Source organism: Lacerta agilis, chromosome 1, assembly GCF_009819535.1.
Source record: "Lacerta agilis isolate rLacAgi1 chromosome 1, rLacAgi1.pri, whole genome shotgun sequence".
In the NCBI taxonomy this organism is placed as follows: Eukaryota; Metazoa; Chordata; class Lepidosauria; order Squamata; family Lacertidae; genus Lacerta; species Lacerta agilis.
The window spans coordinates 113,501,374-113,622,268 of record NC_046312.1 but is presented as its reverse complement, the minus strand read 5'-3'; the positions used below and the strand labels follow the sequence as shown (position 1 = coordinate 113,622,268).

Sequence of the window (120,895 nt, the reverse complement as noted above, 5' to 3'; positions counted from 1 at the left end):
GCCTGTCAGTTCATGTGTAAGGTTGACATAAAATAGATTACATGTTTGACAGCAAAAGGAAGTGGTTTATTCGTACATTTCGCATGCATATTCATGCAGTTATGGCTACTGAAATGTTGACTAGGCTGCTAGCCCCGACTCCCTACTATCAGAGGCTAACGGCCACAAGTCCAAAAACACTCTTTTGATCCATACCTCTATAAAAATAAAGCACACACATCACTCATCTGGCAAAAAAGGGTTAGGCGACATAACAGATCTCATGATTGTAGGTGAAGAAACAAAAGTCACATGGCAAATTGTTCCTTCCAGTGAATTAAGTTATTATAAAATGGTTGATAAAATGACCACTCTAGTATCTGTTTAAAAAATAAAGGACATTATTTAAAATACAGTGTTCCTTTATGTAGACAAAGAACAACCATAAAAAATAGAGAAACTGTAAAGAGAGGGTTTATTGGCATTTAAGAGAGCATCACCCATTGAGGGGCCTTGTGAAGACGAGAGTCCTTCTGATCAATATTACAAGGTTATCTTAACCTTGTAACTTATTTAAGTTGCATATTGAAAGTAGTACCCAAATCTAATTCAAGTATTTGGTCTTTATAGGCTATTGGTATAATTTAGAAGTGCAAAGTAACCACAACCTCAGAGTAATCAGAATCTGTTTATTACTTTGAGCCATTTGTTTTTACAAACCTTAATGTTCAGAAGTTATAAGCCAACCTCTTGTTTCAGAGCAATTTATGAGGCTAGGAAAACAAATCATGCTTAGGCTGCAAGTGCTGCAAAAAGGCTGCTTTAAAATCCCACTGATTTCAATTGAATTTGAGCAGCTTGATGGTACACAGGATTGCAGTCTACTTTTTTATTCTTTGAAATGATTGGCTTGTTCACCCAAGAACTGCTAATGGCAAAAATCTGCTTATTTCCCCATTCTAATCCTCAGACACCACAACAATCTTCACAGTCTCATTATGTCAGCACAAATAGAGGATTTTATGTTCAAAAGGGAGTAACAGACTGGCCAAAATGTGTTGAATAACTATCCCTTGCTGTTTGCCAGTGCATCACAATTCAAAAACAGAATTAAACTGGAGAACACAACACTTTTCTCAAGCACAGACTTTTGCAGAGTACTGTTTGCACAGGCAATGAAACTTTTGTGAAGCGATTCATAGTTCAAAAATCAAAAATACTTTAAATAATTCCCTGAAATGACTCATTAGTCAGTATTCAACACATGAGACATTAATTCTCTTTGGGTAGGACACAAACAGAACCATATTATCACTAAGAGAACATCACAGAAGAGCGTGAGAACTAGGGGTCAGGAAAGAGTTGGGGCAACTCTTTTTGGCTAGCTTCAAAGTGCATCCTCATTTCCATGGCTTTCTACTGCCACACTTCTCCTAGGCACAAAGCGATAGTACAACTGCTCGTCCCGGAACTCAAATTCATCGGCAATATGCTGGATGATGCCTCCTTTCACCAGTCTTTCTCCATACACCACAGCTCCCCCACGGTCTAAGGCAAGGCCAACTTCTATGAGCCAGTTCACCAGGTCACAGCCACAGAAGACCCCGGCCACAGTCTTTGTGCCACACCTGTATGTCAAAGGAAGGATTCACCCACATGCTCTGTAAATCTTGTACCACCACTGTTTGATGGGTGAAGACAGAAAAAAATAGGGGGAAACAAGGAAAGACAGCATGACAGTTAAAAGAATGTTAAAAAGGAGGTCATGTGTATAGTAAAGCATGGTTATGGTTTTTTGTTTTTGTTTTGCAAACCTGGATTACCTTTTTCTAAGTCACAATCAACATGCATGCACAAGTCATTTGAAGCCAGCATATGCATAAAATAACACTATGTGGGTTAGTATAGCATGAACTACCACTGGTTCAACATTCATAGTGATACAAACTAATATCTCCACTCCATATATATATATCTTTAAAAGGACGGAAAGAGTAGGGGAAATCCCATCTATCTCCACATTTCAATCAGTCCGATTGCTACCTAGTTCACACAATATGCAGCAGAAGTGGCAGTAAACCTGTTCTTGGACTGTACCATTTCAGACTGCAGGGGGAGGATTGCGTGCCTGCATTTAAAAAAAAAATGGAAAACAAGCTGTCAGAGAGGAACATTCAAAGTTGCCTTAGACCAAGTCAGGGTCCATCTAGGCCATGACTGTGGACACTGACTCTCCAGGTTTCCCCACCCTACCTGGAGATGCTGGGGACTGAACATGGGAAATATAATTATGCTATCTTTACATGCTAGCAATGTATTTCTTTTAATGATTTCTTTTAATAATTGTTTCCATTTGGTTGCGTATTTTTGATGTGGTTTTTTTTTAATTGCTTATGACTTTTGTTTGTAATTGTGTAACTCGTGTCACGTTGTAAGCCGCCTTGAGCATAGTTTCAACTATGGAAAGATGGCATACAAATAAGATGATGATGATTATTCACACAGGCAATCAAACCCCCACCCTTACAGTCTAAAGGAGGAACCATTCAGGGACTGTTTTGCCACCTTTCAAACATTCACTAGCACAATGTCTGGAGCAGCATTCTCTTCCGACTGAGAGCCATTTAAACCCGCTGGCCCCTAAGTCAAGGTTACCAAATCAGCAGGAGTCCATTGAAAAGCCCTCTAGCCTAGTTGCTGGTGCAATGCATCTGTCTGGTGGGGTGATGCCAATCCTGCACACACAACTGCAACAATTCATACAGCAAGGAGCATTGAAACAGGTGAAGTGCTGCCTTGGGGGACTGTATGGCGACTCAGCTACCTTTTAATAATAATAATAATAATTTATTATTTATACCCCGCCCATCTGGCCAGGTCTCCCCAGCCAATTTTAATGCAATTACGTAACTTGTTTGTCAAACTTAAATTGAGAATTCTCTATTACTGTATAAGAAAAGTAATTGAACTTTTTAAATTCCCCTAAATTGCAGTGAATATGCAAGATACTGAGAATGACATTGGGGAGGGGGGAATGATCAAGTACTATTTCCAATGACACAGTGAGAGAAAAACTTCCCATGGCTACAAGGGTATTGTTCAGAGCCTGACCTGTGACAGTGAATGTTTCTGCTTATCTTGTAAGGAAGCATGTGTTAGAGTTAGAGCAAGCCAATATGACCAACTACACAAGGCAACAAACCAACATAAAGAAGGAACCTCAGCATTTTTATTAAAACGAAGAGCAAAAATTAATTTGGATTGGTGAAGTGAAGCACAGCCAACACACAAAAGGATGCAAGAAGAAGAAACAAGAGGACCGATGCAGGAAATTCAACTGAGGAGAGAGAGAAACATTAGAAGAAAAAAAATATACATGAGGAAGGATCAAGAGAATGCACATATTTCATCACAATATGGAAACAAGGGCACTCTACAAATGTACATACTCAAAACAAAACAAAAACAACATTTCATTTCAGAACTTAAAAAACAAAGAATTCAGCAGAATTGTCCTAAGTTGTTCACTCAAGCCATCTTAGGAATTGCCAAGTACTGTTCTAAAATTCCTTTTCAGTAAGTCATTATATACCCCTTATACCAAAAGACAAAACTTTTGGGAAATGTGTAATCCTGAACTGGAAACCTCACTGCTTATATCTGAAAACATCATGACAAACACAACTCTCTCATTTGGGAAAGCGGTGGGGAACTTTCTTTCAGGCCAAGGGCTGCAGCATCCTGGTGAAAAGCAGTCGTGGGGGCTGCATCAGAGTAGACAAGGCCAGACCCACATATAATCATACACCCCTAACACCACACACACACACACACCCCTATTGCCCCATGGACACAAGATCCCATTTTCTCCAACACCCTTCCTCAGTCCTGACTGTGCAGGTGAATGAACATCTAAACAATGCACAGTTGGACTGCAAGCCCTGCCTTACAGCTATTCAGAGCCTCAAACTTAATAATGCACTTTCCATCTCGAAGACTGCATGCAAGAAATTGCAAGGTGTGTGGACAGCATTTTGAATATCTCTTAAGGAATATAAGTACCTTTCTGCTACAGGTAGGTAGCCATGTTGGTCTGCCATAGTCAAAACAAAATAAAAAATAAAAAAATTTCCTTCCAGTAGCACCTTAGAGACAAACTAAGTTTGTTATTGGTATGAGCTTTCGTGTGCATGCACACTTCTTCAAATACCCCCCCAAGCCCCTCTGCTTTGGGCTCCTTGCAGCTGATCTTGCAGAGTTAGAAGCCACAATTACACGCTTGGGGATGCATCCAAGTCCCCTTCCACTAATCAGCTGCTCCTTGAATGAATAGATCCCCACCAGATTTAGGAGTTCAGGTATATCATAGGTTTGATCTCTAAAGTGATTAAAAAAAACACACCAAGTCTTCCAAGAGTAGCATCAGTAAGAACTCCATCTGATGGGAGTTTTAAGCCCAAGGTTTCTTGGTTTCATGCACTCCTACGTGGAAGACAACAGGTTAGAAAACAGTAGCTTCTTTTGAGCTCTTGCCATTAAATGTTTGCAGTTCAAATGTTTTAAATACTTTCTGATGGTGGCAGATTGCACAAAATGGGAAGGGTTTGGATTGTTTGCAGTTGCCTGCTTGAAATCAAAAGGTTTGGAAAAGCTGACTAAACAGTTAAAAACACGGAATAGGCGACAAGTGGAAAAACGACCTTGTAGAAATAGGACATGCCTTTATAACATACATATCAGAAACCGATTCCAACATGCAACCTCTGCCAATGCATGCCGAACTGTGGTGGGATATACCTGGCTGAGCTCTTTACTTTGTTCTCATGAGAGGAGGGGAGGGGTTATATTTATTATATGGGGATGTTTTGTGTTATACTGGAAAATTAAATAAAAACATTTATTAAAATATATTTTAAGGAGATGTAATTTTTTTTTGATCAGCATGTAAAATGACTGGCTATAATTTGAGCATACTAGCATGATCTATCTATTTTGGAAAGAAGTTTGTTCTCTAGGCATATAGACGATCTTTTAAGATATCATAAGCAAATTTTGTATGATGGTTCCTGAGATCAAGGAGCAGATTCTTGTCTAGGTTTCAGGATGCCATTTTGAATCAAGATGACGCACCAAACCTTTCAAGACAGCACTCACTTTAATCACTAATTTCAAAACTGCACTGAATTTTTGGTTCCTTAGAATCCCTCAGCAATGCCAGCCACTTTCCACTAGTCTTACACTATGGTAACTAGAAAAAGAATCTTGAAAATGATTTCCTGTCGTTTTGGTTTAAGACCAAGCATACCTTAGTCCAGGAATTAGAAAACAAAACACAAGTCTAGAGGCTTTCACATGTATATTTAGTGTTATTTGGAAGCGTTTCCAGCACAAAGCACTCAGAGATTAGGACACCAAAACTGATTGCAAAGTGTACCCATCATCCAAGAATAGAAATAGTCTGAATAAATCTTTACATTGATATACAGCCCCACCTTCTGTCTTGGACAATGCTCCTGACACACATCTCTTTGTGGTAATTAACAAACTGTTGGCACGTCATCCGGATTTCCTCAGGTACAGTGGATTCCCTGCGCTCCGATGTCCTGTTACCCCAGAGGAATTCAAACCTGGAGAGAGAAAAAGTCAATCTGAAACAAGCCCACTGAAATACTAAAACAAATAAAAAAATACCAAATAGGAACGTCTTATTATAAATATTTACATACGTTATCTTTCTATTGAGTTATTACATCAGGTCTTTAAAAAAAAGTTTCAAGGGAGAAGCAGTATGAGAATTTTTACCTTAGAAAAATTGTGCATGGAATAGAAAACGGGATGAATGGGTGTGAATTTCTGCTCCTGAATTCAAGTACGGTCGTACCTCGGAAGTCAAACGTCTTGCGAGACAAAAGTTTTGGCTCCTGAACACCACGTGAAACTAGATTTGAGTGTTCCGGTTTGCGAGCGTTATTTGGAACTCGAACGTCCGTCACGATGTCCGCAGCTTCTGACTGGCTGCAGGAGCTTCCTGCAGCCAATCTGAAGCCACGCCTTGGTTCCTGAACATTTTGGAAGTCGAACGGACTTCTGGAAAAGATTCTGTTCGACTTCCGAAGTACGATGTACTCTTTGGGCTGATTTATACACACTTGTTCATCATTTGGTGACTATAGCTTGGATCCTAAGCTGCTCTGTTCGTGTAAGGAGGACAGCAATTTGTAAACTCCACCCCTGCCCACCGTATTAGTATCTCCTACCATCCTCAAGGCTCTCCCCCCCCCCCATCCCGTAGAGCAGATTCACGGGAGCAGAGGGCCACACACAGAATAAGTTGACGAGAAGGCCCCATTCCATGTATGTGAATGTTGTTTCGTGAATGGTACAGAAGTTAAGAGCTGCACGGAGGACAAGACAGAAATAACATTAGTTGGGGGTTAAATCTGAAAGACAGTTGGCATTATTAATACTTTCATACACTGATTTGGAAAATTACCTCCGTTTGAATGGAAGAATAATAAGATGTTTGTCTAAACCAAAAATTCCAAAAGAAATGAATCCCTGAAAAAGAAAGGATTGTTATTATTTTTTTCAAATGAAACATTGATAAGTAGACCACTAAAATCCAAGGAATTTTAAGGTATCACAAGACACTTTGTGGCTTTTATTTTACTTCAGGTTACACACACACAAGTGTGTATGTGGTAACAGCAGCAGGAATTACAATAAGGGCTAGTACAAATACCTAAGTTACAAGTTAATGACTACCTTCAATAATGTGCACTGATTGAAATCTGCAGGCCTAGATGACAGTCACTTGATAATGCTGAAACATCCATCCATCCTCTGTCTTGGTGACAGATGCTAATGAAACATCTGTCTATTGGAAATGAATATTTCCCCCCTCCCTCTAAAGACTGGTACAGCAGCCAAGAAACCAGTGCAACTTGTCAGAGCACATTGACAGAGCAAGTACTTCCAACATAATTTTCATCAAGTTTATAATAAGCAAAGGAACAAAGAGGGGCCCCTTCCCTCCTTCCTGGCAAACTCTTTTCATCCCAATCTTCTTATGCATGCTAACTGCGCTCAGTGAGATGTTGTCTCAATCAAGTGAACATTAAGACCAGAGATGTGATGTCAGAGGCCAATATTACCTGACCAAAATTAAATACAGCACAAAAGAATTGTAGTTCCACATAGAGTCTTCCAGGTTCTTGGTTGAACAACCACCACAAACAGCTGGATAAATTCTGGGGGGAAACAAGAACAGCAAATATTTTTAAAGCTTCACATTTTTGGTGTGTGAATTTTGTTATTTTTATTGCAATCCACTTTAGGGCTTGCAACGAGGTGAAATGTACATCTGTTTAACAAAATGCTTTTCCAATGGAAAGCTGCTATTCATTTTGTCTCTGTACTAAATATAGTAAAGCCATGGGTTGTATGTATTCAAAGTAGCACTAAGGGGGAACAGTCCATCAGCACAATGATTTGTCTCTGCGCAAGAGAATGTTCTCCCTTCCCACCACTCTTAAATCTGTTCTGGGGGTTCCTACTACTTTATGGAGCAGGTTTGGATATGGTGGGGCATACAAAGGGAGCCCCACTGTCCAAGCACAACTCATTCGACTTACACAACTATTTGGTCGAATACCACGCCCCAAAGAATTTAATGAAATGTTCATTTCACTAAATACACAGCTGGTGGAACAACCAGCCCATCTCTATCACTCCAATGCTGTCTGATGTTATACCAACACTTGAAAGCGTGATAGGAAAGCCTGACTACAGGTGTGGTAGCCTATTTCAGAGGTAGACAACAGGGTGTCCTTCAGAGATTGTTAGACTCAACTCCCATTGGCCCCCCGTCAGCAAGATTTATCAACGGTTAGGGACAATGTAGCCCAGAACACCTGAAAGGCGCCATGCCGGCTACTCTTTGTGCAATACCTCTTCATTACACCTCAACAGATGGCTTATCACTATTTAATGCAGGTCACTTCAGACATCATTCCATGCAAGGGGTTTATGCAATGTTCTTATATTAACACAACTAAGGAGGAGTAGATGGGAAACTGACTATACCACATCAGACCACTGGTCCACCTACTGTGAACTCAGCGCTGTGCATTGCTGAGGACCTCTAGAATTTCGATGCAAATGCAAGCAACCTACTTTACATGACTGTTGTGAAGGTAAGATTGGGGGTGGAGGAGAATGATGCACTGAGCACTTCAGAGGAAAGGCGATATGTAAATGCAGCAAATGGAAAATGCTGCGTAAATTATAATGGCATTGAAAGTTTCCCCTCCCTGCACTGACTTCCCTAAATACTGGTGTGAATCAATGAACTAAAACAGTTATCGGAAGAGGGAAGGAAAAACAAAAAGCAATTTACAGCAAAGAGGCCCACAATGAGAAGCAAGCACAGCAGCACATGTCTAGCCAGCTGCTTATCTCCAGTTTGCAGAAGCTGCTCTTCCTGGACCAAGGCACAGCTCTGAGAACTGCATGGACTTAAACACCGATTCGCTGAAAAACATTAAAAGTGCGACATATGTTAAGTTTTTCATCAAACTGTTTTGCTCAATTGATATGTAAATACTGCATTGATTCCTTGCAGTATCCCCCCCCCCAACTAGAGAACACTAATCAGAAAAAGAAACTGTATGTCCTTTCTTTTCATTGCATTCCCCACCCCCTATCGCCCCTACAATTTGCTTGTGAAGGACTATATTGGCTGCTTGCTTCAAGGAGTGAAAGACTTGTGTTTTATAACAACAACAACAACAACAATTATTATTATTTGTACCCCGCCCATCTGGCTGGGTCTCCCCAGCCACTCTGGGCGGCTTCCAAGAGAACAGCTACCCTATTTGTGTGACCTCACAAAGCCACACTTTACTACCCCAGTTCAAAGCTCAGGGGCAGTTAGTTACTGTACATTCTGGTGTATAAGACTACTTTTTAATCCAGGAAAATCTCCTCAAAAGTCGGGGGTCGTCTTATACGCCGGGTGGAGAATCTGCGGTCGAGTATATCTCAAACTCTATATTTTAACTGGAAAAGTTGGGGGTCGTCTTATACGCCCAGTCGTCTTATACGCTGGAAAATACGGTACCACTTGAAAAGCTTAAAACAGCAGAGCACTAAAGCAATTCTCTAGAACAGGCTTTTAATCCAACATTAAATTTCCTGGCCAGGTGTGGGGAGGAGAGAAACAAGAAAGGAAATACTGGTACTAAAATACCAACCCGCAATGCTTTCTACATGGTGTAGCCTTACTAAGCTGAATATCAGCATGCTGGCGTTTTCTTTCTTCGGCCCTACGTCAAATTCCATAGGTGAAACGTAACGTACAGTGGAACCTCTACTCATGTATGGAATCCATTCCAGTGGTCCGTTTGTTGAGTGGATCCAGATCACTGGTAGAAGAGCCGTTCTACGCATGTACAGATGGCCGAAGCCGCTTCTGCACATGCGCGAATCGCGGCAAACCCGGTATTTACTTCCGGGTTTGCCGTGGTTGCGAGTCGAATTGTTCATGAGTAGGGGCGGTGAGGTTCTACTGTATTAGAATTTAGGGTGGGATTCAATGAAGTTGTGTGCAGTAGGGCTCCCCCCACAATCTGCTCTGGAGGGTTGTGTGAAACCCCCGAACAGGTTTACAGGGCACACGGGGGGTAGGAAGCGGGAAAGTTTCACTGCAGAAGCGACAAGGCTTCCCCCCCCCCCCCCCCACAGGAACTCTGTTCCAGCACCACTGCTATTATAAGAGAACAAGGAAGGTGTTCATGGCGAGTTCCCACACCTCTTTTTCTATAAAAATAGCACTGACGAGTGGACCTCGTTTCTCATATGAATTTGGCGTATTTATAGAAAGCGCCAAAAGTTCTTGGCCGCAAAAATCGTTCCTGCCACCAGGTGGCAGCAAGAGGTCAACAAATTCCCATACAGGGAGCTTGCTGCGGTTGAACCCTGGATCCCTTTCTGCTGCCAATCTTAGCAGCAATAGTTCCTGCTAACATAGATCAGTGTTTTTCAACCTTTTTTGGGCAAGGGCACACTTGTTTTATGAAAAAAATCACGAGGCACACCACCATTAGAAAATGTTAAAAAAATTAACTCTGTGCCTATATTGACTATATATAAAGTAATTCTCTTGAATAGGAATCAAATAAACACAATTTTTTCCCACGGCACACCAGGCAACATCTCGCGGCACACTAGTGTGCCGCGGAACAGTGGTTGAAAAACACTGACATAGATGAGTACCGGTAGTTCAAGAGGCCTAGGCTCCTTTGCTCTTCCTTACTTGTTAACCAATGACACACACATCTCTCTAGTCAAGTCGTTCACTGTGCCAAAGATTATGCTGTCTTTACTGATGGGGAAAAAGGCAAAAAGGTAAAGGACCCCTGGATGGTTAAGTCCAGTCAAAGGTGACCATGGGGTTGCGGCACTCATCTCACTTTCAGGCCAAGGGAGCCGGCGTTTGTCCACAGACAGCTTTCCGGGTCATGTGGCCAGCATGACAAAACTGCTTCTGGTGCAATGGGACACCACGATGGAAACCAGAGCTCACGGAAACGCCATTTACCTTCCCGCCAAAGCAATACCTATTTATCTACTTGCACTGGCGTGCTTTAGAACTGCTAGGTTGGCAGGATCTGGGACAGAGCAACGGGAGCTCACTCCGTCGTGGGGATTTGAACCACCGACCTTCCGATCGGCAAGCCCAAGAGGCTCAGTGGTATAGACCACAGCGCCACCCGTGTCCCTATATGCGGTGCCTGTATACTCACATGCAGAAAGTGCAAAGGGATTAGTGGAATGATGCCTTGCTTTTCCAGCTGTCTCAAAAGCAAGCTGCGGTTCCTCCCCGCCCCCATTCTAACCCTCACCCAATTTATAACAGGAGGCAGTGAATGGCTTCCTACTACACCCCTACTGTCAAAAGTTACTTTGGGGCTTATTTATTTTTTCACTCACTGGAAATTAAGCGTGTTATCAGTTTGGCCAGAGTTACCATCAAATTATTTTTCCGAGACCTGTGTGGCAGTATATGAATACGAAGTACACGCATGATGCTCTGAAGGGGAAAAACACACACACACACACACCGACCAAACTCAACCAAAAGAGCTCCCTTTATGTATTAACTGTGCAGCGGGAAGTCCACGCACAGAATAGGGCAATGGCCACTAACCCTCTCTGCCCTTCCTGTGCACAGACCCCCTTCACGGGACTGATATGTGAAGAGGTTCGTAACTTGCAATGTGGGTGACTCTCGGCCCTGCACATGCAGGCCTCCTAATGAAAACATGTGCAATTTCACATGCTTCCGTTTAAAAATTTGTAAATGGGCTCGAACGACACAGGATACTACAGTTGTGCTTCACCTGTCTCAATCGATGTAGTGCGGTTATCGCGGGTGCTGCTACTACTGGATCCTGGCTCTCCTTCAGAACAGCATAACCTTCTATTCGGCTTTTGGCACTCACAGCACCCTAGAGGGAAAATGGTGGATTACAAAGGCGTCTTATTTTTCTAGAGGGTATTGTGACTGCAAGACAAGATTGTGCTCTTTTAAATGGGCGTGCAATGGGTTTGCAATTCTACTGCAGTACACTGAGGCAGGGATTCAGACATCACTGCCAAGGTGAGCGGGGGATCGCAAGCAGCAATGTCTACAAGTTTAGGTGTGGAACACGATTGCCTGAGTCGAAAGAAAATGGAAAATGATCGCCTGGCAGAGGCCTTAATATCCCCTATTGCTGTCGAAGGTAACCAGTAAGGATTTCTTCTACTAAGGATTTATCATACCTCTTTCCATTGAAGGGTCCACCAACGAATGAGAAGAACTGTCTGGAGATCTACTGTGCTCGTTAAATTCCCTTTCTGTTTCCTCTGTTTGACTGTGTTGGGAATCTTGGGTCAACACCTCATAGCTGGCTTCCATTCCAGATCTGTTCATACACATGAGTGATACACCCGATATCAATATGCTGATGGATACGACTACTGCTGTGATAATCATCTGCAAAAACAGGGGAGGGGGAGAGAGAGGCAGGAGTTCAGTAGGTCCCTTGTCATTTGAAAGAACCCTATGCGAAACTCAGCATCACTGTGTCTCTAGAATACTGAATAAAACAAATGCTATTTGCTTATTCGAGGCTTTTAAAGTCAAAGGCTAGGAACAGATGTTTGTATTACAGTACAAGTCACTTTTTGGGTGGGGGAAGGAACCAAAAATACTCACAATAGTAACATTCCGTTTGGCACACTCACCCGCCTCAGCTTTATTTAGAAGTTCCTGCTGAAACCTGTGCCTCCTCTGGTTCATACTGTACACCAGATGTCAAGTTTAATGTCGGCTTCGCAACTTCTCAAGCAAAATAATCTAATCCTTAGTACTTTGCCAACATCCCCTTTCTCTACCCAGCACCACGCATATAGTTCTGTCAAGCATATAGAAATCTTGGCTGCTAAAGCACTCCTCAAGTATTGCTTTTAAGCAGGCATGGCCAAACTCGGCCCTCCAGATGTTTTGGGACTACAACTCCCATTATCCCTAGCTAACAGGACCAGTGGTCAGCGATGATGGGAACTGTAGTCCCAAAATATCTGGAGGGCCGAGTTTGGGGATGCCTGCTTTTAAGGGGTGCAGTCGATTTTACATCTTGTTTCTTGGAAGCTGTCTCTCCACGATTATAAAGACGGAAAGTGCATAGCAGGGGTGGGAAAGCCTAAGGATGGGGGCTAAACAAGGCCCTCCTGGTCAGGCTGCCTCAACCTCGGCCCTCCAGATGTTTTGAGACTACAGCTCCCATCATCCCTGACCGCTGGTCTGCTAGCTAGGGATCATGGGAGTTGTAGGCCGAAAACATCTGGAGGGCCGAGGTTGAGGAAGCCTGCTCCAGGTCTTCCAAGCAGTCACCGTGATTCTCCTCAGGCCATACATCACTGCCCTTGTTTCAATACTGCTTGAAATGCTCCTTGCTTGCCTGGGGTCGAGGTGTGTTGCCGTCTGGCTGGAACGTAGCTTGCTGTACAAAGAGGTAAGAACTACATCAGTTACTGCACCAACTTTTGCCTTATGCCCACAAGTAAATAAGGTGCTTGGGCTGAAAGGACACCCCTCCCCTGGAAGGCAGAATTCACGAACACCGGCTATGGAAGGTCAACTATTAAAAGACAGGAGCAGAAGAACACCTATACCTGATCTTTTCCATAAAAGAACGCAGAATCAATGATGTTATCCGAGCGTTCGCCAGCGATTAACAGGATTCCCACAAGAACAGCTGGAATACTGCAATAAACAAAAAACAAACAAGATGAACCGCACAGGTCATTAGCTTCTTTCTGGCTTCCTACATATTTTCTCAGTAAAGAGCCTCTGCCAACCTACCCCCAGCCAGCTATAATGATAAATCCGACAGGGATCTTTATGGCTTCTCTTCTTTTCAAAAGCAGTAGAGAGAAAGATAAGAAACCTGATAAACGACAAAAGTTTGAAACTTGGTTTATTTCTTTTTTAAGGAAGCAGCGTTCCCCCCCCCCCAAAAAGTGGGATGCCTCATCCCCTTATAACCACCAAAGGTACTAATAAATAAGGATACACTGTAGGAAACAGGAACATAGGAAGATGCTGCACACAAAGTAGACCATCTCTGTTGGTAGAGCATGAAACTCTTAACCTCTGGGCCAGGGGTTCGGGCCCCACAATGGGGAAAAAACACACCCCGCATTACGGGGGGTTGGACTAGATGACCCTCGTGGTCCCTTCCAACTCTACAATTCTAAGATTCTATGAAAGGCAGACCATACTAGCAGCAACTCTCTTCATACAGGAGTCTTCTCATCTCTATGTAGAGATGCAGGGGCCTGAGTCCCAAGATGCAAAGCATGTGCTATGGCTCTTTTACTGATCTAGCACAGACTTCTAACATGCAACAACCCACCTGGCAGGCACATGCAGGATATCCAAACCAGGAAGGAAGCTGTTGTTAGCATAGCGACTAACAGAAAGAGATGCAATCCAGATCAATTCCCAGCTCAGCCACGGAATCAACTAGGTGGTTTGAGGCAAGCCACTTTCCTACTCAACATCCAATCTGCAACATAAAAGTTAATACTGGCCCTTCCTTACAGGGATGTTGTGAATATTACGATTCTAATGTGTGTGATGTAATCTGCACACTGAAAGCACTACATGAATGCAAAGCATTCTTGGCAGACAGGAGTGAGGCTGGACACACCAGGGGGGGAAAGACTTTTCTCGACTTGGAAGAAAGAAAACGTGCAGACTACTGTCGCAAAGGCGCTATTAAGAGGGGAAATAACTTGCAAGATCACCGTAGTGCACATGGAGTCGCGTTATGGATACCCCGTATTACTGCTTTTTAGCTTACCTGTCCACAAAAAAGCACTGTAAAGCGAACTGTACAGGAAGATGAACACAAGGATTTGCAGAGCGATGCTTTTCTCTTTAATAGTGAAATTCCACATTACCATTCCAACACAGGCTACAAACTGAAAGGTAAAAATCAGGTATATTTTTAATTCACTTTAGGGTTGTGTTGTAAGAAATTAAGGATATATATATAATGTTTGTAAGTGTTCCAAGCAAACAAGGCCACATGTTTGAAGCAGCACAGGAAGACAGGTTTGACACCATTTTGACTCTCAGAACTGACCAAATGTTTACCAAATGGGTCTCTGCAAGGAAGGAGGGGAATTAAAGAAGATTACCATCTCAAAGGAATGGCCAGGCTACTGAGAAAAGGCAATTGGATAACGGCCTTTTTGTGTGATGTAGGTGTGATGTATCTGGGGGGTGGGCTTGGGGTGCTGCAGCTCTTCTGTGATGTATGTGTGAGGTTTCTGGGGGTGGGGCAGACTCCAAGGGGGGGATTTTTTGAAATGTCTCTTTAAGAACAGGCAGCCCTTTGTTTGAGGTCCTTCCCTGCTCACCTGTGTGTGAGGAAGGTACTCTGTTGCAACAGAGCAATAAAGATCAAGCTTACTAGCTGCTTTGCTTCTCAAATCTTCTCTGGTTGGCCTCTGTTTTTTACTCCTACCGATGGAGAACCTGCAAAGGACTTTACAAGGGCTCTTGTGTACCCCATAAGGGAATAAGGGCAGATTTTTTTCTTATAACAGTTGCCATGCAATGGAAGACAACCCATAAATTAAAATTCACGTAATTAATGAACTGACTGATTAACAGGCTAACTGTAGCTTTCCCTTTGCCCTGTTACTTTGGTGTGGGAAGGGGAAGCAGTGGAGCAGTTTCTGTTTCCCTTCCATGGCCTATAATAGAGATAAGTATCAGAAAAGAGCATTATTTTATTTTAGATTATACAATGCTTGTGCCAGAGAAGACATAATCTTGGAAGAGGCATGCTTTCCCCGTGTTGTCAGAAGGGGTAATGCCTCTAAGACAGGGTGGGGTATCTCACTGTTGGGTATCCCAGCAGGCCAATCTTGGCCAGCAAAGGCCATTTTCCCCAATGGCATTCATCTGCCCATCAGCTGACATTACTTGCAATGGGCAGCAGGAAAGGGCTTCACCCTGCATTGGCTACATGCACTGTTTCTAGCAGATGAGCGCAGAAATTTGCACATTCAGCTTGCAATATTGTGAAAGAGCCAAGTTTGCATATAATGCAAGGGGAATTTCCCAACCCCTCCCTTTTCATTGCAGGTGCCTCTGAAAGATTTCCCCAAGTTTCTCTCCCTGGGGTCTCATATTCTACCCAACTCTCAGGGAAAACTTTTGTTGGGGTACGCAGAAAGCTGCAGTGGATAATTTCCCTTGCAGAAGAAACTGAATGTATCGATTTATCTATCACCGTTTATATTCTTCCATCATGAACACAAAGCAACATGCATGCGATTTCCAGGTTATCTCCTATGAAAACATGAGCCAGGCCTACTTGGTTTCACTAAGATGGCTGTCAGTGGCACACACCTTCAGAGCTTCAGCGGAAAACAAAATACTTCCTACATATTATTACTTTCAAAACCATCACTTTTACAAGAAATGTTCCATATGTTTATAGTAGACATTATACTGACCTGAGCAATGAGTAGGTTAGTTGTGAGCATATGAGGAAGCTGCTTGTATTTTTTACTTAGAAGAATAACACCAAGGGACCAGATCTGAAATACAGGTATGAGATTCAAATTCTAGTTTCCTTACAAAGAAGGGAGCACATCAAATGCATGCATGTGTTTGGCCAAAACCTGTCCCTTGTGAGAGTCAGCATTCCAATTTTTACAAGCGAGTTAATAATCAAGCCCCTTAAAAATGTTCCGTTTGCTTAAGAGGTAGAAACCACCACCGACTCCCGACATGCTTAGCAACCCTGTTTTGCGCACTGCACAAAAAACTTTGGATGCAGCAACGGCTAGCTCAACCAAAAGATCAAGATTTTCATTTTGGTTTCAAGCACAGAAGACTTCAGTCTGAAATAACAAATACCCCGAAAACAAGGATTCTGTAGCTGGAGCTAAGTGGTAACGCAGTTTCAATGCAGCCCCCTCTATTTTGCAGCCTTTACCAAAGGTGTCATGGGCTTTGAAGACACTCGAACTCAGGACGCAAAGGGAGAAACGTGCTAAGAGGAGGGCACGCTTGGCAAATCCACACCGAAATCAACTCCCACCCAGACACCAATGTCCCCACTGTGGAAGGATGTGTGGATCCAGAATTGGCCTCCAGTCACTTACGGACTCATTGCTGAAACCGCGTTCATGGAAGACAATCTTACTCGGCTACAAGTGATCGCCAAAGAAGAAGACCCCCTTCCCCCCCAAAAAAAAATATTCATGTACAGTTTTCACAACACATGGGCTGTATTCAACGTAGCACCAAGGAGATTCCTCTCTTGAGCAAGCAGAAATTCTTGCACTGGCAGAACACTCTCCGCGCAGTGCATGATGTTCTGTAGAGTTCTCCTGACCCTCCTGAGCAAGACTTGGGGAGGGCACAGGGGGAAGTCTAGCAGGAATCCTTGGCACTGGCTTCTGCTGGCACAAGTTAGTTGGACAGAGGCCATTCCCCACCCACCCCCATACAGACATATAAAAATGTAATTTGTGAAACAGTCCTCAGTCTGGAACAGCAGAACACAAGAAGAACTTGGTGTCTTGGGTTGGCTGCTTATTCATAAAACCAGAACATCCATAGATATACCTGTAAATAGGGCTGCCTGTAAAAAAAAACCATCCAACAGTGTAGGGGGTGGGTGGGAATTCTATTAATATGTCCGGTATTCTGAAGCTTTCAGGACAACCACTTCTGCCCTGGACTGTCTTATACAATTCCAAGACTGTTTGCCATTATCACAAGCTTGTTAACGGTAACCTTTTAACAAGAAGGGTTACAATTTTAACATAGCCCAGATTGTCAGCTTCTATTAACCTGCAAGCCTTTCAGCAACTGGCTATGTAATGGTAGAAACTGAAAACCCAACACTGTGCATGCACTGTGGGTTAAACCACTGAGCCTAGGGCTTGCCGATCAGAAGGTCAGCAGTTCGAATCCCCCCGACGGGGTGAGTTCCTGTTGCTCGGTCCCTGCTCTTGCCCAACTAGCAGTTCGAAAGCACGTCAAAGTGCAAGTAGATAAATAGGTACCACTCCAGCGGGAAAGTAAACGGTGTTTCCATGCACTGCTCTGGTTCACCAGAAGTGGCTTAGTCATGCTGGCCACATGACCCGGAAGCTGTACGTCTTTGCCTCGGCCAGTAAAGTGTGATGAGTGCTGCAACCCCAGAGTTGTCCGCGACTGGACCTAATGGTCAGGGGTCCCTTTACCTTTACCTAAACATGCTCAGGTTTACACTGTCAGGCTTACATGTTTACACATGCAGGTTTACATGCTTCACACCCCCCCCTTCACACAACAATGCAGTTTTGAAGATTTAAAACTCACCAAAGAGACAAGACTGACGATACTAATATCAAAGCTAACGTTTTGGATTGCAGATGCCAGTCTAGTGGGATCCATAGATGGGATGGTCAACAGCCAGGCAGAAACATACATGATGGGGGCAGAAACAAAAGTGCTGATCACCATACCAGAAGTTATCTGCAATCAGAAATTAAGGTGACAATAAGAACATGTGACTTCAACTGCAGATCAGGAGAGGAATATAAATGGGTGAAAACACAAACTTTAATGATTGTGTTTGAGCTTTGTGGATCAACATCATCTGATGTGATTTACAAATGGAAAGCATTCAGCAAGTAAAAGCCCACAACACCATTTAATAATTAATAATCCAAATCTTAATAATATCAAATTTGTACTCCACCCTTCAACCTAAAGGTTTCCAAGGGAAATATGCAATATTAAAATACACAGCTTAGTACAAGAACCATAAAACAAACAATATACAGTGGAACCTCGGTTTTCGAGCGTCTCGGAATCCGAACAATTCGGAAGCCGAACACCCGGAAGTAATTGCTTCCATTTTTTAACGTGCCTCTGAAATCGAATGGCTTCCGAGGCGCATTTTTCATTTTTTCCCCATTGACTTTGCAGCCAGCCCATTGATCCTCGGTTTTCGAATGTTTTGGAAGTTAAGCCGTCTTCCGGAACGGATTACGTTCAGAAACTGAGGTTCAACTGTACAAAACATCAAGAAAGGAGAAATTTAGACAATCTAGCCATAACCTCTTGCTTCAACCAAATCCCAATGCAATCAGTAATGCATAATCCACAAATGGGTTAAAGACGCATCCCGGTATGAAAAGGTTGAAGACCACTGGAGTGATATTTTATTATTTGTTTCATAAAATTTATATACCAAAACCACTTGATTGTAAAAAAAAATAAAAAAATCAACCACCAGTACCCCTTGTTGTAAAAAAAAAAAAACCCACACCTTTACCTTTGCAAAAAGGTAAAACAGTAAAATCGAGAAAAATTCACAACCGTGCTTTAAAATGTACAAGAGTTAAAATACTAAAACAGATTAAAATTATCTCAACTTGATAAGCATCTGTGCAAGCTTGTCTAAACAAGGATGTTTTTAGCAGGTGCCGTAAAGAGTCCAATGAAGGTGCCTGGCTTGATCTCAATGGGCAGGGAGTTCCAAAGGGCAGGTGCTGCCATACTGAATGGTGGAGTTCTTACAAATGCGGAACGGGTATTATGAAGCACCTGTATTAGTGCAAATTCCACTGATCAAAGCGGTTGAATGGACACATTGGGGAAAGGAAATCTCACAGATAAACTGGTCCAAAGTTGCTAAGGGCTTTATATGCCAATAGTAACACCCTGAACGTATTTTTAAAGGTGTTTCAAACTGTTTATATTGATAATTTCAATAGTTCATGTGGATGTTTTACTACAATCAAGTAGTATTTAAAGTTTGTTAAATAAATAATAAAACTTAATCAGTTAAGCAACCCTTGAATGTCTGCAAAAAGCCCAAAGAAGTAGAAATAACCAGTAGTGTTTCATTACTATGAACAAAACCGATTACTGTGTATGTGAGCCAAAATCTGACACATAACTAAATGTTCTTAGGCACACTGAAATCAATAGGCACAAGTGTATATTGCATTATTATTAATTGTGACCCTTAAATCTCTGAACAGGGTTAAAAAGCCAGGAACGCTTGCATAAGAAAAAACTGTAATTTTATTCGTGAGCGTAAACCACCCCATGAATGAGCTAATTGCGGGTGCAGTGTCGGCCAAGCCAGCTGCCATGGTAACAGCCCAGTGCCCTGACTCTATCTGTGATTAATGCATGACAGCTCAGCGCTGTGTCTCTGTAAGTCAGTTAGCTGGTTGTCACTTGTCCAATGTGTCTTGAATTTCAGAACTTATATAGAGCAACTGAGATACAGATATTTACAGATACACGCAAGTACAAAGTATCTGCAAAAGCCTAGAGGCTGTATCTATATCTATATGCATATCTACACCCAGAACTGTTTTACTGAGCCTTATCTTCTGCAACAGTATCCTATCTAAACCTTTCTCAGCTTCTGTGTGGTGACTGGTACTGGGAGCGACCACCCCTGTGTGGATATCTCACCTGAGATTCCCAACATAATCAATTTTTAGGTCTGCCCTAAGTTTACATTTGTTCACTAATTGTTCAGGAGACATACAATTTCAACTTCCATGTTGAACTGAGTTGCAAATATAGCCACACCAGGAGCTGATGGAAAGACACCATACAGAAATGCATAGTTTGATAAACTGGTGTGGTTGACCATGCTGTCGCTCTTGTCGAACAGTTCCACCATTTCCCTGCATAGAAGCGGCATCAGCAGCCTACAACAAAGGAGAGGAAAAGGAAACACAAATTACCCAGCGCCAATCTTAATTATTTTCTAGCCTCAAAATGCAGCCGTAAGGAATACTGGAATGGAAACAGCAGGAAAGGACAAAGACATCTTTTGAACACACTACTCGCCACAATTCAATGCAAAGTTTTTAAACATTCTTAACACCCATTGAGACTAAAGTGTCATGCTGGAGGACATATAGGAATTCTGCTTTGAATTTTGCCTGTGTGTTTTAAGTAGCTATGCTTGTGAAAATATTAGTTAATCAGATGATTCATCAGCTGCGGCTTTAGCTTAAGATTTAGATCTTGAGTCACCTACAGAGTGATCTCCTTAATTACAGTTTATGGATGCTTGATGAATTCAATCACTTTGCCACTTCCTCCTTTTCCTTTACAACATTCACTAGCACCTCCACTGCTCCAGAAGGTTGGGGGACCTCACACAACAACGTTGTAGGAAATGCTGGAAGAAGGTTGACCAAGAAATCACTCTCCCCACCCTTCCGTCCACAGGATCCCTCTCTACTGGATCAAAAGCTCTCTGTGGATGGAAGGAATCTTTTTCATTAGCAGAAAGCAAAGTATAAATACAACCCAATGGGTACAAGAATTGTCCCCCAAACAGCCTAATATGTACTCCCAAAATGCTAACAGTTAACAGGATAAATAAATGTTGGAGACCATTCCTGCACCAATTTCATACCGCTTCTATCCTGTGACAGAAGCTATGCACCCAATACCAAAAGTAACAGAAACACAAACGATTGAGAGGGAATCAAACTTACAGTTTAGCTGTGATGAGAAGAATCAGTGCAACAAATGTACCCTTCGTCAGCTTCTTTATTTGGCCCACCATTGTGAGGCCCAGATAAAAGAGTGCCGAGCCAGAAAACGAGCTGCCAAGTCCATCAAAAAAGTTTTCCAAATATTCGGGAATTTTTTGCTTAAGAATGAAGTTTGAGCCAATTCCTATGAAGACCATGAATACAATTGGGTTCTGCAGCACTCGAAGAAGCCCAAGTCCCACAATCTTGATTTTGCTGTGAGAGAGATTATGATTGTCTCGCGATTTCTGGACTTCGCAGAAGATAAATCCTAAGGGGTTTAGCATCATAAGAGATATTGGCGCAACCAGGTAAATGTACTGGAGATACTCTGGATATGTGGTTTGATATAAAGCTTCAACTACAACAGAGAGATATGGAAAAAGAGTTATTGACAAGGATTTTAATGGAAATGTTTACACCCACACACATCACTCTATTCTTAAATATATGCAGTTTTTGAAAGTCACATGGGCCGAGATCCAAAGATTTTCATCCACAATCTACTGTTCATGCAAGAGAGCTCTTAGGCAAGCAAGCAATCATATTATATGTGTGTTATATGCGTGTGTGTGTGTATGTGAGTGAGAGAGAGAGAATATGAAGTGAGTGGTTTTATCTCGCAGTCTAATCTGGGACACATCAATGAGGCCCTGATCTTTAAACCAGATGTCTGAAGCTACTTCTAAGCTTCAAGTAGAAGGCCACTTGGCTTCTGTCCACCACATCTTCTTTATGCACCCATCTGTACGTTCAAGAGTGCTACCGGACTGTAAAGAGATCGGCAACTGAAAGTCCTAGAAATTTTGCTGCCTTAGCTAACTATTCACAACCCTGTTTAATCTACGGGCAGAGTTCAAGTGTTTGCTGCTGGCATATTAACCTGTGACTCTGTTGTGGGTCCTTATCTGCAGGGATTATGTGGCGGCAATAAAAGATCCCAGGCAGTTATTCTGGTGACATTAAGCGCTTGCAGGAAAGAGCAGATGCTTTGCAGAATGCCTGTTAAAATGCTACAGGTGCTATTCCTGGAGATGTGAAGGCCCAGGAAAAAAACAGAAAAATTCAGAAAAAAATGTTTCCCACCCGTTTTTTTTCCTGAAGCCTTTTTTGTTTTTTTCCGAAAAATTGAAAAAATAAAAAATTATGGAATGTTTTATTTTAACATGATGAATAAAATATTTTAAGATAGCAACCTAAAACTAGCATGGGGACAAACAGAAGAAGACACCTTCACCCCCGTATGGTCCCCCTTCATCGCACACACAGCCCAACAAGACAATGACAAAAATCTACCAACAGCATACAAATCAATATGGCTAACCTGACCCAAAACATCCACCCACCCCACTCACACAGGAAACCAAAGATCACCACAGCCAACCACAAATGAACAATCAAACCCTATACTGATCGCGACCTCTCACTGAAGAAACACAAGCAAACAACAGAGAACCAACACAAGCGACGCTGATACCAACTCCTACATATATTAAGGAAAATAGAAACATCATCTCCCCACCCCACCCTCCCACCCACTTCCTTTCCCCCCCCTCTCCCTAATGTCTCAACGACTAAAATTGATCTGTAAAAAATGTTTTATGGAAAAATACGAGAGACATTATATACACTTTGTAAACCAAGAAAATCTTTAATAAAAAAAAATATATCCTCAAAAAAATACATTTTAAGATAAGGGGTTCAAATATTTTATAAATCATTTCTAAAAAAAATATGTATGGTATCAGATTATTCTAATTTCTGTGAGGACAAGCAAGTCCTAGGTTACAAACTGAACTCTCCAATGCAAGAACAAGATACATTTCTTCCTTTAGGAGGTGCTGTTGTCACCAGAAAAGAAAAAGGTTTCAGTTTTGTTTTTGCATACGTGTGGTATGCATTGGTTCTGTTCCTCTTCACTAGGCCTCAAAGCACTGGAAGAAAATATAGAGCAACGAAAAAGGCCTGAAAGTATATACTTAATTACAGCTCAGAAAATGACTCTGATTAAATTTCATGCCCATTCATCGAAACTTAGTCCCACTTCCTTCTTCAGTTCTTTTTATGAGAATGTTTTTTTTAAATACTGTGGAGAGGAAATATGAATAATTGTTACTTCTGGATTTTTAAAAATTATTTTATGGAGTTTCCCCCCGCCCCCCTTCCACATAAACTAGTAAACAGTTCAGGAGATTGTTGCTCCATTTGTTACAAATACAAATAAATATTATTTTAAAAGTAAATTATGTTTGTAATAATAAAATACACTATATTTTTAATTCGCTAGTTGTGATAATCTTATGCCCATTAAAATTGTCCATAGTTATATTTTATGTTTCTAAAGTAACAGAATGACTTTCAATCTGGAAAGGAAAAAAAGAAGTGCTAATGTAGCATTTTTTTCAATTTCCCCAAAAATTTCCGTTTTTTTCCAAAAAAGGGGGGGGGGGTTCCGAGCTTCAAAATTTCCGGAAATTTTACATCCCTAGCTATTCCAAAGCTGGTGCAAGGTTAACTGCAAAACAACAGCAGAAGTAGTAGTAGTAATAATATAAAAGACAGTATGAAGCACACACACCAAGTCTGAGGTGAAATGTGCACTAGGGAGCCCAGTTACATAGCAGGGTGATTGGTGATAGGCTGTGGTATCAGCTGCTATTCAAACACACAAAGAGAAGTGGTAAAGCTTCATCTTGAACCAGTTGAAGGCTAAGTAAATATAGGATAGGAGATGAGGAGAAAAGGGCATCTATGGTAACAGAACATGCTAGCAAGCCACATTATGTCATGAAGATGACATGTGTCTGCCCAGAAACCCTCGCTGCTTTCGCACAAAGGTCCTTCAGGAATACATGAGGCTGAAAGCATTGACAGAAAGCAAAATGCACCTCCCTCCCAGCCAAAACCTAAATAACGTTTTTTACAGTGTCACTGAACTGCAACCGAACACTCAATGTAGCTAGCAAAATATTTGAAGTCAACAATGCAAAACATATTAAAACTGTACCGGGGGGAGGGTGGCCTCAAAAACTCCTGAAAGCAACAACAGATCCGCAGCATGCCTCCCTAAGCAGGAAGTAATTTACACAAATGTGACACCACCACAGAGAAGGGTGTAACATAAAGGCCAAGGCCACCCCCCCCTTTTATATGAGAGAGGGCATTTCTATAGGAGAGTCCTATAGAGATATAAAGATTGGGCCTGAAAACTAATCGGCGGTCCATGAAGCTTTTCTAGCTATCACAACGGCTCGCCATCCCTCTTTGCAAACACAGGGAGAAAATCCCAGGCGCTCCCCTATTTGGTAGAAGAAATCCAGAAAAGGAAGCCACAGGGATTCAAACCGCACTTATGTTCGTTGCAACAGGTTTCATATCTTACAATGAGTCGTCTGCATATTCTCAAACCTGACACAAACAACTTCGCCGGGAATTTTTTGGAGAAGAGGTCAGGACCTATATGCAAAAAAAACCCTCATCTGTCTTGAAAAAACTCCCAGCTGTATTGGATTTCTAAAATACAGTGGTACCTCTGGTTATGAACTTACCGTAATTCGTTCTGGAGGTCCGTTCTTAACCTGAAACCATTCTTAACCCGAGGTACCGCTTTAGCTAATGGGGCCTGCAGTGCTGCCAGCGCAAGATTTCTGTTCTCATCTTGAGGTAAAGTTCTTAACCTGAGGTACTACTTCTGGGTTAGCGGAGTCTGTAACCCGAGGTGTTTGTAACCTGAGGTACCACTGTACTCAAAACTCCATTTTCCTTCAGAAAGTCACATGTTCCATTTTGTTGACAATTTCTCCACTCAGCATAATTAGAATTACTCATGGTATGTGGCGCTTAAAGGATACCTAACTAATGTTTAACTATGTCCTGTTAAGTACCTTTTAATGATGGGAGTCAAAAACCACCAGGATTTGCACAACCAATGTTTTCTGCCACATTGCGCCATTCAGGGACTCTCAAGCTTACCTCTCCCAGCTGAGAAGCATGATCTCTTAAAACAGATTAGCTGTTATATGCTCTTAAATCAGGGTGGGGCAGAGAGAGAATGTAACCTTAAGAGAACCGGTACTAAAACATTTCTCCCCCCCCCCTTGCATGGACCACTTGAAAACTGCAGTGGGGTATTAGTACACCACTGAATGAGCAGCTTTTCTTCTTCAGCAATACCTTTAGCAAAACCAGCACCATGTTATGAGAGTCACAGGGGGGGCATCGTTCTCAGTTGCCAGAGAATATAAGTGCAGAGACACACAGATTCTTGAGTGTCCCATCAGTGCTCCAGAGATCACCAGAGTGGAGCATGTGGACCACTACTTGATGGTCTATGTCTCAGGATACAGAGGAACTGTGCTGTTGGCATTTGTGAGTTTCGAGAAACAATGATTGCACTTCCAGAAGTTAAGTCAAACTGCTGCGTCAGCAGCAACGAGGTGACCTCCCCGGGGTACAAGCCTGGGCAGTGAGTAGGGAGGTCTTAGGGTGGCTAGATGACAAGGCCTTGCTAATGTGGTCCAAAGGAAAGCAGAGCAATGTGTTTGGCACCAGTGTGGCTTTCGGAGTTGCCGGAAGGAGCCAACCAACCGTCTTAGGAGCTCCATTTTGGATTTGTGTAGGGTTTACCCCTTAGCCTTTTCTGGTCCCGAAGATATTCCACAAGGCAATGGAATACCAGCCATCTAAATCAGGATAGTCTTAGCAAGATTGGTCAATGTTAAGAAGAAAACTCAGTACTGTAGTCTCTTCTGAAGTGTATGCAACACATACACAAACACACTGAACTGAACTCAAGGCTGTAGACTACAATTCTGCACACATGCAGAAATGCCACTGCGTGCAGAATTCTACTGAACTCAGCTTTTAAGTATAAAGCTTCAATCCCATGAAAACAAATCACTCTCTCTACCCATCACTAGCAGATGCAGGAACAAATTAGGCATACTGACTTCATACCGATTTCTAAAATTCCATATCATTCTGTCTGTCTCACTGATGACCACTCTGCTGAAGTGATTTAATGACATTCACTTAAACTTAAGCACTAATGGCAACTCATCCAACTAGCTGAAGGGGAAAACAAACAAACAAAATCCAAAAACAAAAGAATGAATTGGAATGAACTTCAAGCTTCTCTGATCAAAACAGTCAAGGCTCCACACATCCTGGGTCAATCCACTTTGCAAGCTTTGTTTTTGTTCTGTTTTCTTAAAGCAGAACACAGCTGGTAAGATCTGGGCACAAACAGAAACATTCACCTGCTCACTAAGCCAAAAGCCTCTCAACCTACGGTTTTATACGCAGGCATGCTGCCGAAATTGCACCGAAGTCAACAGGGATCGATCAATTTAACTGTGTGAAGGCCATTCACAAAAAGCAGTCATCTCAACTGGCCCCAAGACAGCAAGACACCTCTTTCTGCTGGATCAACTGAATATTGCCAACAATGCTAAAAGTCCAATCCTGAGTTATCCCCTAGCAAGGGTTTTCAGTGAGGCATAATGCCTTCTCCAACAGCACACAGCACCGTAGGCGCATGCATGAGTTGTATCCAAAGGTGCGCAGGAAAGCTGCTTTACATCTTGTTCTAGAATGCTGCGCAACAAAAATTAAACTAAATCCCAATATCCACTCGTACAGCAAGTTGTACAGGCTGGGCAACTTCTTACCCAACCAAAAGCATGAGAACAGTTATAGGATCTTCCTATTATATCACCAGATAAGCCTTTGTGTACACATTTGCAGAACAGTGCCAATGGCCACTCCCTACCCATTGCTTGTGGTTTTTGATTTTCGGGGGGGGGGGAATCCAACCAATTCTCTGTGACAGGGAGCCAAACATTCTCAATCTTTGTGTGTGAAGACCTTAGACGTAAGCAAGCAAACAAGCAAGCAAGCAAGCATCACAGCTGGTTAAACTGCCTGAACTAAATTACTATTACTAAAGAGTGATCTTGGATGCAGATTCTAAAAGAAAGAACTCTTCCCATTTTAGCGATATTAACATAGATTTGGATGGAACACCGCTTGTGGAAGAGGACAGACAGCTGTTTCAGCTTCCCTTCTTTCTGCAGACCACTCTGCCCCCTAAAAACATGCTCCAGGCAATTTGAGGGTCCTCTGGAATGGCATGGGAGACTGCGGGGGGGGGGGGATCACCAAAATCTATTTCTTCTGTTAGCTGAAGCTTGCAGGGAATGCAAACGCTTTCCATGAACTGGCCCCAAGACACCAAGGCACCTCTTTCTGTTAGGCTGCTGAATGGAAAATAATATAGTGCAACTGACTTTCGGGGTTGGTGTGTTGTGTGACAAGCACACAGAGTACAATGAGGCTCGGTTAATTTCATTGTACACAGGTTGGACATTGAAAATAAAGGTATTATTATTATTATTATTATTATTATTATTATTATTAGAGGGGGTTCTCCTAGTCATTCCCACTGGGAACGTTTAGTCTGCCAACCTACTGATGGACATTATTGCCAGTCACCCCAGAAAATCAGCACAAGAAATGGAAAGATAAAAAGTATTCAACTGGATCAGTTTTTGGTGGTAAAGAAATGAAAAGGTTCTAGTGCTGCCAAGAACACCTTATATACATTGAAAACATGCCTTCTCACTGAACAATTCTAAGTGAAACAGACAAACAACAACAACTTGGGTAGGTTGTACACATTTCAGCATTCAAAAATCATTTAGGAATCACCAATGACATTTAAAAACAACATTGCAGTACATGGCTTTGCTTATTAGAGTGGCTGGGGTAACCCAGCCAGATGGGTATGTATGTATGTATAAATAACATTCTATTATTTCATCAGTTCTGCTTCACGCGACTCATAGTGCAGCAGAATGTGCTTTTTCTCAAATTCAAAAGCACGAATTAGCAGCTGTAACAACAGTGAATGCACCATGTACATCATCAATGCAAATAAGTCACTATGCATTCCTAAGGCACAAAGTGTTATGAAACAATGTCATTACAAACAAAAAAATACGTAAATTTGTTTCTTACCTATAGGATAGCCCAGTGCAAAGTCATTGCTCTGAGTAGCAAAAATAGGAAACAGTCCAGCTCTGCTAAACCGCCTCTCAGGAGTAGCTATCAACAGTGTTAAAATACAAACCAAGAAGAACACTGATGCTTTGGCAACCAGGATGCTGTATAAGAAGGACCAATTCACATTGGAAAAATTCAGTACGACCATGTTTTTGAACAATAAAGCTGGGAGTGCAAAGCAGGAGACAAAGTTTCCGAGTCCTTTGGCCTGAGTTGATGTGATTATGTTAACTCTTCCAGCTATATATCCACAAAGGATTATGCCAAAGCACTGTAACAAGGCTGGGAAAAGCTTACTTATTGACATGGAAGGAGAATTGCTGGTGAAGTTCAGCTGGTACCCAAATCTGCTTGAAAGCAGATTGGACATATTGGCTGAAGAAGAGAGATTCTTTGTGCTGACATACGTGTAAATATCCATATTCATTCAGTGCTTCTGAAAACGCAGCATGTGGATTCTGATCTGTAAAACAAGGAAGGCAATGTTCGTTATTGTATTGCAGTGAGATTGAGAAAGCCCCTCCTCACATCGCAGTAAAATGGAACAAAAACAGGAACCCTAAAAGGGAACTGGAAGTAGGGGTCAAGGCCAATAGGGAGCCGAAATAAATATTATTCCATTGAAAGAAAAGATAAGATAGCACGTCTAAAGAACTGTTATTCTAAAGAACTGTTATCCTTAAGATAACAAAACTTCTCCATAAGAAAAAAGGTCTAGATTTTATTTATGTTAAAATAGCAAAACATGATTTTCAAAAGTTTATTTTTTTCTTCTGTTTTCCTATAATCGAACTATTTCAGCAAGTTTTATGATTTCAATCATTTCTAGATTTGAAGTCAGGTCACTGAAGCATGCCATATTGAAAAATCAAAATGGGGGGTGGGGGGGGGGAGAAGTGACTCTGGGCTGCATCAGCAGCGGAAGCCATAATACAATAATTTGTCATGCAATGAGTGTAGAGACAAGACCGTTTATCACATCATAAAGGGAACATTGTACATGTTCAGCCACACCTGCATCTCCAGGGCAAACAAGAAGATGCACTGGTCATCCAATTCCAATGGAGTCGCAGTATCAGCAAGATCTTCCCTCACAGAAAACGCATGAAACTTGCCATTCCCATGATGCACCTGGCTGGCTAGCTGCTATTATAAGCTGCTGCAGATGGGCAAATTGTGCTTCTCTCAGCCTAACTGCCATGTCACTGTTGTATGGGCAGTTCATTATACAGTGGCATGCTGGTGATCCAGAGGAGCAAAATAATGTCACAGAAGCCACAGAATGTTGAGGGTGAGGATTACTCTCAAAGATAAAAAGGGTGGAGAGAGAGAAGTGGCCTGCTTGAGCCCCACACGTCTGGATGGCACCAAGAACAGGAGCGTTCATGTTAAGGCAACCTTTGTTGTTGTTGTTGTTGTTGTTGTTGTTGTTTTACAGGTGGCCACTTGTTTCCACTAATTGCCAATTAAGGTGGTAGAATGCTTATGAGTTAGAAGGCAAAACAAAGGTCGCTTAAATTAAGATAAAAAGGTAAAGGGACCCCTGACCATTAGGTCCAGTCGTGGACGACTCTGGGGTTGCGGCGCTTATCTCGCTTTATTGGCCGAGGGAGCTGGCATACAGCTTCCGGGTCATGTGGCCAGTATAACTAAGCCATTTCTGGCGAACCAGAGCAGTGCACGGAAACGCCGTTTACCTTCCAGCCAGAGCGGTACCTATTTATCTACTTGCACTTTGACGTGCTTTCAAACTGCTAGGTTGGCAGGAGCTGGGACTGAGCAACGGGAGCTCACCCTGTCGTGGGGATTCAAACTGCCGACCTTCTGATCAGCAAGCCCTAGGCTCTGTGGTTTAACCCACAGCGCCACCCGTGTCCCTAAATTAAGATAGTGGTGTCTATATATTTAGGGGACTCCTGGCATACTGTCAGGGAACCACCCTCATCGCAGAGCAGCGTGGAGTTAGTACGCTCTGAGTATAGGGAACCCCGTCCGGTCATCCCGAGCAATTCCTCGTTGTCCAGTGGGGGCAGCAGCAATCCCTCTAGTGGGGAAGAGGGACTGCGGGGAGGCAGGGAGTGTTGGGGCTTTAGCAGGGTAGCAGAGCCCTCACGCCAAGCAGGATCAAGGGAAGGTGCACCTCTTCCGGCGCCCCAACTGCGCAGAGGGGTTCAGCGCAGGGGAGATAGGAGGGGATTCCGTTTCCTGTGGCATTTATGTTGGTCCAAAAACCGGAAGGACTCATTCCCAGACTCTGAACTAGCATGAGTCAGACGTGATCCTTGATGCTCAGCACTGTATGTATATATATCAGCACAATAAAGGCTTTATAGCAAAGAGCCACAGAATTTGGCTGGTTACTCATGAGCAACACCTGAGAACCTTACACATACATACATAAGGTTGTACATAATAAACAGGCAAACGGCTCAGCAAGAATGTTGAGATCAGCATTCATGGGTGTGGCCAGGATTTTTGTTAGGGAGGGGGCAGGACTTTTGTTGGGAAGGGCAGAAATGACATGATTGGTCAGTTAGTTAAGTATTTCTATTGTTTTACTTAATCTTGGGGGGCAGCTGCCCCCCTTTGGCTAAACCATGTCAGCATTATAGGCTGGAATCCTGAAGAACATTCCTCTTAAGAGGTGTGGCTGTACCCCAAAATGTTGTAGCTGGTTCAGTTTGTATTCCCTATATAGTATATAGGTGAATACAGTCGTACCTTGGTTTTCAAACAACTTAGCTCTCGAACGTTTTGGCTCCCGAATGCCGCAATCCCAGAAGTGACTGTTCTGGTTTGCGAACTATTTTTGGAAGCCGAACGTCTGACGGGGCTTCCGACCCTCCTGCAACCAATCAGAAGCTGTGCTTTGGTTTCTGAATGTTTTGGAAGTCAAACGGACTTCCGGAATGGATTCCATTCGACTTCAAAGGTACAACTGTACTTAGGAATATGCAGATCAACTGAGCTTTTGAAGGATTCATGATTATGGGTAAAACAGAGATTCTTGTGTAAACTATAGGTACAGCACCAAAAGTCTGTCTGTATTTAGTTTCCATTGTGAATAAAACTGTGGTTTTATTTGCATACTCACAAATAGTAATATATATATTTGGGGGGGGGCCTGATTGTTACACAAAGGTGATCATTCCTGTCTCATTCACATTTAAGATGTCTGCTAGGCCTTAATTTGGGTAACTTTAGGCAAGTATCAAACTGAAACAAGATGCCCTAAAATGTTATCGTAAGCCAAGTGTACAGAGGAGGACGTTTCTACAACAAAAGAATCTTTGTAGATCATCTACAAAGCCTAACAATCATAAAAATATTATTCTCCCCAGATGGCAACAACCATCTTTAGACCCCTGGCTTGTATACTAATAGCAGTCAAATGTTACAGAAGTCACACCTTTCACATAAAATTGTGTATTATCATATGAATTAAGTTCTCAGAAAGGGTCCTAACATTTGCACCCTGGATGTGAAGGGTTAACATTAACCTCTTATACAAATAGGAGGCCTGAGTAAACATCAGGTTTCCTTACTAATTCTGTTGACAAAGCAAAGGTCTGACCTGTCCATTTTCATTCATTATGCCCTTATGAATCTAAGGTCCCAGTCATCACTTAAGTCTTGCCGAAGGACAGGTGTGAAAGTAGACTGCTTCCAAGTTCTCCTACTGAATCTTCTTTCCTCCATGGTTGGTAAATGTGGGGCAAGTCTCTCAGAGTCATATTTTGTCAAAGGGACTGCTGGCCACCAAGGTCAAATACAGTATACTGTAGATGGCAGCCTATCTTTTTTATTTCATTGTGGTGTCGTCTTTTTTAGCAGGAGTGAGCAAGACAGCTTTTAACCTTCGCCCAAAAGTAGTCAGGGAGCAAACCTAAGAGCGCAGCATAACATAACTTCACCCCACCCCACCCTGGTTACCTGCTATAACAGTAAAGTACCCCTGACCGTTAGGTCCAGTTGTGGACGACTCTGGGGTTGTGGCGCTCATCTCGCTCTATAGGCCGAGGGAGCCGGCATTTGTCCACAGACAGCTTCCAGGTCATGTGGCCAGCATGACTAAGCCGCTTCTGGCGAACCAGAGCAGCGCACAGAAACACTGTTTACCTTCCTGCCGCAGCAGTACCTATTTATCTACTTGCACTTTGATGTGCTTTCGAACTGCTAGGTGGGCAGGAGCTGGGACCGAACAACAGGAGCTCACCCCGTTGCGGGGATTTGAACCGCCGACCTTCTGATATGCAAGCCCGAGGCTCTGTGGTTTAGACCACAGCAAAAATAGGACCACAATAAGTCATCAGTGCCAAAAGGCCTAGTCGGTCAGACTACGACCAAATTCATATCCTCAATTGGCCATAAAAAAACAGTGTTCGGTCAGTCACACTCGTATAGACTATTCTGCTTTACAAACCTAGCACAAGAATGATGATGATAATGGATGGGACTGAATTACAGATTTTTTATAAATAGAAAAGGTTCACAACAGCAGCTAACAGTAGTTAGTATAAATACCAAACCTTTTGACAATTATTTTTAATGCTATTTTCATTAACGGTAGTGCTTTAAAAATAGTGGACCAATCAACAGGACAAATATTTTTGGCCAGTCAAATGCAAAACACAAGGTGATTCATATTCTAAGCCAGCCAGCCGCCTCAGTGCCTCTGCCCCCAAATAAACATAATAGTTCAATTCCAATAAAGATAATGGTTAAATTCCTGTTTCTACTTTGCCACTTGAGAACATAGGCTGAACTGAACTGGGCTGACAAAAGCCACCATCCTAAAGAGATTTGCCAGTTCTATGCACTGTATCCAAACAGTGCCAATGGACCAGATGGTATCACTGAAATCATGCCACATTAATAAATAATAAAATAAAATAAAAACACCACCTAAATATCTGAAATAGAATATCACAACCCTATAAATATTATTTGTAGGGCTGCTGTAAGAATGGTTGATCGATTATATGAACTTTAATTGGCTGCCCAATTAAATCCAGATATGCAAAAAAGAGTTCTAAAGAAAAATATGCTTGCTTCATTTTTAGATGACACACACATGCACCACTTCAAGCATATTGCCTAACATATTGGAAGGAATGCTTGTCAAGGTGGTACATTGTTATATATGGTTTATGTAGCATCAAAAGCAGTCAAACATTTTAAAGTCTCAGGTAGGTAGCAGTGTTGATCTGCCATAGTCAAAACAAAATAAAAATAAATAAATAAAATCCTTCCAGTAGCACCTTAGAGACCAACTAAGTTTGTTCTTGGTATGAGCTTTCTGAAGAAGTGTGCATGCACACGAAAGCTCATACCAAGAACAAACGTAGTTGGTCTCTAAGGTGCTACTGGAAGGATTTTTTTATTTTTTATTTTATTTTAAAGTCTAATACACTACCCTAAGACCAAGTAACTGCAACTCCAGTTGCAGTTTAGAAGAACATAACAAAATATTTCACTGCACTTTAAAGCTACAGTTATGACTAAATGCTGCAATTACACCCCCAAAGTGTTGAAAAATACCTACTCAACCCACACAAAAAATCATCTGCTGATTTAAATAGGAACAGGATGCACCTAACTTTCTGTCGACTTTAAGAAAACTCATGTTTCCCCTCATCTGTAAAAGGGGGAACTGATATTCACCATCACCTTATGGAACCAGATACCCAGCTGTTCTCTTCTTGAAGAAGAAAAGAGAAACACCTCTTCGGTTGGTTTCAAGTGCAGATAGGATGATTTAAAGGGAAACCACACAAATGCCTTAAAAATTGTCTCACACCCCCCACGACTTCGCTTATCCGGTTCGCAACGCGCGAAAAGGCGGGCCGAGATGCAAACCGCTGCAGGGCTGCGATTACTTGATTTAAAGGGAAAGGGGTCGCCGCCGCAGCCGCCAATCCGCCGGCGGCAAACGGCGTCGGAAGCGCCTTGCACCCACCCCGAAAGACGCGCCGCAGCCAATGGGATTGTGTTTACGAGAGGGCGATTTGCTGGTGGAGAGTTTGAGCAGACGCGGCGGCCCTAGCGCGCCGGCAGACAAACCTCGAAGTGGAGACCCTAAACGCAGACGCAACACGCGCATGCAACCACATGGCAACCTTAACCAGAGGGCAGGAGTCACCCCACAACTGCACCGACACCAATAAAAGCCGTACACACAGACACATCCCACAGAAACCCCGTAAATGCAAAGTCATACAGCCCCAAGTCTTCGCGCGCTGGTCCTTTTGGGGTGGCTTCACTTTGGGGCGGCCCCGCTGTGTCCTTTTATTATTATTATGGTCTTAAGTGTTCGCAGGGGGCTCTGCTTCCAGCCTTCCCCCACCCCCCAGCTCTCTCCCTCAGTCTCCCATTTGACCTCGTAGTAGTGGCTGCCGTCCAAGGTGAACCTGGCGCGGCGTGTGGAGAGGCGAGCGGGGTCTCCCCGCTGCTGCTGCTGCTGTTTGGGATCTGGGTCAAGGCGCGGGCGAGCAGCGGGGGTTACGGAAGGAAGGAACGAGAAGAAAGGAAGGGGGTCCCCCTTTCCTTAGTTTACCTGCCCTCGCGCTACGGCGGCTGCAGCAGCAGCAACGGCAGGCAGAGCAAGGCGGGCATCTCCGGCCCTCGGCGCCACTCTCGCCTGGGCGTCCGGGAGCAGCGCGCGTGGGACGGGAGCCGGCGGCGCGTGAGCTCAGCGCAGAGGCGGGCCTGCACGCCAAAACCCGCCCCGCCGCGTCCAAGGCGCAAAAGGCTGCTTTTAAGATGGCGGTGGCAGCTGAAGCAGCAGCTGTGTGTGTGTTTTTGCCAGGTCTTGCAACTGCAGTGAAAGCAAACCAGAGGCTTTGGAAATTCGCGTTGCGCACTCGCGCAGCAGCCGCTCGTTCGCTCGCCTCCAGGGCACCTGGCGTCGCCAGCGCCCTCTTTTCACAAGAGCTCTCTGGTTTAGCTGCCAAAAAAGCAAGGTGTTTTTTTCTAGGAAAGGAGCCGCCTTAGGCTGCACGAGCTTTTCTCTTGAGGGGAAAAAGTCCCGTTTTCTTTAGGTAACCCGCTTCTTGGTTATAACACCCGCAACCTCACGGCAACACAGGGTGGTCGGAATGGTGGGAAGGAGGAGAAGCATACGTGCACCACCCCGAGCTCCTTCGAAGAAAAAAGGCCTAGAAATATAATAAGTAAATAAAAGCACATGCCCCCCCACTCACAAAGGATCCTGGGAACTTTAGTTTAAGGTCTCTGGGAATTGTAGCTTTGTGAGGGGTCAACGACTGGATTCTTGGTGTGACCTTAGATCAGTGGTTCCAAACCTTTTTGGAGGGTCATGCCCCAGCTAAGCATCTCTAAAATCCTGATGCCTCCCCCCCCCCCCCATATAATTCTTATTATTAAAAAAGTGAACTCCTATTCAGGGGCGTAGCTCGCCGCTGGGCTGCCGGCGGCGGCAAGCCAAGCGGCACTCATGGGGGCGGGGCGTCGCTCCGTGCGCATGACGTCATGACGCATGCACACGGAGCGACGCCTCCGCCCGGGCCAGCTGGCCCGCCCCTCTCCCGCTGCGCTCCGTGAGCGGAGCCGTCCCGGGGAAAGGAGAGGGGTTGGGCCAGCGAAGCGGCGAAAAAAGCCGCTGAAAGGGGGAAAGCCCCCTTTTTCAGCGGCTTTTTTCGCCACTGGCTGGAGGCGGGGATTGCGGGGGGCGGGGCCCCGCCCCGAGTGTTGCCCCCCCAGGGCGCTAAGGTGGGCCCTCCGCCCCCCCCCCCTGCTACGCCCCTGCTCCTATTAACGTGGAGGAAGCCTAAAAGGCCTTTCACAGTTAATAATGAACTGCCCCCAATAAAAATCAAATTGTCCCCCTGTGGGATGTGTGCCTCACATTGGGAACCACAGCCTTAGATTAAATGAGCCAACAGCCTATGTTCACCAGAAACAACCCTAAATTTATGGCCATGAGTCTCTTAAATCTTTACCCCTATTTTCAGTGCTTTTTCTGGGGCTACTCAAGGTAGCTCTACCGGCACTTTATTTTTTATTTTAAGAAAAGCACTGGTTACAAGTGTGACTGGGGAGTGGCTGGGGACACCCGGCCAGATGGGCGGGGTATAAATAATAAATTATTATTATTATTATTATTATTATTATTATTATTATTATGACAGCATCAACTTCATTGAGAGTACGACACCTTTTTCTGGAAGAAAAGCACTTTTTATTATTTTTATTTGGGATGCCCTTTTAAGAATTCACATTCTACTGTTAAACCGCTAGGATATTAGCTCTCTAGCGTTTAGAAACGAAAAAGCTTTGTAGGATGAAGGAAGTGGCAGCATCTGCCCACCGCAGCATCCCGTTATGGATGGAAGAGAGATGGGCAGAGAATATCCCGCTCCCAACATCCAGATTGCTGCTATTACCCGGTAGTTATAAAACGGGGTTGGAGGCCTTCTGACCCCTTTCTTACCATTCCCTGTCCTCTGCAGATCCAACGTGGCAGCCCTTGTGTGGCAGGGTGAGAGGTGAGGAAAACCCCCCAGTTCTCCAGATCCGACTCTGGCCCTCATTCGCACTGCGTACCATAGCCTGCATGCTAAGCTATCTGTAGGCAAATGACTTTATGTGAAATGCATTACGCAAAGCGCTACCAGGTTTTGTTTTTTTGTTTTTTTAAAGCAAGACGCTAATATCCTGATAGGTATTAGGAAGGCTGCTATATGTGTGATATTAACAGAGATAAGCTACTTAAATAAGGATCTGGGCAAAAAAAAAAAATTGAGAGGAAGAGAGACTGAACAGGGCATTACATATGGAGAAGGCCAGTGATTTATGGAACTGAATACCTGAATTTGGGTAGAATAAGGCAGTCTCCTCAGATTTAGTTAAATTAAATCTAGATTTAATTTAAATCCTCCAGTTAATTAAATTTATTGTATTTTTAACCATGGATGGATCCATTTGGCATTGACAGCTCAGTTTCCAAACTGTCTTGGATCTCTATCCTGTGGGTTTATAATATATAGGCAAGTTGGCGATTTTGATGTAGTGGTTTGGATAAAAAGTGCCCTCTAGTGCTGAGCTGTCAACTTACAACTTTATTTACCCAAGTAAAGATTGAAGAGACATGTCAAGTTCCTCATGGGGGGAAGGCCTCATATTCATCTTTAAACTCTGTGTATGATCTAACCCCCCTTTTAATTAACCCCCCCCCCACTGTTATTCATAACACAGAAGAAATCCTTCCACTGGAGCTGATGGGAATTGTAGGATTCATCCATGTATCTACAGGGATCAGTGATATACAGGATGTGAGTGGGCCAGCCTACATGGTTAATTGCAATCCACATGGCTGGCTACTATACAACAGGCAACAGCAGTTTTGTCATTCACTTTAGTGCTAAGGTGCAATCAAGAGGAAGTTCAGCATGTTTAAGACCTCGTTGAAAACAGTATTTGGACATGACATATATTTTTCTGCAGGATCAGTGTAAAAGGATTCCGATAAAGAGTCATCAGATCACATCAAGTGTATCCTAAACACACACACACAGAAACACAACAAATACAGTTCCATCTGACAAAACAGTTGCTCCAATTTTATTTTTATTTTTGCTTTGGACAGTCAAGAGTTTATTTGTTACCTGGTTTCTCACAATTTGAGTCACAGTGATAACATATTTTAAGATATGCATGTTAATAACACAAAGCAAAGTCAAATAAAAAAAATTATTTACATTATGGGCATTGTTTTACTCTAATATACCTGTGCAATCTCATATATAAAAAAAGTGGTGAGTATGTATTATATCAGAGCTTTCCAAACTTTTCATGTTGGTGACAACACTTTTTAAGCATGCATCATTTCACGACACAGTGATTCAGTTTTACTAGGAAACGAGAGCTAACCCCTTTCCAGCCCCGGGAGGAGAATGGGGAGCATTTAGAAAGCTCTGTATTCTATAATGGAACTTGCTCTGTAAGTTCACGATCCATTGGATTCATTCTCTCACATATAAAAACATCTGTAGGGTTTAAAACTTTTGCTCATTTTAAGACCTCGATCTTAAACTCATTCATTTGGAAGTTACTTTGATCTATGTAACTTGCCTCAATATACATACCAAAAAAAGAGTATTTTAACAAGTTTTACTGAAATCCAGAATATTTCTATACAGTGGGCTTCAGGGTTAGATGTTAAGACAACCAATGGGAAAAGAAATGTGTCTCAAACACTATACCATATATAAAGTACAATTTTATATTTGAAATTCTGGGGGCTGTGGGAACATGATCTAATTTTTGTTGTTGTTTTAAAAAAGACAGCAGCCATTTGGATATTTTAAAAGTGGCTTTTAAGTAGCAGTAAGGCACCACTGGGAAGAATCTTTTGCTTTCTGCTGTTTGATCATTGTACATAGTCAAATAAATATTTACTCTAAAATATCTATAATAAAATGATATGCTAAACTTCAAAATGCTGCTTCTATCAGTGTATCTGGTGAAAGAAAAAGAAATATGCTTTACACCAAACAAGTCCTATTATTGTTTTTCCTTTGAAGTATTTCCTCACAATACTTAACAAATACACACACTAAGGAAGATTCCTATTGGAGAAAAAGTGCTAAAATGTTATCCTCTGAGGAAGTGGGAAGCTCCAGGTTTTGCTCCTCTCTCTAAAAAGGCCACGTTGCATTCTAAATGCCAAGGCTTTGGTTAGAATTTCAGATAATATTGCACGGGAATTAATTTTGCCAATGGTACAGACAATTGGCAGGATCAAATAAAATCACATCACAGAGTTTCTAAATACCATAATCCTGAGAGTTTCTGAGTGGACGTTGTTTGTAAAATCACCAGGTTTTAACCACTGCATGCTTATTCCTTCATTTGTCTGCCCTCTTGACACCTCGCTTTTCATTACATGGCTGTTCCTTTATGTCCAGCTTTTTCACTGCAAAGATCCAGACTGACTAGCTGAAGAACACAGCTCCAGAACTTCACTCACTCAAAGAATAATCCAATGGCAGCAACAAGGAGTAGATAATGCAATGTCAGGGCATTGGACTGATCTGTCAGTTCGCTTGTTTAGCATTACTACTTCCCAGGGTTCTATTGCTAGGATAGGAAGCAGCTGGGCCTCCCAAAATCCAACCCCTCCTGGTCAATGGTCAGGAATGATTGGAGCTGCAGCCCCATCCTGGAGGGCCACAAATACCATTTCCACTCTATTGCATAACCAAATTTCTAACTTGAGTGATCAGTTGAAAGCACCATCGTCAATTTCTCTCTGCCATCTTTAATCAACATATTCAAAGAGGGAATTTGCTCTTAATCGGCTTACACAAAACGTACAGCTTTTTTAATTATTTTTTTAAATCCCCACTGTAAAACTTTGTACTTCATTTGTTCTTCAGAAGGCTAAAGTGTTCCATTCCAGGAACAAAAACGTACGTAATAATTTAATATTTTACATCCTGCTTTTTTAAAAAAAAATATGCATACACACACACACACACACAAAATACTAATTGAGCTGAAACTGGAACTGTTAATTAATACCGCATATATGTAAAGGATTGTTAAGTGCATAGAAAAAGAGTCTGCTGAAAAAATCCATTATTATTGTAGACTATGCTTGATCCCAAAAGGTATTGCAAGATGTTGCTGTGCGTATGGCTGAAAAAAGGTCCTTCCAATTTTGCAACGAGACCTGTGTGGGTGGAATCTTTGGGTCCCTGAATATATTCAGCTGCAAGGATTCCATCACAAGAGTGGGCTCATGGAACGCACCTCAACGTAAGACCTAAAGCTACCCAATAACTTGTTTTTCTTTTAATGAAAAAGAGTCATAAAAAAAGATTTTACATACGTATTTCTGTAAACACAGATTGAAAATGCAAAGCAATGTTTCTCCATCCTAAAGCTCCAGCCTGCTTTATTTATCATCAATGGGAATGCACATAGTCTAAAGTAGTGGCTTCTTTTCTTCCCACAGATCACTTGATAATTGCTATGGGTCTTGGCAGACCTCTCAATTATTATTATTTGCCTGTTGTAGCAACTGTAACGAGCAATTACAATTGCAGCGTGAGCTTTAGTTGTATTTTTATGGCTTGTTTTATTTCTTATATTGTATTTTACTATTACCGGTACTACCGTTTGAATTCCATTAAATTCAAATTGTAAGTGTTCTTCACAGACATGCCACAGACCACCTGAATGAAGCTCATGGACCACCAGAGTTTTGGAACGTCGAGTCTAAAGCAAAGTGCAACCTTGGCTGCACCATTGTGAATATTTCTGAGTTCCTTTTCAAATCTTCCCCAAAGATCTAAGTATACTTTTCATGTGCACCTCTAAGGAAATCTTGCTCCAACTGTCCCACCACAACTTAAATTGGATATTATTATACTATAATACACATCTTCCATCTTCCCACTTTTTCATTCATGACATCACCAGAAAAGTCATCCTTTTGTCTCCAATTTGCATAGTAATGTGTACAACACAGCCACCTTCAGAGCTTCCATAAATAGTCATTCCACTCTCAATCATGTTCCAATTAAGGACCACATTTCTCTCATGTGGGTAAAGGTGAATCGGTTGTGAAAGAGTAAATGCACTTCTCAACTGTCAGAATGACAAGAAAATTCCTGCGAAAAGTAATGATATTTTGCAACAAAACCATAACTTTAAAATGCTGTCCGGCTGTTTTGCACCTCATGGAAAGGAAAGAGCTTGTAACAGGTCAACCAAATGTCTCCTGCTGACACTTCCTGCTTGCAGCTGGATGCTTGATTAACAGCTGCCACATCAAAGGGGAGGGGAGTGTCTTCAGCACACAGGAGCCAAATAAAATCTTTTCATAGCTAAGAACAGTTTCAATGGTTCCAGGAAAGAAATGGAAGCTCAGGGCAGAGGTGTTAGCCGAAAGCCACAGAAAGAGTCTCATTAGCATCTATTGTTGCTTATGTACACTAACTTTGAATATTTGCCTTGCATAGTTCAAAGGAGACAGCTTTACAACGATTCGTTTTGCAGAACCACAGATTCAGAAACCACGGGGTAAAACTCACCCCAGAGGAAAAGCCCAACAGCATAACTGTTAGCAAAAGAAGAACTTAACTTCCAAGATGACAGTGACACATTGAATCTTGTTGTTTTGTAGCACCTGCAAGCCCCAAATTCTTCTTCTTCTTCTTCTTCTTCTTCTTCTTCTTCTTCTTCTTCTTCTTCTTCCAAACCAATCCAGCTGTTTGGCTAGAAGACACCCCAATTTCCAATGCTGAAAAGTCCACCTGCAAGATCTTAGTTCTTTTGCTTTTTTTAAATAAAGAAAATGGAGATCTCTGAGCACACACTGTCCCTGCCTCTGGGGTGGGAGGGAGGACCTGTGTACACAGCATTTGATTGTAGACACCTCCCTCCCTCCAGCTAGATTTACATGCTTGGAAGCCTGCTTCCGTGCACGTACTGCCCTGGATTGTAACATAGGCATTTTCGGTGGATTTGTTAAAAGTTGCTACTGATGCTATGGCAAACATAGAGCAACATTCTTTTGGTCTCTGAAGGGCTACAATTCATTAAAGGTTTAGCAGAATGCTTGAGAGAGAGTAAGAATGTCATACACAATGAATCCCAACTCTTTCCAGAGACGGAATGTATTAAAAGTTGTGCCATGTAGTTCTTTTCCCCTATCTCTAATCGTCAAACTAATTTGATCAATTTGACCAGTAATCTCAGACAAGACTGCAATTTTTTCGGGGGGGGGGGAGGGAAAGTGCTACAAATCATATTTATCATGGAAAGAAATACGGAAGGTTGTTAAGGAAGCTATGTTTCAGGTTAATGTAACAGAGACTTGAATTTTGTAAAATGTTATTGTCCCGCACTACAAGACAAGCTAAAAGTCTGGCTCTTTTTGATGGTACTGGCAAGACTTTGAGCTCCAAAATGTGATCTATACAGTCCCTACTATGCCTTGCAAGATAGTTTTCAAGGTAACAACAACAGCAATAAAATACCACTCCCCCAATACTAAGCACCTTATTGGAACCAGGTCCCCATTAATTTCAAAGTAACTTAAAATTCCCATAAATGGGGATTTGGATTACAGTTTCACAAAATCTTTGATTTGTAGAACCAAGGTGGAAATCGGCAGGAATAACCTGAGCAGGATTCTGACAGCTTGATCTGAAAATGATACCGAGAGTGGGATTCCCTCCGCCCCCCCCCCAAAAAAAAGTGCGGCATGAAAGGAAGCCTTTTGACAAGACTGCTGGGTTCAATGGAAGTTTCAGAAAAAGCAGTCACATCACCAAAGAGGTCAGAAGCCCCACTTCACCTTGGAATAGGTGGAAGCGGTGGAGCACCTCTTTCTCTACGGCTGGATCCACCTAAAAGGCAAAAGAAAAGAGATTTCACCCTATTTTTTATTCACTGAAGCTTATGCTCGAGATAATTCCATTAAAACATCCCCGTTGAATTTTTTAAAACACTTCTGTTATTCACTGATCTAGTATTGGATGGATGGATATGAACAATACAAAAATATTTTATGTCATAATTACATGTAGCTGTTACAAACGTGTGGCTAGCTAGCCTACAACATTATATACATAGGGGGAGAGTTGTTTATTTCAAACTGATAATAGTATGGCACCCGTATAATTGCCCAAAGATTCATTTTTTAAAGACACATTGTTGGTCAGATGGGTTTTGAAGGGTTTTCAAGCACCGCAAAAACTGGCAAAAAGGAAAAAAGAGAGAACACCTGCACAAATGAGAAACAAGTTTTTTTTGGGGGGGGTACTGTTTTCAAGTCTAAGAAAATCCACTGTCTACTCCAACCTAATTTTAATGAAAAATGTAAATTGCACAAGGCCAGGGCTCACGCCACATGCTAAGCCACATGGCTTAGCAAGACCATGCAAACTGTTGGGACTCCTGGAGAGGAGGAGCTCGCAGCCATTTTGGCCCTCCCCAGTCCTTTTTTGCTACCATGCTAAGATAAACCGTGGTTTGACTTAGCATATTATCCAAACTGGGACTCATGTTTAAGGTTTCCTCTTACCACCACAAGCTAGTACAGATTTGGGAAGGGGAGATGTTTTCAGAGGGAAAACTGACTAAAGTTGCCCTGTTTTCCTTTCTGTTCAGAGAGCGTTCCATGAGTGGAATGAAACAACTGAATACAGTCCAAAGCCGTTAAATACAGGGTCTAGGAGTACCCCTCTGTGGTCACTTGTGCAATTTAGGTGTGTCATTTAATAACATTAACAACCTTTCACACGTACGTAGTGATTTCCGAGTGTTCCAAGCACTTTTTATATAACCTCCGTGATCGCTCTGCTACCAAGCACCTCATGAAAGAATACTTACTTCTGTTGTCATTCCTTGCTAGTTTACTGGGGTAGCTTTTGTTCATTGGCACATACGGCTCTGGAGGTGGCAGGTCAGACATAGGATGGAAGGAAAATCTGCTTTCCCACTCATCTGGAGAAAACACAACAATAACAGGCTTTGTAGAAGTTTCTGCAATGTCATATTATACATAGGCGACTGCCAAAACCTGGGCATCGAGGCTTAGGGTTGAATCCAGCACATCTTAGCTGCGCACCTGTGTTTTCTGGGGAGTCTAATCCCAACCAGCATGGGGTCGAATCTCTATTTCTTGATCTGCGCCTTTTGACTGACCCAGGAACACTTCTGTCTTGCCGGGATTAAGTTTTAATGTCACCCAGTCTGTTACCGACACCAGACACTGAAATAGCACTGAAAAAGCTTCCTCGGTTTTAGATGGAAGGATAGAGGGAGCTGGGTGCCATGTATACACATTCTGGTGTCACTGAACCCCAAAATTCAAGACAACCTTTCTTAAAAGAGCAGGGTGGGGTGGAGAGGGACAGGACAGAGCCTTGAGGGGCATTACAGGCCAACGCCAAAGCACTGAACCTGAGTCCTACCACAATCACCACATTTTGGGCTTGCTCTCTAAGTTGGACCGGAGCCACTGTAAAGCAGGCCTCCAAATCTCATCCCGGTGCAGTGGCCCTGAAGGATACAGGCCTTTTCTGCAGTGGCTCCCCACTTGTGGAATGCTCTCCGCAGGGAGGTTTGCCTGGTGCCTTCATTATACATTCTTTGGTGCTAGGTGAAAACGCCCCTCTTTAACAAGACCTTTGGTTGATTGTCACCCAATGCTCTTTTGAAATGCGTTATTGGGTTGTTTTTATTTTATTTTGATTATGTATTTTGCATTATTGTATTGCAGTTTTATCCTGTGAACTGCTCTTAGGCCTGCAGGTATAGGGTGGTATACAAATTTAATAGAACAACAACAACAACAACAACAACAACAACAACAACAACACACCAAATGAAAAGATAGGGGGGAAAGCATTACTAACTAAAAGTGCTCATCTGCATTAATGTAAAAAGGACACACACATCCTACCTCCAATTTGATTTGTGCTACCTCATACAAATCCTGCTTCACTTCTGACAAGCCAAAAATCTGTCCAAGACATCCCACTTTACCTCACGATTCATCCGAATCTGATGCACACCCCTAGTATCATTCTACAATGCCTGGGACCCAAACAACATTCTTGCAGTGTTAAGTGTTATCAAAATGTCATCACTTGCAAGCATGTGGGATGGGCTCCTTAAAATCATTGCAGTTTTCTAAGTGCTCTTCAGAAGGTAGGTACTTGAGTAAAAACAGCATTATAAATGGTCTGTGCTTTTTTAACTGGCACAGGAACCGGTTTGCTCCATTTTAAGAATTGTAGCGTGAGGGGGAAAAAATTAAGGGCTATCTCAATTTTGGTAGCAAATTATAAAACGTTTGCACTGAAGCATTAAACAGTCGTTGAGCTCCCCATCCCACCCCTCGCCGGCGCAAGAACGTCCCAAAACGTTGCTGAGCTTGTTTTTGGGAGATCACGGACATTTCCTTTTAACATGTAAAAATCTTGGGAGGTTGTATAGTTACAATGGAATGGACTTGGTGGTAGGGTGCACATTTTTATTCTTATTTATGTATGACTATTACTTAGTCAAAATAAAATAATAATAAAAATAAAAATAATAGTTACAAAATGTAAAAAAAAACCCAAAGAGAGGACATAGGGAGAAGGCTTCTGCTAGGGGGAGGCAGAACCTCAGTTTCTTAAGTATTTTTAATGCTTTTTGAGGATTTGGGGGGCAGCTGCTCCCCTGCCCCCCCACCTATGCTCATGCCCACAATATTACAGTGTTTATGCAGTTAATTCCTGGCAAATTGGGTAACTCCACTATTTCTAAATTTTTGAAAATAGCCAGACATGTAGGGGTTGGAAGAAGTTAGTCTTTTCTGGGGATACTGGCACCGTATTCCACCAAATGTTAAAAGTGCGGCACTTGCAGTTAACAACTTCATGGTGAGTGCCGGCACCTCTTTTTCTTAACAAAAAATAAAATTAAATTAAAAAATCACTGCGAAAGAGCATATCAAGAGGGCAGAAGAGCAAAATTGCAAATTCTTCCATGTACAGCAGTGGAGAGCTGTCTCCCACGTGACTGGATGGAGTTCTCTCCCTCTCTGAAGGAAACCTTGGGTTCCACCCAGGCAGAGAGGGAAAAAAACCCTCCCCATGCACAATTGCACATGCAAGGATTCTTGCAGATGTTCTACTTAATTCACGGAAGTCGTTGGGAGCACGCAATCCCGCTCCGCACATTTGGATTGCAGGGCGATTGCCACACACACCATCGCATGGAGAATCCTGGAAGCCATTTCGCATGGCGGACGAAGGTGGAGGTGGCGGGGGAGGCGCTCCAGAAGCAGGCCTGTCAGGAGGAAGTGGAGGAGGAAGTGGTCCGCCTCTGTGTTTATCAAGCCCGCCTCTGGAAGGTAGCTGTGGGGTAGCAGGCAATGCCCGTGAAGTGCTACCATTTCTGCTTATTGGCGGCGGAGGTGGAGGAAGGGGTCCTGGATATGAAAGAACAAAGGAATAATAATAATAATAATAATAATAATAATAATAATAATAATAATTTATTTATTTATACCCAGTCCATCTGGCTGGGTTTTCCCAGTCACTCTGGGCGGCTCCCAACAGAACATTAAAAATGCAATAAAAGATCAAACATTAAAAACTTCCCTAAATAGGGCTGCCTTCAGATGTCTTCTAAAAGTCAGATAGTTGTTTATTTCCTCAACATCTGATGGGAGGGTGTTCCACAGGGCAGGCGCCACTACCAAGAAGGCCCTATGCCTGGTTCCCTGTAACCTCACTTTTTGTAGTGAGGGAGCCGGCAGAAGGCCCTCAGAGCTGGACCTCAGTGTCTGGGCTGATCGATGAAGGTGGAGACACTCCTTCAGGTGTACTGGCAGCAATCGGAAGCGACATTATTATTTTTCAAATTTCGAAACGGGGCCGGCCCCAGTGCCCGTTTTTTGTTTTGAAAGGTGCAACTCGTACCATAGAACATCTCATACCAGAGACATATTCGAGAACATCCTACACAGAAGGAACAAGAGGCCATTTATCTGTAAGCAGAGAAGAGGGTATCTGCTGTCTTTCTGTATTAGCTTTCCAACTTCTCGCTTGAAGCAAAGGGTATCTTAACAGCATTTGGGAAGATCCATGGAAAATTATTTGCACTAGATCTCTCCAGAGCCAGCAAATTCTCTACAGAGTGTGCCACATGAATGATTCCTCCACAAAAAAATGTTATTACAGTTGAGATCCATTTAGAAAGAATTGCGTTTGGCCAGAAACACACCCGCAGTTAACGAGTTCATGCCAAGGTAACACTTCCCACACTTGATCTTAAATTTTTAAAAAGTAAACTATAGAGTAGTTCTGGCCTACAACTGCATTTTACTAAAAATTAAATCTGTGTTATTTTCCCTCTCCATACATATATGCATGTAGATATCTCATGTACACACAAAAGCTATTTTTTCATGCCACATCTGTTATGGAATGAAAAAGTGCCCCATTCAGGTCATCAGCTTCCTAGATGCAATGCACTAGAATAAATGGTCATGTAACATCTCTGAATCCACTACAAGACACATTATTATTATTATTATTATTATTATTATTATTATTATTATTATTTTATACCCCACCCACCTGGCAGGGTTTCCCCAGCCATTCTGGGTGGCTCCCAACAGAATATTAAAAACACGACAAAAGATTAAACATTTAAAACTTCCCTAAACAGGGCTGCTTTCAGATGTCTTCCAATTCAGATAGTTGTTTATTTCCTTAACATCTGATGGGAGGGTGTTCCACAGGGTGGGTGCCACTACCAAGAAGGCTCTTAACTACCTTGTCTCTTACGCAACCCACTTTGATGCTTTGGAGAAGTCCTCCTGATTGACCCAGAGTTATTTCATATTTGCTTTATTTCTATGCCAACTAGGCTTTTAGTGTAGTGGTACCAGTGATTTGGGAAACTGTTCTTATTGAAGTCAGAAAGGCACCTGCCATTCTGATATTTCATCACCTGCTGAAAACATTTTGGTTTCATCAAGTGTTTTTAGAGAATTAACTACATTCAGTGTTGTTTATTTGTTCAGCATACTGAACCATAGTGGATGGTACTGAAAGCTGCTGAGAGTTCCAGGAAAGATCCAGGAGACCATCTTGGCTGCAAGTCCTAGCAGACCTGCTCCCTGCCTTGCAGGTCTTTTCTTACCTGGCCTGAGAGGGCGGGGCTTTGACTGACTCCAGCTACAAAAGCTGAGGTTGCTGAACAGACTCTTGGGCTGAAGTGATGTTGTGGGGGGGATCTATTGCTGTTTTGTGTGTGTGTTTTGTATCTTTGCTATAGACCTGCTTGTGAAAATGGATCAGTTTGGTTGTATATTTTTAAAACATTTTTTTTTTATTGTTCATGACTACTTGTGTTATGTTGTAGTTTTTTGTTTTCGTTTTTCATGCTGTAAGCTGCCTCAGCATATAAATAAAATTATGTATGTACTAACTGGATATCGTTCGCCCTGTCTGTTCTTCAGCATAAGTCATCCAAGCAGGGCAACTGGAGCCACTGAGTTTAAATTTGGCTTTTTCTTACGCAGCTTAACAGTTGCCTCCTTGAGGCTAAGAATTAAATACCTCCAAGATTCAGACACCCATTCCTGATCTTGCAGATCTCAGTAGGCCTCAATGTTCCAAGATGGTGGCAGGGCTAGGCGATATCCGTTTTTCAGCATTGTGATATATCACCAGCTAAACATTGCGATATACCGATATATCACGATGTCTGAAATAAGGATGAAGCTATTTTGAGGCATCGGCTGGCTTCATGGTTTTTTCAGCATCGTGATTTTTTGCCGGCGCCTGCTCTTGTGATTTGCAGGAAGCAGGGGAGAGCTGAGTGAACAGAGTTAACGGGTGGCTTCATGGTTTCCCCCACATTGTGATTTTTGCACAGCGCGCGCGCGCACACACACCATGATTCATGATATATGGCCAGGTCAAAAATTAGGAAATGGATATCACAATACAGACTTCAAACCAGTTTTGGACGATATAATGATATCAATATATAGCCCTAGTTGGCGGCCCTCATTACTTGTGGGAGCACATTCCATAGTTTAACTATGCACTGTGTGAATAAATACTTTTTCAAAATTTCGGTCTGCTCTGAATCTCCCCCCATTCTGCTTCACTGAATGCCCCCTGCATTCTAACATTATGCAAAGGGAAGAAAACCTCTCTCTAGAGGTTTTCTTCAGAAGGAGAGCCAGTGTGGTGTAGTGGTTAAGAGCGGTGGACTCGTAATCTGGTGAACCGGGTTCGCGTCCCCGCTTCTCCACATGCAGCTGCTGAGTGACCTTGGCCTAGTCACACTTCACTCTGAAGTCTCTCAGCCTCACTCACCTCACAGAGTGTTTGTTGTGGGGGAGGAAGGGAAAGGAGATTGTTAGCCGCTTTGAGACTCCTTAGGGTAGTGATAAAGCGGGATATCAAATCCAAACTCTTCTTCTTCTTCTAGCTACACAACACACAAAATTTCATACACCTCCGTGCTAAATTTTATACACTGCTATTACGTCCCCCTCTCACTTCACCCCAATGTTTGCATTATGTATTATGGCATTCGCGTTGTTGCTAGAAGAACCCAGGGAGCCTCACCTGATCTGCTGGGCGGGTCTCTGACAGGAGGTGGTGGCCTCTCGCCTGGTGGCGGAGGAAGAGGTCCAGAGCGGCAAGAGCCAGGCAGGCTCGGCGGAGAAGGAGATGCTAGCGATATATTCCTCTGAGGAAGCCGCGGCATCTCATCATTTCCGCCAGATGTCGGTGGAACCAGAGGCGGGCCTGGCCTGCTTGGAGGTGGCGGAGGAGGGACCTGAGAGCCAAAGGATGGCCGAGGCGTGGAAGGAACCGGAGGCCTGTTGTTTTGAGGTGGAGGAGGCGGTGGCAAGGAAGCTTCCCGGTTGAGAGGTGGCCTGCTTCCTGCTGGGGGTGGCGGCGGCGGAGGCTTGTCTTCTGTCGGCCTGCCTGGGGCCGGAGGAAGAGGAGGCCTGTTTGTGAAAGGAGATGGAATACTCCCTTGCGACGACTGACGGAGGGACCCTCCGAATCTATTTCCAGGGAAAGGCGGAGGTGTGAGGCCTAAGCTGACTTGCCTGCTGGCTCCCGGCACAGGAGGGGGTCCTCTGTTGTACAGCGTTGATGGGACAGGTCTTGGAGTATTTGGCACGGGAGGAGCACCCATATCGGCCCTGGAACCAGGGTCAGGTCTCGGTGGAGGCATTCGGCTCCTCTGTGGCTCCGGAACGGCAGTTCTTTGCCCGGGAGAAGGGCTTGCAAACCTCCCTGCGCCACCTGGGAGTGAAAAGGGCTTTGCAGATGTTGCTTTTCCTCCCGGTGGGAACACTGGAGCCCTGCTTCCTGGAGAATCTGAGAATGCAAAGAAATCAGTTTGTCATACAGAACCAAAACCACACGGAAAAGGAATTTTTTTTGAGCCCCCTACATCTAGCCGCCGATATATGCAAACATTTACTGCGACGTGAATGCTAGCATCCAAGGAAGGCTGAAGGACTATAGATTCTCTTCAAAAAATAAAAAATAAAATCCAACAGAGGATGACCTCTGTCAGCGCATGTGCAAAGCATGTTCCATTTTCTTCATGCTGTTCGGTAAGCGATGGATCCTCTATGGTATATTCTCTACTTGACTGACAGCCCTGCAAAAACTGCTCTGGCTCAATGCAACTTATATTTGGGGTGGCAGAAGGAATTTCTCTTCTGTCCGGTTGCTTGCATTTGTCTAGAAGAGGCAGTCTCACAGAAAAACTCGGGCTCGTTAAGTGCCGGGAGATTAAGAGGAGAGCCATAAATAGCCTGTGACACAACAGATAATACCAGCTCTGAAAGACTGTGTTGGATCAAACACGGGCTGAAAGACCTCCTTATGCACTTTTAAGAGCACCGCTACATCCAAGCCTTATGGGAGACGCCTGCAATCAGGAAAGTACAAGTCTGACCTGCCTCAGCCACTCCAGCTTGTTCTCTGACCCATAAATGCAACCATGAATCACAGTGCAGAATGCATACTGTTATTCCTTTTGGAAACATCTCTGCTCTGTAAGGTGACTTATTGTACATTTTTGCTGGCATCGTTTTGCATTTTGAATCTAATTGTAAGACATCCTGGGAAAACTCTCTTTTCCCCATGATGGGTGGTATAGCAATGTTTGAAATAAATATACCGTATTTTTCGCTCCATAGGGCGCACTGGACCATAGGGCGTTTTTAGAGGAGGAAGCAAGAAAAAAAAATCTGGTTTTTCTCCTCTAAAAGCCCTGTTTAGCGTATAGGGTGGTATACCAATTTAATTAATAATAGTAATCTACCTTCCGAGAATTGCTATGAGATTAAAATAAGGTGCCCTCACATCTAAACCCCCAAGCTGCATGAAGCAAGGGTAAGATGCAAATGTGATAAATAATAAAATAGGCTAGAGCTGTAGGGGGCAAGGGGGACACAAAGAGGCATTTGCCTATGATACAGCTTTCAAGGTAGGGAGGCAGACCATAGAGTAGGCGAGGAGAAAAAGAAGACCTGCTTGTAGGTCTTGGCATAAACGGCAGGTGATCTGCAGCTTACTTGCCTGCTGTGTTCACGCTGGAAAGTGATGCTGCAAGCAATTTCCATACTTATTTGGAGGGAAGGGGAGGGAAGGTGGCAGGCCGGGATGAGTGGAAAAGTGGGGTCAGGGGCTGTGAAGAGTGCCTGGATCTCAGGTGAGAAATGGTTCTATGCATCATGTAACAAGCAGCACTCATTCCTGCGCAGGCATTATCGAACAAAACCTCCATTCTGGCATGCTTGGCACCAGGAAAGCCGGTCGGCCAATAGCTCTGCTGTTCCAGAGTGTATGTGTGTGCAAGTGAGAGAGGAAGCACCCAGGCTGCATTTGTTGTATTCATTTTTGGCCTTTCCTCTCTTAACACGGGAGGTAAACAAGGATGCCAAGTGCAATATTCTGTGCGCCACTGAATGTATCTTACCGTTATCCCTGTTTGCAGATCGGAGTTTGGGCATCCCCGCCTGGAACAGACCTCCTAAACCAGGCGGTCCTCCTCCACCATAGCTGCCGCCACCTCCGCCACCACCGCTGCTGCTACTGCTCGTGAAGCCACCTCCACCACCAGACCCTTTAGGTTCTGCCGAGACAGCATGGGAGGGGAGGGAGAGTATTTAAACACCATTATTATTATTATTATTATTATTATTATTATTATTATTATTAAATGTACTTACAAGCAATGACCAACTGACATGCATATGAAGGGCCTGTGATCGTGGGGCACAGCGTAACAGGGCGGGGCACCCCACCGACATGCGTGTGGGGAGGGGCGGCAACGGAATTCCCACATGAAATGGTTGACTGTACAGTACTACCCATCCATACTACCCAATAACTTAGGGGTGATTTGCAATCAAGGTTAAAACTGTAAAACAGATCAATACCTAAAATCTAAAGCAGTATAAAGATGGTGCAATTAAAACCCGGAATAGCAACAGAGGGTAAAAGCAGATTTAAAAGATACAAGGAACTTTAAAAACAAAACAAAATACTTTGCAAAAAGTCTGAGAGAATGAAGAAAGGTTCTCACATCCTAACCGGATCTGTAGGTTATTGGTAAGGTAAAGGGACCCCTGACCATTAGGTCCAGTCGCGGACGACTCTGGGGTTGCGGCGCTCATTTCGCTTTACTGGCTGAGGTAGCCGACGTACAACTTCCGGGTCATGTGGCCAGCATGACTAAGCCACTTCTGGCAAACCAGAGCAGCGCACAGAAATGCCATTTACCTTCCCACCAGAGCGGTACCTATTTATCTACTGCACTTCAACGTGCTTTCGAACTGCTAGGTTGGTAGGAGCTGGGACCGAAGAATGGGAGCTCACCCCATCGCAGGGATTCGAACAGCCAACCTTCTGATCGGCAAGCCCTAGGCTCAGTGGTTTAGACCACAGCGCCACCCGCGTCCCATAGGTTATTGGTACCTGCTTTAAATAAAACAGTGACTGATCATGCCCCAAGGAGCAGCTGGGGCTGATGGGAGTTGAAGTCCAACAACATCTGGAGGGCCAGTGGTTCCTACCCCTGGTCTAGGATAACTCAAGACCATTCAAGTTTTGGGCTGTATACATAACAGAGTGGCACTGCACACGTGGATCACGCGGACCTGGTTGTTCTGCATGAACCTTTGTGCATACATGAGTGCTTTCAATTGAACTCTGAATATTTCCCATCCACGCTACTGTGTGCTGTTGTCCACACCCCCAAATTAGTACTTCCTCGCCCTCCCTGCATTCCAGAAACCTGAGGTCCATTGTGGGCATGCACACAGGTATTTATTTACCTGTACAATGTGGTTGTTTTCTTAAAAATAAAAATTGAAGCACATATTTTCCAATATACCAGACTTGCAGAAAACAGCAGGGTGTTTGTTTGTTTGTTTCTAGAGTGTCATGCCTGGTCCCAACAGCATCTAGCCAACAGAAGCAGACGATATGGTGATAGATGCCACCCCAGTAAAACAACTCCTGCTCACACCTTAGTACACCCATTTGAAATACTAGGATGGATTTTTCGCCCTCACATTATCCATGGATCAGAAGAATCAGGAAATGAAGGGAAAGCGCAGATGACCACGTGGATGAGGACAATGTTATATAGACAACGCGAGAAATATGCACACATGGGATGCATCAAATCCACTTTGAATTGCCAGGTGTACACAGCCTTTACATGCATTCAGAACCACAGAGGAAAACCCTACGCATTTCACAGCTTCAAGACTTCTGGCTAGTGGTATAGAAAGTATTCTGCATGGATAACCCATTGAAAGACACACAACTATACTTACTTTCGAAGACTGGGGCACTCCGGTCATTGGTAACGGCCTTCTTGAGTTTTTTCCCTTTGGTAATATCGGAGAGAAGAGCATTTCGCCCTGCTTGCTCTGATCTGTTTAAGCTAGGCTTTTCTGTATTTGCCTGCAAAGGAATGATACTAATTATGAAGTAGAACAAGGAAATATGCATTTAAGTCACTATGATGCGTGGTGTAGGAATCGCCTTTCTTTTACACCTCAGAGCTGCACGATTTGTTACCCAACTATTATTTATTTATTTTTTTGCAAATCAGATAGATAGCTGTTTGAATACCAAATCAGGTCAGCAGCAGTGCCGGATTGGCTCTGCCGGTGCGTTTACACCAGGGGTCCACAAACTAAGGCCCGGAGGCCAGATGCGGCCCAATTGCCTTCTAAATCCGGCCCACGGACGGTCCAGGAATCAGTGTGTTTTTACATGAGTAGAATGTGTCCTTTTATTTAAAATGCATCTCTAGGTTTTTTGCAGGGCCTGCCTGGTGTTTTTACATGAGTAGAATGTGTCCTTTTATTTAAAATGCACCTCTAGGTTTTTTGCAGGGCCTGCCTGGTGCTTTTACATGAGTAGAATGTGTCCTTTTATTTAAAATGCACCTCTAGGTTATTTGCGGGGCCTGCCTGGTGTTTTTGCGTGAGTAGAATGTGTCCTTTTATTTAAAATGCATCTCTGGGTTATTTGCGGGGCATAGGAATTCGTTCATTTTTCTTTCTTTCCAAAATATAGTCCGGCCCCCCACAAGGTCTGAGGGACAGTGGACTGGCCCCCTGCTGAAAAAGTTTGCGGGCCCCTGGTTTACACCATGCCAACTTCCTTCCTGGCCTGTCCTCTCTCTCCCCCTCCTCAGTATGCAACAGCCACCCACCTGTCAGGAAGGTAGCAGAGCAGCTCTGCCCCACCCCACCATTTATAGTGTTCACAATATCATATGGTGGGCATATGTTATAGGGTTTAAATACAAAATGTCTATATGGGGCAGAAGATACAAAACCAACTGTTTGCAACATTATAGTTTTTGTATTTATTTCCACATTGATGACTCCTTAAATGTTTGTGCAATGACCTTTCCCAACATGTTTCCCCTCCTTAATTGACAGCTGTATGTCAGTCTGCTTCAGAAAGAAAGGTAGGGCATGACTATTTAATTATTATTTTTTAACAAAAAGAAAAGCAGTCATTTCCTTCAGACACAGCACCCCTCCAGTTGTGTTTCATTTTTCTAGCAACAGGAAGTGGCCTTATACAGAGCCACACCAGCCGGTACAGCATAGAATCATAGAGTTGGAAAGGACTCCAAGGGTCAACAAGTCCACCCCCATGCACTGCATAATCTCAGGGTTGTGGGATCAAATCCCACATTGGGTAAAATATTCCTACATTCCAGGGGGTTGGACTAGATGGCCCTCATGGTCCCTTCCAACTCTACAATGCTATGATTCACCTACTCTGATTTCAACCATGCTGAACTTACAACTGTGCTCACCGGAAAGGTCTATTCGAATATAACATATGGTTCCAGGGCTTTACAGCTCCCACATTTGAACTAAACAGACCATAGGTCTCTGTTCCTTGTACCAGCACACATCCCCTCAGGAAACGGACTCTCATTATAACAAGGACTGTTAAAATCTGGCATGAATGTGCTACTCAACAGCTGTAGGACTGTTTCAAGAGAACCAATTGAGATATTTTCAACCATTCATTTCTATGCTATATTAATCGCTGCCCAAGTAATGTTTTGTGTTGTTTTTTAAGGGAAAGCATCCAATTGCATTGTATTTACAATGACAATAAAGAAATCTTATCTTATTGGCAGCTGCTCTCCAGGACAACGAGATCCTAGGGACTGAAAGCAGATACTGTAGGACCGAGCCACAAACCTTTCCCAAACATGGATGCTGTACTGCATACCATTGCTGATTCTGTGACAATTAGCTGGGACAGTCACCGTTGGACTTTACTACCCTAACGTAATATGTGAGAATGGCTCTGGCCCAATGTCAGCACCTGACAAAGGTGCAGCAAATGCCAAGGCCAAGGCATGCAGTGGTACTGATGCCACCTGCCACCACCCCTTTCCCTTTGCCCCTCAGTGTTTTTATTGGTGCAGTGGGCTGGCGGGCAGATGCTTCGAGGAGAGGCTGTGGCTGCCCACTCTCTTTAATTCCTTAGGATGCCTCCAGGTCCCTGAGCACTGTGAGTCTGATGTGCTGCAAAAAGAAAGAAAAGAGCATGCCCAACCCAGCTGCCCACCACCTGAGATGTTTAATGTGGGGGCACACCAGGGTGGTGGAGGGAGCACCTCACCCGGCGTTTCCTTCTGGTGTTTCCACACCAGGCCATGTTGTCTCCCTGCAACAGGTGAGGAAGCCATAGGACTGGAAGAGAACAACATAGTTGAACCTGTGCTTGGCTGCCATCCTATCCAAGTATGTCAAAAAGGAGAAATCCATGTTTCTTAGAAACAGGGGAGAGATGTGTGCCCCTTTTCCTCACCTTCGTTATGCCTGTGTGGCACAGATGCTATGGTTATGCGGAAAACATGTCTGCTGAAGCCCTTCGTTGATGTTACGCTGCCTTTTCTGCAGTAAACACACAAAGGCCCAGTTCGTACATAACACTAAGCCAAACCATGGCTTTGTGAGAGCAAGCAAATACGTGAGTGATGAAAGAGAAGGCTGTGGTTTGTTTTGCATTACTTCCAAACCCAGGCTCATGGTTTTGTCTTCCCCAGACAAACTGCAAGCTGTAAGTCATGGAACAAATGTCAGCTACAACTTGTGGTTTGCCTGGCATGACAGAAACCATGGGCTCAGCCACAATGCTAAGCCAAACCATAGCTTCACTTACAGTAGCAAGGGGACCAAAGGAGGAGCAGAGTAGCCACAACCTGTCTCCAACAAATTGTTTTGCACTAAACCATGGTTTAGCTAAGCATTATGTGTGAAACAGGTTAATGTGTGAAGGGCAGGGAGGTACCCCTAAACTTGTGTTAAACACCAAGAACCTGGGATAAGCTGGACCTTTCAGACATACATCTGTCGATGCAAAGTGTATAGCAGCCCTGAATGTCCACTTTTTAAAAAAGCTTGTTCATAATTAAGTCAGTAAAAAAGAGACACTTTAAGTTTGCTATCTTAGAAACAGACACACAGTTCATTTGCACAAACAGAGTCATTTTCCAGATAGAGGTGAACATTTCCAATATCCAAACACAGGATTTCCTAGATATATATAGAAGGGAATAAAACAGTTTCTTATAATGCTTTTTATTAAAAACGCTTAAAGAATTCTGATCAAAGAGCCATTCCAGTTTTACAGGCTCCATATTTAAAATCTGCCATGATTGCTATAAAATTTTGAATTATCTTTTGTTAGCAGAAGCACACACATATTTTTTTAAAAAAGAAAAGTTTGTATGAGCAACATGAAACAGCTTAAATTTCTCCAGATGTTCCAGAAGTTGACTCATGCTTCTTCAGAATTCCACTAAATAAGCATGTTTTCCCCAAGTGTAAAATCACGTGAAACGTTCCTGCACTAGATTCCTGTTCCTTTTCCTAAATGTTCTACACATCATAACAACTCCTGTGGATGCAGATTACAAGTAAGGAGTCGACCCATTAAAAATATTTTTAAAAATCAGTTCAATTCCCATTCGGATTCATCAGTTTTTAATTTTATGGTTTATAGTTCAGGTTCAGACACCAAGTACGACTGAGGATTAATTAGAACCCTGGTCTCCCAAGTCTTAGTCCAAGTCTCTAACCACTACACCACACTGGCTAAGACCTTGGCTTCATTTTCATTGATCCATACAATAGATAGTGGTTGTTTATCTCCATAAAAATTTTAAAATTAAAAAGTTGAGACTTACCACGGCAAGTGTTGGGGGAGGGGGAGGAGCCGGAGGAGGGGGGACAGGCATGGTTTAAACCTAAAACGTTCTTCTATCACTGTGAAACCTGTCAAGGGGGAAAAAAACACCATTTTGTAATTTCTCAGAAATGCCCCACTGAGGGGCATTCCCCTCCTTACACATTAGTAAATGTATAGATAATGTCAAATCTGAACCGCAACAACTTAAATAACAAAAACATCAAAGAGTTTTAAGCAACAGACATACCACCCTCTTGGGTGGTACATAGCTTTTTAAGAAGAAAAGGCCCTTCTGAATAATTTAAATTATGATGCAATTATCATAGCCTTGGACCTCAGTGGAATGACTGAAAATCTGACATTTTGTCAAATCAAGCAAATAGGGCGATAAGGAACGAGACAGAAGAAGTTAAATAGAGAATGGAGATTCTTCATCTCAGGGTCGTGGGTTCGAGCCCCACATTGGACAAAAGATTCCTGCATTGCAAGGGGGTTGGAAAAGATGACCCTCGGGGGTCCCTTGCGACTCTACAATTCTATGATTCTATCTCTCAGCCAAATTCATGCACCTGACAGGGTTGAAGATCATGGAGAAGACCGCTGTGTATACCACCCTGAGTTCCTTAGAAGAAGGGTGGGATAGAAAATGAATAAATAAATTAATGAATAAAAGAATGGGGGCTAAAAAGGGGGGGTATTGATACTTAGCTTGTCAGAAGAGTGGCAGAATGTAAGGAAACAGCATTTGTGGAGAAAGTCGCATCTTTTTTTTCAAAATATACATGCTTTAGTATTGCAACCTCAGAAGTGGAAAGCCAGGAAGAATAAATAAAACATGCTCTAGTTCAGTGTTTCCCAAACTTGGGTCTTCAGCTGCTTTTGGACTACAACTCCCATCATCCCTAGCTAGCAAGACTAGTGGTCAGGGATGATGGGAATTGTAGTCCAAAACCAGCTGGAGACCCAAGTTTGGGAAACACTGCTCTAGTTAACAGCAACCTTGATCGCTCATTACTTTGGGGTGCGGCAGGGGAGGATAAATTCAATGGGGGGAACGGGACTCAAATACCAATGTGTTTTTGCACTCAATTATTTTGGAAGGGTGGTACTGGAAACAACTGAATCACTTCTTCCCTGCTCCAACGAAAGACCTATACTGCTCCACCCCTACTCTGTGTCCAGAGGAATTTTAAGATGCCAAGATTTACTTCTCTGGAAGTAAATGCTTGAGAAGGTTTTTTTGGGGTTTTTTTGAGAGAGGTGGGGAGAGGACACAACATCACCTGTGGTCACTTCCAGCTAATATAATTTAATATTATCTGTCCCAATAGCTTTGCCATCCATTCTCCCTCACTCTCACAATTACAGAAACACTTTAAAGATTGACTACCGGTACTACAACAATAGAAGAAGAAGAAGAAGAAGAAGAAGAAAAACCTGCTTGCAGGATTTAAAAACACTTTTTAAAACTACAGCTTCAAAAGGTTAATGACAATAATAATCTAAAAATATATACTTAGGTCACGTAACCATCAGCCGAATTTCCGAACACTCCAGAGTCGTGCACGTTGCAATGCTCATCACTGCACCAAAACAGATACTTTTCTCCCTGGGAGCATTTTACACCTAAAGATCAGAATCTGTAGCACGTTAAACTAAAAAAAAAAATTCAACTTCCTGTTAAAAAATGGTCAACAGGAAAATTAAGTTCTCACAGCAAACCACAATCATCCTGTTCAACAGCTTCTTCTTTTTCCACAGCTGCAGTGGCCTGTGGAGTTCTGTGTCATGCAGCCAACTAGTTCTTGCCTTAAAAATAAATTTTAGAAAACCTTAGCTACATTAGTTCTTTTCTCAGGCTTAACCAGTTCAGTCAGAACGATAAGAGGCTTCTTATTTAATTGCCAGAAGCAAATCGGGGTTAGGATTTTTCTGTGAATTTTTAACAAGACTGAACAACTTGATACAGAATGAAGATTACCAACCAACTAGATTAAATAAAATAATAATAATAATAATAATAATAATAATAATAATAATACTGGCGGCTTCCAACAGGATATTAAAAACACAATAAAACATCAAACATTAAAAACTTCCCTAAACAGGGCTGCCTTCAGGTGTCTTCTTAAAGTCAGATAGTTGTTTATTTCCTTGACATCTATCTGATTGAGAGCACCACTACCGAGAAGGCCCTCTGCCTGGTTCCCTGTGACCTCACTTCTCACTGTGAGGGAACCGCCAGAAGGCCCTCGGAGCTGGACCTCAGTGTCCGGGCTGAATGATTGGGGTGGAGACGCTCCTTCAGGTATATTGTTTAAGGATACATTTCGGGAGGGGGAAAAGTATTTTAAAGCTGAGGATGCATTGTATCAGAGGCGTAGGAAGGTCAGGTGGTAACCGGTGTGGAAAATTTCTTGTCCCCCCCCCATTGATCCCCCCCTGCAAAAATGGTTTTACGTTATTTCATATTTTCTTACAAACGAATAATAACAAGTAATAATAAAAAAAAACCTTTTATTTATATCCCACCCTCCCCGGCCGAAGTCGGGCTCAGGGTGGCTAACATCAGATACATAACACTGGTATAAAATCAAACAATAATTAAATTGCCTCCTAAAAACATCTCAGAATCAAATTAAAGTCTAATTAGATGGCTTTCCATAGGGTTAGGGTTGGGAACAGTAAGTGCTCCACTGAACTGAAATTTCAGCCTTCATGACATAGGAAAACAGCCAAGTAAACAGCTATTTTGGTGGGGGAGGATCAAGATATTAACCAATATGCATGAAATTTCATATATAGCTATATAATCCCTAGTATAGTAAGAGAAGACCTTTGGAGCAGGCATTAAAAAAAATAATGAACCGCCCTAGTAGGGCAGTAATTGTTCCTTGATAATTTGTCACCCCCTCCATTATGGAAACTGGGGTGGTCTGCCCCCTACGTCCCCCTTGCTACGCCCCTGTGCATTGCCTCATTTCTAGGTTTTCAGAGATGACCTTTCATGAACGCGATAAAAATAGGTATTATGATTATGACAAGAAAATTAGGCAGGCTCAAGTCTCACAAAATCAGTAGATTGCTCTGGTTTTTTTTAAAAAAAAATTGGGACAGCTGCATATGGGACAGCTGCATATTCCTGCATTGCAGGGGGTTGGACTAGATGACACCCAGGGTCCCTTCCAACTCTATAATTCTATGATTTTATGAATGTTACAAGGGTCTATGATGTTAAAAACTGTGAGTAAGGAGCTTAGAGGTGAGACAGGGAATCTGTGACCCTCAGATGTTGCCGGTCAACAATTCTCATCATCCTTGACCATTAATTATTATACTTTCCTTGAAGGAAAAGTATGATTAATTAATAAATGGGAAGGCCTGCTTTCTTTTATGCTTCCCTCATACTTAATAATTTAAAAACATTTCAAATACCTCAACTCCTAAATTATTAACACGCTCGTAAATCCCCTTGCGTTATACTGTGTCAGTCGGTCTTCCACGTGGGCAGCCTTTGTAGACTTAAGTCGACAGCACGTACCTAATCAGCCATTTTAAAGCAGCCATTCTAGAGACACTTAAAATGTAGATGGACTGCAGTAGCAGACAGCTCTCGGAGGTTTTACTCATTTCCTGCATGATTAATCTCCAAGCGGAGAAAAAGAGGAAGGCTAAATGGCAGCGTAGGATTAACAAAAACTTAGTGGGGGGGGGGGGTTAAGTCAAAAGTTTAAGAGTGGGCATTTTCCTGCCCAGTGTTTCTGCTCCCTAGCACTAAAAATGCACTAAAAAGACTAGTTAAGCTGCTCTGTGTATATGCATGTACATACAGAGAGAGATAGAAGAGGAAAAGAGTCACGTGTTGATCAGATTCATCAACTCAAGTGTAGTAATGACGAAGGAAGCCTGCGCCTATAAGCTACCCGTTGCCATGAATACAATGATATTTGGAACGACTTTATACAGAATATAGTAGGCTATTGAAGACTGGAGGAGAGACCCTCTTAAGAATATTAAGGGGGTGGGCAGGGGAAGGACTAGACCAGGGGTAGGCAACCTAAGGCCCATGGGCCAGATGTGGCCCAATCGCCTTCTCAATCCGGCCTGAGGACGGTCCGGGAATCAGCGTGTTTTTACATGAGTAGAATGTGTCCTTTTATTTAAAATGCATCTCTGGGTTATTTGGGGGAGGGATAGGAATTTGTTCATATATTTTTTTCAAAATGCAGTCCGGCCCACCACATGGTCTGAGGGACAGTGGGCCGGCCCATGGCTGAAAAATGTTGCTGACCCCTGGACTAGACCATGTATCTGCTTTATATCTGTTTCTAACACTGCTGAAGTCTGCTCTAAATATGGGCTGCCTAAAAGACATTTGTTCAAAACACTCTTAAAGCACGTTCTACCAGCATGCACCCAAAAGAACCATAACCTAGGTTTAAGGTTACAGGTAGGTAGCCGTGTTGGTCTGCCATAGTCAAAACAAAATAAAAGAAAAAATTCCTTCCAGTAGCACCTTAGAGACCAACTAAGTTTGTCCTTGGTATAAGCTTTCGTGTGCATTATCTGAAGAAGTGTGCATGCACACGAAAGCTCATACCAAGAACAAACTTAGTTGATCTCTAAGGTGCTACTGGAAGGAATTTTTTCTTTTATTTTGTTTTGACTAGGTTTAAGGTGCCGTTTAGCTCCTAGCTTTCATATCTCAGTTTCTAACACTGGTTCCACTGTCTAATACGTAGCTCTTACTGTCAGAAAGTTCTTCCTGATGTTTAGTTGGAATCCGCTTTCTTGTTATGTTTTCTCCTTTCAGTATTATGTTTCCTGGTAGTTCCTTGACGTTTTTCTCCCATGCTAGTTTCTGTAGGTGAACTTTCCTAACACAACAGTTGACTTTCATAGAATGCAAATTCCTTGCTACCCTGGCCATGATTCTCACGACACCCTCCTCAAGCACAATTGGCTGGCTTGGATTTGCCATGGCACTGTGATCAGCTCCAGCCAGCACGGCCAGTGGCAAAGGAGGATGGGAGTTGTAGTCCAGCCACACACCTGGAGGGCCATATGGTCCCCATCTTTGGCCTGTGAGGCCCCTTTCCAGCTCTCCAATGTCCGTGCAAATGGTGAGCTCGACGAGTCTACTGAAGTTTAACGCAGTGAAAAATTGGCATTTGTCAGGCTGTTAAAGGACGAGGCGGCACATGCCGAGTGCTGGTAAACAATATAACTACCCATTTGCATGCACAATTAAAGCTCCAGCAGATACGATAGCAGGGTGATAGCCTTAAAAGCAGATCCTGCTCTTTATTGCCATCAGGAGTACACTTTGCTCTTCTGCAAGACTGGCTCTTGCTGCTTAAACAGGTGAACCAAAACAGTCCAACAATCTCCCCAGATACATTCCAATGGAGACCTCGTATTGAGGACATCGGGCTAAAGTAGAAGTAACTACGTCATGTGCACTGTGACTATACCTCTGTAGATCTAAGGGTACAACAATGGCCCCAGGCCCCAGTCATCATCATCATCATCAATTAATTAATTAGCCGCCTATCTGACTGGGTTACCACAGCCACTATGGGTGGCTTCCAAATAAATTAAAACATATTAAGACACCAAATATTAAAAGCTTCCCTAAACAGGGCTGTATTCAGATGCCGTCTAAGAGTCAGATAGTTGTTTATTTCCTTGACATCTGATGGGAGGTCGTTCCAAAGGGCTGGTGCCACTACCGAGAAGGCCCTCTGCCTGGTTCCCTGTAGCTTCACTTCTTGCAGTGAGGGAACCGCCAGAAGGCCCTCGGAGCAGGACTTCAGTGTCCAGGCTGAATGATGGGGGTGAAGATGGTCCCCACCACCACCATTGTGCCATTCGCACACTGCAGAAGCTCCGGTTTTCCTGTCAACGTTTCCAAATAAAATGGCAGCAGTATTCCCAGGAAGGCTAAACCAGTCTCTAAATAATTCTGCAATGCGGTGTTCAACGGCATAAGCTTACAGGTGTTGTCAACAATGGCTTTCTGCTAACATACGGCTGATTTCAATGGTCTTCAGCAATGGCAGAGTTCCCCCCCCCCAACATGCTGGCCCCTATCTAACATGGCATGGTGAGAAACTGCTTGTAGCAGCCAGAGGTTGCATACGTAGCGACACAGTTCCCCTCTGCCTTGGAAGACTGATGTTTCACGGCTTCACTGTGAAGGGGCTAGACATCATAAGTGGGGAACCTGTGTCCCACCCTTCAGATATTGCTAGATGGCAACTCTAACCATCCCTGACCATTGTCTGTGCTGGATTGTGCTGTCTGTCACTATAAGCAAACAACATCAGGAGGGCCACAGGTTACTTGGTTTGTTATGTACTGAGTTGAATAGGATCCAAACTGCAGCAGTCTGACTGGTCCCAGAACAATAGGATTGAGATTGCAGCAGTCTGATTGGTCCCAGAACAATAGGATTGAGATTGCAGCAGTCTGATTGGTCTGCAGGAGCCACCCAATCCAGCTCCAGGTGGAAGTGAATCCGCACTCTGATTGGCATACAGGAGTATCCCAGAATTAGCCAATCACGTGGGGCCCATTGTGTAAATAGTGTATATAAAGCAAACGTTTTGGGGGAACTACATTCCTCACTACTACCGTGTTTCTCATAAAATAAGACACCGTCTTATATTTATTTTACTCAGGAAAATAAGCCTATGGCTTATTTTCGGGGGTGTCTTATTTTTTTATTAAGTACCGTACGGTTCTGGGCGCCTGCCTCCTCCTGCTGTGCCCAGCATTGGTGCTGCTGGGTCCAGCTGGCTCGGGGCGCGCGGCCCTGCTGGGCACCGACCCGGCAGGCCACCTCCTCCTCCTCCTGGCTCCCGGAGGCTCGGGGGGCTGCTGGGCGCCGACCTGGCAAGCCTCCTCCTCTTCCTGCCATGGCTTGGAGCCCGGAACTGGCTGTTGCTGCTGAAGTGTTGATAAAGCGCCCAGCAGCGCCGCGCGGATCGCCCCAAGCCGCGACAGGAGGAGGAGGATTCAAATTGCTACCGTACAGAGCACTGCTGGGTCCCGCTGGATCGGGGCTCCACGCGGCGCGCGCTGCAGCTCCTGCCGCGTCCCGCTGGATCGGGGCTCCACGCGGCGCGCGCTGCAGGTCCTGCCGCGTCCTGCTGGATCGGGGATCCATGCGGCGCGGTCTGCAGCTCCTGCTGGGTCCTGCTGGATCGGGACTCCACGTGGCGCACACTGCGGCTGCTGCTGCTGGCTGCTGCTGGCTCAGGGCTCCACGCGGCGCGCGCTGCAGCTCCTGCCGGGTCCGGCTGGATCGGGGATCCACGTGGCGCGCGCTGCAGCTCCTGCCGCGGCCCGCTGGATCGGGGATCCACGCGGCGCGCGCTGCAGCTCCTGCCGCGTCCCGCTGGATCGGGGATCCATGCGGCGCGCGCTGCAGCTCCTGCCGGGTCCGGCTGGATCGGGGATCCACGTGGCGCGCGCTGCAGCTCCTGCCGGGTCCCGCTGGATCGGGGCTCCACGCGGCGCGCGCTGCAGCTCCTGCCGCGTCCCGCTGGATCGGGGATCCATGCGGCGCGGTCTGCAGCTCCTGCTGGGTCCTGCTGGATCGGGGCTGCAGCAGCAGCAACATCCGGTTCTGGGCGCCAACCCGACAGACCTCTTCCTCTTCCTTGGCGCCCTCCAGAACTGCCCAGCATTACGGCTTATTTTCGGGGTATGTCTTATATTTTGTGAACGCTTGAAAATCCTGCCATGGCTTATTTTATAGGCACGTCTTATTTTATGAGAAACACGGTATGAGCTGAATAAAGAGCATGAAAGTCACAATGGACTCAGAGTATCTTTCATGGTTACTCCCAATTACATTCAACAGGAGGCCTGTGACTGCACAAGCCATCTCCACAAATCTGCACCACATCTGCAGGCGCAAGTTGTTTTACCTGTATCTCAGTAGGGTTCGGTGCACAGAGGACAGAGCTTTGGACCTGCCCTTTCAGCTGCTCCCCCTCCACCACATAGCAGACTCTTCTGCACGTATACCCAGGAGAAAGAAGGCTTCTTTTCTGCACACCTAAGGCAATTGACAGGAAACAGGGCAGGGCTCTCTCTGTAGCTGCCCGATGCTGCACCTAGCAACTCTCATGCCAGCCATGGGGAGGTGGGAGTTCTGTCACAAGCTCTCCTCTTTCAGGGTGCCTCATTGGACAGGGGATGAAACGGTGACAACCTTGTTTGTTATGCCTGCCAGCACGTTGAGGTAGCAACTAACACACAAACCTTGCAATGGCGGTTGTTGAGAAAAGAAATTGCAATAGCTAGGCTTCAGATACAGAAGTGGATGCATGGCAAAAGGAACTGCAAAAAAACAAAACAAAACAAAACAAAAACCCAGCACTGCATATGTCAAAAAGAGGTACATTTTAAAAAGGTGAAAGAGTTGTGCTACAAAGCATCTAGACTTTTTCAGCAAACTTTGTCAGCAGGGGGGCAGTCCACCGTCCTTCAGACTCTGTGGTGGGCCGGACTATATTTTGGGGGTAGGGAAAATTGAATGAATTCCTATGCCCCACAAATAACCCAGAGATGCATTTTAAATAAAAGCACACATTCTACTCATGTAAAAACACGCTGATTCCCGGACCATCTGCAGGATGGATTGAGAAGGCGATTGGGCCGGATCCACCCCTGGGCCTTAGTTTGCCTACCCATGATCTAGACCTGCAACTGCTGCTGTTCTGATCTTTGAGCGTGCACACACAGAGCGAGTCAGATTTTCTGCAGTCTTCCCACCTCTGTGAAAGCACAAGAGGGCAATTATTTGATGACTTATGAGAAATCAAATGCACTGTAGAACCACAGAACTGCAGAGATCCCAAGAGTTATCTAGTCCAACCCCCTGCATTGCAGAAATCTCAAGAAGATCATACATGACAGACAGCCATCCAACCTCTGCTTAGAAACCTCCAAGGAAGGAGAGCCCACAGCCTCCCCAAGGGAGACAGTTCCACTGTCGAACAGCTCTTACTATCAGAAAGTACTTCCTGATGTTTAGCCGCAATCTCCTGTCTTGTAACATGGGCCCATTGGTTTGGGGCCTACCCTCCGGAGCAGGAGATAACAAGCTTGTTCCATCTTCCATGTGACAGCCCTTTCAATATTCATATCTCCTCTCAGTCTTCTCTTTACTAGGCTAAATCTACCCAATTCCCTCAACTGTTCCTCATAAGGCTTGGTTTCCAGATCCTTGGTAATCTTGGTTGCCCTCCTCTACACACATTTCAGCTTGTCAATATCTTTAAATTGCGGTGCCCAGAACTGGACACAGTACTCCAAGTATGGCCTGACCAAGGCAGAATAGAGTTGGACTATTACTTCCCTTGACCCGGACACTATACTTCTGTTGATGCAGCCTAGAATAGCATTTGCTTTTTTTGCTGCTGCTGCTGCACCATTCTTTCATGTTAAGCTTGTTAAGACTCCTAGATCCTTTTCACATGTACTACTGGCAATCCAGGTGTTCCCCACCTTATATTTGTGCAGCTGGTTCTTGCTGTCTAAGTGAAGAACCTTACATTTGTCCCTACAGAAATTTATTTTGCTCATTTGGGCACAGTTCTGCTATCTGTATACCAGCTACTCCACAGGAATATCATTGGGGACTTCGTCAAAAGCCTTATGGAAACCAAGATATACTACATGCACAGCATTCCCCTGATCCACCAAGCTTGTAATTTTTATCAAAAAAAGAAATATGATCCATCTGACACGCCTTGTTTTTGAGAAACCCACGTAAAAAGGGAGCAAATAGAAATGGCAGTTTCAGAGCCTTTGCCCAGCATGGCATGTTTCAAGTATGGTACTGAAATCCTGGGCACAGTTCCTTCTCCTCCTCTTCAAAATGCAATGGGGAGGCAGCCAGATGAGAGAGGGGGGTGCTTAAAGCTCCTGCAGAGCTTGTACAATCATTAATGACTGCCTGATCCTAAGCAAACTGACCCTTCCCCCGCTGATTTCATCAGCACCTTCCTCCAAGGTGCTTCAGTTTGGAGGGTTTCATATTCCACGGTTTGTCTGGAATCCCATTTGGATAGGAAGTGTCACGGAGAAGGGTTTTGCTGTAGAAAAACAGCTGACGGGAGCAAGGGTTAAGTGCTCCCTCCCTCTGTTGTGATTTGATGCCCTCCTGGCATCAGCAAAAGTGGTGCCTGGGCTGACCCTGAAATACAGACGTTTGGCTGGAAAAAAGTATACTGAAAAAAAAGCTGAAAAAAAGCCATATGAGTTTTCCACACGGCGTAGACTTGAGCCTTCAGGAAGAAAGCCGCCCTCTGTATAATTTGTCCCATGTGTTACATTCACCACCAGAACATTTAACAACATAGCTGTCAACCTTTCCCTTTTTTTGCGGGAAATTCCCTTATTATAGCATTGGGAAACAGCAGGGAGGGTTGACAGCTATGGTATGGCAACTACAGTTTGGATAAATATTACAGTTTCAGGAATTCAGCTAAATTGACATGATTCCCCCCCCCTTAAGTGAGAGAGAGAGAGAGAGAGAGAGAGAGATCACCTGTATGGTGAATCTGCTTTGACCAGTTAAGGGAGATTTTTTAAATTTGAAGCTGTATCCTCAGCTAACCTTCCAGTTGTTGCAGTCTATTGGCTGGAAGGAGATCAGGCAAGCTTCAGCATTCAAGCTTGTGTGCAACACAGACAAGGGGAAGGAGAGGAGCTGAGTTTTGACTTTAGCATATCTTCACGGGAATTTGGAAATAAGGGGGCAGGGGAGAAGTGAGGGAAAAAGCAACATACCTTTCATCTTTTTTTTTTAAAAGGATAACACTTTAAGTCCCAGCCCCCCACAATATGGATTCAAAAACTAAGGCCATTGTTTAGCAATAAAGGCCAATGAAAGATACCTTTTAAAGACATATTTAACTTTGAAAGTAAAAAAAAAATTGCATTGGGTTTTTGATTTTTTTAAGTCAAATACCTTGGATCCCGAACAACTTGCGAGTCAAATGTTTTCGCTCCTGAACGCCGCAAACCCGGAAGTGAGTGTTCCAGTTTGCGAACATTCTTTGGAACCTGAACGACCAACGGGGCTTCCGATTGGCTGCAGGAGCTTCCTACAGCCAATCGGAACCCGTGCTTTGGTTTCCAAACATTTTGGAAGTCCTAACTGTTGCTCAAGGGGGATAATTTTTGTCAGGATTGCAGAAGTGGAAGGAAGTGGGTAAACATGCCCTCCCTATGATCCTGATGAAAAAATTCTGCCCTCTCCATTGCCATGCGCATAGCATTATACTTATAAAAACCCCGTATGTGGTTGTTAACCCCGCGATTAACATAATGTCTACTTCAGCCCTTAAAGGTCACCAAGTAGCAAGCAAGCGTCGCCACCCACAAACCACACCAATCTGAATACATAACCAACTAAGAACTTTTGTGTATGTGCTCTGCACATGCCAACACACTGGATTCCCAAAGATCCTTCACGTTTTCTCAGCAGTCGGAGGTTTAACAGAAGCAAATTAGCCTTTGGGCTTTGAATGACAAGTGCCACTGTGGTGCTTTGAGGGCCTAACTACATCAAATCATGCTGATTACGTTAAGACAATATATATATTTTTAAAGTAATCCTAGTTGAGGAGAAGAAGGGATGCGGGTGGTGCTGTGGCTTAAACACAGAGCCTAGGGCTTGCCAATCAGAAGGTCGGCGGTTCGAATTCCCGCGACGGGGTGAGCTCCTGTTGCTCAGTCCCAGCTCCTGCCAACCTAGCAGTTTGAAAGCACGTCAAAGTGCAAGTAGATAAATAGGTACCGCTCCGGCGGGAAGGTAAACGGCGTTTCCGTGCGTTTCTGTGGTTTGGCAGAAGCGGCTTAGTCATGCTGGCCACATGACCCAGAAGCTCATATTGGCCACAAACGCTAGCTCCCTCGGCCAGTAAAGCGGGATGAGCACCACAACCCCAGAGTTGTTCGCGACTGGACCTAACAGTCAGGGATCCCTTTACCTTTTTAGGTGAGGAGAACGCTCCCTCTGCCGATTTCCACTAGGACCACAGCACACAGGTAGAGGAGGTCCAACTCCTTCCTCCCTCATCACAATGCAATGGGACCCCCCCCCCCCCCATCGCTAACTGCAGTACCATGCACTGGGGAGATGTGTTTCCACTGAGTTCATGGCTGTGGAAGGAAGGGTCAAACCACTGCTTCCTGGTGTGCAAACTTTTGTTCTGGAGGAATGAAGAAACTACTCAGTACCTCCCCCCCCCCTTTTTAGGTGGTCCAAAGAAAGATACTGTGGCTTTTGAATTTCATATCGTGGAACAAATACACGATCTCTGGCTAAGCACTGAAATATTTCAGATTGTTCTCCTGTTCTCACCATATGTGCCTCTATTCTAGTTCCAGCTCTGGGACAAGAAAAGGTGAGTCTCATCAATCAACAGGGTTTTTGGGGGGTGGGTGGAAGGGAGACACCGGTTTAGTACCTTGCAAAGTAAGCAGAAATGTTTTACTAAAAGCAATTCAACTTGCTTCCTGTTTAGCTTAAGCACCTGCGAAAACCACAAAGCGCAGTATGAAAAGGCATCTTCTCCTCTCTGTTAAGTTTTAAATTTTATTTCAGTGCTGCCAGTAGGGATAAATATTTTGGCTGCACCAGGCAAGAATGAATTTGTTTTAAGCTTACTTACTTTTCTATTTAGTTTCTGCCATTAACAAATGGAAAACTGCATTTGCAGAGATTGCGGGGTGGGGTGGGGGGCGGGGAAATCTTCCTTGCCAGAATAAAACTGGAATTCCAGAACTCGAAGCCTCTTGCCGATACATCTGTGCATGATTTATATATTCTGTTTCAGATCCTACTTCGTCCGAATCAGTCACCCCCAACCTGGTGCCCTTCAGATGTCTTGCTAAATAACCTCCACCTGGCTGGGACTGAGATTGGCATTCTAGTCCAAAACATCTGGAACACAAAAGGTTCGGGGAGGTCTGGGTGGTAATCCTAAACCAGATGATAAAAATCAGTAATGTTTCGTGTATGTTTAGGGTTAGGAATACCCACTCAAAAGAGTATTAGTCAACTGACATTTCCGAACTACTTGGAACTTTGGAGGTGAAAAAAATCTTACAAAACATTTACTTAGGAAATATACCAAAGGAAACAAAATTTCCCTGGCTAGCAGCCTGGTGGAGAAAACAAACAGGCAATGCATATGCACAAACGCAGCCGAAATTGGGCCAAGCATTTAAATATATTTTTTTCCATTGTCTGACCCCCATACAGAAGCTTCTTTTCGAAGGGGACAAACACAGCCTAACAAAGCTGCAGGGTTCTAATGGATCGGCTAAAAGAAAAGAAAAAAAAAAAAAGCCAAGACACTTAATTTGCACACTAAACAAATTCACTTACCGTAAACATCTGGCCCAAGGCAGGCTGGCAGGTCCCAAATACATCTTTGAAAAATCTGGGCAGCAGTTACCTTTTCTGAGAAATAAAGCACACGCACTAATTTGTTCGAAAGGCTTTGATCACGCCAAGACACCTGGAACTGTAGTTCTTTGGAGCTTCAACACAGCTGAAGAGTAGGAAGGGTTGGGTTTGTGGAATGCCTTTGCAAGAAGCTGCTGTGCAAGGAACATGAAACCTTCTATCTCCACAGAGTTGCTCCCCAAAGCAGAGATCTGTAAGGGCCGCAGTGGGTTACATAGCCAGGGTTGCCATCACGGAATACTCACCCATGCCCTTCCCTCCCCATGCTGATCATTTGTCCCTATTTATTTACATTTTAGAAAAAATATTTGCATCCTTCATTTTGTACTGTCTAGTCTAGCCTATGTGGACCACAACTCTCACCATCCCAAGCCAGTTTGGCCAAAAGTCAGGGAGTTGTAGTCCAAAACATCTGGGGAAGGGTACCATGTTGGCTGCTTCTGAGCTAGTTTGTAAAGCATCACACTATAGTCAATTGTAAAAATAAAGAAAGGATCGAAATATGACAGAGAAAGGAGGTGTTACAAGGGCGCTGGAGAAGGAGTAAGCAGTGTGTGTCTATATAGCAAGCTCTTTAAAAAATAACACCTTTGAAAAGATAGTAAAATAATACACAGATTTTAACATCTCTAAGCAGCAAAGTTCGGCAGATGTTGCACATCTGCCAGGGCATGGAGCCCAATGCCAGAACCACTTAAACTGTTAACTTTACATTTTACACTTCTATAACTAAAGTTATGCTACACTTAATGCACTTTACATAATGCTCAATTAGCTTCATAATAACATTCCTATTAATTTTTTTTTGTTGCAAACCAAAAGGGCAGAAAAGCACGACCAAAACAAACAAACAAACGCACGCACGCATGCACGCACACCCCTACTCCCTCTGAACACAAAACACCCACCAGTCACACCCAGGGACAAGATTTTAATCGAAATGACTGGCAGGACTTGAATTCAGACAGGTGAAGAAAGGAGGGTATCAGGGCAAGGGCAGCTGTGCAGGGCACCTACAGGCGCCAACAGGGAAAACATGCTAGTGGGTCAAATGAGCTCTGGTGGCATGCAGGGCTATGCAGGAAAAACAAAACACCAAGGGCTTTCAGAAAGGTGCAACTAATGGGAGCACTTTATTAACCTCAATCGGCTTTAATTACAATTCCACCTAAGCTCCGGGACAGGAGCCTGTTGAAACAAAACAGTGTGGTAGCTTAAATAACTGGATAAATTACACATATATATAAAACCTTGGTTGAACTGCCACACGAACTGAAATTAAAGCTTTAAAGAAAACCCACACTGCCCACTTTTCAAACTGCTTTTCTCGCGTAGGCTCTTGCAACTATAGCACAAGAAATAACACAAGAAACCCAGCTGATCAGATGAAAGGTTTTCCCAGAATGATCTTCCAGGTGCATCCAGAAAGCCCTCTGCTGTTATTTGCAGCGTTCAAAATTCGCCAGGTGCCAGGTGCCTTTTTGTATCTGGCTTTCAGCCACTTGCGACCAAGCGAAGATGCCCGGGTGGCAGGATGGCGCCTGACATCTCCACCATCTGGAGGTGCCATGTTGGGTCTTGACCAGATTGTTGGGTCTTGACCATTTTCACACAGTGGCAACATTCTGCAGAATTCTATCTGTGATATTTTATCTGCACAATCAGAATGAATTTCAGGAACCCAAAAGTGGTATTGAAAAATACGACTTTCGAGCCGCCTGGCCCCAAAATGGCAACTAGGCATTCTGTTTTGGTGACTGTAACCCTGGTTTAAGGAGCCATGTGGTGCCTGGCTTATATATCTGAGTTTCTAACACTGATTACACGGTAGACTGCCCCTGCAGCTGGACATTCCATATTAGCCAGCAACAGACCTCCTTCCCAAGGAATGTGCTTTCAAACCTATTTCTAAACAGGGGCCGTTGCCACAGCTTCTGGGAGCGAATTCAAAAAAAATAAAATGCATGCTGTACCTCTTGCAACTGCTGCAGGAAGAAGCACAGTGCAGAAGAAAGGTTCTGGCCTGAAAGCAGAAGGCAGATGGGCTGCCGTGTATCAATTGTTGTTGTTTAGTCATTTAGTCGTGTCCGACTTTTCATGACCCCATGGACCAGAGCACGCCAGGCACACCTGTCTTCCACTACCTCCCGCAGTTTGGTCAAACTTATGCCAGTCGCTTCGAGAACACTGTCCAACCACCTCGTCCTCTGTCATCCTCTTCTCCTTGTGCCCTCCATCTTTCCCAACATCAGGGTCTTTTCCAGGGAGTCTTCTCTTCCCATGAGGTGGCCAAAGTATTGGAGCCTCAGCTTCAGGATCTGTCCTTCCAGTGAGCACTCAGGGCTGATTTCCTTCAGAATGGATAGGTTTGATCTTCTTGCAGTCCATGGGACTCCTAGCTAAGCCCTAGCTTGGAACAGGCGTGTGTTGGCTGCACGTCCTTTTTATTGCACTTGTACAAAAATAAAAACCCAATACCACATCATATTACCAAGCACCCTGTGAGGTTGGTTAAGCTGGCAAATAACACCGAGCTCAAGGTCACGCTGCTGGCTTCATGGCTGAGCAAATCCAATACGCCACAAGCTACACCTCAGTGGCTCCCAAGGCCTGTGATCAACTGCCTTAGATGGAAGCGTGAGAGCCATTGAACCGCTGGTGAGGCTTCTCAAGCCAGCATTGCAAAATAAACTCACCCCCCCCTCCCCAAACACACACAAACGCTTCCATTAACCTTCAAGGGCATGGCTGCCTCAGCCTCCACAGCAGCTTAAATTCATTTCCCTACCTGTTCTCTCTTTCTATTGAACCTGAACTAGGGCTGGACAATATAATAATAATAATAATAATAATACCCTGCCCATCTGGGCGGATCCCAACAGAATATTAAAAACATGATAAAACATCAAACATTAAAAACTTCCCTAAACAGGGCTGCCTTCAGATTTCTTCTAAAAGTCAGATAGTTGTTTATTTCCTTGACATTTGATGGGAGGGAATTCCACAGGTTGGGCTCCACTACCAATAAGGCCCTCTGCCTGGTTCCCTGTAACCTCACTTCTCGCAGTGAGAGAACCGTCAGAAGGCCCTCGGAGCTGGATCTCAGTGTCCGGGCTGAAAGATGGGGGTGGAGATGTTCCTTCAGATATTTTTCAAAAACTGTGATGTATCACCAGCTAAACATTGCAATATACCAATATATCATGATGTCTGAAACAAGGATGGAGCTATGTAGTGATATTGGCTGGCTTCATGGTATTCCCTCCATTGTGATATTTATTATGAAACTGGTATCACGATATGGACGTCAAACTGGTCTTGGACAATATATTGATATATCGCCCAGCTCTAGCCTGAACCGTTCCTTCATTCTTCCATGTTTACATAGTTGCGTAGTCTTTTCTTGCTCTTCTTCCTGCTGCTCTAATTTTAACCTGGAAAATTAATTCCCCCCTCAGCCTTCTTTTTCCAAGAACGCTGGTTTACGCAGTTAACACTTTTGTACAATCCCCTTATTGTTTTCCCCCCCTCCCCTCTTTGCCTCTGCCACAATGCTCTCTGACTCTTCCCACTTCCTCTTCTCTAACTTTTCTCAGTTTTTCTCATCAAGCAGCGTTATCCGTTTATAAAACACAAGCTATCATTCGCTGCTCTGCTTTTGCATGCTTCAATGGTGGTGCGTTCAAAAAATATTTTCCATTCATTTTACAGGTCCCCAAAGAAGTGTTACCGGTGTGAAAGAAAACAAGGAACCTGAAGCAAAGTGAATGGAAGCCAATGATTTTGTACACTGACACACATAGCCTTGCAACACACAGGGGACACTGGGTTTTTTTTTTACAGTGTGCTTTTTGTGCACAGAGGTTTGCAATTGTACAAATCTTCACGCAATAATTGCACTTAAAGCAGAAGCTGCTATCTGTGTTGTCCCCGGTCACTCTGGGCGGCTTCCAACAAATTTGAACACAGTGAGACATCAAACACCAGAAACTTCCCTATAGGGGCCTGCCTTCAGATGTCCTCTAAAAGTCAGATAGTTGTTTATTTCCTTGACATCTGATGGGAGGGCGTTCCACAAGGTGACCCCGCCCATATATATATTGGTACACAGAAATGGCAGCTGCTTCCTTTTTTTTTGCTTACTTCATTCATAGACAAGTGAAACGGGAAGAATAAGTGTCACAGCCCTGCAGCATCCGTGGACTTGCCCCAATAGGAGTGTTCCAAGAAAGCCCTCTCTGGACTCAGCGAGAATGGCAAAGAAAAAGCGGTTTATAGGCACTGTATATGCGATATAAACATTGTACCACCAGATGGCGCTGTGGAGCCCCGTTTTCTCTCTCTACCTGTTTTCCCTGTTTAAATTTACGTGTTTAACTGAAACGCTTCTTTGATGTCTCTAGATCCAGCCTCTGTGTACCCATATAGGCAGCAAGTACTTGAGAAGTGCAACAGAGCAAACGTAAACGTTCCCGGCAAACGAACAGTGCGGGACAGGGATGACACCCAAAAAAAGCACCTCCGCCCTGCAAACTATTAACACAGTGTGTTGGGTGCTCACTTAGTCTTTGCAATTCAGCCTTTTCTTACAACACCTACTTACTGGGCCTTGCTGCTGTTCCTTTAGGGTCACCAGATTGCCATGCTGGCTGCAGTGGCAGTGGAAGCAACAACTGGCGAAACACGTCTTTGTGCCCATCAGAGCCTAGTTCCTAAAAGCCAGATGTTTTGAACTACAACTCCCATCACCCCAGACCCATTGGCCATACTGGCACAGGAGTTAATGGAAATTGTAGTCAAACACCTGGAGAACACCACCATGGGGAAGACTGCTAAATAAAGTAATCTTCTAGATCCTTTTCTCCACTGCCCAACAGTTAACAGTCATCAACAGGTTTTCCGCACCCATCAGCCAATCACCCATTCCCACCACCCTTCTGAGTAATACCCCTCCTCACTCTCTCACTATATATAAGGGTCTGGTGTCTTCTATTTCAGTGTATCTGAAGAAGTGTGCATGCACACGAAAGCTCATACCAAGAACAAACTTAGTTGGTCTCTAAGGTGCTACTGGAAGGATTTTTTAAATTTTTTATTTTGTTTTGACTATGGCAGACCAACACAACTACACACCTGTAACTAAATCTCCTTTGAATGGCCATTTCCCTCCAGTTGCCAGAACGGACAATCCTCTATCTCCAACACTTGTGAAATTATGCTGCGGTCAGACTTTCCCTTTAGCTTATTCTTTCTTCACTCCATCAGTTCCCCAGGTCTCTGCCTTAAAATACTACTCACTTTTTGTCCAACTTCCTCCAGCTACCTTCAGTTTCTTCGTCTCCTTCCCTTGCATCCCCGCTTTCCTCTCCTCAAACCAGACTAAGAGTCTTATTCAGAGGACCTTCTCCCACTTGTCCCCTTTCCTCTTTCAATTCTCTTTTCTCAGTTGGGTTCCTTTACTGATTTGGGTCCCTTGATTCAGCCATGTCGCCTCCAAGATTGCAACCCTCTAGTTCCCTCATTCTTGTGAGACTAGTTGACAAACCTATTTCTGCAACTAAGGTGTGGGTGAGGTTCTAATCCCCTGCCAAACTGACAACTTCTCCTTCCCCCACAGAAACTGAGCTGTATAGATGTATAATCTATGAAGCCTGAATAGTTGGGGTGGTTATGAACATTCTGTGCTGCCGCTTCAGCCAATGAATGTCATAGGCTTCATCTTCAGAAGCACAACACACTAAATACGTTTGTGTTCTTCCCTATAAATAGCATTATTGCATAGCTCTAGCAGTATTTATGTGAATCCAATCATACAAAGGTAAAGGTAAAGGTAAAGGTAAAGGTCCCCTGAATGATTAAGTCCAGTCAAAGGCGACTATGGGGTTGCGGCGCTCATCTCGCTTTCAGGCCAAGGGAGCCAGCGTTTGTCCACAGACAGCTTTCCAGGTCATGTGGCCAGCATGACTAAACCACTTCTGGCGCAATGGGACACCGTGACGGAAGCCAGAGTGCACCAAAACACAATTTATCTTTCCGCTGCAGCAATACCTATTTATCTACTTGCACTGGTGTGCTTTCAAATTGCTATGTTGGCAGGAGCTAGGACAGAGCAATGGGAGCTCACCCCGTCATGGGGATTCGAACCGCCGACCCAGGCATTTCTCATTACAGCAGGAAATGCTGATTATTTTGTTACATATGCTTATAGCTAAAAAAAAAAAACAACCCACAGGTTTTGGATTTTCACCATTGTTATGACAAGGACATTTTCTTTTTAGAAGGAGGGGGTAGAAAAACACTAGTCAACCTCTGCATTGTCAAGAATCAGCATATTATAAAACATTCTGACCCCAAATATTATTTTGCACGGTTAGGGACAGACCACAGGACAATGTCTTGGGAGTCACTGGTCCAGTTTTTGGGTTGGTGCTCTTTCCCCCATGTCCTTTCTGGGGCTCAAAGGGGGACATGCATGCATTTTCCCTCCCCCAACCACATTGTCCTCACAACTACCCGGTGAGGCAATTTTTGGCTGAGAGTGAATTTTCAGAAAAATATGCAAGTTATTCACAGAGAAGGACAGAGGCCACAGAACCACCCAACTGGTTCTGTGACTTTAAATGCACTTTTGGACTTGTTTTTCCTCCAAACGCAACCCCCACCTCCCCCCCAGCCGTCCGCTGGAAGATTGCAATTGAAACTGATGGAAGTTTCATAAACAGCTTGTGATACGGCCTGGGGAGGAAGGAGGTCAAGAGGTGGAAAAAAAAGAATATCTGATCCTACCAGTTAGGCCCCTTACACCAAGCCCAGCAACTCTCTGGATGTTGGGAAGATTTTCTTCCAACTCTTGGAGCAAAAAGGGTTTAACTGAAAGACGTTTCAGACAAAGACAAAGAAGAAAGCAAAATTAGACTGATGCCCAGGGACTGAAGAAGCAAAAGGAGGCACACTCTGGCCTCTGCCACTGGCCAGAGCACCAAGGAGCACTGAGAGTCTTTATCTCAGAGTCGTGGGTTCAAGTCCCACATTGGGCAAAAGAGTTCTGCATTGCAGGGGGTTAGGTTAAGACGACCCTCGTGGTCCCTTCTAACTCCACAAATTCTATGATTTTTGTCTGCATCAAAGGAAGAACACCATGGCAAAGGGGAGACCAACCTGGCTCCATTCACCGGCCCCTGGAGGAGCTGCAATGTTTGGTTTCCTCTTCTCCGCTCATTTTGCATTGCATCTAATTATACCGCAAGCTCACAAGCAGGCCCTTCTGCTCTCTTTTAATACACGTGCAGAGCTTAGAAATTTTTTAGGCACTGTAAGTATTGAAATCAGTAATAGAGCTAGCAAACTCCACCAAAGGAGCAGCCACATCTGCAGCACAATCCTAGGAATGCTTCCACAACAGGACATGTAATTTAATTCCCACTAAATTCAAGGGGCCTTACTCCTAAGGAGGCGCAATTGGACAATAGCTGTGCATAGGATTGCAATCTTAGTCTTTTGCATTAGCCAATTACAATAACATTTCAAGGTTTTCCCCACCCCAGCTCTCTCTCTCTCTCTCTCTCTCTCTCTCTCTCTGTGTGTGTGTGTGTGTGTGTGTGTCTAGCACAACAAACATGCTTTCATTACCGAAATATTAAAACCCTCATCTTCTCACAGACAGGTAAGTTCACCAGCACACACATATATACAAACTGAACCGCCAACCTGAATATTAATTCTTCCCTGTTATATGCATCTTTTGGACGACCTTGTATGTCAGAAGCCCAGCGCTGTCCCAGAGAAAGTCTCGTGCTACAATCTTCCTACCCCCAACCACGACAACCTTAAACACACACACACACGCATAACACTCATATTCAAAAAGAATAAAAACTTGCTGCAAAAAGAAAAACACAGACCTGCGCTGTCTTCAACAGTAGGAGAGCTGTCACGTCTGAAGCTCACCTCAGCTTTCAACTGAGTTTCCTGTCACACAGGCACATGACACCACAACTTCCCCACACTGCCTCTCGCTAAAAAAAACACCCTTTCTCCATCTACTTTGTTTCGACTCAGGGAATATTTATATCTCATGTTATTATGCATCCCATTTGTTTGCATAATTCCGCTATCTTTTGTTTGTTCCGCTCAGAGCACTCTAAAAGTTAAAAGGGCAAAAGCAAGGAGAAAATTAGGAGTGTTACAGGAATGGCCCTCTGGTCAGTTCAAGGCCATATTAAAGTTGCACTGTGTGCATGCATTGAAATCTTTTGTGGTGCCACACTGCTGACTCATTTAAACCATGCTCTGTCTGTGGCCTGCTGCTGGCAGAGGGGACAGGACCACACAAATGTGAATGAGCACACAAACACACAAACATTTCATTCCTCCCATTAACTCCATCCTGTCGCGGAAGATTTTCTGCAACAGAGTATTTCTCTCTCTCTCTCTCTCTCTCTCCCTTTCACTAGATCAGTGTTTCCCAAACTTGGGTCTCCAGCTGCTTTGGGACCACAACTCCCACCATCCCTAGCCAGCAAGACCAATGGCCAGGGATGATGGGAATTGTAGTCCAAAAACATCTGCAGACCCAAGTTTGAGAAACAATTGCACTAGACAGTGAAAAATTGCTTATAGGTAGGAATGTAGCTACCAAGCCACTGTATTGCGATCAACACGGACTGTGGTGTGAGCCACAGGAAGTTTTGAAAGAAACTCATGCAATAGGAAGAATCAGCAAAGGTTTCAAAACAGGGTAACCTTCTGCCACAAAAAAACCCTTCACTTTGGCTTATTGAGCACAAAAGTCCAACCCAGCCTCGATTATTTAAAAAAGCAGAAAGAGTTATAGGTAGGGGTGAAATCCAATTTACCAGTTGCTGGAAACCACAGCGGGTGGCGCTGTGGTCTAACCCGCAGAGCCTAGGGCTTGCTGATCAGAAGGTCGGCAGTTCGAATCCCCATGATGGAGTGAGATCCCGTTGTTCAGTCCCAGCTCCTGCCCACCTAGCAGTTCGAAAGCACGTCAAAGTGCAAGTAGATAAATAGGTACCGCTCCGGCGGGAAGGTAAACGGCATTTCCGTGTGCTGCTCTGGCTCACCAGAAGGGGCTTAGTCATGGTGGCACATGACCCGGAAGCTGCCTGCGGACAAACGCCGGCTCCCTCGGCCTATAGAGCGAGATGAGCGTCGCAATCCCAGAGTCATCTGCGACTGGACCTAACTGTCAGGGGTACCTTTACCTTTACCTTTACCAAGGGGGAGAGGGCTTTTTTGCTCAGGTTCTGTTTTTAGGTTTTCCATAGGCATCTGGCTGGCCAATGAGAGAAAAGGATGCTGGACTTGATGGGTCACTGGCCTGATTCAACAGGGTTTTTCTTCCGTTCTTAATATTGGAACAGAGGCAATAAGAGTCTCTTTTATACAAACACAACTAAGGTTTTCCTTTGACTAATTCATGCAGATACAACTCTGTTAATGCCATCTAGGCAAACTTGAGCTTCGAAGACCACCCCACCCCCCCTTACCTAGAACAGGCTGGAGGAAAAGTACCAAAATCCCATGGAAGATTACCACTGGAGATGCTGCAGAGTTGGCAAAAAGAAAGTTAGCAGACAGTGATGCAAACTGCAAGTGAAAACCACAGGAAGTAGCATGGGAGGTAGCATTTAAACAGAATTTGTAATGCAGAGGCCCTATTGCCATTTAAAGATGGGCCAAAGGAGGAAGGTGGCACTGCTAGATTTGCATTTACAACCTCATCTCTATTCACATGCAAAACTGCATCCAGAACGAAGCAGTTTTATTCATTCCGCAAAGTACTGAGTAGCCACTGTCTCAGGCTCCTGTACTGAAATATTGCATTTATATGCATAGCAGTACTGCTGTCCTACCAGGCTGAAAAGAGAGAAAAGGTGGTTTGTCCACCCCAGCCTTCCCCGACCTGGTGTGCTGCAGCTGCTTTGCACTACAACTCCCATCAGCCTCACCTCGATGGGAGTCAGAGTCCAAAAACAGCTGCAGCACAGCAAGTTGGCAAAGGCTGATCTGTTACTTCTGGCCCAAGTGCCTAGCCAGCACACAAACACACCAACTCTGGCTTCCTAGTTATAAAAAAGTGGGGTCTGCTCTGTCTTAAGACAGTGTTTCCCAAACTTGGGCCTCCAGCTGTTTTTTGGACTACAATTCCCGGCATCACTACCACTGGTCCTTCAAGCTAGGGATCATGGGAGTTGTAATCCAACAACAGCTGGAGACCCAAGTTTGAGAAACGCTGACACAGAGCAGTCCCCACAGAGCTGTTATGGGATTGAAAAGGAGCAGGAAGGAACTATGCACACAACCTTAAGCTCCTCAGAGGAACAGTGGGATATAAATGTAAAAGAAGAAGAAGAAGAAGAAGAAGAAGAAGAAGAAGAAGATTTTAATATTTATTCTGCAAGATCTGCCACTCACTCCTGCATACAAATGCCACTCACCAGTTTGGGCACAGTCAGATACGACTACCCCCAATTACACAGAAAGAAAGACAAGCTCTGTTCACATTTAGAAAACCTTGATTCGAACTGGGTTGCTTTGCCAGGGGACCCACTTCACCCACGACCCATTTTGTGGCAAACTGTGTTACAAGGAGGCTTTCTCTTTTAATTAAACCAGATCTGGGGAAACTGTGGCCCTGCAAATGATGCTAGCCTACAACTTCCATCATCTCTGAACCTTGGCCATTAAAATGTGGAGTCTATTGTCCTTAGGTACAGTAATGAGGACTACTGGATATACTGCCAGCCCTGGCTTGAGCTTTATATCAGGGGCTGCCTTATGTTGAACCAGGCCTATGGTCCACCACGTCCAGTATTCCACATACACACCCTGAATTACAGCAAAATATCCTTTCAGCCAGAAGTGCTGGTGAACAAATCAAATCTGAGATTTTAGCCATGCAAACCATGCGTACTGGATCGTGCTTTCACCCATAAACCGTGTCAGGTGGCTACTTCTTCCCAAAGCCCCCGTTTGCGTATGCAGTTTAAACCTCACTGGAAAGTTGCACCCAAAAGCTGAAAATGCAATTGCTGGTTATTTATATTGGAAGCTTTTATTTTATTTTATTTTATTTGTGGTAGACCCCCTGAGTACGAAAGAACTTGAAGGGAAGTTGAAGAGTTCGGGAAGTGACTTGATGTTTGTTCATGAGACACTGCTCCCATTGTCTTTAAAACCAATCTTAATTTTGAAAGACTTGAGAGGAAAAACGCTAGCTGGCCTCTCTCCAGCCACATTCACACCACACATTGAAAGCGCTATGGCGCCACTTTAAACAGCCATGGCTTCCACCCCAATAATTACTGGCTGCGGGTGCTGTTGAGACCCCTATTCCCGGCACAGAGCTACAATTCCCAGACTTCCCTGTTAAACCACTTCAGGAATTGCTCTGTCTGTGAAAGGAACAGGAGATGAATAGGTTCTGTCTTCGGATGTTAAACAAAAAGGATGAGTCACCTGCGCTGTTCTCCATCCTCAACTTTCTGCTTGGCATCCAGAGCTGCTTTGGGAGGAGGCGGCAGCAGTGGAGGCTCCCTGTCCCTACGAAGAGCATAGAGGTGGCTGGCGCCAACTGCCTTTCATTCCTCCCATCCCATAACTGGTTCCCTCAACAGTCATTCTCCCCTTGCTGCATCTGAGGGAGAGGGAAGACAGGAAACCCTACTCCACCGAGTCAGCTCAGAGCAGTTACCCATTTCACCAGCTCCCCCTTCACCTGAAAAAGGTGTGCTCAGGTACAGCTAGGCATCCCAAGGCAGGGATGGCAAATCTATGACCCCTGTGGAGCTTGTTGGATTCCAACTCCCATCAGCTCCAGACAGCATGCCGTCCGAAGCCGAGGGGAGTTGAGGGCAACAACCTCTGGAGCTCCACAGGTTGCCCATTCCTGATCTAAGGCCAGGGCCGGATCGCCCATGAGGTAGGTTGAGGCAGCCGCCTCCCACTTCCGGAGGCTCAGATTAGTTTTCACTTTGGTGCTAAATTTGGTCCTCATACCTGCTGGGTGCACAGAGGACACAGGTAGGGTTAAATTGGGATGGTTCAAATCTTCCACCTGGTTCCTTGAAATGGGTCTGGGGACTCCGATCTCTCCCACCCGGCCCTAATAAAAACCCCTAGTGTTTATTTGCTACTTGATGCTGTGCTTCACCCACATTTTGGCAATGGTGAACAGAGTTTACTTCTCTCCTGCGCGGAGTATGAAACCAGTGGAATGCGTTAAGGTGTGAGCTACAGCAGTGAAGGAAAAGGTAGTGCTTTTTTTTCTTGCGGGATTGAAGGATACACAGTACCATCACCTTAAAAAATAATAATGTTAAAAGTGTGACACTTAAGTGTAACAACTTCATGGTGGGTACCGGCACCTTTTTTTCTAAGAAAGAATGAAAGAAAGAAAGAAAAGCACTGAATTCACAGGTGGTGAATTAAGAACATCATAACTTCTAAAAGGGCATGAAAAGCTTAAAGGTGAAATAGGAGAATTTTACGTTGGAACAAAGCAAGCTTGGCATATCTTGCTCTATATACCGGTAGTCTGAAGGCTTCAAAAGGAAACTTTGTTGAAACCTGGAAAACTTCTCTCTCTGTGTGTGTGTAGAAATCTAACTTTCTGGTCACCAGTGACATGTGCTTATTTGAAACTTTGTGAAGCAGTTGCTTTAGGTATGCATTAAATACTCATACCAACGGGAGACTTTGTCCTATATCTCACATGCTCTAGTTCACCCCAATAACTAACACCTACTGTTCGCTAATTTGCAGCAACCTAAGGTGCTGATAATTAACAAAAGGAAATAGAGGCAGCAGCAGCAGCAGGAGTCATCTGGGAGAGCGGTGGCAAACCAAACAACACCACCTTTTACGATGCAACATAGCGTGTCAATTGTACCGCAAAAGTATCTTGCTTTGGAATAAGAAAGAGAAAAAAGTAATGGGAATAGAAGAGGGAAGCAAACAAATTCAGGTGCCAGTGCATAAAGTTAAATCAAGCTATATAATTATGGACCCTAAGAAGAGGCAACCCGCCCCATCTTGCCGCCTGAAGCAAAAGAGGAAGGTGCTGCAAGGCACCAGATTTAGGGTGGTGCACTGAGCCAAGGGGGTGCAAAATTTAGACAATCCATAATCGAGAAGATCCAAATTTTGACCTCGCACAGGGTGGCTTATTACGAAAGATTACCAAAGTCCACTCATGGCCATGCCCCCCGTTAAAGCCTCCCTTAACTGGCTTGTGTGGCGGTACCCACAAAGCTTTGGCGATGGTCGGGTCTGGCAAGATATTCGTGTCGACACATTAAATGATTTGTAAAACTGCAACTCAAACTACAGTATATGCTTGTTCTTCCTGTGTGTGTGGCAATTATTATTTCCGTGGTGTTTCTTCCTGTCCCATTAAGGCAGAGCGGAACCGGAAGCAGAGGTGAAGCGTTTTGGATACTTTAACCACATGATATAAAACATGACCGTTAGAAATCCAAGAAGTCCCCCCCCCCAGCACATGCACATTGACAGTTAGGATGGCTGGAATTTCAATCAGCACAGAGGAATGAGTTCCTGAAACTGGGCCAAGATTACAGGAAAGGATGCCAGATGGCTGCCCCCTATTATATCAAACGAAGTAGCATTAGGACATTTGAAATCTGCAGCAGGACGTTGTGTGGAATACTGTAGCTCTCTGCTCCCCAGCCAGTAAATATCCAAGTATCTGGATTTGAAAATAAGCAGTGGAGTCAACACAGGGCACTGAACCATCTGGTTATGTTTGGGCAGTGGAAATTCTTGTGCATGAATTATTATTCTAAGCTGCCTCAAGACCTGTTTTCCAGAGCGTTTGGAATAAGCCTGCAGTACCACTCAGACACACAAATTAATAAAGTGTAATGCTGGTATTTCTCACACTGTCTTCTCAAAAGGCTTCAGAGCACATATCTAAAACACCAGCACCCCTCCCCCCTCAACAGTGATAACTGTGAACTGTAGCAGGCATTTTAAGGTGGTTTCTTGTTTCTATGCTATTACCGATAGAACTGGATTGCTCTGCAACTCTTCCATACGTGGCGAGGGCTCTTGCCTCACAAGTTAGGCAGGAGCCTAACGTCAATCTCACGATTAAAGCCTTGGTGTATTTAATGCAGGGAGATTGGCAATTAGCAACGAGTTTAGCAAACACGCTGTCTCGATAACTGCTTTCTGGCTGTGGAATTCTCTGCTTTTGAAGGTTTGCCAAAAGTAGAGGCTGATCCACCTCCCAGAGGAAATGCAAGGTCTTTTTAATTGAATAAGCATGGGCTTGCTTTAATGGCATATGTATGCGAGAGTATCTTAGATCCTTCCAAAATCCCATTGATTGTGGATAATAAACTTGCTGTCAGCTCTGACCTTTCAAGAACAGGGGTAAGACCATAAATGCAAACTATACACTTCTAAGAAAAGCAATCCCTCCTCTTCACTTGGTGTCGGGTCATAGAGATGCTTATAACAGACTGACACAAAAAGGTTCTGGGAATCTGCACTGATTCTATTTAGAGACCAGCTGTTGTTGCGCAAGTGCTCATGTGACTCTGCCCAATAATAAGTGAGGCTTGACGCTGCCAGCATTGTACACAGGAGGAAGCCAATTGTTGAGGGACTCTTACTGCCTTTGCACCCCTCTTATGGTACAAACCTCAATCATCGAACGTACGGTAATCCGTTCTGGAAGACTATTCGACTTCCAAAACGTTTGACGACCGAAAACTGAAAGTGGAAGCCTCAATAAAAATAGGGAAACTCAAAACAGGAGCCACATAGCATGTTTGGCTTCCAAAAACGTTCGGTAGCCAAAATGTTCGAAAACAGAGCCATTTGAGAAATGAGGTTTGACTGTACTCCTAATCTGCACGATAGCACATGCTATCTCCAGTAAACAGAATCCCAAACCTAGGAATCTGCCTTTGGGACATGCTTGTTAAGAAAGGAGGGTGTTTGTGCATGGAAAGCTAGTTCAGATCCTAGTTCAAGACAACCAGGCCATTGCCCAGTTAATAAATCGCGTTGTACACTGACCAAAGAACATTTCAAATAAAAATCAACGCATTTGGAACCACAGGAGCAGCAAAAAAAGAGACAAAACAAGAACCTCAACTGCTCAAAGCATATGCCTAAATTTTAATCACAGGAGAGGAACTTGTCGGTTAGTGAGAACTTCCCATTTTAGAAGCCACGTAACTGCAGCTCAGAGTTTGCAGTTTTCTTTTCTCATGAGAGTTAAAGGGAAAGATCAGCTGAATTTAGAGATGATGGAAGCTGAAGCACTAGCCAGCTTCTTCAAAAGCTACAAGGAGGAAAAACAGAAGGTTGCTCAGATTTTCTTAGGTCTCCTGGTTCGCGAATTTGTGGGGACAGCTATGCTTTTCTTCCCACATTGACTAAGAATGGTGCAATTGAGGAGCAGAGGGGATTTCCACGGACAAATCAACTTTATCGGCAAGCCACGTTTTTTAACCAGCTGTTTTCATTCTCCGTTATGTTTAACTGACATGAGATGTTTAAACTGTTCTCTCCCCCCCCCCCTTTATACCCTGATTGAGAACAGAACAGCAACTCTGAGGTTTTAAAACTGAAGTAAATCAGAAAGAAAATTGAGGGCAAGTCTGAGCCATTTTTTAAACAACTGGAACTAAATTTAGAAAACAGTGCTCTCATTTTATGAGTAAATTTTACTTTGGAACTGCACTTTCCCCAAAATCAGCTCGGGGTGGGGATGACAGGAGATCCCCCAAAACAGCACACAGTGGGAGGAGAGGGGAGATCATTCTTTCAGGCAAGCAGAAAATGCTTGCAGTGAGGAATGATTGTAATTGCGTGGCATTGAATTCCACCCATAGTAAACTGGGTTATTTCGAATAACATCAAAGCTAGCTACGATATGTGGGCAATATTTAGACCTATTTTTTAAAAAGCAGGTTCACATGGACGGTTTCCCTTGATATACTGATAAAGGGTGAATTCAGAAGTAATGTCAAGCCATAGTTTGGTGTTACAGGAGCCTCAGAACCACACATGCCCGCCCCCTCTTTAAAACATATGGAAAGTCAGAGTTTCTTGTGTATCAGAGTGCTGCTGCACTCTGCCTGATGGTTCCTACTTTGCTCTTCCCTTGGTGCAAAATGGATAAACAGGAAGCCTTGGCTTTGTCCAAACCAGGGCTCATGCGTGGTCTGTTGCTCCCTAACAAGCCATGATCGCTGGTCAACAACAATCATGGCTTGTTAAATTGCCTGAATTGCTGGCGCTAGAAGCCAACAAGCCACAATCCCTGGTTTGGACAGAACACAAAGCCAAGTTTCTCCTTTCAGCCTCCCTGGTTTGTTTATGCTGCTTATACCAGGAGTAGGCAACCTAAGGCCCGGGGGCCAGATGTGGCCCAATCACCTTCTCAATCCAGGCTGCGGACGGTCCAGGAATCAGTGTGTTTTTACATGAGTAGAATGTGTCCTTTTGTTTAAAATGCATCTCTGGGTTATTTGTGGGGCCTGCCTGGTGTTTTTACATGAGTAGAGTGTGTGCTTTTATTTAAAATGCATCTCTGGGTTATTTGTGGGGCATAGGAATTCGTTCATTATTATTTTTTTCAAAATATAGTCCGGCCCACCACACGGTCTGAGGGACGGTGGACTGGCCCACGGCTGAAAAAGGTTGCTGACCCCTGGCTTACACCAAGGAGGGAGCAATTGGAAAGTGAGCACTGATATGCTGCTGCTCCTTCTTGTCAACCACAATGAGCCAGAAAATATGGCTGATTGGTGTGTGAGAACGCAGTCACTATAACCATGACCTGGCGATAAGGTTTTACCATTTTGAGGGCAAATGCAAACCGTGGTTGCCAGTTCAGATGCAACAGAAACCAACAGAAGGGATGGATTTAGAGCCAATGAGAGGAGAAGGGATGGATTTAGAGCCAATGAGAGAAGCCTTAGACTCCTGCATGCAACACAAAATCATGGTTTCCCATTACATCTTAACTGAGCTTTGGGATACTGGAAAAGCACAATACAGTACTCCTAGTAGGAGAATTATGGGAGTTGAAGTCCCAAAAACCATGGGGAACACCATGATGGCTACCCTTGTTATAGGCAGTACTAGGTCAATAACAACTGGGGAGTCTCTCGATCAACCTCATGGGTGTTTTAAACCAGGAAACATGAACAAATCCAACCAACAGCCTTCAAAGTGTGTGTTGCATCTTTTTATTTCCAAGATGTAGCCTGGATTAGTGCCCTTGTGCAATTCCGTATAATTGTTGTGGCCTTAAGAGGAATATATGGGGTAAGCTGCTCCCCCCCTTTTTTGCAATACACATGTAGTCTGGCATGGTATCCAGGCTCATCTTCCATGCCAAGTTAACCAGACAATTGGGCCTTATGCAATGCACACAGCTGTCAGCGAGCATCATTCGCGCATAAAACCCTCCCTACAGTCTATCACTACAGTGTGTTTTCTGATGCTTGCAGCAGTTGTGGCTTTCATTGTTCCATCCGATCTCTAGGATTTAAAGGATTGTGCTTCTTCCTGCTCACAACAACTGTTTCACGCTGTTCTCTTAGGCCTGCTTATCTTAATAGTGTCCATAGGGTAGTGTGTGTGTGTGTGTGTGTGTGTGTGTGTGTTAACCTGTCTTAACTGTATTATATTTTTGTAAGCCACCCTGAAAACTTGGTTGAAGGGGCAGGGTAAAAATATACAAAATAAATTACAACAACTTCTGTTCGCTTTCTGGTTTTAACTCTTCATATCAGCTTGTATAAAAATAAAAGTAACCTTCAACATAGTAGGATAAGGATAAAATGATGTCAGGTTTAAGAACCTTGGGTCCTTCTTATGAAAAACAAGTAGATTCTACAGCTGCTAGAAATTAGCAGATGATTTTGCCTGAGTGCCAAGTTAGTTGTCTAATAAATCCTTTTATAAAAAAATGGAACTGCATTTCAGAATCCAAAAAAAAGCAATTAAATTTAAAACAGGGCAACTCTAAACTGCACCACAAGGTCAGTTTTCTGCTATCCTAGCACTGTTTTTCCTTCATGGAAGATATTCACAACATTTCCTGGAATGGTATGGACCATGCTAGTCCTGCTCAGAGTAGAGCTACTGAAGTTAACACACATGACTAACTTAGGTTCATTAATTTCAGTGGGTATACTCGGAGTAGGACTTTCTTAGCTGAATACAACCCTGAATCTGGAATTTGAACCCCAGGGCCGGTCCTACCCTTATGCCGTGAGGCAACAGAAAGATCTCAGGTAGAAGATGGGAGTTCCCTTATATCGAAATCAAATTCACCTTCTAGAATTGGGAAAGACTTGCTACAGAAACCGCCAAATACAACACACACACATTAAAACAGGCAGTATTATCCAATGTAAGAGATACAACCTGATTACAATGTCCATCTCTATATCGGCATAGACAACATGATGTTCTCCAAAGGCCAGTTCCAAAGGTTCCTTCAAAGGTGAAATCCAGTAGTGTGAAATGCTCTTATGCTCTTCCTGCAGCCCCCTCCCAAATCTGGGATACACTCAGAGCAAATTTGGGGAGGCACAGGGGACTGCAGGGGGAGGGGGAGGGAAGATCTGCTTGCACAACACTGGACGTCACCCTTAGTCTCCACTTCTTACCCAACATAGAGGAAGCCATTTTTTCCCCTCACTTCAATTAAAGCATTTTCTATAGACCCCCAGAAGGGTGACCATACCCGAAGCAGAGTCATCATGATTCTTAACACACACACACCCCACCACCCAAGCAAGAGCCAACACACTTTAAAAACGTCTTACCAGACACCAGCTCCTTCCTTCATCAATGCCCCCTTATGGTGACATCGAAGGTGATTGCTTCACTCCATTGCAAGGCAGAGCAGGAATCCAGAGAGGTCCCATGAAGCCGGTGAGAAGCAATTTCTGAAAAACTTCTGTGTGGTTTCCTCTAAGGGAACTATAGCTCATTAGCTTCCTTATAAGCATTAAAAGTTCCTTACTAAGGCAGCTTCCTGTTTGCTTTTAATGCATCTCTGCAGCGGCTAAAGTTCTAAAACTTTTACAGAGGTTTCCATTATTTCATTATCCAACCCATAGCACAAGGCTGCTGTGATCCAAACACTTATTTCATTGTTTAATTTCCTGGAAGAAGCACCCTGACATAAAGCTGTTAGCACTATTCTCTGAGTTCCATTCAGAAATGAAACAATATCTTGTTGATTCCTTGCTGCACAGTCGGTAAACCCCTTGTGCCACATCCAGCACAATGCATACCAATGTCGCAGCCATACATAAGAGGCTGACTTCATGAGCGCCAGCTTCAGAAACACAGCCTGCTATCCGTGCCAATAACTCCAAGGGCCTGGGCAGATGTCATGCTAACCATCTTTTAAGTGGCGATAAAGAGACCAGAAGCAGGCTGCATGCTCGCCATCAACCTGAACCACGGTGGAGAATTACATCGGTTATCTGCGTTAATGCCAACATATCTAATGCGAACCAGGATTCCCTATGAAGGAACAGAGAAGAAGTAGCTTCAAGAACTAGCTTGCCTCAATTCAGACAGTCACTACTTTTGGGTGGGATTCAGTCACATACTGGCAAATTTCAGGTTGCACACTTAAAGCTGCTTTGGAACTCATTGTGCAACAAACCCACTTTCCCTCACCACTTTTTGCCGTAAGGAAAGTGATGGGGAATTGCACTGGGAAGAGTAGGATAACCTTTGTGTGTAGGATAACCTTTGTAGGAACCACTGGAACCAGCCATGATTATTATTCATGTAGATCAAGGTACCCAATGTGGTACCCTCAGCAAACCTATGCCAACATACCTATCTAACTTCCCCGCAAACAAATTGCTCAGTAAATAGCCAATGCTGCAAATATTCTATGAACAAATCAGGATGAATGCTCAATCCACAGGTTGCCTGGAAGCAGATTTGGTTTCAAGTCCTATGTAAGAGGGACTCCTGGTTAGCATAAAGTGAGATTAACATATTTGCTAATGCAATGCTTAAGGCTGGCAGAAGGGATGTTAATGGGAATTCCATATATGACTGAATTCCATCTATCCTCCCAAGTTCTATTAGGAGTTCTACCCAGACTTTAATGCTTTAACTGTTGTCTTTTCATGTTCATAGTTTGTGGGACACCACGGAGGGCACAAATCATCACTTGACCATTGTACCCGATTGATAATGACAGCACATACATTCCCTAAATAAGAACAACGAACAACCGCAACATTTATTTAAGCCCCCAGTTAAATTGCTGGGTCTCCAAGCAACCTACGGGAAAACAGTTCAGTGCAACATTGCAAGACTCTTCTGTCCTTGCAAGAAAAGAAAAGAAAAACCACAAGATCTTATTGCGCCATTTCTGTGCAACAGTTATGTGCTACAGAAAAACCTTTAGCAATCCTCGCAGGGATTTAAGTCTTCATATTTTACTCAGCACTCCAGCAAAAACCATTCCAATATTCATGGAGAAGACTTACGAAAGGAGAAATTAAACAGAGAAGAAATAAGCCTGAGAAAGTAAATATTTCCATTTAAAATGCTTATTTCTGCATGCATGGCTAAGTCCCATTAGTTTCAGCTGGAGAGGTGACACACTCTGCCATCAGTGTCAACAGGACTTTGGGCGGATCTGACACCTAGCATCTCATTATGTCACGTGACAAATTTAAATCATGAGCAAGTTGTAGTTATCTCACAGTTATAAACAATTAGGCAGAAGAATTTTATTGTGCCCTAAAGAGCTAGTCAGTGCTGTCATTAAGCTCTTAATTGGAAATACCCAATTTACTCCCTACTTCCTTGAAAATGAAAATGAAAACCAGATAAGCATTATCAAGAAACTAGAAAAGAGAATATGAAGATAATTAAAAGTGAAATCACTCCTCCCTGCCCTGGAGCACCTTGTCACAAACACCGTTGTTGTTTTTGTGTGTATGCTGTGCCTGATATATATTTGCAGTTTTCACTTTGCAAACATAGGCTGATTATCCAGGTTTAGACATACTCGGAGTAAGCCCACTGATTTCAAGAGGCCTACTCAAAGTATGAGTAAAATTGGGTATTGCTAACAAATGGCTCCCCTCCCCCAATACTTTCATGTTCTTTAATCATTGGTTCCTTTTGGCAAATGCCCGGGGATGGGGAATGATAACTGATTCCACAGAAGTTTTATCACCATCTCAAAACCAGTGAGATTCAATCGAACAATAAGAAATGACTAGCAAAACGACTGCTGTTGCTTACAATTCCCCAGAGATAGCATTTCTCACAGCTGCTGCAACAGAAGAACCAGCAGAAGACTAGCAGGGGAGTGGGGTAGAAAGAGCAACATATGGATTTGTAAAATAAGTTAGGGTTGCCATACATCCAGAATTTCCCAGACATAGCCGGGATTCAGCTGCCGGAAATTGCTAAAAACGTCCAGGAAAATCCGGACATATGGCAACACATATTGTCGGTGTCGTTTTTGGCGATGTTCCTTAAAAATAGCTCAAAAACTTTGTTTTTTAAGATTTTACAAAAAAATAATAATAATTTAACATCACTTGTGTCCAGATTTTCAGTTTTTGAAACATGGCAACCCTAAATAAGTGAATGCGTTCAGGGAATGCACAGCACACATCTGCACAGTGTTTTGCTTCCAATGCAATTGAGGCTTCTTATTTAACCTTTGGGAGAGGCACCTATAGATATGCACGCTGTAAAATGTCCCTCCTTAGGTGGGTCAAAGCAACAATTAATCCTTTAACTAAGATCCTGCCATGCTTTATATTATCTGCTGCAACTCTTTTGACTGTAGAATTCACATTTTGCATGAAGGTAACTGCCAAACAGGCAGGTAAGTTGACCAGCAACGAGGAACAGTACTTGCAGTCCCTGCCATCAGATATATTTAATCTTAGGATAGGTTGTTCAGAGTGGCAAACAAACTGTACAACTTTAAATGCAAGAGTTAAAATGACATCAGAGGTCATATTGTCCACGCTGCTGCTGATACAGGAAACTCACTACTATTGCATCATTATTAGATACATAGCTGTCAACTTTTCCCTTTTCTTGCGAGGAATCCTATTCGGAATAAGAGAATTTCCCTTTTAAAAAATGTAAAAGTTGACAGCTATGATTAGATATGAGCTTGTTTGTTTTTAACGGAACTTTTTTAGTATAATAAAATGTTTTCAACATATATTCTCAAAGCAGAATTCTCAGCAGTCCCATCCAACATGGCCAAAGCTCAGGGATGTTGGGAATTGTAAATTCAGCCAGAGACACAGGTTCCACAGATCTGTTTAGGAAGAGTAACAAAAGAGAATTCTGTGCTATTTCCTTGCAGCTGAAAAGCAACCCCTCCTTTAGATAAAAGAAATGGGTAACAAACAATACGCTCCTATAAACATGAGTTTGCGAATCATGCAAAAATCAAGTAATTTACCCCTCAGCAACTCAATAAAGATTTAACTTGGGGTCCTGACTTTTTTATTTAAAAAAATCCTCATCCCTGGGTCCCCCTCAGTCAGCTCCGGCCCAAGACATTTCGCCGCTTGAGGCAAAACAAAAAATGGTGCCACTCACTGCCTTTCCCTCAGCTACCTGAGGTGATTGGAGAAGGCCTAGGAAAGATCCAAGGCAGTGAGGGAGAAAAAAGGAGGCCAGGGAGGAGCAGGAGGCAGCAAGTTCCTTGACGGCCTGGATCTGCTGCCCCTTCCAGTTGTACTCAGCCTGCTGCATGAGGTGACTGCCTCACCAAGGTTAATGGCCGGGCCGGGCCAGGCCTACCCTCAGTCCCTATACCTCTGCTCTGTCCTTTCAATATTTATTCATACCACCTCTTTTTTTACATGGAGAATTAGACCAGATGTAACCTCCAGATGTTGGACAACAAATCCCATCATCCTTAACCTTCAGCCATGCTAGCTGTGGCTAATGGGAGTTGGAGGACAACATCGTCTTGAGGGCGTCATGTTAGCTGCCCTCCCAGGTTATGGCCAACCATAGCCGTACACGCTTAGCGCTGAAGTGAAGTAAATTTACAATTCTGAACAGTCTTACAGTTTGCCATCCAAAGGGGTTGGGGAATGCAGGTTACTTCAGAATATGGCCAATTCAGGCCCTGTTGCTGCGCCTGAGGAGATTCCTGCTCATTCTGCTGAGTGAGGCCCAAAGGTCTGCCCTGACAATCACTTCTCCAAACAGTCACTAAAACCAGCAGCCGCAAAAAGGAAGAGGGTAGAATCCAGACGGCAACAGGGAAACAGAGCACGGGTAAGTTGGAACACGACTTGCGAATAACCGAGCATCTCTTCCCGATTAATTACATCATATTTCTCTCTCCCTTTTGCCCTATTTATTCTTCTCAAACTCTTGTCATTTCAATCTGACTCATTTCCACCGTACAGAGAACACAATTCTTCAGCGTCCCTGTGCTACACCATTACAGTTTTAGACCTAATGCTCCTTGTCTTGAGAGAGAGAGAGTTCGGATTTGATATCCTGCCTTTCACTCCCCTTAAGGAGTCTCAAAGCGGCTAACCATCTCCTTTCCCTTCCTCTCCCACAACAAACACTCTGTGAGGTGAGTGGGGCTGAGAGACTTCAAAGAAGTGTGACTAGCCCAAGGTCACCCAGCAGCTGCATGTGGAGGAGCGGAGACGCAAACCCGGTTCACCAGATTATGAGTCCAACGCTCTTAACCATTACACCACGCTAGCTCTCTTGAGAGCTAATGGTAAACCTTTGCACACTATTCCAGAAGCAGGACTCTGCTCATCTCTTGAGCATTTGTTTTCAAAAGCGGGTAGAGTGGGGACAGCAAAAGAGACTGGAGATCTTGTCACATAAATCACACAAAATACAGAATTTGTACGCATGCCAGGGAAGAGGAGGGAAATGTTGAACTTTACATTTATACATAAAGGAAATTGAAAGCCGTTTAATAGCCATTTGGCTCTGATGCTGTTGCTAACATTAGCTCATGATAGGCACAGGAAGGAGGTAATAGCCGGCATCACATACTTGAGCAGAGCACTGTGGGAATTTTATAAGCGCCTCTTCTCTTCCGCCTTTCTTTTTTTAAAAAAAAACCCACCAAAATTGAAGCGATTCAAATGACTTGTACTAAACAGAGAAAATCTGAGGCACTTCCAAGCAAATCAAGCATGAGGAAGTTGAAACCGAGACAGTGATGCTCTTTTATAGCAAGCTGGCAAAGTTGCTTGCAGAAGCCATTTCCAAGTGGTTTGCAGCTCGCTCTAAGGCGCAGCTGAGGAGATATGGAAGTTTGATTTGATTCACGCCTGCTTAGAATCATAGAATTGTAGACTTGCAAGGGACCCCAAGGGTCATCTAATCCAGCCCCCCTGAAAGGCAGATATCCTGCCCACAGCCATCCCTGGAAGTTCTAGCTGGGGGGGGGGGTGGCATTCTCTCTCACACACACACATTAAAACATCACTTGATATGACACTTATCAACCGCGAATGCAGAAATCAACTGTAGCTAAAGCATTATCAAAACCCTTTTCCAAACCAGAGCCAGGGGGTGGAGGGGCTAGCCAGGTTTATTTGCCCCAAGTGAAGTCTCCAGAGGGGTGCCATTGAGGCTCGCATCATATGCAAATGTGCATGGGGTGTGTGTGTGTGCCAAACTGGGTCTTTGCCCCAGGGGAAATAAAGCCTAGTTTCATCCCTGTCCAGACACCCACAGCTGCGGTAGGTGAAAAGAGAAAAAGGGACTCTCAAGCAGACACACAAGGCAGGGATGTCAATGGAACATCAGCATGAGCCTCTGAATCCTTCACGGTCGTGGGTTCAAGTCCCACTTTGGGCAAGATTCCAGCACTGCAGGGGGTTGCACTAGATCAGCGATGTCCAAACTTGGCCCTCCAGCTGTTTTGGGACTACAATTCCCATCATCCCTGACCACTGGTCTTGTTAGCTAGGGATGATGGGAGTTGTAGTCCCAAAACAGCTGGAGAGCCAAGTTGGCCATCACTGGACTAGATGAACCTCGTGGGTCCCTTCCGATTCTATGGCTAGAAAGGATTTGATCCCATTCCTTTAAAGGGGGGGGCAAGGGTTAACGCGGGTTCTGGAACTGGGTCTGCTTTATGAGCCACATCTGCTTACCAACGCCCCTCCTCCGCTCCCGGCGCCCGGGGGACGTTTCTAACTTAGGCAGGGGCTGCGGAGGGAGCGGCGGCCTCTCGGTCGCCCCGACGGAGACTTTCGCCCCTCTTTTACATCCCGCTTGCAAAAAAGCAAACAAACCACAAACCCTGCTCTGCTAAGCGGCGGCTCCTTGGGCCAGATGAGCTCTGCAGCAACCCCGGCTCGCCTGGAGCAACAGGGGCGAGGACCGGGAGGTCGGCCCGTGATCAGCAGCAGAAATTTGGGGAGGGGGGTGGCAGAGGGAGAACCCCAGACTGGAGGCACCTCTCCCTTTCTCCTGGTTTAGCTTTTGTTCTTGGGGTGGGAAGATAGGAGGAGCCGCCTCCCCAGCAAAAGTAACTGACCGATGCTCACATCCACACAAGTCAACACCCCCTCCCCAAAAAAACCCAATCATAATCATCACCGTTATTGTTAATTGTTTTGTTTTTTTAAAAAAAGAAAAGTGTGAAGGATACCAACCTAAACTTCTACTCGCGCTCTCCTCTCCCCGGAGCCATTCAGATGTTGCCAATTGCCCAGAGCCCCTCCGAGAGAGAGGGGGCGGCGGAAAAAAGCCCCTCCCCTGATCCAGATGTTTATGGAAAAGCAGCGGCGCGAGCGGAGGGGGAGGCAAAGAGGAGGAGGAAGAGGAAGAAGGCGGCGGCGAGACAGATCCAGAGAGCAGCCCAGAAGCCGCTCCCCCCTCCGAGATCCGTCCTCCTCCTCCTCCCCCCCCCCCGGTAAAGCAGATCTGGGGTCAACCCAGGAAAAGAGAAACTGGGGCGGGGCAAGAGGGGGGGGAGGATCTGCTCTTCCCCCTTTGCGGAGATCTGTTCAGATCCTGTGAAACGGCGAACTCTTACATCCGCGGGTGGTGGCTGCCTGCCTGGGTGGGTGGCTCGCTGTTGCGCAGGCGGGACCTTTCAGCCTGGGGTGTGGGGGGGGGCAAGCTATTTTTAGAGCCCTCCAGCAGGATCTCGTGTGTTGTTGTTTTTTTGTACGCAAAGCAGGAGGAGGAAAAAAGAAGGGGTCCTTCTGGGCTTGTCCTGTATTAGAGACCCCCCATGCACCCCCTAGACACACACACCGCCTCTTCTCAATTGCATTTTGGATTGTTTACTTTTACGCATGGGTTCAACTCCCTGCAATGGTTCCCCCCCCCCCAGTGAGCATGCGCGCGACCTGCAGGCATGCCCAGTATCCACCAGAAGCGGCCCCTGCCCGAAGCTGCTGCCCTTAGCCTGCCCTTTACACGCAGCTCTGAGACAGACAGATGGATCTCTCAGTTCGGATAGTGGAGGTGCAAAGGGCAGGGCCGGCCCGAAGGACAAAAAAAGGCAGCGGCAAAATGTGTTTCTTGCTGACCTATAATGCAAAGAGAATTTATCCAACGGTAGTGGCAAACAAGTCCCGCCCGGTGCTGTTAGGCGTGACAGCCAAATATTTTTTATTTTCCGGATGTGATTTAAACGATTAATAGATGTCGCTCCTTGCGCGCTGCTGGGCAAGAGACTACTGTAGTTAAAACAAGATGAACATGGAATTACCGTAAATCTTCAGCAAACCCCCTCTGATCAAATCGGCCAAAGCATTCAGAGGCATTTAATGTCATAGAACCATTATTTTATTTATTGAATTTATATACCGCCCTATACCCTGGGGGGTCTCAGGGCAGTTCACAGAATAAAATCAAGATATTAAAAAAAAAAAATCAAAGGCTTCAGGTCTGTCTTTATCCAGGGGTGCAACGTTCTGATTTCTGGGGGGCACCAAAGTCCCTGTCCCCTCCCATCACTCTGTAGCGTCAAATAATTTTTTAAAATTTAATTTATTTATTTTATCTCTATACCGCCCTATAGCTAAACAACTTGAGTTCACCCCCCAAAAAAAGCTCAACAACTCTGGCTCCCCCCTCCCAAAAAGAGCTCAGTAAGAAGAAGAAGAAGAGTTTGGATTTGATATCCCGCTTTTCACTACCCAAAGGAGTCTCAAAACGGCTAACATTCTCCTTTCCCTTCCTCCCCCACAACAAACACTCTGTGAGGTGAGTGGGGCTGAGAGACTTCAAAGAAGTGTGACTAGCCCAAGGTCACCCAGCAGCTGCATGTGGAGGAGCGGAGACGCGAACCCGGTTCCCCAGATTACGAGTCTACCACTCTTAACCACTACACCACACTGGTTCATTTGGGGGCGGCTAATGGCAGCGCATATGCTAAAGACGGCCCTGGTAGGATTCAAATTCTTACTCCGCTATTTCATCCTAACAAAATGCACATCTGTTTGTCATTTTATATCAGATCTATCCAAATTGATAACTTCCATCGATAGCGCTGCGTACCTATTTTCCTTCGGCAGAGTCCTGGTGACTATAACAGCTGCATAGCCTGCAGGAACTTAACTGGCATGGAGATGAATGATGCAATGCTAGGAAGTGTCACCTGTGGAGTGTTGAGTTCTCCCCAACCAAACCACCTCGCAGCTGCTAAAGGCATCTCTGCCGGGGGGTGGGGAAATAAAGGGTGGCAGTGGTTTCGGACCAGCTGTTCTCAGAATCTGACAAAGGAGCTGGTCATTTCTAGGGAAAGTTTGTTCTCATTATTTCCGGTCAAGTCTTTCAGCTAGAGCCCCTCCCCCCTCCCAACATAACACACCCTTGTGGCCCACATTAGCTAATCTGGAAAAATTCTTGCCCGTAGTTGAGTGGACATGTTGCCCAGGATATGAATTTAAATATAAATAAATTCATACCCTAGGCAAAATGTCCACTCCAGGCAGCTTACAATACCTCAAACAAAGATCAGTAACAACACTATCAAACCATAAAGGAAAAATAATGTCGGTTTAAAAAAACACAGGACCCAATATGGCTAGAGCCAAACAATAACCAGAAGAATAAGCAGAAGAGCACAATCAAAACCAAGCAGAGAAAAAAATACTTTTTTAAAAATACCCACCAAAAATAACAATAAAATCCTGGCAGTTCCCTCACTGCGAGAATTGAGGTTACAAGGAACCAGGCAGAGGGCCTTCTCAGTAGTGGCGCCCGCCTTGTGGAATGCCCTCCCATCAGATGTCAAGGAATAAACAACTACCGGTATCTTACTTTTAGAAGACACCTGAAGGCAACCCTGTTTAGGGAATTTTTTAAAATGTTTGATGTTTTTAATATTCTGTTGGGAGCCGGCCAGAGTAGCTGGGGAAATCCAGCTGGATGGGCAGAGTATAAATGACGATGCTGCTGCTGCTGCTGCTGATAATAATAATGCCCCAGCCACTCGGTGCGTCTTCCAACACATATAAAAACATTTTTTTAAACCACATCAAACGTTAAAAACTTCCCTAAACAGGGCTGCTTTCAGGTGTCTTCTAAAAGTTGTGTAGTTCTTGATCTCCTTGACATCTGATGGGGAGGCATTCCATATACAACTAGTGGCATATCAATTATGGCTATGGTCTGGATTATACGCCGTCCTATAGGAAGCTGTTAGGGAGATAGTTCTGCCTTTGAACACCACACCCGCCTTGCCATCTCCTCCGACTCGTATGGTTCTCTGAATTTGCCAAGGCCTCAATTTCTATGTTTCATGTATCCATGAAGTCTATAAGCACTTACACAGTGTACATGCTGTATCCCCCCACCAGTCCTCCAGCACTAGTGTGCCCCTCCATTTGTAGACTGGAATCTGGATTTTAAAGCCATTGACTTAGAAGTACATTGTATTTCTTTCAGGGCCGTTTGACAAAGCGAAGGTGCTTTGTCCCTACGTACCCACAATATCCAACCGAAGTGCTTTGCTTTGAAGCGCTCCCACCAGTGTCCATTGACCTCCCCAGAGTTTATTGCCCTTGCCTTGCCTCCAATGGCCTCGATTACATCTATCTGGGGAAGGGAGGGAGGGAGATAACAGTGGTGCTCTGGGGACACAGATGCCACAGGCAAAGGGGCAGGCAGCAGAAAAAGAGCTCCATTAAACAGTAGGGAAGAGATGCTGTTGCCAGCATGTGCAGAGGTGTGGAAAGGTCAATTACTTATTCAAATGATGCCCGCAAGCATCCCATCTTGATTCACATAAAAAATAGCATTAATAGGCAGGCTGCACAACTTTCTGGGTGTTTCTCCCCCATCCCTCTCCTCTTCAAACTTTGTTCTGTTTTGGTTTTTGCTCTAAAGCTTCCTTCCTTCCTTCCTTCCTTCCTTCCTTCCTTCCTTCCTTCCTTCCTTCCTTCCTTCCTTCCTTCCTTCCTTCCTTCCTAGGCTTTGGAAAGAAATCCATCTTGTGCCATTGTACAAGTTCTTAGGATAGGTCTTGCTTACTGCTGCCTCAGGCTCAATGTCACAAAACAGGACATTGCATAGCAGGGAAGTTTCGGGAACATTGTGGCGCAAACATTTAGTTGCGGTGCATTGGGATCCAGGTCTAACATTCTAAGGGACTGTTGCTGCAACACTAAAGGTCAATTCATCTATTGTGCAGAAGAGACCTCATAATATACCGTCTGAAGGAGGCTCTCACCTGCAGAGCACAGTGATCTGTATAAGGGATCTGATGATCTTTTAGGTTTCCTGTTCACAAGTCGTATGTACCAGAACTGTGGGATGTGATACATAAGTAGCAGTCAAGTACAACATTCCTTGTTTGCCTAGAGTGGACATGCAAAGGGGATGTTTGTTTCAGCCAGTCGAAAACTTCCTGTTTCCTCCTGGGCTGGGTCATACTTTCTCTTGCATGTGACTAGATGTGGGCATGACCTTACCTGTGCAGGTAACAAAAGCACAAGGCACGCAGCCAGGGCCGTCTTAAGCCCAGCTGGCGCCCTGGCGCAAAGATCCCAGGGCCAGGCTGCGGACGCGGGGAGGCCGCCGGCGAGCCTCCCGCCGGTGCGGCAGCTAGGGCGCATGCGCAGTAGTGCGCGAGTGAAGCCTGTGTGCAGTGCAGCACCCTGGAGCAGCGCCAGCACCAGCGCCGCTGCTATCAGCTGGGTCCGGATTGGCCGAGCTGCCCGGAGAATGGCGGGTCTGGGGGCGAGAAATATGAATTGCTGCTCCAGGGTGACTGGGTGGGGAAGGAGTGTTGGGGCGGGGAAGGAGGAGGCAGCAGCAGTGGGTGCAAAGTGCGAAGCCGGAGGTGGAGGCGCGACAGGGGCGCATTCAGGCAGGGCGAAGGCAGCAGCGGGGCGGAGCTTGGAGGAGCTGAGGTGGAGGCGGGGGAGGGAGCCGGCCTTTGCCCTCGCGCGCGCCTCCGAAAGAAAGAGGGGCTCTTCTGAAGTTGGAAGGAGAGAGGAGGGCTCCCTCCTTCTCATACCGGAGCGCACCTGAAGTAATGGTAGTCCGAGGGAAGAGAGGACGGGTTTTCCAAGCCCATTTTCTCTCCCCGTGAGGGCGGGGCTGCCGGCGGGGCTGGAGGGCGGAGGCGCCCTCCAGGCCCTGGTGCCCTGGTGCCTTGCGCCAGTAGCCTCAATGGCTAAGACGGCCCTGCACGCAGCCCTCCTCCCTTCTTCTCCATCTTCCTTTTGTTGTGTGAACTGCAGTGACTGACATATGGGGTAGATCCACATGTATATACTTTACCTTTGTAACTAAGTCTGCCTTCAGGGATCCAACTGTGAACTGATGATGTGAGTAAATTACTTTTATCTATCTTAAATAAGATTGTGGCATGTTTATTATTTTAAGAGGGAAACAAGGGATCTTACCAGGAATCTACATTGAGAAGCTTAAACAAACTTGCAACCAGCTACCCGCTGTGTGTTTAAAGGGGAATGTTAAAACCCTGCTAAGTTATAGAACTTTCTAACGCAAGTTAGGAAGGATATTAATAAGCAATATATCCTCTCCTGCCTCCCTGTACATTCCCGCAAGAACCAGCACATTGCACTTAGCCCAGTTCTGCAATACAATATTGCACCCAGCTATTGGCTTGAATCCAGACTAACAGGTAAATTGTAACTCCCAGAGCCACTGGCAGGAAGGGAGAGATGCTTTTCTGCAAGTGGAAAGAAGCTTTGTGTGTGTAGAACTACTGCTGGTGGTATTTTTTTTGCCAGCAATAGCATTAGGTCCCCAAAGAGAACATTCCGTGGGGGTTAAGGGGGGGGGACATGTAGGATTGGATTCACTGAATCCAAAGCTCTTTCAGTCCTCCAAAAAGCCAAAGTATAAAATTTATCAACTGAGGCAGGTGCAGCTGACCTCCCCCCCCCCCATGGTTTCAATCTGGAGATTTTACCAAAGGATCCAATGTGGTACAAAAAAAGAATAAAAATGCCACCTTTTATTTCCTGTTCTGGCTGGCATGAGATGACACAGTTTGGGAAGTGACAGATAGAACCAAAGAGTTGGAAGGAACCCTGATAATCATCTAGTCCAACCCCCTGCAATGCAGGAGTATGCTGATATCCCAAACAGGGATGGAACCTGCAACCTTTGTGTTATCAGCACCATGTTCGAACCAACTGAGCTATCCAGTTATGACCTGCTTCACTCTGACTCCCCCATTTAGGGTTGCTATTCCCGTTAGGTAAGCTTGGGGCTGGATCTAGAGACACATCAAAGAAGCGTTTCACTTAAATGTGTTGCAAACTTTGTGCAGTGGTACCTTATTTCTCAAACGCCTTGGTACTCAAACAACTTGGAACCCAAACACTACAAACCCGGAAGTAAGTGTTCCAGTTTGCGAACTTTTTCGGAAGCTGAACATGCTCCGTTTTGAGCGTTACGCTTTTGTTTTGAGTGCCACACTTCCGTTTTGAGTGTTATGCTGATGATTTGAATGTTATGCTTCCGATTTGAGTGCCACATTTCCGTTTTGAGTGTTACGCCGAGGTCTGCCTGTTTTTGCTATTTATTTTGCGTTTTTGTTTTGCAGCTCTTTTTGTGTGTGACTGTGTGGAACCCAGTTCAGCTACTGATTGATTGATTGTGTGACTGCAGTACATTGGTTATTGTTTTCATTTTATGCATCAATGGTCTCATTAGACAGTAAAATTCATGTTAAATTGCTGTTTCAGGAGTTGTTTTTTTAAAAGTCTGGAATGGATTAATCCATTTTGCATTACTTTCTATGGGAAAGCGCGCCTTGGTTTTGGAATGCTTTGGCTTTGGAACGGACTTCCAGAGCGGATTAAGTTTGAGAACCAAGGTACCACTGTATGAGAAATCGGGTTGGCAAAAACGGAACTCCACAGCGCAATCTGGTGTCACCGTGTTAGAATGCATAAACAATGCATATAAAGTGTTTTTTTCTTTGCCAGTGTAGCTGAGTCCTGGGTCCCATGGACATCACTTAGACAAATTAGTCCTGAATTTAGACCCACAGATTTCAAGGAGACCTAACTGCAACGTACTTGGTGTGGATGAAAACCATAGAGTAAATTCTACTCATAGTAGATGCAATGGAATTTCTGGACCTAAGCTACTCATGTGCATTCATTCTAGAGGCCCAGGTTGTCTGAGTCTTAACAACATTGGATGCAACCATTGGGTGTTTTTATTCCGAAGTCCCACTGATTTCAATACTACTATATATTTTGGTAAATGCGCCTAGAACTGTTGCCTTAAAAGTCTATTTAAAAGAACAGCAGCTGGAGAGTGGGGTAAGAATAATTAAATTGAATAGATGGACTAGTCGTTTGACTCGAGGTACGACAGATTCATGTCTGCATACTCAGAAGCCCTGCATTATGTTGCTCAACATTTAAAGGGCAAGTGAGCCAAATATGGGGCAACTGAAGAGTTCTGCTTTTGATTTTAATGGTTTTGGATAGTCTGATGCATACACAGAGATATATAAAGACCACCCCAGTAAAATTCGGAACCATGTTTTGATGTGGTAAAAGAGTAACTGCTGAAAAATGCAACTTTTGCAAGCCACCAGCAAGGTAAACAAACCCTATTGGTGATGAAATTCATCATTACGCAAGATTGCTTTGCTGTGATATTCCACCATGAAAGATGTGGTGTTGATGTTGCTTTTCACAATGAGGCACAGGCCCTGGATGGATTTCTAGCACTGCAGAGAGCTGGGCTGATGGATGCAGTGAAAAGAAATATCCAACACTGTTATCCTAAGCCCTGTCTTTTTGCCTTTGCTTCTTCCTGCAACTTCTTCTTGCAAATGTGGAACAGGAACTGCTTAGCAGCATGAGACTCATAATGCCTCTGGGAGAGAGGAAACCACAGCAAAGAGGACAAATATACACTTAAAGTGAACAGAACAGTGGAGCAGTTTGAAAATCAGCCCTAACGAAGAGTGAGCACAACAGGAAATGTTTTAAAACTGTGGATCCAGCAGTTTGTGACTTGATGAAGCCAGAGATGCTAAGGCAGAATTGACGTTGCAAGTGTTCGATTTCTGAGCAGCAAATGCCAGGAAGCCGAGACAGAATTTGTTTTGCTGTGGTCACTTCCAGGCAGAAATTAAAATAGAATTTCTGTTTCAGTGCATTCAGTTTCTAAAAAAAAGTTGAAATGAAAATGTCCAATTAAACATTTCCGCACTGTGGGCCTAAGTTTCACTGAAGTTAGGGGACTTACAGTGGTAACTTGGTTCTCAAACTCCTTGGTACTCAAACAACTTGGATCCCAAACACTGCAAACCTGGAATAAGCGTTCCGGTTTGGCGAACTTTTTCCCCCGGAAGCCGAATGTGCTCCATTTTGAGTGGCACACTTCCGTTTTGAGTGTTACACTGAGGTCTGTCTGTTTTTGCGGCTCTTTTTTGTTCTGTTTTTGCAACTGTGTGGAACCCAGTTCAGCTACTGATTGATTGATGTGTGACTGCAGTACATTGTTTATTGTTTTCATTTTAGGATCAATGGTCTCGTTAGATAGTAAAATTCATGTTAAATTGCTGTTTTAGGGTTGTTTTTCAAAGGTCTGGAATGGATTAATCCATTTGGCATTACTTCTATGGGAAAGTGCGCCTTGGTTTTGGAACGCTTTGGTTTTGGAATGGATTTTCCGGAACGGATTAGTTTGAGAACCAAGGTACCACTGTACTTCCAAGTAAACATGTATGGGATCAGGTTTAAATCAGGGAAAGGCAACCTAAGGCCCGGGGCCCGGATGTGGCCCAATCACCTTCTTAATTCTGGCCTGCGGACAGTCCAGGAATCAGCGTGTTTTTACATGAGTAGAATGTGTCCTTTTATTTTAAATGCATCTCTGGGTTATTTGTGGGGCCTGCCTGGTTGTTTTTACATTAGTAGAATGTGGCTTTTATTTAAAATGCATTTCTGAGTTATTTGTGGGCATAGGAATTTGTCATATATTTTTTTTCTTCCAAATATAGTCCGGCCCACCACATGGTCTGAGGGACAGTGGACCGGCCCACGGCTGAAAAAGTTTGCTGACTCCTGGTTTAAATGCTTCAATCCCAATACATTTGCTTGGGAAGAAACACTTCTTTTTTACATTTTGACATGAACGAGTTTAAAACTATGTACGCGTTACCAGGTTAAAATGCAGTAGGGTCATTTTCATTTGCAGGTCACTGTACGCATCAGTAGAATTGGATGTGTTTTCTTGTCTCCTGCTGTCTGTCCAGGCTGAAGGGGGCAAGAGGCAGGGATGTTCTTATATGGCATATGTTTTCCAATTGGATCAAAGCTGGTTTGTGGGGAAATGCATTAAAGTGCAGCGTTTCTCAAGAAACTACAGCATAGATGTGGATTGCAGCTAACATTGTGTTTCCAAGCCTTCAGAAACCAGTGCTGGTAAAATTAACACGTTTAACTAGAGAAAAATCATTACTGGCATTTATTACAGATATGGACTTTTTGCGTGAAAGAGATAATAATAATAATAATAATAATAAATAATAATAATAATAATAATTTATACCGTACCCATCTGGCTGGGTTTCCCCAGCCACTCTGGGCTGCTTCCAACAAAATATTAAAATACAATAATTAATCAAATATTAAAAGTTTCCCTGAAGATGTTGTCTAAAAGTCCGATAGTTGTTTATTTATTTGACATCTGAACTGGCAATATCTGGATTTGAAGATGGAAAAATGATTGGCTTATAGAAAATAGGACAGCTGGTTGTTAATGAGTGAATACTACAATTACCGGTAGCTACAGGACAGAGAATCTGAAATCTTTCAAAATATTTTATTTGTCTTTACTTTTCTTCCTCGTTTCCCTTTTCCCTTCTCTCCTCCTCCACTCATTTTTAGGCTAGATTTCAGAAGCATTTCTTTATTTCAGTGTATTATAAAAATCTACTTTGTATTGGGTACTTATCTTTGGATAAGTATCAATAAATATAGATTTTCTTTAAATAAAACAGTGGTGTGAGTGCACTGGGTGTAGAATAAACGGCAGTGTGCACACAGCCTAAGAATAGGATGCAAATGATTTGAGATCTCTCTCAGCAAGTCTGAAACCCTATGTTCTCTTAGAAGTCCCACTGAACTCAGCAAATCTCACTTCTTAGTAAACATAACATAGGACTGAACTACACACATGCACTGGAAGAAAGCAAGCCACAATTCCCGGCCGATGCAAATTATTTGCCTCCCCTTGATTGTCAAAGATCAAGATTGCAACCCAGAAACCACAGACACTGTCCAAATCAGCTGAGACTCTCCATGTTGTCAGGATCTGTGGATGGTAGCCAGTCACAGACTGGTGTCCCATATGATAATAATGAACTCATTATCTGAGCGTGGATCCTTATTTAGCAAAAATGAACCATCCAACACAAGAGGGAAGTATCATCAGACTCAAGGGGAATCCCAAAGTTTACAGAAGTAGATTTTTTTAAAGGGGGAAAAAAAAACCCTAAGGCAGTGAGGGTTGATGAATAAGGGTGAAGGGGGTTTTCTCCCACCAACCTTAGTCAGTTGTTAGCCAGCCCCCATCTGCCTGCCTTCTCACTTACACCAGAGATGGCGCTATCTTTCAGATTCCTCCGCCTTAATCTGTGACATGTAGAACTCAGCAGGGAGGAAGGGGATGGGGACAACTAGAATTAGTTGGCTCCGGCTTTCTGCTATGGCGCCACCTACTGTTACTTTCCCTGCTTTCCACCCTACTCCTAATGGGCGTCAGCCACCAGTGCTCTAAGAGGGAGAGGATCCAGCAAACCCCGCAGTGAGGACTTTTCAGTGGCCAGGGAATGGTGATTGTTGGAGTGAGCAGGGGTGAGTGGAATAGGATGAGGGAAGGCTGAAACTGAGTGCTCTGAAAGAAGGGGTGTCTGCCTGGCTCCCTGAACAGGAACACTGTACATTGCAGTGCCTTGTTGAAGGTCCCACTTGTGCAAATAAATTTCTCAGGCACTTCATACCTTTCCTTGAAGCATCAGATATCTCTGGGCATTGATGAAGCTGGAAATTTCTTTTGTACTGAGAGCTTCCTTGAGCAAAGCACACACAAAACAGAAACCATTTTTATGCCAGTTTTTTCTTCTTCTTCTGGTAGGAATGTGAGTATAGTTGGGGGAAGATGCTATTTGAAAAATGCGGCTCTGCTTCTCTGCCACGACTTTTTAAGGACATGTGTCAGTGGCTCTTTGCAACAGCTACAGGGAGCATCTGTGTTCCAAAATGGGCAATAAAGTTTTGACAAAGGGGAATTATTATTTTAAAGGCCTTGATGTTGATGTAGGAAAGGCGGAACAGCAGTGAGAACAAATAAATACATATCTGAATCTATTTATTTATTCTATCCTGTAGCATGGCAGAACTGTGTTCACAGGCTGAATATGTATCTTATTATCTTCCATGGTAACTTAAACCATAAAATAGAGGAGGCGAGGAATATATAGACTGAAGGCATGAACCAAATTTTCCTTCCCCATGAAGAGGAAGAAGTCATTTTGGTTCTGACAAGTTTTCCCAGCTGGATAAATGGGTCTTTAACACAAGTGTCCACTTGCTAGGGTTTTAGTCTTGTTTAAAATGCAGGGGCGAAACTACCGTAGGCTTTATTTCACACGGGTCAAAGTCCCATGTTTGGCTGGCACACAAACACACACAAACACACACACACACACACACACACACCCATTTGTGTACACACACAGAGTCCAGGAGTATCAATGGCGCTCCTCTGGAAGCTTCACCCGGGGCAAAAAAACACAACATGACTAGCCCCCCCCCCAATAGCTATGGCACTATAAAATGAATATTATGGTGGGGGCGGGGTTGTGTGTCAGGTCAGCTAGGCTAAAAGATAGCGGCTAGCCTGAGGTCACCCAGCTGGGATTTGAACCCTGGTCTTCCAGGTTCTAGGCCCAAACTCTAACCACTATGCCACACTGGCTCTTTGTGATCACCAAGGTGATGCATTGTCTATGAAGGCAGCAGAAGCGTGTGCTACAGTGGTACCTCTGGTTACGTACTTAATTCGTTCCGGAGGTCCGTTCTTAACTTGAAACTGTTCTTAACCTGAAGCACCACTTTAGCTAATGGGACCTCCTGCTGCCGCTGCACCGCCAGAGCACGATTTCTGTTCTTATCCTAAAGCAAAGTTCTTAACCTGAAGTGTTATTTCTGGGTTAGTGGAGTATGTAACCTGAAGCGTCTGTAACCTGAAACGTATGTAACACGAGGTACCACTGTATAGCTAAACAGCTTTCTTTCTTTGTAAATTAGTTCAAAACCTTGTTCTGGAATAGAAATCGGCTAACTTCCCACCATGCCACTGACTTTACTGCTCCTATTGTAACCGTGTCCATTATATAAAGTCTGTGTTAAAAGCCAGGATGACACCTACACCTGCAGAAATACTGTATTTCCACCACAGGAGGGAGCCTGTGACTCACAATTCGACTGCAACCGGCATTTGCTTGAAGCCGGGGAGGGGGTAAACATTTTTTTTTTTGGATGGGTAAAAATTAAATCTGAAACATTTAAATTCTTATTTTATACAGTGCCCTAAACTGGGTGCTTGCATGCTCCCGACACACATTCTCCAAAATTCTAGTGAGAACAACCACTAGTCAGATGGGCAAGTCCCATAGAATTCAATGGTGCTTACTTCTGATTAGACCCATGTAGGATTGCACAGGGTATAACAGTTTTGCCCGTGTGGCTTTAGGGCATGCGTGCGAAATTGCTACATTTAGAATTGCAGTCAATTGGCCTGCTTATCTCATATCCGAGCATGTGTACAGGAGATATCTAAGTACTCCTTTGCCTACTAGCTTTATCCCTGACTGTGAGAATAATGCTAAGAGGATCAAGCGAATTGTGAGTATTGCTGGCAACTGAAAAAATAAATCCCAAAGCAGAACTGAGATTGGGGTGGTGGTTCTGAAAAGAAAAGAAAAGAAAAGAAGAAAAGAAAAGAAAAGAAAAGAAAAGAAAAGAAAAGAAAAGTATATTACAGAAGCACATTTAATAAAAAGTAAGTGCTCAGAAGGAGCTTCTGAATATTTCTGAGTAAACATGGTTTTGATAGGCCTGTAAGCAAGAATCACAGATGAGGAAAGAGAGTAGAAAACAGCTTGGTAGACTTCAGTCAGTGACTATTTTCTCTTCATGTCATATATTCCACATTTTGTGTTTTATGGGCTTATAGCCGCAATAAATTTGAATTTGAATTTGAATTTTCTCTTCTTCTGCACCGGTCAGTTTCAGCAGAGTGTGGGAGATTCAGATCACAGATGTGCTCAGCCAAGTTTCTCTGATGGTGTCATTTGGAACATACTTATTATTCAAAAAAGCAGTAAGGAATGGGAAGTGAGAAGATTGTGGGTTGATGACTTGATGAAGACATGACTGCCAATGGGTTGAAGACATGGCTCAGGATGGTGTTCAGTTTTTGCATCCTAGATTGCCAGTGATTAGGGACGACCAACAGGCAATGAGATGAACCATTGGTGTACAGCACCAAGGCCGTTTTTGTTAAATACCCAGAACAGACCGATGTCCTAGGCTCATTGACCTGGTGATTTGAACAATAAGAGGTTCTGACCCAGTGCTTAGCAAGCTGGTTAGGTGCGACGATAAGCCATGCCGGTTGACATTAAAGACGCCAGTTATATATCAATCAAAGCTTTTAGCAGAATCACGCTTTCTGGAGCCTGAAATTGCCAGTTCGAAAGATGTTATCCCTCCATTTAGCCCCTTGTTTAGGCAAAGACAGATTAACAACACATTAAAGATATAGGCTTGGATCTTAAGCAAAGTTAAGGCAAGTTTCTGGAAGAAAGGCTAATGCTCCTTCTTACTGGCTGCGCCTGCAGCTCCCTACCCTACAAGCTTATTTGAAACGTTGGCTCTGCTGAGGGCATGGAAGACTTTCCTTCCATGAACTTTCTTAAGTGAGCACATATTAGGATCTAAATCAAGCTCTCCCCTTGGTTTTCGCTTTTCAGCCTTGCTGGTGTAACTCAATGAGGCGACCGGCAAAGACAGCCAGTGTTCCAATGATGCAACTAACATGAAGATGCCAAGCAGAAGGTGATCCACTACCATGGCAACAAACTTCCATTCTTCGGCAGCCTGAGGATGGGAAGAAAAGAAAAAAAAAGACAAGAGGCATTTAGAATGATCTCGGGCCTAGTCATTATTTGCACTAGGTAGTTGGCACTTTTGAGCATTTATGCTTCTCTTTCTTGGAGGAAAAAAAATATTATCTGTATGTTCTCCATCGCAGAAGAAACAACAAACTTCAGCATGTAATGCATTCTAGTCAAAACATGTCCTTGCATCATTGTGAGAATGACCTGAAACAGAGGAGTTCGACTATCAAAAAAAATATGTGTGTGATTTGGTGCCATTTTAGTACACATTACAGTATATGCTGCCCCCTGGCCGGAGCTTGATGTACTGTGAATTATTTCAATGAGTCATTTTGTTAGGCCTTGGGTCACAAGAGGGAGCCAAATACCACAAAGCAGCATTTGTCCAAATTGAGGCTGAATGGAAAAGGAAAAGAAACAACAAAAGAGACTAGGTTTAAGACAAACTGGCTTGTGGTGGCATCCGTTTTCATGCCACAGGACTGATTCCTTGTTTCTTTTCTAACGACATATGAATACAGCTCCTGTTGGGGAAACCAGGTATGCGAGAAAGGTTTCCGCCGTCAAGGAACAGCATTTTTGTTCCGTATCAGTAGCAGGTGTGTGTCGTCATGGAGGCGATTCTGAGCCCAAGGACTCTGAAGCAGAAAGACAAGGGTCTCAGAGACTCCCCTATAGCAGGCCTGAGCCTTGACTTGCGCCAGGCCTCACCTTGCCAGAGATCAGTGCTTGCCTCACAACAATAGCAAGGAGATTCATAATGGTATCCCTTAAACCAGGGCTAGGAAAACTGTGGACTTGCCAGATGTTGTTGGACTCCACCTCCCAGCCAGATTAAATGGTAAATCCGGACTATTTTAAAAGGATGGCCTCACAAACCCAAATTTGCAGGAAGCGTGCACTGATTTAGGATTTCATCTTTAATCCTGAAACCACTCTGCCTGCCCACATGTTCTTTCTTTCCCTCTGCACTTAGGAAGCACTTAGGTTTTAGAAAAAAAAAACCTCACATGCTGTTGATAACTCTTAGTTATCATTCTTTAACAGGTGCATTAGAGACATTACAGCAGAAATGGGGAAGCTGTGGCCTGCCAGATGTTGTTGGACTATGACTCCCATCATCCCTGATCATTGGCCAAGCTGGCAGGGCTGATGGGAGTTGAAGTCTTACAACGTCTGGATGGCACAGATTCCCATATCCTGAAACAGAAGGAAAAGATCCTTACATTGTTGGATTCCTGGTCTGACTTCATTGTTTCAGCAATGTATTTGATGCCCTCAATAGCACTTTTCACATCTGGGTTTTTGGTGAGCGACGACTGGAAATTGACAGCAGCCGGACTTTGCTTCCCAGAGATTTCAGAAATATCAATGTCTTCGTAAAAATCCTTTTCTCCTGCTTGTTTCTGGAAGGCCGTTTCATGGTTGAGAAGAACATGACGTTCGGAATCGTCTCGATAAAATCTGAAAGAAGTTAATATTTGTTTTACAGTCAGTGTCTTTTTTTTATTAAGAAAAAAAATCAGAATGAAAACAAAGGGGCAAATATGTTCTCCATCTTGGCCTCAGAATAAAAAGGTTTCCTTTCTGAGGTTTGGGCTTTCTTCTGCTTGTGATGCCTGAGGCCCCAGGAAGCTGTCTGAATTTTTCAGGTGAACAGATCTTAAGACTCGTTTAAGTGAAACCACATACAGATGGATACTAACCCAAGTAATGCACTGTTATCAAATCAGCATGTGAAACTGGAACTCTGCTGATCAGTTTAGGATCCAGATGTTGTTTTTATTATTATCTTATCTGTATTGGGTGGGCCTCCACTCGTCCCAAAGGGCTTTCCTTCTCCACTCCTTCCCCTAGCCCTGCCGAGGCCTCCAAAAAAGCACAGGCTGTTGCTCGATGCGGGAGTCAGGAGAAACTATGCACAACCAGATTACCTTCGACTCACACTAGTGTGACCACCTCCCCTTTATTCATTTGTGAGCAGTGATGCTACCAGGACAGGACTATGGGGCAGAAGTCACCTATTCAGCACAACAGAGGTATAGCTTAGTTGGTTAGAACATGGTGCTGATAACAAGAAGGTTGCAGGTTTGATCCCTGTAATGGACAGCTGCATATTCCTGCATCGCAGGAGGTTGGGATAGATGATCCTCAGGGTCCCTTCCAACTCTATGATTCTATAAAAACAAGGAGGCCCCAAAATTCACCAGGGCAGGCTTACTACATTTTAAAGTATGTCAAATAATAGGCTACACATTCCCCCTCTTAACCCTGTGTTCTATTCTGATCTTTGCAACTGTTCCAGGGGACATGTTTCTGACTATAGCTTAGGAATTTTCAGGACATAGCCAGTATTAGTCCCCTTAAGCAGCATCTGGGCGAAAACTGCTGAAATGTCCGGGGAAAACCCATACATATGGCACCCCACCCATGTCCAGATTTTCACTTTTTGAAATATGGCAACACAACTATAGCTCATCTCACCTTCCTCACCCACTGCGGCATTGTGTGAGTACTTGGAGATCGGTGGTGGGTATTGATCACAATGACAGTGATTATGATGGAAGCTATGACAAACACCATCGTGAAAAGCATGTATTTGCCAATCAAGGGCACTGCACTAGAAGTGGAAGGAATCAGCTCCACAATGACCAGAAGAAACACTGTCAAAGAGAGCAGGACAGAAATGCTCAGCGTCATCTTCTCCCCTGTGACAAAGAGTAAACAAAGAACGTGACTTTTTAAAATAACATTTTAAAAAAATTCTTAAACATATTAAACACTCAAATCATTTTTTAGTATTCTTTTTAATTATTTTATTTATAATTTCAATTTTATACATTTCAGTAATTTTATAATCATTTTCACATTTCAAAACTTGACTTCCTTCCCCCCTCTTTCTGCGGTTCCTTAAATTTATTTTTTAATATTTTCTGCAAAAACAAATGTAACTTTTAATTTGCTCATTTATTCGTCTACTTTAAATATACGCTCTTAAAAAAAACCCTGCAGGTTATTATTACAATAATCCTGCGTATGTCAAACAAAATAAAAAATAAAAAGATTCCTTCCAATAGCACCTTAGAGACCAACTAAGTTTCATTCTTGGCATGAGCTTTCGTGTGCATGCACACATCTTCAGATACATATGTCCTGCGTATGTCCTTATCTGTTTATACTCAAACTCATTTATAAGAAAATACAAAACACAACTGGATAGGAAAAAGAAAAAGAGAAAAGAAAAGCGAAAGAATAACAAAAAAAAAAAGAAAAACCCTTTATCACATTTATGTCGTGAATATCATATTGTTTACTCAACACAGCGAGGCAGGTTCCCCCAGCTCTCATCTGGGTGCTTACTTACCCAGGTAAAGGCTTCTTGGTAGTGGCACCACCCTGTGGAATGCCCTCCCATCAGATGTCAAGGAGATAAACAACTAAAGTGGTACCTCTGGTTACGAACTTAATTCGTTCTAGAGGTCCGTTCCTATCCTGAAACTGTTCTTAACATGAGGCGTCATTAGCGAAAGCATACTTCCTGCTGTGTGCGCACCTCTGGCGCGCGATTTCTGCTTGCATCCCGGGCAAAGTTCGCATCCGGGAGCAAATACTTCCGGGTTAGTGCAGCTCGTAACCGACGCATGTGCAACCAGAAGGGTTCCTATCCAGAGATAGCACTGTATCTGACTTTTAGAAGACATCTGAAGGCAGCCCTGTTTAGAGAAGTTTTCAATGTTTGATGTTTTATTGAAACAAAATAAAAAAATAAAAAAATCCTTCCAGTAGCACCTTAGAGACCAGCTAAGTTTGTTGATGTTTATCGTGTTTTTAATATTCTGTTGGGAGCCGCCCAGAGTGGCTGGGGAAACCCTGTCAGATGGTTGGGTATAATAATAATATAATATATAATATAATATATATTCTCCCAGTCTCCCACCCTGAGAGATTCTTCCTACCCTGCCTTTTTTGCAGGGACCTCCCACCTAACTGTCCCCTTCTTCCTGTGTGTGCCCTCCTATATACCGGTATATAGGATGTGGATCAGATGATAAGAGGCAGAGAGAAGCTTTCACAATGGCCGATAACAGATAAAACTATTTCTCCAATGGGGAAGCCAAATTAAGGGACAAGCTACCATGCAACTTCCTAAGCCGCCATCAAAACAGATGAATAATCAAGGCTGGCCAGAAGAGGGCAGGTTGTTCCTTCTGCCTGCGAGTCGCAGTATCCCATGTACCTGAATCTGTAGGCAGGTAAAACACTAATCCAGTTAGGAAAGAGAAGAGGAGGCAAGGGATGATGACATTGACGATGAAGTAGAGAGGCAACCGCTGCAACACAAAATGATAGGTGATGTCCAGGTAAGGTGTGTCTGGGCAGCAGGCGTAGGTAACCGAGTGCTTCCAGCCTCGTAATCTTTCATGACCCATTCTCCGCTGGGCATGAAGTTACTCAGATCTGGACGGTCACTTTCCTGAAGAAGGATGGACGCCATTAACATAATAACTAAGGCCCGGTGCTCCTTTACATTCAAGAAACATTCGGTTCCGTTTAAATACTGTAAAACCAATATCTCCTTTTGTTCGTGGTTCTCAGAATAAAATAAACACTTGGCCTGGTTTTTTTCTTAGGGGGCGAGAAGTTACAGGGACACAGGGTTTACCAAGGTTTGGTTTCTTTTGCGAGGGTTGTGGCATTTTTGTAATATGGTTATTTATTTGCAAATATGTAGGCTGAGCATAGGTGGGTCAAAAGTTCACTGCTCCCACATCCAATCTCTAGAAAGACAACCCCTTAAAAGGTTTCCAGAGCCCAAACTCTGCTCTTTGTGGCTTGGTCTAAAATGGCATGTCATACAATCTAAGCACATTGCTTCCCCACAGAATCTTGGGGGCTGCAATTTACTCCTCATGGCACTATAGCCCCAGCACCCTTAACAAACTACAACCCCCAAGCTTCTCTGTGGAAGCCATGCACTTTGAACACATGGAAAGAGGAAGATCTGCCCTTCCCAAAACCTTTCAGGTATTTCCTACCCATTAATAAAACTTAAGAAAAATGGAGAGACAGTTGTTCCCATGGAAACACATCTCCAGGCTATTCACACTCTTTTGCCACATCTGTGGGCAGGCCAATTTCCTCAGAGCAACCCACATGATGGTCCTGCTGACAGAAACTGCATAAGAAACCTATAACAATATGTAATTTCTCCCTATGCACAGTGTTTAAAAGAACATTTGAAAAAAAGAGCCATGCAGCTTATATATCTATTTGCTCCAAACTCCCCCCCCAACCTAAACAAACTCCACACACCAATATATTATGCAAATCTATGAAGGGTGTGTGTGTGTGTGTGTGTGTGTGTGGAGTGCCCCCCCCCCCCGCAAAAAAAAAGAGGAAGAAGTAAATAAATATTTAAAAGGTTAGACCTTTTCACAAGTAGCAAAGATGAATAAAGGAGCTTGGCACAGATATCCAATGAAGTTTCCAAAGAGCTGTGCGTCTCATTCCATGAGTCTAACAAGACCTTAGGATTCTTGAATTGCAGCCCCATCCCTCAGTACAGTGGTACCTCAGGTTAAGAACTTAATTTGAGCACAGAACAAGGATGTCCACTGTCTCCCTTCCTATTTATCCTGGTGCTGGAACCCTTAGCAATCCGAATCCCTAGCTGGCCGGGTGGGCTTGCTAGCTCTGGAAGGAGGGGTGTGATTCCTCCCTTGGAGCAGGTGAGGGTCACCTGCCTCATCAGGCCCAGGTGCTGCAAGCAGCCTGCAAAGTCCAACAGGGAAGCAGAGCTGAGGGGCTCTCCTCAACTGCCCATGTTGATGGGCCTCAGCTTGCATGCTCTGGGATCTCTGCAGGAATTTGGACATGTGGATTGTCCCTTGACCGGAGACTTGACCTACTGACTTGCCGCGAGGTATGCCATGGTTTCGGGGCACCGAAAGGTTAATTCTGTTAATATTGAAGTCATCTACCGGTAGCTAAGAGAGGTTATGGGGTGGAGGTGTTTGCTTAGCAACCAGGGAGAGTGGCATGATGGTTTGCTGAGGTAACACATGTGGAGTTCTGAGGGAGTGCCCCTCTGTACACTTAGTTGGATGTCTGCTTGCTATATACAAGGCAGACAAAAACTCCCTGTCCTTTTCTCCTCAGATTATGTGCTGCTTTTGTTCAGTGTTATCAGGATTTCTTTCTCTCTGGGCTCTGTCTGCATTATTTAAGCGGCTTTGCCAATGAAGGCAAATGACGTTTGACACCGAGAGAAGCTTCAAAAGCCCTTCAAGCACAGGGCTGTCCTCCAAAGTAGGAACACATAGGAACTCTTTTCCAGCATAAGGGCCCCATTCCTCAATACCAAAACACAAAGGTCCTTTGGACCCTGGTCCTTGTCTCATATGCCCAGATGTTACCTACCGGAAAGATGGCGACCACTGAACCGTCATATGTCCATGTGCCCAACTTCATACTACAGTTCTGCTCATCAAATGGAAAGTGGGTGACTATAATTTCACAGTAGCTTTTGAAAATGGCTGGAGGATTCCAAGTGATGTGACCTGTATAGTTTAAGAGTACTTTGGTATCCTGGACGATAGCAAAATCTCCATCTGCACTGTAAAAGGAAAGAGATGAACACCATTGCTGTGAATCCTATTCATTTTCACTGGCAAATGAGACACAGCAGCTCTCAACAACTTGGGGAAGGCTGAGGGTTAATTTAACAGTTGAGTTCTATACAGACATAATATGCAGTTTCCAGTGCTGAACATGGGCTAACCCGGTCTCAACAACCAAATGCAAAACTACTACTCCACATTGTGTTTCTTGTTTGATCTGAAATAAAAGCAAATGTCTTGCATCTGCTTGGAGACATGTTAGAAAAACCCCACAGATGTAGGAGACAGGAACTTCCTGTCTGCCCTTTCCAGTTCTTTGGCAATATTTTTCATAGCACATAGGGTTTATATTTCACTTTTTCTTCCCAAAGGAAGCCCAAAGCTGCAACAGCCAACATAAGAGCAACTCAACCCCCACCAACAAAACAAAACTATCAGAATAATCAGTACAACAAAGCAAGTCAAATTGACACTGTCAAAACAACAAACCCATTCATCTGATAAGAATTTATTCAACTACAATTGTCCACCATTTGGCCTTGTTGTGCCCATCTGATGTGCCCATACTAAACTTAATTTGTATAATGATGGGTGCTGCATCTCAGGGAGATGATCTTGGCCACTGATGAGTAAACCTGAATATTCTCCTACCTCTGTGACCCAAATTTATTCATCCTCACATGCCTGTTGAATGAGGCAGTTTGAACCTAAATCATCTCTCAAATGTGCCTGGGTGACAGCTTCCGCACTTCCTGACCACTGAATATGCTGGCTGGGACTGATGGTGCATTGAATTTGAAAACCTCTGGAAAGTCACAAGTTCCCTAGCTTTTCCCTAGTGTTCCTCTTGCAGACCCTTATCTGCTGGCCGGTAAGTGCCCATGGCAGCCATGGGTAGCATCAGGAATGATGCAAAACAAAGCAGTTCTACTCTTGGCTAAAGTTAGTTGGAGCTACTGGGGGAAATGCTCTCATCGCAATTACGTAGTCACTCATTTGCAGCCTTGCTATGTGGCTGCTGAACAATTAACATGAAGGAACCTTACTTACTTGTTGTACAAAACCAAGTCTGGACGCCAGAGTTCGCTTGAGGCGACGCGAATTTGTTTCACACCACCATAATCTTCGGGATTCCATTTCAAGTTTACATCTTTCCATTGCTAGAAAATGAATTTAAGAGAGTTTAAAAAAACAAACATCCCAACACCTTTTTTCCTCTAGTGTTGAATGTAAGCCTAAAACAGAGCTCTTATTTCATAGGGTGAAAAAACTCTGCAACTTATTTTGCCCTGCGTTCAAGGTAAATGGAATAACTACTTGAAACTAATATGGCCATTTCCTTTGAGAACGAATACCTGTATGTACCTGTTATCAGCAATTCTCTGGCCACGTTCACCATACATTCAAGGTGCTATGATACCACTTTAACTAGTCGTGTCTTCTCTCAAATAATTTTGGGAGCTGTTGTTTGTTAAGGGTGCTGAGTTTTTAAAAGAAGCCTACCCCCTGAGCTAGAATTCCCAGAGTGCTGTAACAATCAACCCTTCTTCACAGGGAACTCTGGGAACTGCAGGGAATTCTGTGAGGGAAATGTGTGTGTCTCTTAACAACACTCCCAGCACTCCTGAACTACAGCTCCCAGATTTATTTGGAGGAAGCCACGACTGGTTAATGTGGCATCATAGTGCCTTAAATGCATGGTGTGAAAGTGGTAGCCTCTATAGTTAAAATCAGTGCAGTTCTGAAAGGTTAAGTCTGCCGTCTTGATTCAAAATGGCATCCAATTTCATCCCAAAATAGACGAAAACCTGTCCCCATCGTGCAAAATTGGCTTAAGACGTCTTAAGAGGTGTCCAAGTGCATAGTGAACAAACAGACAAGCTTGTTAAATGTACAGTAGATTAATGAAAAGGGTGACAAAGAATTACCTGTTTTAGACGCACGTTGGTTGCTACAATCTGATTCACTTCATCCTTAAGAGATCAAAACACTACGATTAAGGGGAGAGATCTTGGCCAGTAAAATGTACAGTAGAACTTAAATAGCTATCTGCTACTATTCCTGACTTTTCCACCCTATTCCTTTCTTCCCACTATCAAAATGTAGATTGTAAATGCCTGCTTTGTTTTTGTCTGCATACGTGTCATAGAATCATAGAGTTGGAAGAGACCACAAGGGCCATCCAGTCCAACCCCCTGCCAAGCAGGAAACAAGAGTGTCGTACTCTTAAAGCATGCAACTGTCCCTGAGGAATTCCGGGAGCTGTTTGTAAAGGGTGCTTGGAACTGTAGCTCTGCGACGGGAAAACTACAGTTCCCAGAATTATTTGCGGGAAGCTTTAATGTGCTTTCATAGTACACTGATGGCACTGTATAAGGGCACTTTATTGTGGACTCAGTGCTGCAGAAATACCCTGCAGAAATAACCTACAGGAATGTTAAATTTGGATTATACTGGGGGTTTATATTTTGATGAGGACAATGTTAAGTAGACATCATGAAAAGCTTTCAATGGTTAACCAAGTTGTCTGTTGGTTAGACCTGCACACATTTCCACTTGATAACTTTGGAACAACTTTGTTGGACAAAATCCAAAGTTACTTGAAGAGTTTGGATTTGATATCCCGCTTTTCACTACCCGAAGGAGTCTCAAAGTGGCTAACATTCTCCTTTCCCTTCCTCCCCCACAACAAACACTCTGTGAGGTGAGTGGGGCTGAGAGACTTCAGAGAAGTGTGACTAGCCCAAGGTCACCCAGCAGCTGCAGGTGGAGGAGCGGAGACGCAACCCGGTTCCCCAGATTACGAGTCTGCTGCTCTTAACCACTACACCACACCGGCTCTCTTTTCACACTGGCTCTCTTAATGAGAACTTAATTCTCATTGAAATCAATGGAACAGGCTAGGTATTCTTTAAGTCACATTGATATCAAAGGGAATGAAGTTCAACTGATTTAGCCCACATCCAACCCTACATAACAACACACATACACACAATCTGCTGCCTAATTAAATGGGTGCACCATTTTAGTTGGTTAAACTGTATATACGACTAATCAATTAAACATTACATCCTTAAAATAATTAAAACTGCTGCTTATTGCTACTACAACTAACAATAATAATGGAATAATTGAAATTTGTACTATACCACATTGATCAACTGGATAAGCTGTAGTCCAACAGTAACGTTAACACTTTCAAGGTGGTTGCTTACTGGACGAACACATTTGTTATACTTCTCGAATAAATGATCAACAAGCCGAGTTTCATGCTCAGAACCCAGAACCAGAACAACTGCAGGACAATATAGAGCAAGACTTGTTAATTTGGTGTTGCAAAATTATTATTTCATCCTATTCCTGCAAAAGAGTCTGGAGTTTGGACAGAAAAGCATTAATGGGTCTAGAAAGTCTGATAAAAGTTGGGCAAATCTGCTGGCAAAGTCTGGGTTTACTTTGTTTTGTAAATGAAATTGCTGGCTAAATGACTAGATGCATTGTGAATAGCTTGGAAAAAGCTGGAAACTTCTGTACTGTTGTGTTCTAAATGGGAACATACCTTTTGTAATAAAGTAAACCTGCATTCTGAGATAGCTTTGAAGTAGGGAGACTGAGAAAACTGCAGAAG

General features: G+C 43.9%; 3 protein-coding genes across 5 annotated transcripts in view; all 3 read right to left on the bottom strand.

Annotated features, from left to right (window-relative positions):
- Positions 1 to 870: 870 nt before the first annotated feature.
- On the bottom strand, positions 871 to 34,844 carry GPR155 (G protein-coupled receptor 155). Of its 3 annotated transcripts, none has more exons than XM_033167800.1 (16): positions 34,742 to 34,826; positions 28,141 to 28,648; positions 21,085 to 21,484; positions 20,118 to 20,283; positions 17,924 to 18,079; positions 16,063 to 16,146; positions 14,394 to 14,514; positions 13,391 to 13,475; positions 13,201 to 13,291; positions 11,806 to 12,019; positions 11,382 to 11,489; positions 8,378 to 8,511; positions 7,134 to 7,229; positions 6,473 to 6,537; positions 5,472 to 5,606; positions 871 to 1,607 (listed from the first exon to the last, which is right to left on the bottom strand). In XM_033167800.1, exons 2-16 carry the CDS (start codon positions 28,610 to 28,612, stop codon positions 1,367 to 1,369), a joined length of 2,568 nt encoding a protein of 855 aa, XP_033023691.1. In that variant the 5' UTR covers positions 28,613 to 28,648; positions 34,742 to 34,826; the 3' UTR covers positions 871 to 1,366. The 3 variants fall into 3 exon arrangements, with proteins under 3 accessions (XP_033023691.1, XP_033023701.1, XP_033023709.1); XM_033167810.1 differs by lacking the exon at positions 34,742 to 34,826 and adding an exon at positions 33,856 to 33,905; XM_033167818.1 differs by having other exon boundaries at positions 1,466 to 1,660; positions 34,742 to 34,844.
- Positions 28,562 to 96,851, bottom strand: WIPF1 (WAS/WASL interacting protein family member 1). Its single transcript, XM_033167831.1, has 9 exons — positions 96,651 to 96,851; positions 57,460 to 57,547; positions 53,558 to 53,687; positions 51,691 to 51,846; positions 49,308 to 50,075; positions 45,923 to 46,144; positions 43,552 to 43,665; positions 42,515 to 42,566; positions 28,562 to 28,648 (listed from the first exon to the last, which is right to left on the bottom strand). The coding sequence occupies exons 2-9, from the start codon at positions 57,508 to 57,510 to the stop codon at positions 28,609 to 28,611; spliced, it is 1,533 nt and encodes a 510-aa protein (XP_033023722.1). The 5' UTR covers positions 57,511 to 57,547; positions 96,651 to 96,851; the 3' UTR covers positions 28,562 to 28,608.
- Positions 96,852 to 109,732: 12,881 nt separating this feature from the next.
- Positions 109,733 to 120,895, bottom strand: part of CHRNA1 (cholinergic receptor nicotinic alpha 1 subunit) — a 12,737-nt gene continuing 1,574 nt past the window's right edge. Inside the window, 11 exon segments of the mRNA XM_033167788.1 lie at positions 109,733 to 110,561; positions 110,564 to 110,627; positions 111,874 to 112,028; positions 112,031 to 112,110; positions 113,130 to 113,355; positions 114,885 to 115,061; positions 115,064 to 115,121; positions 117,068 to 117,263; positions 118,318 to 118,427; positions 119,196 to 119,240; positions 120,417 to 120,562. Coding sequence (XP_033023679.1) covers positions 110,497 to 110,561; positions 110,564 to 110,627; positions 111,874 to 112,028; positions 112,031 to 112,110; positions 113,130 to 113,355; positions 114,885 to 115,061; positions 115,064 to 115,121; positions 117,068 to 117,263; positions 118,318 to 118,427; positions 119,196 to 119,240; positions 120,417 to 120,562 — 1,322 coding nt within the window. The 3' untranslated portion in view covers positions 109,733 to 110,496.

What these genes read in the sequence shown, in the direction of transcription:
- GPR155 (XM_033167800.1), bottom strand. Translation starts at nt 28,612, where the DNA reads ATGAATATGGATATTTACACGTATGTCAGCACAAAGAATCTCTCTTCT. An exon ending in TCTTTTATGGAAAAGATCAG is followed by an intron (nt 12,020 to 13,200) that starts GTATAGGTGTTC and finishes CTGTTTTTGCAG; the next exon opens with ATGATTATCACAGCAGTAGT. An exon ending in CACTACATCGATTGAGACAG is followed by an intron (nt 8,512 to 11,381) that starts GTGAAGCACAAC and finishes AATGTTTTTCAG; the next exon opens with CGAATCGGTGTTTAAGTCCA.
- WIPF1 (XM_033167831.1), bottom strand. Translation starts at nt 57,510, where the DNA reads ATGCCTGTCCCCCCTCCTCCGGCTCCTCCCCCTCCCCCAACACTTGCC. An exon ending in GAGTGCCCCAGTCTTCGAAA is followed by an intron (nt 51,847 to 53,557) that starts GTAAGTATAGTT and finishes CTGTCTCGGCAG; the next exon opens with AACCTAAAGGGTCTGGTGGT. An exon ending in CCAGGATTCTCCATGCGATG is followed by an intron (nt 43,666 to 45,922) that starts GTGTGTGTGGCA and finishes TGTTTTCTCCAG; the next exon opens with ATGAGTGGGAAAGCAGATTT.